This window comes from Hippoglossus stenolepis, chromosome 16 (genome assembly GCF_022539355.2).
Source record: "Hippoglossus stenolepis isolate QCI-W04-F060 chromosome 16, HSTE1.2, whole genome shotgun sequence".
Lineage (NCBI taxonomy): Eukaryota > Metazoa > Chordata > Actinopteri > Pleuronectiformes > Pleuronectidae > Hippoglossus > Hippoglossus stenolepis.
In genome coordinates this window covers 10,748,933-10,852,934 of record NC_061498.1, presented here as the reverse complement: position 1 = coordinate 10,852,934, position 104,002 = coordinate 10,748,933, and the positions used below count along the sequence as shown (strand labels likewise).

General features: G+C 43.6%; 6 protein-coding genes across 6 annotated transcripts; 4 read left to right on the top strand and 2 right to left on the bottom strand.

The window, feature by feature from the left end:
• Positions 1-23,917: 23,917 nt before the first annotated feature.
• metrnla (meteorin like, glial cell differentiation regulator a) lies at positions 23,918-31,353 on the top strand. Its single transcript, XM_035181155.2, has 4 exons — positions 23,918-24,299; positions 26,052-26,440; positions 30,116-30,175; positions 30,304-31,353. Exons 1-4 carry the CDS (start codon positions 24,184-24,186, stop codon positions 30,615-30,617), a joined length of 879 nt encoding a protein of 292 aa, XP_035037046.1. The 5' UTR covers positions 23,918-24,183; the 3' UTR covers positions 30,618-31,353.
• Positions 31,354-42,125: 10,772 nt separating this feature from the next.
• On the top strand, positions 42,126-47,097 carry LOC118123356 (medium-chain acyl-CoA ligase ACSF2, mitochondrial). Its single transcript, XM_047343930.1, has 16 exons — positions 42,126-42,217; positions 42,810-43,011; positions 43,166-43,294; positions 43,415-43,468; positions 43,577-43,695; positions 43,774-43,936; positions 44,745-44,840; positions 44,922-45,073; positions 45,159-45,250; positions 45,345-45,421; positions 45,505-45,612; positions 45,690-45,841; positions 45,955-46,096; positions 46,197-46,307; positions 46,386-46,454; positions 46,970-47,097. Exons 1-16 carry the CDS (start codon positions 42,126-42,128, stop codon positions 47,018-47,020), a joined length of 1,809 nt encoding a protein of 602 aa, XP_047199886.1. The 3' UTR covers positions 47,021-47,097.
• A 2,597-nt stretch (positions 47,098-49,694) lies between these two features.
• On the top strand, positions 49,695-55,289 carry LOC118123516 (medium-chain acyl-CoA ligase ACSF2, mitochondrial). The gene is made up of 16 exons (XM_035180956.2): positions 49,695-49,962; positions 50,752-50,953; positions 51,241-51,369; positions 51,538-51,591; positions 51,759-51,877; positions 52,333-52,495; positions 53,270-53,365; positions 53,450-53,601; positions 53,692-53,783; positions 53,879-53,955; positions 54,041-54,148; positions 54,222-54,373; positions 54,487-54,628; positions 54,729-54,839; positions 54,917-54,985; positions 55,093-55,289. The coding sequence occupies exons 1-16, from the start codon at positions 49,850-49,852 to the stop codon at positions 55,141-55,143; spliced, it is 1,830 nt and encodes a 609-aa protein (XP_035036847.2). The 5' UTR covers positions 49,695-49,849; the 3' UTR covers positions 55,144-55,289.
• A 142-nt stretch (positions 55,290-55,431) lies between these two features.
• ndel1b (nudE neurodevelopment protein 1-like 1b) lies at positions 55,432-65,199 on the bottom strand. The gene is made up of 9 exons (XM_035180958.2): positions 65,043-65,199; positions 61,461-61,557; positions 59,522-59,675; positions 58,190-58,338; positions 57,862-57,998; positions 57,579-57,746; positions 57,395-57,486; positions 57,124-57,269; positions 55,432-56,992 (listed from the first exon to the last, which is right to left on the bottom strand). Exons 2-9 carry the CDS (start codon positions 61,544-61,546, stop codon positions 56,902-56,904), a joined length of 1,023 nt encoding a protein of 340 aa, XP_035036849.1. The 5' UTR covers positions 61,547-61,557; positions 65,043-65,199; the 3' UTR covers positions 55,432-56,901.
• Positions 65,200-66,683: 1,484 nt separating this feature from the next.
• LOC118123871 (RING finger protein 222) lies at positions 66,684-69,963 on the top strand. Its single transcript, XM_035181517.2, has one exon. The coding sequence runs from the start codon at positions 66,891-66,893 to the stop codon at positions 67,515-67,517; it is 627 nt and encodes a 208-aa protein (XP_035037408.1). The 5' UTR covers positions 66,684-66,890; the 3' UTR covers positions 67,518-69,963.
• A 363-nt stretch (positions 69,964-70,326) lies between these two features.
• Positions 70,327-98,953, bottom strand: arhgap44a (Rho GTPase activating protein 44a). Its single transcript, XM_035181516.2, is given in 24 exon segments — positions 70,327-73,201; positions 74,955-75,356; positions 75,447-75,595; positions 77,597-77,870; positions 77,873-78,088; positions 78,091-78,101; positions 79,230-79,418; positions 79,534-79,551; positions 80,336-80,519; positions 81,314-81,405; positions 81,487-81,600; positions 82,064-82,144; positions 82,310-82,391; positions 83,051-83,162; positions 83,839-83,966; positions 84,286-84,367; positions 84,552-84,620; positions 84,805-84,919; positions 85,051-85,127; positions 85,303-85,414; positions 85,610-85,686; positions 85,833-85,952; positions 87,063-87,102; positions 98,610-98,953. Coding segments are annotated over 24 exon segments (2,952 nt in total). The 5' UTR covers positions 98,663-98,953; the 3' UTR covers positions 70,327-73,046.
• Positions 98,954-104,002: the final 5,049 nt, after the last annotated feature.

Sequence of the window (104,002 nt, the reverse complement as noted above, 5' to 3'; positions counted from 1 at the left end):
GCCGCTGACCTCCGCCGTCCAATTCTGGAGTCTGATGAGATTTTTATTTTCGGCACCTCCTCTCAGTCTAATAATCGTGTTTGTTTGTGTGTGTGTGTGTGTGTGTGTTTGTTTAAACATCTGAAATGTGGAAATGTGGTCGCGGGCACGGTGTAGTCGTGTGTGGTTAACCCCACCGACACAGATCCATGTCTTGAGTTCAAACGCTGCCTGTCTCTCTGATAGCCCGTCAGCCTCGGCGTTCGAAAACACCAGAGCGCCACTTCTTACCATTCTTCTTCTTTTTTTTTTTTTTCTTTTCTTTTTACAACCATTTCTGCTGTAATTGCAGCAATCACCTTGTCGTTTAGCAGCCGTCCAAATTACAGGGCCGACAGCTGCGAGCGTGGTTGTCGTGTACATACAACCTCCGCTTCCTTGGAAATCCTTCAGTTCATCATGCCTCATTTCCTAAAAGTTTCCAGTGAACGCCACACAACCGAAGCAGCTACACTCTGTGCCAGACGTGTGTGGGACTTATTAACGTGATAAATATAACACTAGTTACAGTGCAGTTTTGTGTAGAGCGCTCAAACACATGTTTCATATAAAACCAGCTCCATAAAATAAAAGTTCAGAAATATGGAACCAACCAAAACACGACTCTTTAAAACAGCCAGTGCCTCTTCTGTTGTTTGTCTACTCTTGATCTGGGTTAAGTGCGTGTGAGGGTACAAGCATATGTGCGCCCTTTGAGTTTACATTTGAATGTAAGGAATGTCTTTGAAATCAATAATACACAAAAAAAAACAACCACAGGCTGGCAATACAAGAGGCAACACAACTGTTTTGCACAAGAGAGAGAGAGATGGGGGGGGCTCTGAGTGAGTGATGCCATGGCCCTCTCCCCCACATGGCCGGCCCACTGCTGTGGTCACAGGTCGACATCAGCACTAATAGCACATCGCCGCTCTGCTCCAATCAGAGGAATTCAGACATCCGCCCTCCTCTCTTTTTCTCTATTTTAAGAGCCAGACCGAGGGGGGTGGAATTACACTCCAATATTCTTAATCATTTCCATCAGTGATGTGGGATGTGGTGCGGGGGGGGGACTGAACTCCTCTGCCGCTCTGGGGATTTTTCCATGAGGCACGTTCGCTATCCCCCATTAATGTTCTCAGAACGGTTTAGCGGAGAAACACCGCACCGCACAACTGCCGTTTGCCGAGAAGCCTTTGAAATTGCCTGTGATTTGCGTCATGTCATGCTTTGGCCCAGCGAGAGTCGGTGCTGAGGAAAGAAAGAAAGAGAGGAGCAGAGAGAGGCAGGCGAGCTGGGATGAGTAGACGGAGGAAGAGAGGACAGTGGATGCGGCTGCGGCGGTCTACCAGCAACTGTCATCAGAAAATGAGCGACTCAACGCAAGGAAGTGGCTTCTGACACACAGAGTAGAGTCAAGGAAGTGCGCACCCTCGACTCGACTGTTCATCGACTTCTATTCCTCACAGTGAAGTGCATGAGCCCGGGCTGTATTGTCACTGCTGCCGCCGATCAGTCTTTTTCTGTTTTGTTTTTTGACCTCATTAGTCGTGTTATCAAATCTTTCAGGGACCGCGACAAAAGATAAAATTACAGGATGTGGGATTCCCCCCCCCCCTCCCTCTGTGAAATGATCATCCTTCTTTCCTCCTGCCCTCTCATCTGTGTGGTTAAGGGGGAGCAGAGGAAGGAAAAAGCGAGCTTGCTCTCTGTTGGGAAGATCAGAAAGGCTTTGGCGGGAGGCCGTGCTGTGATGTGGCGGCCGGCCGACACACACACAACACACACACACACACACACACACACACACACACACGGCCTCTGTGCTCTGCCCCTGGGTGGCAACAGCGGAGTGCTGCTTGCCGGAAATCCCCGGCCTTCTGTTGCATGACACAGAAAGTACTTTACAGGCCTTGTGGTGGACGTGTCTCCTCTCAGAGCTGCCGCCGCCCTGCAGGGCCCTGACAGGAGCGTGGCAGGAGACGACAAACAACCGGAGGTGACGTTACACGGTGTCAGCCTCTTGGGGTGTTAACTTTTAGGAGGATACACCCAATGGTCTAAATCTTAATGCTATCATTGCTTGGCAACACTAGGAAATGCGCAACATAACTCTTGTAAATTACAGGTTGTCCCATACCTACAAATTAAAAGTCATCGTTGTCATACTGGTACGGTCACATGTCGTGGCACCGACCCAAGTGAATCATTCATCCATGCCTTGTTACTGGCAGTCGGCTTAGTCCACTCCCACCAATGCACACACTGACACACTGTGTTGGTTGCAAAGGTGAGTTTCTGCACGAGGATGCAACAATAGCAAGTGTTTGTCATGTGGGCAAGAAATCAATGAAGATCAACAATGCAGCAATGAAAACACATTGTTTCTTTCTCTTTATGTTTTGCTTAAAGTCTTTTGATCTCCTCTGTCGTCCTTTTCTTTCTGTTATTTATCACCTGTATCAGTATCTTGAAGAAACAGTCCACATATGCTATGTTGACATCCTGGCAGCAGTTTAAGTCAGTTTACTTTAGTTTAGGTTTGTTCCGTATAAAATAAAATGTATCCATCAAACACAAAACAGATATTCAGCAAGTAGGAGAAAAAACTCACAACAACATTGGCTTCACTGTGCTCATGAATGTTGGTGCTGCACGTGGCATCTAGACCAGAAAGTGTGGAAGCATTAAATGCTGCTGTCGTATCATCAGATGGAAAACAACACTAACTGATTCGTACAGTAAGTGTCAAAGCACAAGGCACAGTGATATTAACTGTTCCAAGAAGAAAAGGAGAGGAATTTTATATTTATAGCTATTCGGAGATCTACAGTGGGATCTGGGTCAGCAAATCGAGAGTGACCCCAGTCGTGACAAGGTTTTCTCTTCATGAATATCTACTTTTATCTTTGGGGTAATATGTGGCTTTAAGCAGCACATGTTTGTTGAAGTCACCTCCACCAACATTTGAGTTATAACCCCTTAATATAATGCAGTCTAATAATCACAGAGTCAAATCCTTGGCACGTCAACAACAATCAAATGTTGTAAGATATTGCAGGGGTGTTGGAGTGTATTGTATTAGTAATCTAAGTCATTCTCAAGTTCATAGAACACAAGAATAAGCTTTTATATATATAATAATGTTTTAATATTATGGGTTTTTAAGCGTCTGCACTGTTTTAACTTCTTGGAAAACAACCTTAAGGTTTTTTATTGAAAAACCAGGGTTGTAAAAAATGTTACAACCCTGAAACAGGTGATTGTTTTCAATATTCAGTATTTTGTTCTTTTTAATGGCATTGGGAGAGTAAACAACATTTTCCATTAAGTTGCTTGGCGTGTATCAGATATGGTCTCGCTCAGTAATTCGCAGGGGAACTGGCCCCCCAGGGTGCTGCTTCTGCAGTTACCAGAGGTGGCATGTGGAAAATAATTATACGTTCATATATTTGTGTTGGGAAGGAATGTAAACAATCAAATAAGATTACTTTTGGTGTGAGGCTGATCTGCAGTACCCAATAACAATCAGCCAACAACTGAAACAAGCTAAAGGTATCGGATAAATAGTTAAAGTGGTCAGTAAAAGTTGAACTGGAAAATGTCTGCACAAAAATAAACACTTAAAACTGCTGGAAGTAACATTTGAAACAGTTAAAAGCAATTTGAAAACGATCTTTAATCCACTGTCTGGTCTGAAGTATGGCTGCAAGGCTCGTCCAAACCGACATAATGAATAGGATGGAAAGGTTTTGTAACAATAGCCAGTTTTATATAAGTAATGGTGTTAGATAACAGTCACTTTAAAATAAATTGAAATGAACATTTGATAGTCATGTGGGAGCGCGTCAGACGCAAAAGACTAGTTTGGTCTTGATTGTGTGGTTTGGGAATATCAAATACAAATTTGAGCTTTTGAGCCGCTTCTTGCGAATCGCTGAACTTGACTGTTTGTGTTTGAAACACTGTATATTTGAGCACCACTTAATATAGTGAGCCATTTGTATTCGGCCAGTGCAATGGAACAATGGTGTTTAGATAGTCAGCAGCACTTCAGTCGAATGGGTGAGTCATTAACCAGGAGTTATGAGTGGAGTTGGGGGGGTTTTGTATCCCCTGAAGAGCAGTAGTCATATTATGACTGCTCAACTCTGCTGTTTACAGTCTGCGATGGCCTTTGACTCCCTCCCCCCCTCCTCCGCTGACTCCCTCCATCAAATCCTGTATTTATTAAACAGCCCCACCACCTGTCTGTGCAGGAGGAATGTGTGCTCCGTGAGGCCCCAACAACCACTACTGCACGCTGCCAGTTTCTGCCTCCATTTTGGGTCCAGGAGACAGGAGAGGGAGAGGCAGCGAAAGGTTAACCGCTGGACTGCTGCGGTCGTAGGCCTGCCTAACCGGACCGTGCAGCCGGCTGCTTCTCTCATTAGCCGCTTTTCCTCTTTTTCCTTCCAAGATCCCTCTTTTCCCCCCTCTTTCCGTTGCGATGTGCCAGTGGGTTTTTTGCCTGGAATACTGAAATAGCCTGTGTCTTGTTTTATTCGTCAGACATTATGTGAGAATTCCCCCTCCAACCCACAGCTGGCTCAGGAATGTCCTGCGACTCCCCTCTCAGGTCTCCACTCACTTCATCACCTCCTTGTCCCCCACTCGCTCTTTATTTTACCTCTTGTCCCTCACATTCTCTCCATCCTCCTCCTCTCCCGACATCACTTCACATTTTATCTCTGTGCCTTATCGTGTCCCTTTGTATCTGCCCGCTCGTCTTTTCAGGGGTGGCAGTTAGAAAGGGGCTAACAGGGGGGGATAAGAGTCGGTCAGCGCCAAAGCTCACAAACTGTTCGGTGCAAACACAAAGAGTTGCTGTGGAGATAGGATCACATATGGCTAAATTGGATTTGCTCACTTTGTCTCCCCCACTTGCTTTTATTATTTCCCTCTGTCCATGCCTCTTGTGCTTTTTAATGTTGCTCTTTCCACTCTGCCTTACTGAGAACCTCATTCTCCCCCGTTCTGCTTGTTAACCTCTCAGGTTAAGATGAGTTGTGAACACCTGCCATGTGTTACAATTTCAGCAACACGCAAACAGGCATATCCTTTAAAGGAACCACACTTTGCTGGTACAAGTTTTATCCACCACCTCATCTTCTGTTTCTACATGTTCTACACAAAAATCGACTTGGAGTTCCACAAGGCTCTGTGCTCGGACCAATTGCATTCACTTTTATATATGCTTCCTGTAGGCAATAACCTTGGAAATACTCCAACTTCTAGCCTAACTGGATTCCTCACAAGAATTGTTATGCAGATGATACTCTATAGTACGACTTGTATTGAAGCCAGATGAAATAAATCATTTGGGTAATCTTCAAGCATCAATCTTCAAACAGCTCAGAAACACCTTATCTAATTGTGTAGTTACTCTAGATGAGATAGTCCTGGACTCAAGTATCACTGTATCACCAGATATCTTAGATCAGGATACTTAATGTCCTTTAATTTCCACATAGAAGAAACGTCATTGACAACCTTGATTCACATTTGTAACATTTCACAAATCAGGACATTGTGTCTTAAAAAGGATCCTGGGAAAACAGCCCATGCTCCTCCAGTTAATCCAGAATGTTGCAGCATGAGTTCTGACAGGAACTCCTCAGCAACTAAGATATGATGGTTAGGCTTCATCATCGTCTTAAAAAGCTTGTATACCCCAACACCCTGTGAGAACACTGCGCTCTCAGAATGCAGGGACAGGATCCGAGACTCGTCAAAAGTAGAAGGGAGGGAGAACCATTTAGCCCTGGTCAGAAGACATAAGTGACAGGCTGCTGATGATAAGGTTACATTTCTAGATTTCTTCATGTTAAATGTCTTTTTCCTCAAGTGCTTGCTCATGGCAGAATATTGAATCTCTGTAAATAATTCATTAGAGTATGGTTTAGACCTGCTTTAGAGAAAAAGTTCCCTGAAATAGCTTCTATGTTTTGGTTATAAATAACAACATTGACTTTAATTGAGCAGAAACAAAAGTGACACTTGATTAATAGGCAACAAAGGAAGCATTTATGTGTGAAGGTGTAAAAAACTTCCCCCGAGCACAATTTGTCATCCATCACCTATTCACTGGAATGTACCAAGATATACAGCCCTGGGAATCCTCCTCTTCATCTTATTAGCTGTGTCTGGAAAAAAATGCATCCTGAAAAAAGTCAACACAAAATCCGACATAGAGAGTCAATCAAAAAAATTATTTAGGCAATAGGGAAGCATTGACAAGTACAGGTATCTCGGAGGAACATCTGGAGATAATAACTATTAAAGGGGAAAAAAGAGAAGTATTTGACTTTATTGCTTGACGGTGGCTCCAGAAAGAAAGAAACAATCTTTGTTTAAAGAGTGTAAACATTTACACCCTTAAAAAAATGTGCCCCGAGCACAATTTGGCACCAACCACTCATCCACTGGAATGTATCAGGAGATGTGTGGCAGCATTGTCTGCTGCAGATCCTCCACACAGATCTACTTTGTGTGGCCAAATGATAATAATAATAAACTTTATTTATATAGCACCTATTTATAAAGCAATGTGCTTTGCAGGTTACGGATGAAACATTGAAGGCAAACAATAGGAAACAGTTAAAAAGCAAACAATAAAAATCTATTTAAAAGCAATTTTCATGGTAAGATCTGAACTAATGTTTAAAATAGAATAAGGAGTCTATGAGATGGATATCCTCAGGGAGGTTGTCCTGACAGGAAAGGCCCGGCCACCTTTTGGTCCTCATGCAGGACTGTGGAATGGCGAGAAGGGCCTTTCCTGAAAATCCATTCCAAAAATATACATGGAAGCCAATGAAGAGGAGCTAAAATCTGAGTAATATGCTTTGAAATACCTTTGACGTGTCACAGGAGTGAGCACTTGCTCTCCGCCGAGCTACCTACGCTCAGCTCTGCAGGAAGCAGCAGAAGATGTCATGGGGTGGATATTTGATGAGCTTAGCTGTTATAAAGTACATCCAAAAACCTGTGACCCCTGTCTGTTTCAGATGATATGCAGCTCGCTCTCCTTCGTTCTCCACTCTTCACACTGGGAACAAAGAGAGCGTTGTTCAGGACACGCAGACCGTGGTATAGAAGCAGGGTTTATAGATGGGGTTAAGGTTAAGGTGGATGTGTTCTCTTCTATTGGACTTACACAGCACAGAGTGAGTTCCAGACCTGTTCTTGATGATCCAACACATCATGGCGTCTGGTAGAAGCTTGATTTTTTTTTTTCTTCCACTTTATAGTTTGCCAGCATAAACTAAAAAAAAAAAGGTTTTATCTCGCTATAGAATCTTCCAGAAACTCTACACCCACTGCTTCCAGTCCGCTCGCATCCAAAACATGAGTCACCCTTTTATGTCAAGAAATTTCTTGAGGATGATTAACATGAATTCCTCCACAGCAAATCACTTTATGGAATAATGAACGGTGCCCTCCAGTGAATAAAGGGCGACTGTGGACTCCAGGCATTCTAATCCTCCAGCACCATGCCATGAATCTATTGTTCAGGTCCGTCTCCTAAACAAAACGGCGGCGAGAACGATACGGCGTCTAAATGCCTCATGAAATATACATTGGGTGCCGCGCTTACAGAGCGACGTGCGAAGCTGTGATCCTCCGCGATACATATGCGCTCTGTGTGTTTGTGTGTCGGAGACAGAACATGAAGCAGCAGCAGTAAGCAGCACTGTGAAAGTGGAAGCACTTGTTGATGCTGAGGCTAAAGTGAACCAGATGTAAAGGCCGGGGCGCGCTGCGTTGCTCCGCGCTGAGGTCATGCCTGGGCTCTGTTTTGGCAGCGGCGTATAAATTCCACGCTCTTATTGGTGTAAACTTTGAAGACAAACAAGGAAGTGTTTTGCGCAGGTGTTAAAGAAAATTGCCCTTCCTGTCAGCGCGTTGAGTGATGTCAAAGCACGTGATCGCTCCACACGCTGAGAGACGAGTATGTGCAATAGAGCGCTGTGGAGGTTTTGTTATGGACGCCATGGATACTTTTGTGGCGTTTTGGCGGCACATTTGAGGCCGAGATCCAAAAAATAAAACAAAACAGGTTTGTGCTTCATATCCTGAGGTGTAATTCACGGTGAGTAAAAGACACACCGTGAATTAAACTGCCAAACCTGCCAATCAGCAGACATCTTTATGTGATGGGAATATAAATAGCTTATTTGTAAATTATATGTTTGAGAAGGTGAGGAATGAAATGTCACTGTGAGAGACTGAGACTGTGAATCCTTCAGGATTTATTTATGGTCTTAAAGCAATGTTTTGCTTCTTTCTTTCTTTCTTTCTTTCTTTCTTTTTTTCTTTCTTTCTTTCTTGTGTGTATGTGCATACCTGTATATGTTTTTTAAGCACACTTTCCATTATTAAACCTCTGAATTAGAGCATTTGTTTAAAAAATGCTCTATAAAAATATTATCTTTTTTCTTTCTTGCCTTCTTGCCTTCTTGCTTTCTTCATGACAAAATCTCCCTTTGTGGTAATAGGTCAGATCTCTCTACTTGTTGGATAGATGTGGTTTTCTATGCCCTTCTACCCAAATGGTCCCAGACACACACACACACACACACACACACACACACACACACACACACACACACACACACACACACACACACACACACACACACACACACACACACACACACACACACACACACACACACACACGACCTGGTTTGCCTGCAGGCTTTGTTCATTCAGACTCTACAGGAGAGAAGTGATTTACACACAGACCTTGAGTCTGGAACGAGACGTCCACCAGGGTCTGAGCCGCTCTCACTTCTAACATATCAACATCCAACACAGGCTGGAATGTCAAGATAATAAACATTATGTTTGGCTTGAGACACAAAGGAGCGCCTTCTCTGTATGCAAAAATGAGCTTTGCATATTTAATGTTTTCAAATGTGTGCGTAGAGCTTCGGGGACAGGCTACAGGTCAGACGTGGATCACAGTGGTGGTTTCCATACAGGAGTTTGTTGAACAAAAACCCACTGTCGTCGAAAAAAAAGAGAGAGCAAGCAAGCAAGTTTTCCAAAACCTGATCCACACTCTTTTGCTCTGGGGGTAGAAATACCTGCGAAAGGAAACGAGAGGAGAGAGGGAGAAACACACGGCGACTGAGCCAACCCCGACTATAATCTTTATCGAAAAGTACAAATCTAAACATACCCTAATCCTGTGGTTCCTCGGCAGATGAACCTGACTACTGTTATTATTTCTTCTGACCCATTGCCCGACTTGTCCCATAACTCACGATGTTGTATTCAAGTGGAACAACTCCTTTTACAATGAATAACAAAATGATGCTAAGCCATGAGAATGGTCTGTCCTCTTATTAGAACCTTCACACCAGTGTGTTACTTTTTATGAATAGAAAGATACATAAATAAACAGATAAACTTGGATCATTATACAGAATAGACAGCTTAATTTACTTTACTCTTTTTTAACTTTCTGGTATATTGGAGGATGAAGGATATAGTGATGACATTTAATCACTGATAATAATATGTATAAAGATGTATAAATCCTTTTAGCAGAGAAACTGGGCCGTGCACACTAAAACATTCATAGGTTGTTATTTGAGTCTATTTTCATGCACAAATCCAAGGGTGGGGGGATGTGTGTCTCTCTTTTCTAATCTCCCCTTGACCCCTAATAATGTGAGGACACAACGTGTTTTACCTTTAAAATAAATCTGGGTTTAAACCAGTAGAGCCATTCCAGCTGGAACGGCTCCAATCAGCACCAGTTGTCCAATGGTTGCATTGTGTTGGTGATACAGAATCAACAGGTGAGTGGAAGCAGAGCACACTGACACACACACACACACACACACACACACACACACACACACACACACACACACACACACACACACACACACACACACACACACACACACACACACACACACCACAAAATGTCTGGAACCACACTTACTGAGTGTCAAAGCAGAATATTGACGAGGCATCGAGACCAGCAGGTCTGTAGCTGGACCATGTTTGTGGTAAACAGGTCCACACGCTCCCCACACTGTGCTTTGTTCTATAAGTCTTCTCTTTTTTTATCTGGAGATGAGCTGAACCTCATGTTTTGGGATATTTTGAAAAAACTCTTCTCTCGTCCTGTCTTTCACATGTCCACTTTCCCGTGGACAACATGCAGGTCCATTCTTAGGTACACACAGAAGTTGCAAGAGGGGCCCCCGCTGTCCCACTCCATTGTCGGGGGGCCGCAGGCGTGCTTGGACACATCAGCCGAGGATCAGATTGCTATTGTTGGGCCCGTCCCAGGTCCACGCCGCTCCTCATGACTTCAAAGGGCCATGTCAGTGTCTGTTAGCGAAGATGAGAAGCGGTACGGGCGCAACTCAGCAGAGTGTGATCGGCAGGGGCCACGGTGCACCCTCAGGACGACACCGTGTTGTCTTAGCAGGCGGGGGAGTCACGCAGCTCTGCCCATCAGAACACAGGACGAGGGAGCAACAAGACCCACACGTGATGATTTGAAGGGGGAAGGGAATGATGGGAAGTGGAGCAGGACGACGTTGAGGCAGGGGAAGCCGTCTACATGCAGACTGATGGAGGAGATGCTGTACATGAGCTCAGAAAACAATAATGAGAACAGATTCAGGCTGATACGGTGTGTGAGACGGAGCCAGCGTTATCTCCTGCTCGGGCCAGTGCGCCGAATGTGTATGTTCAACATCGGGGCTATTTGATAAGAGCTACAATAGGACAGAGGTCAGGCAGGTTGGGGGAGGATGGTGGGGGTCAGGAGTCACCACACAGGAGGCAAAACATCCTCCCCAATACTCCCAAAAATCACATCCCCCGGTGTCATCTCAGCCAGACCTGAACATCCTCTCCCCGGTCCAAACACAGCAGCGCTCTTCCCCACACACCTAGTCGGCAACTAATAACATGGCACGGAAAAAACTCAGCTGTGAAAACACTTAGGCTGTGATGTCTGACAGCACTGTCTCTTATCTGTTAGCGTGTTTACACACTGTGCACATGAAAAACAGGAGGAAAAAGAGGAAAAAGGCGTTTGCATGATATATTTTTTTTATTTGTCGTTGTTGTGTCTGTTGTGTGGCTTTGCGCTTGTATGAGACTTCTCGGCCACCGTAGGAAAGAGACGTGGTGATTTTCATGTTGCAACTCAAATACTTTAAAATCTCATGGCAGCAAGGCTCAAAACAGAATCATTGTCACAATATTGCAGGTATGAGGTTTGTTTTCACAACTTGTGAACACATTTTTTTTCCAGTTATAAATCACCACAGTCTCGAGATGAGGGGGATCTGATATTTTTATGTGCAGACTACATCGCCACTCAGGTGGGGGGGGGGGCTGCGCCGAGTGTGTGTGTGTGTTTTGAGTCTGAGGTGACGACACCTCGTGCGCAGAAAAAGAGGTGTTTTATGGACAGGTGTGACTCCTGACCCTGCTTCTGTCTGCGTCTCTGTCAACGCGCCGGGGCCCGGTGCCTCGGCATGCCGTGCAACCACAGGCTTTGTCTGCTCACCTGCTCTCGAGGATACACTATCCACTCAATGGCAACAGTCTGCACGTGCAACCCGAGTGAAAAGCTATAGAAAATGGGATGACGGCATATAAAGCGTGTGTTCTCTGACAAATACAATGTGTTCTCTTCTCTGTGCAGTTGGATACGACACAGCCCCTCCATGAATACTGAGGAAAAAGACAGAGACTTGTTGATGCTCGGCAGGAATTTGTTCGCCGCGTGGAGATGATGTCAATGCACAGACATCTACTGGCAACTCACCAGCGAGTTTCCTTCATTTATTTTCTGGACGCCGGGGGTTAATCTCAACACAATGATAACATTCCTGGCAAACCTCCTGGAGGACACACAGACACACGCGTGGACACTTTCATTCAACCGGCAGATGATTCCAGATGTTTCCTAAACGGATGAAAGGCAGGGAAGCTCCTCGCAGGGCCTGCATCAGACTCAACTAAGAGTTGGAAGCTGACCAGCTGGAACCACCCAGGCCTCCATACGGCTCCCACTCCTCCGGCCCCTCCCAGCCACAGGCCCATAGTCAAGATTTATCTCCTGGGGATGTGTCCGGCGCGTGGGGAGAACGAGTAGGCTGACGCACCTATCATTAAAGTCAAAGCCCTATGATAAGAGAGGGTTGAGGAAAAGGAATAAATATAAAACCAAAAAGAAGAAAACCAAATCTTAGAGAAAATAGACGCACCGTTCTCTGTGCTACTGTTTTCAGCACGTTAATCCGCCTTTTTGGCAATTGAATCCAAGTGGGAAAAAAAAGGTTTATCGTTCAGGGTTTTATGATCAGCAGCAAGGAATTCTTCAACTTTTCCAGCAGACTCTTCTTTCAGCACAGATCACGGATCTACCTCGTGGAAATATCAGCATGTTATTAAATCTGTCACTCCGGCTCTACGCAGCTTGTGACCCAGACCTTGACTTATCCTGGAAACACACACAGGAGCGGGCCTCCAGCCGCAGCCTCCTCAGGTGCACGAGCCGCCCACGCTCTGCTCCATTATATCTGATTAATGCAACATCACTGAAAACCACAAACCTCTAAAAATGTCACTGCGAGTCAGAAGTGGGTGGGTTTCTTTTTTTCCCCCCACCTGAACGGGGAAGATTGTAACAATTATGGTGTTACCTCAGCACGTACAATGGGACCATTGATTCCACTGGCTGCTGGTGGATCTGAGGCTTGGCGAGGAGAGCGCAGGACAGGGTTGAGGTGCAGAGCGAACTCGACCGCTGAATCGCCGGCTTTGTTTGCAGACATATCCACGGATTTTGATCATACGGTTGAAGTGGCTGTGGCGCAAAGCTGCTGCTTTTGTCAGACACACATGTGAAGGCACGTCCAATCTTGCTACGAGTATTGTCGGTCTTGTCACTTTAGACAACCAGTCTTAGTATCAGGCACACACGCAGTTAAAATATGAAATGTTAATAAAGAATTCATATTGTATCATGAAATTAAATGTGTGTGTTTTTACCTTCACCAAAGTGGCTATGTTTTTGCATTTATCTGTTTTTTAACAGGATTAAACAAAAACCACCAGACGGATTTCGATGAAACCTGAAAGACGGCTGCGGTACGGGTCAGGGAAGAACTCATTCCATTTAGTTGCAGGTCCAGACTTTCCACCTTCTTTAACATTGTGGCATGATTTCTCAAATAGTAATAACCAGGCGTTTTTAGGGGAATGATATTTCTTTCTGTTTGCAATTTTGGTTCATCAAAACATCCAGAACCAGTGAATTTAAATGTGGTTTCATAAAGGGACTGTTTGGCCTTGGCGGAGGTATGCGCCCTCTCAATGCTACTCTAGTTTCATCTAGTGTATCTGTCTTTAGCACATTTCTTAAGAAAGTTACAAAGTCCTTTACGAGGAGGAAACAGTGAAAATAAAACAATGCAACATGAGACTTGGGCTGAACTCTGCCTCCAGCACCTTGCTCGTGCCAGGAGTGTGTGTTTGTGTGTCTGTTTGTGGGTGTGTGTGTCTTTGTGTGTTCAGGTTTGTGGCTGCATCACCTGCTGCCGCTCTTTCAGCCAGTTGTGATTCACCTGCATAGGCGCATGTCTCATCATGACAGAGTCTCCTGTGTTTCAACAGGTGTCTGCGAGCACAACAACATGAGCTACTTCAGATGAGGGCACATTCAGCATTGGGACAGTGCAGCAGTGTGTGTGTGTGTGTGAGTGTGTCTTTTAAAAGTCAGCCCCTCTTAATAGTGTGGGTATTCTCTATATGTTGTAAGATCATATACAACTACATATTTATTCAATTATCAGGAGAGCTGATGTTTTATCTGACACCATTTTGCCATTAGTCCGACCTCTATCACTCATTTGTTCTTACGAATGCATGACTTTCTGTCCTCCGCTCTGAGCATATCTGATATGCTTCCACATGCGACTCCACGTGACTTTTGACCTGCTGAAGCGTGTCCACGCACTGGGGGCACATGACCCTACGAGTGTGTGTGAAGCGTGCCTGCCTTGAGAATATGGGAGGGTTGCAGGATCAGCGCTCAAGACGTGCGTTCACATGTAGCGTGAGTGTGTGTCAGACAAACGAACCGGCCAGACAAATTGCTGAAAGACGTGTGTTTATGTGTGTCAGACACTGAGCTACTTAGCTGGGCTAAGCCGAGGCGGGCGAAGACCGGGGTTGAGTGCCGACTAACACAAAGCACAGTAATGAGATCACAGAGCACAGCCTGCGTGCTCAGCTCCCATGATCCCTCAGCTGATCGCGCAGCTGATCTTGCAGCGATGGCTTCCATGTTCCACTCAGTCAGCACATCAGCCGCTTTCAACTCCATCCAGAAAACAAAATACTGAGACGTTCCCTGCATCCAGCGGCACCTGCTTAAACCTTCAAATAATCTCTTGCTGTGGACGTGGCCTTTCAGCATAGTCTCAGTCTCAACCTAATTCAGGGTGAGTGTATTAATGCTGGTACCTTGGCAGGTGACTTTATCCGGTATGAACCTATCAACCCTCATTCCTCCAGAGGCTCATTTTCAGCCTTTGCTCAGTCAAGTCTGCGTAGTGGTGATTAATTAGTAATCCACTGGGAGGCCATCTCCATCCGAGCTCTACCTGCTCCACTTAAAATGGCTCTTCAGGCGGTCTGACATGACCTCGGGCTGAGAGAAGGAAGCCGCACACCAAACAGGTTATTTTTGTGGTGTTCTGTGCCCTTCATAAATGTCATCCTTCAGGTCTTGGCATGCCTGCATTGTTATTCACACATGAAACCTTAAGACAAAACAGATTGGAGAATTAAGCAATCACTTGGCGCTGAGGATTACTGAGCTCGATACTCTTTTCTTTAAAATCTCTCTTCCGTGCTCCTCATATTAAAGACGAACACCAAGAAAAAACATGATGATGAAATTTAGTCATCCCATACCCATACTTGAGATAAGTCTCAAAACGAAAAAAGAAGGAAAAAAAAAACCAAATGTCTCCCAGTAAGTGTGATGTGTGCCAAACGACTGTTAACTTTTCCCTCTGCTTATTTAAGTTTGTGGTATTTCCTTTAAAACAATCCTGTAAGTGTCAGTTTTGCAGTTGTGTTGAGGCAGTGATGACACATCTGCTTCACAATACAGGAAGTTCTAATCAAACAAGGCGCTAAAACCAAATTCAATACACTGCACATTCTGTTGACCTCCGAGGTGACGAATGATTGTTTCTAGGTTGCAGAGCTTCTTTATATACGAGCCCATGGCAGGCGGAAGAACTCAGGATACGAGAGCACACACATTCAAACTTGATGAGCCCCAGTTATTGGACAGAAACCATGAAAACCAGACAACAGGAAATGTACACGCACCAGTTGAGGCTCCCAGGGACATTTTAATAACCTCCCATGTAACGTTAAAAGTAAATAAAGAGTTTGTGGGCGCCTCAACTGGTGTGTGGACACGTCTTGTCTTCAGAAGGAAGATCTCTGATGTGTTTCAGGAGTCTGTCTAAGACTAATATCATCATGCACGCTTGAGATAAAGTAGATTACAAACCATGGAATACATTAACAAGTCTTATCTAGATGACGAAATTACACACAAACAGCTAAATATAAATAATATAATATATATTAGAAGTTAAAAAAACCATGATAGTTCTAAGAGTCACCATAACTGGGAGGACACCAGTGGGGGAGAAAAGTACCTTTTAAACCTTTTACTAAAGTAAAAGTAGAAACAAATAGACAGAGTTGTACTCAGGTGAAAGTAAAAGTACCACAATGACTTTTCTCTTTGAGTAAAAGTAAGTAAGTACTTGCTTTTAAATACACTTATTAAAGGTAATACTACTTGTTGAGTGTAGCCGTCTCCCTAATGGAACAGTCTGCAATATAATGGCTCAGTATTGATGGTGTTCGTTTTTTCTTCACCAGTGATTTTGTGGTTGCAGAGTAAAAGTGAGAAGAACCTGAAAATAAATCTACTTAAGTAAGTATACACATATATAGTCCTGCATATATATATAGTCCCGCATGTATATACTGTATATGTCTACATCAGAGTCTGACAACCTCAGGAGTCTTTTTGACCCCTTTTGTTTTCTTTACCGACCTTATATGTTTTTCCTGACCCCTCCTATTTTCCCCCACGAACCTGTCACTTCCTGTCACTTCCTGTCACTTCCTGTCACCTCCTGTCACCTGCGGCTACAGCTGTCACCAGCTTGTGAATCCGCAGATGAGGCGAGTGTCACCTTCAGCTCGGACCGCGCCAGTGTCGGAACTCTGGGTTTTCCGAGGTCCAGCTCTCGTTACGGGTGCAGAATGAGATCCATTGAGAGGGGTGCCAGAGGAGCTGTATAAAGGCTTCTCTGTATGAATGTTCCATGAACCAGGCCATTGGGTCAGAATTTCTATAAAGAGCCATCGTCCTCGGTTGATACTGAGATTTGACTGATTGTTTGGTTCTAAACAGTTTGTTGGTTGTTTCTGCAGGCGAACCATGTGCTGATACAAAAACTTTGCATGTGGTTGGATACAATAGGCCGACTGTTCTCCTCTCCTGCATTTCCTTTTCTCATTTTCTCTCCTTGTGTAAACACATGTGCTTGTTAATGTGAATCATACTGAGAGAGCTCGGCCTGTTGGCTCGCTGTGTCAGCTGTGCTGGAGCTGCAAGAAAGATTCAGTTCCTTAACGAAAGAATAAACTCAAATATACGTAAGTTCCTTAGTCCCTTAAGGTGTGGTATTGACAATTTGGGTTCAGCATATATACCAAAGCATCATTTTAAAGTTAATACAAAGGTGGAGCCTGATCAAATGTTCTATTTCGTTTCAAGCTCTTTTTTTTATAAAAGTAAATGATTAGCAGATAATATTTATTCAACTTGTTTCAACGTTTTATATAAATAAATATACAAGTACAAAGAGATATTTAAAGGAAATGTCACATTACTATTGAAAATACAGTTGACTTCTTTTGAAACAGGTTGAAACTGTATGTGAGTGTGTGAAATATGAATCTACAATGTGACTGAAGCTCTCTGAAAAGTGTCAAAACGAGTAAAGATTGTCAAGTACAGCAATTTAAATTTACTTAAAACATCAAAAGTGAAAGTACTTGTTTTAAAGACTGACCCCAGGGTGTCGTTAAAACATTCTGGGTTCAGCATTAATATCAAAGCATCATTTCAATATTAACGCAAGGTGGAGCTGAGTTTAACTACTTATCCATCATCCTAAGTAATCATTGATTTGTCCTAAAGTGCTTTTTATCTTAAAGTAAATGATTAGTAGAATATGTCAGCCTGTTTCTAATCGTTTTGAACTCGTTTCAACTTTTTATATATATAAATGTACAAGTACAAGTAGAATAAAGGGAAATGGTCACATTACTCCTGAAAATCAACTACACCAGTTATGTGTGTGTATGAAATACTAACCTACAGAGGTGTGAAAATACCTGAGTAAGAATTGTCAGTACTTGACTAAATGTACTTTGTTTCCAACACTGCAGCTCTGTCTTCTTTCACTGGGAAAACGAAGATCAGAGATAAAGAAACCAAAAACAATCAGGGCCTCATCTGCTCTGGCAGATCACTGCATCTCTGATGGAACACAGACGACAAACTCTGCACATGTGAATAGAAATCTGTTGTTGTATATTTTCCCCCGGAAACTCCAACCTCAACAAACAACACAGCCTTTACGAAATCAATATTATTTGGATAGTTAAATGTTTAAATGTTCCTTTGCGATGCTCAGTATAGGTTGAGGCAAAGTGTTGCACAGGAACGCTGCCAGAGTCTGTGGGTGAATAGAAGGAGCTGATCTCCCCGTTCGAATCAGGGAACTTGGGAAGTGACAAAGGAGGGCGCTCCTGCTTCTTCTCTCCCTCCCCCCACAGTCTCGGTGAATCTATCATGGCTGTCACCCAGTATCAGTGCGCCTAATGGATGACGCTTTTTGTGCACCGCATCCTGGCCCGATCGGGTGAGCTGAAGAATGAGTGTCCCCCTTCAAGGAAACCCTTGTGTCACCGGGCCATGAAGAAGACGAAGGGACGCGGAGCCAGAGGAAGCCATGAGAATCAGATCACCGGAGCTAATCTGGAGAGCGGAAGTCGTCCCTGAGAAAGGCTGCTTCAAACACACAGAACCGCTTTTCCACAGGGAGTCAGACTTTACCTTGAATACCGGTCTCTGCCTTCCTCTGCCCCGCGCTCAGTTATGCTAGGTCACAGATGGGCTAATCCTCAGCTTCAGAACCACTTGGATCTGCGGGCCTAATCCATATCTGATCCCTGTGAAATTTGAAGGCAGACCGGCGTTGAGTTCACTTTTTTATTGTGCTGCTTTCATAAGAGATGCCCACCTGCCAGAGCGAGCGCCCTGTCAGAGTGAGCTCCGACCCACATTTTTCTTATGAGGCCCTCGGTGCTGCAGTTCAGGTTTCTGTGGGCTGCTGAGAGAGGGATATGAAGGAGCTGATAGCGCCGTGTTGAGAACAGCTTGAAGGCATCAAGGGCTAATTCAGCATGGACTTGAGCATGTCGCTGGGTTGAGGCCTAGCCAACATCTAATCTCCTCTTCCACCCCTAGCACGGCGAAGGGGCCAACCATGACATTTTCGAGTTTTCTCCACTCCTTGTGTGTTTTCCTCTCTCCCACAGTTACAAACACATAGGCTACATACATCACCACCGGGGCTGAAACAAAAGACAAGCTTTGTCTTCGTGCCCTGCGAAAACTTCTGGGAATTCTGAGTGAGATGCACCAGTTGCTGCATACTTCAAATATGTCACTTTCTTCCCACATATTTTTACAGAGACTGGATGTATGGACTTTACTCGCAGAATCACAACCACTGACCAGGGCTGATGATTGAGACACGGGCTGGAATGTACACTATGTCCATTACCGTGTTGTTTGAGCAAGAGGGTAAGACTGTCAGAGTCGTGTGAGGTGTCGGTGGAGATACAAGCGCCAAGTCTGTCTTCTGATATGGCTGGCACTTGAAAATGACAGGGTTCTTGTTTACCGTGAGGAATGTGGACTCAGGTTGGAGCTCAGCTGCATTTCTGACGGTCTGGAGCGGGGCCAGAGAGGGATGATGACAGGCGGACGGCCTCTCCATGGTATCAGCACCTTGCAATCTGCTTACGCATTCCAAGAGATATCGGACATGCATGTGTGACTGCAGTTTACAGTTTATCTGGCAGAGATAGTTCGCTAAACAAAACAGGTCGGGACTGGCTCTGAAAAGAAGCAGCAGTTAAGGCATTCATCAAACTGGTTCTCGGATCAGCAGGGTTTAACGTTGAAGGGAAGGTTGTTGAAAATTAACTCCAGACGGGTTTTCATTCACCAGCACCGAAGATCAATAAACTGTACTTATAAACGCAGAGCAGAAAATGCCATCATGGTGAACAATAGGTTTGTTCACTGTCTGCGACGCTTCAAAACACAGTTCTCTTGTTCAATCGTAGATGAGCCTGGTTTCTTGTTTTACCACAGTGAAACAAACAGGGACAGAGCGAGAGTTGAAGACTGTGAGGACAAGCAACAGTTAAAATCGCATCCTGTCAGGAGCCCAATTTACTTTATGGCTGCTTTTTCACCTGGAGGCTAACTCTGGGCATAAAAACGAGTCGCAGTCAGTGAGAGTTTGGGACAACAGGCCTGACAAAAAAAAACAATCCGACCCTTCCCCCGAACGTCTTCAACCTCCTTGACTCCATAAACTGCACTTGTATCCTACCTCACTATCCCAGGCTACATAACACTTATTTACCCAGCGCACCTAATCCTCGTATTTAAACTTGCTCCTAGTGCTTCACTGTTGAATGTCAGGGCACCTCTGCCAAGTTTCAATCTAAGACCAACAACAGGAGCGCACCGTATGATTAACTGTCTGTTTTTTAGTCTCCTGCTGTCTGTCGGCAATTTCTTTTCTCCCTCCTCGAGCCCCACGCTCCGCTCCCACCAGCAGTGAAACCTCTGACAGGTGGAGAGTGAGAGCTAAATTTGCTTCCTTTCAGCTGCAATGAGAGAAAAATAACAAACCCTGGCAGCAAGTGATCAAGCAACTGGAATAACAAGATGAGGGCAACTGCACTCTTCTTTAAGAAGGGCAGAGACTTTGGAGTTGTAGCATATTATGTCAGTCTCACCAGGTTCTGAGGAGGAATGCATATTATTTATAGATAATCTGTTGAGTACAGTAGTGTATATTCACTACTAGTATAATATAGTATGGTGTAGTATAGTATAGTTTGTTAAAGTATAGCATACCATATCATGATATGGTATAGTCAAATATAGTATAGTATAGTATAGCATACTATTGTATCTTATCGTATCGTATGTATAGCATAGTATAGCAAAGAATAGTATAGTATAGTATAGCAAAGCAAAGCATAGTATAGTATAGTATAGTATAGTATTATATAGTAGTATATAGTATAGTATAGAGTAGTGTAGTCGCCATTGCTAAAGGCTATGTTTTTCAAATTGCTTGTTTTATTTGAACAACGGTATTACCCCGAAAAACTGCAGATCCTCACAGTTGTTAAGGTGGAACCTGCACATTTTATATAATAATTGACTTAAATGATTGATTGATTATCAAAATTCATAATTTTACAGTTGATGAACTAGTTGTTTGTGCTCTAGTTTTAAGTCTGCTGTTAAGTCACCGACATTAAGTACTTCAAAAAGCCTCTGTACATACTAAAAACTCAAATACACTTTGTGTCACATTATCTATTCACACATAGAAATACTGCTCTTAATACTCAAGGCTGGAAACAAAGTGAAATAGTTCTTGATAGCAATACCGTTGACAGGGGAACATTTTCACACTCAGTTTGATAAGTGTCCATCGTGGTCAAAACATGAACGTACAGTAATATCTCGCGCTTAGATAAGTGCTATACAAAGTATACTGGCTGTTAAAATAGTCATCAGTAATTAATAAACTGCACACTACTTCTTTACTGCACTGCTATAAAACTGCAGAAAAACAGAGACTTCTGACTTTTAATTTCACACATCTCCCTACTTGTCAAAAATAAATTTCTTTACATTTTCATTTGTTGTGTTCAGCTTCAACCAACGCCGACATCACTTGAGGCAACTTGAACAATCTTTAAGTATTGTGACAAATTGTTTTTACATAAACAGTAGCACTACCAAGACCTGTAAATGCACTTTGACGTACGACACGAGCTAGTGGAGTCACCTTCAGTTGTAAAACACAGCAAGGGGTGTGGTTCAAAGACATTATTAGGAAACTCATACAGGTGTAGCTTTTGTGTTACAGAGCAGGTGTAATAGTGATTGCTCCTCAGACATCGTGTCGTAACACGCCTTGAGGTTCTGTTGAGTCATTAAAAAGTACAACACCCAGACTGCCTGCATTACGGGAAGGACTACAACAGAAACCAGTGCACACACTCAACAGCCAGTTTTCTAATCCAGATTACGTAAACAACAATAAAAAGTTGCTCAATGTAGAAAATCTGGAAGATGGTTGAGAGTGTGTGCTTGTTTTTTTTGTTTTTTTACAGAAACTAAAAGCCTTTCTGCACATGCATCCGAGGTTTCTATCCAGTGGTGGCGTGCGGCCCAAGCCAGGACATGTACCCTGAATATCAAGTCAGTAATCCAGACACGTCGATCACCAAACAGCCATGACCAGTTCCATGTCCCAAGAAACTAAAGAGGAAAAGTAACAGTTACAAACTGTTCTAGTTTCCCTCGTCAGACGGGTTTCATTGCCATGCAAAACACCATCCACACGCAAAACATCTTTTTTTAAGGAAAACGCACTTGAGTGATGAGTAGTTTATGTTTACTGATGCACTCAGTTCTAACGGACCCCCGCCGCTCGACAAGACCCTGCAGCTCTTTTTAAAATCAGAAACACCGCTACGCGAAAACTGAGGCTCGGGACTGTCTTCAAACTTTGGTTGGAACTTCTGTGTCATAAAGTTGAAGATCAACTCTAAAAGTAACTTACATATCAAAGTTAATAATAATTCCACAATTTTTATTGGATATAATGAAATGACTCTTTGACCTGAGAGCTGTGTGGAAAACGTGGTTTGGTTTTCTGGGATGAGGTTTTCCAAATTCCCACTCCTCTTGTAAATGAACCACTGTGACATTGTTGAAATTCTGGGGGCACATAAAAGAAACATTCGAAGTTGTGTTTGCTTGACGAATACTTTCATTCATTTACTCATCGGTGGGGCCAATATTTGCAGATTATTGTGGGGGCCATGAACCGAAGATTGATGGTTTTCAATGTCAGTTGGTTCTTCTGTCTCTCGAAGAATTGACGTCAACATAAATAACAGCTCAAAGATGAGGATTCAGAAGCACAACATGTTGATCCTACATACACTGATGCAAATAACTGGGTAATTATACCAACACATTGTGGTTATTTGTGTGATTACCAGTTAGCTTTTAATAACACAAATACACTAATTATCAGCTCCTACATCTCAACACATTGCACAACTGCTGCAGACTGTTGCACAATGTAATTAAAACTGAGCAAAGTTATGTTTCTGTATCACAGTTAAACTTAAAATGTTAAATCCTGGCGGCTGCTCGTGCCGGTTTTACTCACTTCCTGCTGAATGTATCAGGTGGGTTGTTATAATGATGATGTTTAAATCATAACCACATAGCAATATTTTTAGGTAAGAAACTATTTTTTTCTGGTTTGACCAGAGGACAAAATGTGAGGCTGTTGTTGTTCGCAAAAATCTTGACTTTGATGCTGCCTTCAGGTGCTGTCAGAACTTTGACACTTGTTGTTGGACAGGTTTGACAACTCATATCAAGGCGTCTCAAAAAAACAATAATAAGGAATGGGGAAAGTTTCTGTGATCTTCAAACTACTGAGCTGTAACTTTAAATGTAAAAAGGACACGGTTAAGATACAGTATATCTTAATATCAAGTGTATTGAGGAGTAAGAGAGGACCAATGACAAAACAGAGTATATAACAATAGTAAGATAAGTTACAAAAATATAAAATAATAAACTAAAATAGCATGAGAAATGACAAATGAGAAGATAATGAATGTAATATTGCAAATATTCATATATATATCATCACATGTGAATGATGTAAGTGACATTTCACTTGAGTAACAGTGAAACAGTGATATTGGTCTTATTGATATACTGTACATGATAATAATGTAAGTGATATTGTATATGAAATAATAAATATAACAGCACATATTGAACATGATAATAAAAAGGGTGATATTGCATATGTTGAGCAGTAATATTGTACATGCTAAACAGGTAATATTGCAACATTCTGTGTATTCTGTGTATATATGTATTCATCTATAATACAATTGCTCTGGGGTAATGGTTAAAAAGAATTGTAAACCAATGTTCTATAGAGATGAACTGTGACGGATTACAAAAAGCACGATAAGAAAATGAAGCGTTAAGAAGAAAAAAACTTAAGTGTTAAATAGAGAATTGAACAATTGGAATAATAAGAAATACAAAAAAACAAACACAACAGTGATGAAGAAAAATAAACATTGGGAAAAATGTAAATAGCTAAATAAGATACCAAAAAAAATGAAGAGAATAAAAGTTATAAATAAACAAATACAATAATAAGAAATGCAAGGATGAAGAAACCAGTAAGTTCTTACTTATGGTCCAAAATTACTTTTACCAACTTTATAAGCACTGCAATGACACGTTAAGCTAAAACTGTGAATTCGGAGGCTGGGCCGAGCACCTGAACGCAGCAGAGTGGGCAGTGGTGGACGGGGTGTGACGTTGAGAGTCATTCACGGCTGCCCGGACTCGAACCTCTACACACGGTTCACGGATCGCTGTCAGTGTCGAGGCGCTTTGCCACCGAGTTTCACTAAAGCGCCTCAAACTCCTCCGACCCTTCCCGGGAATAGGACGAGGAGACTCCGGGTCGACGAAGCGGAGCGGACCGGGGGCACATGGAAACAACGACATGTAGTCGGAAACAACGGCGGCGGATTTTATCGTAGTTTCACCGGGGAAGAGGCGAAGTGAGCGGCGACGCAAACATGCTCACCCCGGCCCCGATGCTGGCCTCCCCGCTGCCTCTTCTCCTCCTTCTCCTCCTCCTCTGTCGGACGTGTTTGTGCCAGTACTCCAGCGACCAGTGCAGCTGGAAGGGCAGGTGAGCGTCGATCGATTGGATTCGATCGGTTAATCGATCTGAAATCAGCGCGATTTAAAGTGTTGGATTGAAAAGCTGCTGCGACCTGAAGTGACTCAGATCAAAACTAGACTCCACAGCGGAGTTGGAGGCAGAAATGAAAACAAAAACTACAAATATGGCCTGAGATTATTAACTTTATTGATTTAGGGAAAAGTAAAGTAAAGTAAAGTTGTTAAACAGAACCACGCAAGCTTTTGTCTGTGTTTGGGCTTTATTTATAAATGTATTATTGGCAAAAGTAGTTGATCATTGTAAAGCTCTTTATGACTCATAAAGTTTTTCCAATACTTTTGAGCTGAGTATTATTTTCCCTTTGGAGTATGAACATGAAATAAACATGAAATGAATCTTTTATTCACCCTTTCCAATGATTGGAAATTCAATCAGCTTCATTATTGAGATGTTTTGTTCATGTTTTTCTCTCTGGGTTATTTATAAGCCCCACAGACACATTTAAAACTATATAACATGTACATCCCATCAAACATCCGCTGAAATCCTCTTTTTTCTTGAGAGGCTGCTCTTCAGATGCTGTGGTTTTGTTTTTCATCCTCCAGTCAGGATGGGCAGAGACGATACTCAGCACTTTGAGCTCCTAACCAATGATCTGTTGTTCATTAGTGAGCCTCTTGACTAATCTCCTTTAATTGCATGCAGAAGTGATGAAGTTAGAAAGGACTTAATTAGAGGCGTGCAGAGCCGAGCCTGGTTATGGGTCTTCGGCTGCATATGCTCAGCATGTGCCGTGGGTTACTTTAGATCTGTGGCAAATTTGAATTTCAGCATCTCATTTTCGGGGAACTGGGCGTTTCTCCCCCTAGAGTCAAACCACTGGCTTGGCATGCACATGCTGGTAGACTGCTGATGGCTTCCTGCCTCTGGCTTTGCCACAGAATGACTGACAGGCCCGGAGTTTTCAAATCCTGACCAGGCATTAAGTTCTGGAGGGAGTCATTTGGTCACACTGGCGCCAGAGTCCGAAGTGCTGCCCGGACGAGTCTCTTCCAGTCTCTTTGGTGGCTTGAAAGCGAGGGGAGGTTCAGTGCGTGACCTGCATTTGCACTTGCATGCAGCAGGCCCGGCTACTGTTGCGGCTGTTGTCTGCCCAGAAGCCCCTGTGTCCCTCCATTCATTCGTTTCTGCTTCCAAACTCTTCCCAAAGGCAGCCTGCCAGGCACCGGCGCTTTTTGCCAAAGCCCCGGGAGGAACAATGTGGCATGGGGAGTGTGTGTTGGAGCTGAGGTCACTTCGGCTGCTCCGGCTCGTGACTGGTCATGCAGCCAGTCTTGCACACAGACGGTCATTAATGCTTTGGGAGGAATGTGGTCTAACGTCCTCGGAGGTTGCCCCAGGGTCTTCACCTTGGTTGGTTAATTCAGCCTATAAATGACCAGAAAATGTTTTTTAGATAACTGAATAATCTCTTAAGGTTGGAATGGCCCACAGTAGAGCGCAGCAGTAAGCCAGGGCCCAACAGGCCTTTAAATTCAATCAAGCTGCACCAAATTTCACACACAAAACATACTCTTTCCCTAAATGTGCTTTCTTTCACCAAGGTCCATCCATTCATTGAAATCTGTTAAGCTATTTTTATGTAATCTTGCGAAACACAAACCGACCAACAAACAAATAAAAAGGGGTGAGAACACAACCTCCTTGTAAGAAGATTCAGGGTGATTGACGCTTTTTCCTTTCTTGTTTGTCCTCTAGCGGTCTGACCCATGAAGGCCACACCAGGGACGTGGAGCAGGTGTACCTACGCTGCTCCCAAGGCTCTCTGGAGTGGCTCTACCCCACGGGGGCCATCATTGTGAACCTCCGACCCAACACGGTCTCCCCCGCCGCCTCTCGCCTCTCCGTCTGCATCAAACCCTCCGAGGAGTCCAGCGGCACCAACGTCTACCTGGACCGTAACGGGAAGCTGCGCTTGCTGCTGCGAGAACAGGACCAGGCTCAGGCCAAGGTGCAATGCTTCAGCATCAAGGAGGGGGCGCTCTTTATCGAGGCCGTCCCACACACGGACATCAGCCGTCGGATCACAGCGTTCCAGTATGAGCTGGTCAGCGACCGGCTGGGGGCAGAAGCACAATCGCTTAGTGGTGAGACATTTTTTATTATAATACTTCTACTCTACGATATTAGTGGTGAGCCTGTAGATAAATGTCTTGTACTTTATCTGAGTAGCCATTATAAAGGTCTACAGATTGATTCCCTGTAGAACTGGGTTCCTTTGTCCCCTGTGGTGTGTGCTGTGCACTAAATGCAGCCATCTACTGGTGGAAACTTTTATTCAGTTGGACTCTAATAATAGGAAACTCAACATTTGCTCCAAAACACTGAAGCCAAAGTCCATTTCTCTGCTAGAGTCGTCTGAACGTTTTGGTTTTGGGGTAAAATATACTTCTTGTCAAACTCCAACTTCCACTGCAAGTATCAAAACATCAAGGTCTGAAGCCCCTTTATGGTTTCATGAAGCTTTCATTCTTCAGGATCAAATATTAAAATGTCCACACTTGACTTAGAAAACTCACCATGGCTCTAAACCGAGGTAATTTTCTTTGGACGGCCTGTGTGCGGGGAGGGGCGCAGCCAAACACTGGGCCTCCGTTGAAAAACAGCCATGTATTTTCACGCTGCGTACCTGCCAAACCTGCACAGTTTCAAGCTGTGCAACTGTGCAAGCCACTGTGGTTTTTTCCACCTAAAGCGAAAATATGAGTGGTATCAGGCCCACATCTGTTTTTACGGCTCTCCGGGTTCACATGTTATATTGACATTCTGCGTCATTATCTGGAACTGCAGAGACAAGGGGAGAGAGATAGGGAGAGAGAGAGAGAGGAGTTAAATGCCGAGGAGTGTGTGCAAAGTTGTTTTCATCCACATTAGTGCACTCAGCTCGGCTCTGTAGCGTAATCTGTTGTCGATTTGCATATTTTGTAATAGCCCGCCATTGGCATTGAGCGCGATAAATAAAACGGAGCAGTGGTTTTCGTCTCTTAGACATTTTTACACCTATTAGGCAACGCACACTGGAGTCGAGTCTCTCAAAGTGCAACAATAACACACACACACACACACACACACACACACACACACACACACACACACACACACACACACACACACACACACACACACACACACGCCCGTCCCTGGGCCTAACGTTTTGTTTTACGACGCGTTCGTGTGACGTTATGTTCGACAGCAAATCAGCAGCATTATAAGATCTCGGCACAAACATGCTGCATTCTTATTGGCTCACTTGCGCTGATGACATTTACTAATTGGGTGTCCAAATTTGGTACCAAGGCATTTTTCGATGTCCCTGATAGCATCTAAGCAATTTGAAAAGCCATAAAAGTGTTGGGAGTTCTCAGTTTCCAGCCCTGATGGTCTGAGACGGCACAGCGATGATTCACAAAGACAGCGGTCTCGTGTCAAGTGAAGCCCGGACTGGTGGATTGATTGCTCCTTCTTCTCATCTTCCTATCTTTTTTTTTTCTGCTGTTTCTTCAATCCTTCCTCTCCCTTCGTCTTCTCCCTGACCCGCTGTGCTGGGATTGAGTTGCTCACCATCAAGCTGGAATGTTTCTCCAACCAGATGTTGGGAGGAACTTCTAGGAGCATACAGGCTCATTTCTCCCTCCCCGCTCCCTCTTTGCTCGATTGTCACTCCCTTTTAGCTCGCTTAAATTATTCTCCCCCTTTCCTCCCCCTCTCACCATTTCCTACCTCTTAATTTCTTTCTTGTCTATTTATCATTCTCGTATTTTTCTTTTCATTCCTCACCCCCCCCTTCATACATCTTCCCCTCTCCCCCCCTGGCTGTTTGAAGTGGTTTTCGTCTGTGCCGAGTGGTATTAGCAAGTTGTGCTCCATTACCGTGGAATGCATCAGGCCCCAGATGTCGCAGGGACATCATGTGCCCCTCCACTCCGCCTTTTACCACTCCTCCCATCCCTCATCCCTCTCCGCTCACTGTGAAGTGGTTCGGATCAGAGCGGCGCTGCATGTGCACGGGCCAGAGAGAGATGCTGACTCGGCTCCCAACCCATTCCTGCGGTTCTGTTTCATGTCTGACATGTGAGCCCCGCTCTGCTCCGCGTTGGATGAAAGAAAAAACACCCCTGGCTTCGGGCCTCGGCTCGCTGCTCGGCTCGCTGCTCGGCTTGATGCTGTGGCAGCGTGCAGGCTCACTTCTAAGTGCCTTTTGCACCCGGCTACGGGCTCTGGGCGAGGTCGGCCGCTCTGAAGTCTCCCGGCTCTCCAGCTGTTCTTAAGCCGTCCGAGCTTGTGGCTGATTGACCTCTGATCTCTCCGGTGCTGCGGCAGTGCCTCATGTTGCTAGCTGACCTAAGACATACTCACCCCTCACCCTATATGCTCAACTTCAGACAAACCAGCTAAGAATAAGCTCCTTAAGATGATAGAGGGCACTCATTTCTTCTTTAGTGTTTTTAGACTCAATTCAAAGTAGCGGTCGACTTATTTTTCTCTTGACGGCATGGCTTCTAAACTAGATTAATATTTACGCTTAGCTTTACGACCAGATGTGTAAATTAGGGTGGTTTCTGTTGCCCCACCCATCAGCCCACTGCTGCTGACTTGACATCCCTCCCGACCTGCCCACTCTGCTGCTATAAGGAAAACCACAGCGGGTCGGAGGCTAATGAAGGCGTTGGGGTGAAGCTTGCCGCAGGACCACCTGAGTCAACTAATAGACTTGACTGGTCTTGTTTAAGGCACTTTCTCCTGCCATAAACCACTGGTGGAGGAGTTGCTGCTCTATAGCCTCCAGTCATAGGTGAAGTCTAGCAGGTTTTTAAAGGGCCATTTCAGTCAATTCACTTTTTTTTACAACCAGTTATTTGCACTGTAGTTCTGAGACAATACCCTCTCAGGGTCGTTTTATTGCTCCAGACAAAATGTTATAGTAATGTCCTTTTTTGTGGATCTATTCTTATCTGCCTCTTTAGAGGCTATTTAAAAAACTCTCCTTGATGTTGTGGTTGAGATTGTGCCGAGTGTTTCGGTCACAGCAGGTCTGCTAAAGCGCTAACAGAGCTCAGGTCAGAGAGGTAGCTCCGCGCCTTGTCTCTCTGCTCTTCTTATCCTTTTCATCTGGTCCTTGTTTGTCATGGGGTGTCAAGGGTTTCCTGTTGTGGTGGGGGAGCTTATGGAACAGCACCCCTGAGCATTAAACACACATGAACGCACGCACGCAAACACACACACACACACACACTAAGATTCACGTACACACCTTAGCATTTTTGTTTGTGAGCAATTATTACCTTCATTTTATGTCCAGCGGCTCTGTTTGGTGCAAAACCTACTAAAATTGTAATCATTTGCAGGGAGGGAACATTTTATGACTTTCCTGTGTGTGTGTTCCTGTACTTATACCTTTGTGGGGACCATTTTAAGCATAGACCCTACAGACTGAGGACATTTTTGGAAAGTGAGGACATTTTGACATTTTGACATTTTCCCCCCCAATTTTTCAAAGGGCTGTTTGAGTGTTATGACTTTGTTTTAGTGTTAGAATAAGGTTTGGGTTAGGGTTAGGATTAGGCATTTAGTCTGGATGGTTGGGGTTCACCTCACTAAGATAGAAGTACAAACATGTGTTGGTTGGACCAGTTGTTGACCCATCCACAAGATTTTTGTCATGCTGCCAGTCCTGCAGTCCCAAATAAATCATTGTTTTCTCCTGTTTCTATTTGTAGTTCTCAACCAAACTCATCCAACCTCTTCCTTTTATTTCCTCTTAGCACCCTGTAAGCCCTGCAGTGACGCTGAGATGCTTCTAGCAGTTTGCACCAATGACTTTGGTAAGTAACACTGCTGTTTTGCAGAATTAGAGACTTCCTGCTGGTGAATATCATATGAAAACAGTCTGTGGAGTGTGGAGTGTGTTCCCTGTATCTAAATCTATGTCTTCCTGTTGTGGTGTTTCCAGTGGCACGGGGCAACATTAAGAAGGTGGAGCAAGAGGAGGATCACTCCTCTGTCACTGTGGCGATCAGTCGCCTCTACAGACAGAAGACCCAGGTCTTTGTATCTGGTGGTGTGAGGGTGCGGAGCTGGACCGGCCGCATCAAGATGCCCCTGCACTGTGGGGTGAGGTCCGGAGAGGGCGATTTCCTCTTCACTGGGACTGTGAGGTTTGGGGAGGCCTGGATGGGCTGTGCCCCGCGTTACAAAGACTTCCTGCGGTTGTATCACGAGGCGCAGCAGCAGGGGAACAACCCCTGTCAACTGGACACTGATTGACAGGGTTACCTGCCCACGCCTGGAAATATGACAAGTCTTCACCGGGTGGTGACGAGAACTGAACCAAGCGTTAGTGCTGAGGAGAGAAGAGGCGGACGGACTGGCCCAGTGGCAGCGCCTCTCTCCTCTCCTGCTGTCTTGTGACTCTTTGGAGACAATGGACCCTCATGCAATAACCATTCACATGAACAGATTTGTTCTTAAACGGAACATATGAGTGATTTTGGAGAACATGCCGCATTCACCAAATTTGCGTATTTTGAATTTTCTTTCAGGTACGAACACAATTTAGGATGAGAATACGAGAATGTTCTTGCATGAGGGAAAACAAACGGAGCTCCTGAATGTTCGCTGGACTCTCGATGTTCTCACTGTGGAACATGATGCAGCGTGGAATGTGTTCGGACTGCCTTCCCAGGTTTTAAATGTAGCAGACGCCGTTTGGTTCCTATGTGTATAAAATGTGAATGAACGTTGTATATTTTGAAGCTCTGTGTGCTTTGTAAAAAGCTTGATGTACAGTTCTGAAGTTATTTCTTATGACAGAAATGTATGAAGTGAAATCTTCTTATTTTTATTTTGTTTAAAAAATGATCCACAATTAAACGCCTGAATTCATTCATGTGCTTTTCAGGCTGCACAATTGTTTAAAAAAAAAAAAGATAACAAAGAAAAAAACAAACAAAATGCAAAATGTTTTTTTTTGCTCTTGAGAATAAAAGCTTATTCCAGTGAACGGTGTTCATGTCCGTGGTGTTTACATGTCATGAGATCTTCAGTGAGTAAATGGATTTTTGACTTTATTCCTTCGAGGGATCGGATGAATCTTAGTTGACGAACAGAAAGTTCATAAGAACATATTTTGAAAATGGACTGTTCCATTACACCTTTTTTAAGCCAGAAAAAAAAGATTGTGTATTTGCTACTTTTTCCAATGTGAGGATTTGCTGCTTTTTTTATGTTTTATTTCATTGTAATCTGATTCACTTTTGAGTTTTGGACTGTTGGTCAGACAAAACAGAACGTGAAGATTTCACCTTGAGCTCTGGAGACCTGTGATAGGACCTGAAGGATTAATATGTTACATTAGAAAAGAATTTAACTGATTATGCAAATTATCGTTATGTAGTTTCAGTTGCAGTAGTTATAATCGTAAGTTATTAGCTTTATTTTTATTTTATATAAATATTACTTACTTAATAAAGCTCTAACTTTATATTTTACATTTTGACGTAGAAGAATGTTGTGGATCATTTCAGATCTGATATAACACTCACAGTGGTGCTAATGGATTACTATTTTTCCATATTTCGTGGTTGGAATAAAAACACCATCATATAATGTGCACTTTCCTCCGTTCCGAGGATCAGTGTGTGCTGAGGTTACAGAGATTGATATCAGAGAGCTGGGGTGGATTCCTCTGCGCTGGTTCCTGTGGTGATGGGGGTGGCTGTGTGTCAAGGTCAGTGTGAAAAGCCTCTTTGTTTCGGTGCAGCAGCCTGGTATGAGGGAGAGGACTGAAGACGGATCTGAATACAGCCCTGTGACTGGGCACGCAGCACCGAGCAGCACTCTCCAACCACACTCCAAATTTTGATTGGCAGGCACAATTTTGCTCAACCTCCCCGTTTCAATGAAAGCCTTTTTCATCACCTCAAATAACACACAGGGAACCAATCAGGTTATTGGAACCCACAGCAGCAGATGCAGCCTGCGAGCCAGGCTTGGTAAGATCACGTCCAGCTCAAGGCCAAGGCTCTCTTTGTCTGCCTTTTCACTTAAAGGGAAGTGCACCTAGAATGTCTTTCGGTAAATTGCCCCCACGTAGACAATTGCTTTCTCAGACAGCGCTGTGCGTTAAATTAAATGTCTGAATTCCAGCTGAAAGCCAGCGGTCCCAGGATTGCTCACTGGGAAATGCAAACAGAGTTTCTATGGCAACGATGCCTCGCTGTGAACCTTCTCGCTCTGGCTTTAAGACCGGGAGCCTCAGATGAGGAGGAGGAGGAGGAGGTGGAGAAGAAGGGTCAATAGGCATTACTTGACTGTTGGGTTTTTCGTTGGTCCAGCTGTTCTGGTTGCCAGGCCTCCCTTCCTCTCTGGACAGTCGCTCTACTGGGATCATGTGGCCTTAAGCAGCTGCTGGTCGCAGGAGCACAAAGTGTTCAGGTGACTTTTCTGTGGAAATTATCAATATCTGTCCAAAGTTTTGAGGAAGTGCGCTGTGCCTCATCTAATCCAGATCTTCTGCAAGAAAGATTTACAATTTATCACAATATAAACCTACTACCTGTTGGTGACACTAAAGTTTTCAATCCTTCCGATAAATCTCCATCTGAAAGATACAATTAATCAATCAATGACGCAATATATTTAACATTTATTTAAAGTGTCTCTGTTCCTGTCACAAGCTACAGATGTGTAGTTATGTGCACTGGCTGATAAATAACTTTTACTCTGTGCTTTATAAGCAAATCAGATCCAAACTCGAGCACATAACCTCATCCCTTAAATTCAATCAAGCTGCAAGAAATTCCCCCACACTCAAAGATACCAGTCCTTTAAATGTAGCCTACCTGATTTTACATCAAGATCCAATAAATATTATCTGGGCAGACAGTTAAAATGTTGGAAAATCGCCCTGTCTCTCTGTTAAAGAAAGTGACAAAATATTCCTGGATACGCCCTCTGACCTAGATCCGCACTAACACTGAATGGGTTCTTTCCTTCCCCATAACCTTTTATTAAGTTTTGAGGCGTTTTTGTGTAATCTTGCTTATAAACCAAACACAGGGGGCAAAAACATCACCTCATTTGCAGATGTAATATGATGAGATAACTCCAGATAATGTTCATTAATCACATTTCAGCAGGGATTTGGTTTTCTTGTCCCTGGATACAGCTAATTCTATTAATCTGATTTGTATATATATATATGCACACACAGTCACTTGCAACGTCATGGGCTAGGTCAGATTTTGCTGTAATACCATTGGGGAGGACCAGTTTAAACCAGACATGAATATGTGGAGTCTTTGTACTGTGAGTGTGATTCACTGAGAAGTCACTGGATGGTCATCTCGTGGGTGGAATACAAAAAAAAACGACTGTAGAGAAATCGCAGTCATGGCAAAGTGCACAGTCACTTGGCAGAGAGGAGGGCAGCCGAGTTGAAGAGCGAGCGGGAGGACCCCAGCGGAGAGAGGAGGCCTGTGAGCTCAGTGTAGTGGCTAATATTTTATGCCTCTCTGGGAAGCGCTGGAATGTGGAGAATGTGTTGACTTCACACACGCGTGCACAGCTTCCCCCAGTGCTGCTGCCTTGATTAGCTGGAGTCAATAGAGCCTCTGTGGTTTTCTCTGTGTGTATGTGCATGTGTGTGCATGTGTGTGCATGTGTGTGTGTGTGTGTGTGTGTGGCCCTAACATCAGCACACCACCCTGGCAGCGAGATATCTGCCACCTTCACTGAGCTACACCCTGCAGCTTCAGACACAAACACCTCCACCCCAAGAGTCATGTGGCCCAATATTGATCATTCTCCTGTGATATTTATTTTATTTAATAACATCTCCCTTCAATTCCGGATTGCAGGATTCTCCCGTCCTCGTGTTCATTAATCAAATCCCACTGCGGCAGAAACAGGCCCAAAGTCGAGGAAATAATTTCTGTTTAATTTGATTTGCACTGGTTACATTATTATATTTTCACAGAGGGCTGAAAGACGTCCCAGTCTACAGCCTGCAGAGACGCCAGTGGGCTGCACTGAGGCAAAGTAAATGCATGCTAACATGCTAACATGCTCACAAGGACGATGCTACCATCCCGATGTTTTCCTAAATGTTTCCCCTGTAATAGTAGGAGCCTACCAATAATACCTAATCACAAATAGAAAAATAACACCAACCAAACACAGGAAGCATGTGATTTTGTTTCTCCAAGATAATGCAGGATGTGCAGCAGTGAATCCTGCTGGCTGTGTTCATGAGCTGCCATTTTCTGCAAAGGTCGTAGGTCACACAGGAATGAAATCTTTCTGTGATTGTTTTGAAAGTTAGGGTTGGTGATCCTGGTAAAGCTAGTCAGAGGTGGGGCTACATGTTGAAAAACCGAGCCTCTCGTCAAAGCCACGCCCCCAAAACACATGAACGCACACTGACTGACAACCGAAGCCGACTTTTACGTGACCTGCTCGCTAACTTCTGGTTATCGTCTCTGCTTCAGCAGTGTGTGTCTCCCCGACCTGTGAAGACTCTGGTCGTGCGCAGTGAGAGCACGGGCCAGGCAGGCAGGTCAATGAGTGACAGACAGGTACACCAGCCAATCACTTAATTCAGTCTGGATTAAATGATCATGTTTATCACAGACACGGCCTTTTTCCTGACTTTATTCATTGATGGTAATCAGGACGTGAAGAGGTTTTCAACAAATAAGATAAATGTTTTTCCAGAAGCAACTTACCAAACCTACCTTTAATTTGAGTGATAAAATTTGCTTTGCTTTTCCATTTTTTAGCACCTCATGGTTTCCGCTCTATGCACCTCACGATTTGTTTTTGTATTTTGGTGAGTACCAATGGGCCTGAAATGGTAATATTCATCAGAAATTTACTTTTACTTTAGTATTGTGACATGATAATATTTGCTAATCAGCAATAAACATAAAATACAACTGGGCTTGATGCTAATTCTAATAGCACCTTCTCTGCACCTTCAACATCGGTGCGATATTTTCCCGACAATCCATCCAATAGTTTGTAAGACATTTCAGTCTGGACTCAAGTGTTGAACCAAACTATTGTGGCAAAGAAATCCACTTTGTGCCTAAATATAAAAAAATAAAGAGTTATATAATTTGATTTAGTTTGACAACACTACATGTGGATTTACTGGTACAGTTCCCTAAGTGTGTTTTACATCCAAATTCAAGAAAAACACATGAGACAGAGCGTGTCAACACGCCAATGAGACGCCTCGCAGAATGCTCATTAATCCCCAGCGGGTCATGAGTTTCCATGTCGTGAAATGCCTCGCAGCCGTCTCCTCTGCCTCTCCCACCGAGGCGGTATGGCGGGATTAAGGGTTGGGGGTGTTGGGTGTCTTCTGGCAAAAAGCGATTGTAGGGTCACAGCATGGGCCTGCGTGTCTCAATATCAGGTATCAAAGGGGATCAGGGGAATTGTGTGCACTAACTGAGTAAACGGGGAGAGAGCATGAAGAAGATGGTTATGAGATCAGGGTTGCTTAGTTTTTTTGACAACGAATTCACTCAAACTCAGTCATTTAGGATCACATCCACTCAAAAAACTATATAGAAGTGACGGCCAGCATATTCCTCACAGAGCTCCTGCCTCTCTCTTGGCTGATGTCTGTATTATGTCCTATTATTTCTGCTTGTGAATGGTGATGTGCCGCTGCAGTCTGCTCCGACAAGGCCGTCTCCTTCTTCTATTTGTTGCACATCGTCCTTTTTACTCAATGAGTGAATGTGTGCGGCCTCTGTCGGCTCACATGGCCCCCAAAGGCTGTGTTGGGCAGGGGGGGAGGGTTGGCGGGGCCCCTATTCGTTCAGCCCCCCCCCACCCCCTACCACCACCACCACCACCACCACAATGCTCAGCAGCCCAATAACGGAGCGGAATTTGGCTCCGAGAGACGTCAAGCAAACACATTGCAAATGACACTTTTATTTACTTGCCTTCACGTCCCCTCCCCCGACGGCCTTCATTCACTGGGAGCCGCGGTGCCATGTCCAGGGGCCCCATGGCAACAGCAAGCCTTGTCAACACGGGGGACAACTTTCTCATGATGTCATCACAGCGCAGAGTTTGGCGGCTCTGTGGAAAACTGATGAAGCCTCTCTTTGAGTTATCAGAGTCCCGGCTGAACTGATATTTTCTCATAAACACGTATTTGTATATGTGAGAACCCCAAACTTTGGACTTAGGTGATCATGATGTGTGACAGTTAATTCCTTTTTTGTTTTTGGAAGGATCAGGTTTATCTCATTTTAAGGATACAAGTCATGTTTTAACTGATTTCAAGCACAAAAGCTCGTCTCGCCACTGCACCTCTTTCACTTTTTTCTTTACCCTATGTCATTAATCTGCAGTTGCTTCTTGTCTAATTGTGACAATCCAGTCTGCTTGTGCTCCTTTGCTCTCAGGCCTGTCACAGTCACAGTCACAGTCAGAGCGGCAGATCTGCAGTTTGCACAGACCAATGTGGGCCACTGGCTTTGACTTGTAGGCGGACCCTTCCCTAGCAACCAGGCCCACCCCCCTCTGACCTCTGACCTGGGCTGTGGCCCCTGGATGACAGGAGAAGAAAAAAAAAAAAAGGCGGTTTCAGTCTAAATTCAGCCGTCAGACCCTGGAGGAGACAGGGGCGTGGCCTCCCGCCTTTTAGAGGAAACTCACAACTTTGGGCATTGTGGGAGCGACAAAGATCATCAGCCAATGGCGGGACAAGTGCAGAGCGTGATGGATTGTTGCATCTGAACGTGTGACGTTTGAAGAGTGTCCAAATTAGGAGCATAATAGGTTGTGTGATGGATAGGTAGGAAGCGAACACTTAGTTTTTCACACAGGAGCGGATGTGAGCTGTTTGCGTTCGGGACAGAGAATGATTGATCGATTCTTGTGGGACGAGGACTCAGCTAAAACAAAAAAAAAGGGCACAGATGCAAATTACTTTATTTTTTACAAAGTTGTCAACTGGAGAGCTGCATGCATGAAAACAATTTAAGACCACGACTCAGTAAACTCCATGATCCCAATCATATATTTACAAATGACAAACATTGCATTGCCTCTTTCGTGACATATAAATTGGAAGCATACAACAGTGGTTGTAATCTTCCATTATGTGCAAAACTGAGTCCTAATCACACAAGACAGCACATGCACCAAAACCACATGTATCCAGATTATAACACAAATTCATGCTTTTGAACCAGTGCAGCAATGTGGTACACTTTTCCTGACCCGTGTTACAAAATGAGCAAGGATTTCTTTTTTTAAATCATCAAATAAACATAAATAAAATATATTAAAAAAAAACATCAATAAAAGCTGCAAAACCTTTTGAGCATTCTTCTTTAACAATGTGTGTCCATGTCAATATGCGTTTTAATCTAAACCAGCGACAGAGCTGCATCAGAGGGATTCAGGGCCTGTCACACACTTTTCTCATGCATAGCACAGCTCAACACACGTCAAACCGAATAAACAGCATTTTGAAATGAAACGTGTTTGAGTTCCTCTCAATGCAACCATCAAAGTAAGACACTCTGTTGAATTATAGATTGAGGGTAAGATCACAGACTGAAGCAGAGGGATTTTCATTAAAATCATTAGTGCTTGTTAAACCAGTGCGCTGAGTTCTGAGCTGTGGCAACAGTTATCAAGTGGACATGTGTTGGCAACAGCTGAACGGTCAGCTGGGAAATGGCTGAGTCCAGGGAAAGTGGAGCTGCGGGGGCTCACACACTCGTATGCGTGTGTGTGTGTGTGTAGCTGTTCCACATAGTGGCTTTGCACAGGTGACAGCCAGTGACCCTCAATCAGAGTTCACGACCCCGTTATGTTGTATGCCTGCTATTCTAAAGGTCAAAGGTCAACCGGATTGATTTATCCACAGCAGCGATGCTAAAAGAAAGTCAAGCAGCAACTGGATCTGACTTTTTGGCCTGTGAATATAAACCACTGGCAATAATAGAACAGAGGCTGAGGCACGGTGGCCCTGAAGTGCAAATCACAACGACAAATGGGAAAACAAAACAACAAATAAAAAATCATAACGGCAAATAAGAAAACGCAATGACTAACTTCTAACAGAAAATGAAAACACCTGCTGCCTATTTTTGATCTCTCTGCTCCCCTCGTGTTTTCTCATTTGTGTTTTTCAGGGCCACCATACAAAGGACATTTTTGATGTATTAGAACTGAAGGAATATCTGTTTGTGGTTTCAGTCCTTTGCTCCACTTGCAGTGTTTTCACTCTCCGTCTGAAGTACAACCCGAGAAGGCGACCATGGGGCTGTGTACGCTCATGTTGCACCACAGTCCCGTCGAGTTTACTCCATTGCAGAGTGAAGAGACAAGTGTTGGTTTTCATGACATAATGTGCAGAGTTTTGGGGGATTATCACTGCTCAGCTGTGGAATGCTTAATATGTCTGAGTGGGGAAATCATAGAGGGAGCGGCGATGAGGACACAGCAGCTTCAGACTGTGCTGACAGGGACATTTTTCATTTCTGTTTTTTTTTTTTTAAGTGAAGCTGCAGAAAGACAGAACCTTATCTCACTCACCTCCACCACTGCTGCTATGATTACAGCAGCCATTAGAGTTATTTTTCTGTTAAATACGCAAATTACCAGTGTGATGAATGTTCTTGAACTTGAGCTGATAGAGCAGTTTTTATTTCAAGAAATAAATATGAAAAAGAAGTCGCATTTGTATACAAAATTGTAGATTTAGTCTCACTCACTCAGTTTGACTTTTGAGTGGCATAAACATTTTATTTTCTTTAAGCATTTGGCATATGGACATATGGTTTAATTACCCAACAACAACTAGTAAGCTTCACCCTGAAAGGACACATTTAAATTCTGCTCATAACAAGGACTGTTCTTCATAACGTGTGTTGTTTCTTTAAATACTAAATATAAATTGAGCAAATAATGATTACTTTTACTCTGAAGAAATACTCGCAGGACTACATGAGCATTATTAGTGGTATTTTTTAACTTAAGTAAAGCATCTGAATACCTAATGCTTGCAAATTGCATGACTCTTAAAGTGTTGAAAAGTCAATGCATGGAAATGTAGACTTGATACAGCTTTTGCAAAAAAACCCCAGCAAGTTGTCTTCATGACAAACAAAAAAATTGATTTTTAAAATGACAAGGAGTGATTATTTAAGACAGATGCTGCCCCCTGTAGGACAAAAGTACGTTGACGTATCATGTCACTGTTTGTGTTTTGTACTGCATTAACCCACAAACCAAAAGCCATAATATCAGCAGTGAGAGCACAGAGAAAAGCCTTTATGTTTAACGTCTCGCTCCCATCTCAAAGAGGCCGCTTGTATTTCCAACTGTTGTGAAATGTACATTTATGCTGCAGGTATAACACAAGCCTGAACATGACTGACACGGCTCAGTAAAAGCGGTGGTGCTGTGATCATTGGTACTGCAGACATGCTGTCCATGCACTGATGGACCACCTCAACCTAATGTGTCTATCCATTAGAATGAAGGCAACAAGTCCTACCTGCAGACATGAGTCAATATGCAAAGATAAGATGCAGGAAACTGACGATATAGTATTTGTCCCAAAGACAACAGTGACCTCATGAGGGAGGGAAACCCTACTCTGCTTTCTGTTCAGAGTGACTTGGCCGAGCGTGCACTTAAAAACTCATCAGCGTGTCCACCAGGGTTAGACTTTCACTTACTGTTGGGGGAAGTTTCTTGCCAAATTTAGAAAGAAAACACAGTCGGTCAGATCAAGTTGAGTTCACGACGCCTGGTAAGAAATCCAGTAATAAAATAACAGCTGTTTGCCCGTGAGAGAGCCATGAGGTTGTTTTCAAAGGGCCTGTGAACGCTCACGACCTTTGACTCCTGCTAGTGATCACAAAAAGAAAGCAGGTTCACTTCCAGGAAAGACTTAAGTCTAATTAAGAAGACACCAAACAAATATGTCATGTTTAATTTTCCATGTTCATACAGCTCGTACAGAGGAACATGTCACATCTCGCCGGACTCCTTAAGTTATGTTTATGTTGTGTTATATTATTCATTCTGTGTTTCCTGTTTCATTTTGTTAAAATGGCCCCAGTGGTCCAGTCAATGTGCGTGTTGTGACGGTGGAGCCAGGCGGGCCCCAGGATCAGAAGTAACTGTGGACACTTCAGGATGTGGAACTGGATAGTCTGGAGTGACTCAGAGGTTCGAGGGTTGTGGGGCTGATCTAAAAGGGTTCGGCCCACCAGTACTCCCCCATCTACTAGTGAGACCTGCCTTTTATTTGACACCGGGAGACAAAATGGTTGACCTGGCCACAGAGATTCCCCTGTCGGCAGGGTTTGCGCTCCTCTGGTGTGAGGCTGGTGCGCCCCAACTGCAGAGGCTCAGGCCCCCCTGGCTGTGGCCCTGCGGTGGCAGCTGGACTGGTTGCTGCCGAGGTCCCTTGATGTCTAACCAGTAGAGGACGTCCGTCTCGTCGCCACGCCAGGATCCGGAGGTTCACCCTGATGGCAATATAGAAGATCATATTAGAATAGTCTTTGATATAGTCCGCCCATTAATGGAGGAAAGTGTCACACAACGCATCAGAATTCCACTCACTCTGACGTCTTGCGTGCAAAAGTCTGTCACTGTCTGGTCCCCCAGACTCATGAGGCCACAGGCTGCGTCAGGCTGAAGGCCCCTATGCCGAACACCTTTCATAGCTCTGCAGCAAAAGCCTGGAATGAAGACCAGTGTCAGCTTCTCCCACTCTTAGGTCCCCCACGAGCGAGCTCTAACCGTCAGGTGGTGAATGATGAACACGCGTCTGGCCTTCTGAGTGGGAAAGGTGTGGGGCTGCAGGGCGAACCGGATGGAGCAGTCTGTGAAGTAGAGATTGCATCCCTCAGGCTCTCCCGTGTAATGTTCCGGGGCTCAGGTGCAACTCTCTGCAAGGAGGCGCAGGCACAGTTGGCAGTGGAGTAACCGCAGAGGCTGGAGCTGCAGACCAGGTCAGGTTTATGCCAAGTTGCTTAACCTGAGCGGCAAATGCCCCAAGCGCCTGCTCGTGGGCAGCTGCTTATCGCCTTGTTTCTGAGGTGACAGTTGTAATCAGGGTCTCCTGGTGCTGGAGCACGCTCTCCATCATCTCAAAGGGGTTCTGCGGTGAGGGAATGTGTGTTGGGTCCATATTTGGCCAGATTGTAGTGTAACGCGTGTGTGAAGGAATCCTATGCAGCACACAGCACAGCAGAAACAGATGGTAATAGGCTGGGTGACGGGAAATGCACTGGATGAAATGAGCTGAGTCATGCAGAACTGTGTGTGTGTGTGTGTGTGTGTGTGTGTGTGTGTGTGTGTGTGTGTGTGTGTGTGTGTGTGTGTGTGTGTGTGTACCTACTACCTACTCATCATCGTAGGTTGGGAACTCCTCATCACCGTCAGCAGTACATCAGTTGTAGCTACGCTCTCAGCCTTTCTAGTGAATGTATTTGAAGTTGTGTCTCGTGATTAATTCTCGTTTTCTTGAACCCAGGATGTCCACACATTCCCCAGGCACCGTCAGCTACCTCCCCTGCCTCTCCCCTGCTCCCCCAACTCACAGACTTTTGAGTTGTGTCGGATATTAAATGTTAATCATTGAACAGTGAAGACGAGTGTGCATCAAAGATTAACAAGTGGCCAGATCCAGCTGGACCAGGTAGGCTGACATACTGTCTTCTACTCAGCTGTATTCAGGCTGAATATTGACTGTGCGATAGCCACTTCAAATCAATGTCAGCATTGATCTCTTCCTCGGTGCTGAGGTCCTGCGCTCAGCGAGCATTCAGCAGAACACAGGACTCATGCAACAGGAGTTTGCTCCAGTGGTAAGTTTATGCTAATGGTCAAATGGAGTCACAACTATGTTTATTACAGATGTTTGGGTTTGTGAGATGTTCTGTTAATACTGAATAACAATTGGATTTAGACTGGAGGTGCCTACCATCATCACAGGCATTTTAATTGATCATGGTTGATTTTAACTTACTTTTTTTATCGAGACAATCTCTGTCTTACTGTTTGATCGTGGAGAGACATTTTAACAAATGTGTATTACATTATCCACAAACGTGTATAATTTGTGCACAACCTGAATACATATTATTTAACATACATGTTTTTAATTCTCACTCCACGTGTAACCATTTTTACTTTCAAGTGCAGACACATATTCCTATAAAAGTATATTAAATAGATATTTGTGAGATTCTTTATTTTACAAATTCTTTAAGATGTGTGATTGTCTAATTGCATCACCTCCATTTCCATGTGAAGTTTTTTCATGATCTCCAGCTCCCACTAGAGTCTGTGAGCACTGCCATGTAGAGGGCAAGTTACCAGTGGGCATTCTCTTAAAAAACTTTGTAAAGCTCTAATCAATGCCCGTGCTCTGTTTTTAACGAATGTTGCTCTCAGTGCCAGGTCGCTCCACGTGGACAGTCCTCCTCGCACTCCCTCTCTGACCAGCAGCTACGTCCATGGCACCTCCTCCGTCTCTCTGCTCTCCCACACTGTGAGCCAGAGCCTGGACGCCACGGTTCAGCGCTGGCCTGACCGTGAAGCCGTGGTTTTCCTTCAGGACGGCATCCGGAAAACCTTTGCAGAGCTCCAGCAGGATGTGCGTCTCACATTTTTTGCCTTGAAACACAATAAAACTAACAATGACACCATACGTCTTCTATTCCAATGATCATCACTCTTTGACAAACGGTGAGAGTTCATCATTGCACTCAGTTTATGAGATGATACTAGTTTGACTTTTTGACCTACAGGTTGACAAGGCGGCTGCAGGCCTCCTCGCTCTGGGCCTGAAGCGAGGCGACCGACTGGGAGTTTGGGGACCCAACACATATGAATGGATCCTTTTCCAGTTCGCGTCAGCCAAGGCTGGAATCATACTGGTCAGATAGGGAGCCTTTATATGTACTTTTACAGCAGTGTATAGCTGTGTGGTTATAGTCATTGTCATTCACTCGGTGAGAGGACATCTGAGCCCCTGCCCTGTGTTGTTGTCCCTGCAGGTGTCAATGAACCCAGCCTATCAGGTGAAGGAAGTGGAGTTTACTCTAAAGAAGGTAAAGCTTGTGACACATCTGACATCTGACAACTGACAATTGACAAGTTTCATTCAAAGACGATAGAGGAAGGATATAAAAGTAACAGAATGAATGTGTTGCGTCCAGGTCCAGTGTAAGGCGGTGGTCTGCCCTACTCACTTTAAAAACCAGAAGTTCTGTGAGATGCTGAGGGAGATCTGCCCAGAGATTGGCCCGACATCAGCGGACATGATCAAAAGCTCCAGGTATGACACGTTTCTGCCTTAATGTATTATTGATGTTTTTCTGGATGTAATATAAAGATGCTGTCTTGGCTCTCCCAGGTTGCCAGACTTGCGAATGGTGATTTTGACCGACAGCCGACAGCCGGGGATGCTCCACGTAGACGATGTGATTCAAGCGGGAGAGAGTCGGCACCACAGAGAGCTGACGGAGCTACAGAGCAAGCTGTCCTTCGATGACCCCATCAACATCCAGTTCACATCAGTAACCTGCATTCATGCACCACATGCAATACATTACCTGGACTGACGTTATGATGCAACTTTCACCGACCCAGCACTTTGTTAGAAACATTCTGGGAAGCATCTCATCTTTAGCTCTTCGAGGCTTTGATTCCACATGACGCTAGAAAGATTCCTTTGAGATTCTGGTTTCATGTTGACAAGATCACATGAGACATTTTTCTGCAGCTTCACATTCATGCTGCACATCTCCCATTGCCACACATCCTAAAGGTGTTCGACTGGATTCAGTTCTGATGAATGTGGCCACTGAAGTTCACTGGACTTATTGTCATGTTCATGAAACCATTTTGACCCAACTTTTGCTTGGTAACATGATCAATTATCACACTGGGAGTAGCCATTAGTAAATTGTGGCCTAAAAGGGATGCACATGTCAACGAGCGCACTCATTTAAATGATTAGTATGAAAGCTTCAGTCAAAATAAAGGAGATTGAAAGAGAGAAAGTGACAATGCGAGTGGAGACGACTTTCAGGAGTATGACAACAGGATCCAGAAAAAACAACAACACAGCGACTGCCTGGGGATTATACAACATTTTCAACAACTTTGCAAATTCATTATCATAACACTAACCACAAGTAAAAGTTCATTTACGCAGTTTTTACAAACGAAAAGAGATGCATCCATTTTAAACGTCACTGTCCACTTATTTCAATGCTCCTTTTACATTGGCATTGTTGTTAATCAATAAAGCCACTAGAGGTCAGTGCATAGTTGAGAGTTTCTGATAACCACGATTGAAATTGAGTCATGTTTTTGTTTTAGGGCACTACCGGGAGTCCAAAGGCAGCTGTTCTTTCCCATCACAATATTGTAAACAATGCCTACTTCATGGGTCTGCGAATGGGCTACGCATCAAGAGTAAGTCCATATTTGTATCTCGTTTGAAAATGCGTGAAATCAGTGAAATGTGAGTCATCATGTTTTCCGTTCTTTAATCAGCCTCGGGTGCGAATTTGTGTGCCTGTGCCCTTATACCACTGCTTCGGCTCTGTGATCGGAGGGATGAATATGGCAGTGCACGGCGTCACGCTTGTCTTCCCCGGGTCGGCCTACAACGCCCAGGCCAATTTAGAGGCCATTCAGAGTGAAAGGTACGACATAAAGTTCATCACCACAGTTAAATTAAAATGTATAACATGCACATTCACTGCCTGCACCTGTTTATTGTTTCTCAAGGTGCAATTTCATCTATGGCACTCCCACAATGTTCATCGACTTGCTCAGCCAACCAGATTTGCACAAGTATGATTTGTCATCGCTTGAAGCTGGTGAGAAGTTTCAAGGTTAAAACTACGTCATGTTGAATTTGGTGCGATGCTCAGCCATCATTTGAGGCATCCTTGTCCGTCTGTTGTGCTCCAGGGTTCTTGGGAGGTTCTCCGTGCCCCCCGGAGATTGTGAGAAAACTGAAAAAAGACATGAACATGAAAAAAATGATTGTGAGCATCCGAATATCTTATCAAATAAAGCAAACTTCTACTTGTCCATCGTTAAAAAACATGCATCTGTCGTGTTTTGTCAGTTGGGCTACGGAACCACTGAGAACAGCCCCGTCACATTTCTGTGTTTTCCACAAGACAGCGACGAGCTGCAGGAAAGTACATCCGGCTGTATCATGCACCACACTGAGGTAAACCCCCTCTCTTTTTCTGCAACCTTTATCAACACATCTCCATGATGACTTACAATGGGACTGTAACTATACAGGCAAAAGTGGTGGACCCCACTACAGGGGAGACCGTCCCTCTGGGGGCATCAGGAGAGATAATGATCCGAGGCAGCTGTGTCATGCAGGGCTACTGGGACGACCCTGAAAAAACCAGAGAGGCTATCTCCCAAGATCGCTGGTACAGGACCGGGTGAGATGAATGTTGACTGACGACTTTACTTAACTCAACAGAAGAACATGCATCTATGTATAGATACATGAAAAGTTATTAGCACACTTGTATGTTATTTCTCCCCCCCGCAGTGACACAGCTAGCCTGACTAGTCTTGGGTACTGCCGAATTGAGGGACGTATTAAGGACATGATCATCCGTGGAGGGGAGAACATCTACCCTGCTGAGATAGAACAGCTACTCTATACACATCCACAAGTGCAGGAAGTGCAGGTGAGAGTCACGACCAGTGGAGGGCAGCAAAGTATCTGTAAACAGTTGACATTTAATCCACGGAGAAGTCACATTCATCGTCTGTTTCTGTGTTTCTGAGGTGGTTGGAGTGAAAGATGAGAGGCTGGGGGAGCAGGTGTGCGCCTGCATCAGGCTGAAGGAAGGTCAGACCTGCAGCACAGAGGAGATTAGAGCGTTCTGCAAAGGACAGGTGATACATAGAACTCAACATGTGTCTGAACACAGTTGAACACTATGTGGTCTGATGTGTGTTTTCTGTTCTTTCTAGATTTCTCACTTCAAAATCCCACATTATGTGATCTTTGTAGACAGCTACCCCCTGACTGTCTCTGGAAAGGTAACTTCTGCTCTACTATGTAACATGTTTAAACCGTGGACTGGATATAAAGATGGACGACATGACAGCTCCTCAAAAGTGAAGCCAAAGCGTCTTCAGTGCCCCATAGTGGCTGGCTGCGGTATAGACCATAAACCCCGACCATTCCATGTTAATGGAAAGGACATGGAACAAATCAAAACGTCAACAAACTATTTTGTCTCAAAGTTGTTTTTTGTCATTTTAAGTAGTTCTTATCGCACTTAGTTGAAGCTATAAAACTGGCATGTGATTGACAGCTGAGACTGATGAATGCGTGTATCAGTTGGTCCTTGCTACTCAACAGATTATGAAAGATATCCTCAGCACAAGATGGCAGCGATCATATCTGGGATATTTTGGTTTCATCACTATAGACAGTAGGAGGATTTGTAGGCTCGTCGTCCACCTTTATATACAGTCTGTAACCTAAACCATCAATACGATCGATTAATTAAAACTAAACTGAGATGGCTGCTACTTTGTGTTTTTTCCAGATCAAGAAGAACATATTAAAGCAGGATATGGAGAAGAAACTGGGCCTTTAATTTGTCGAGTGATGGACATTGAAGGAACCTGCTGAGAAAGAAAGAAGTCTGGCAATGGAGAGTCATTCATGTTTGACCGCTCAAAGTGTTTTACAGTACAGTTTTTTGCCATTTACTCATTCACACACATTCATACGGTGCGTCTATGGGCAGCACTTTTGCTATGAGGGGCAATTCGGGGTTCGGTATCTTGCCCAAGGACACTGCGGCATGCAGATGGGGAAGACTGGGATCGAACCGCCAACCTTCTTACACTTGTACTGTTTATATGTTTATGTAATTATTAAAGAAAATTTCGATTTTGACAGTGGTTCTTTATCTTTGATCATGATTCTACATTATTGACCATGGTTACAGTTTTCTGCCACTTACACCTAATATTTACTTGAATACACATTGATTCAATACGTTTAAGTTGCGTCTCCTTTCTTTGTGGTGGCTTGCGAGCCGGACACAACAATATGTACGTATCGAAAATCAGTTTTTAAAAAAAGATTTTATTCTGCTGTTTTTTCAAATATCTGACTTTAAAAACTAAGATTTGACAATAATTTAGGAAATATTTCACAATTCAGTGGTCAAATTTTTATGACATGCAATTTAACAAAAGCTATTTAATAATAACATCTTTTGCACAGTTTCAGCAGGATGTGCGTGGCACATTTTGAGCCTTCAGCTATTAAGAGCCATCATATCCATCAACATTTACACACAAATGACACCATAGCTCTTCTATTTCAATGTCTATCACTCTTTGACAAACAATGGGAGTTAATCCTTGTACTCAGTAAATTTTGTGAGATGATTACATACTAGTTTGACCTTTTGACTGTCAGGTTGACAAGCTGGCTGCAGGTCACCTTGCTCTGGAGCAACCAACTAGGAGTTTAGGGACCCAACACATATTTATATTATACTGAATTTTCCAGTTCGCTTCAGCCAAGGCTGGAATCATCAATTATACAATTGGCCCGACACCAGCCTACATGATCAAAAGCTCCATGTATGACTGATTTCTGCCATACCTTCTTCAAAATTGGAAAAACATTGTATAATTGAAAGATTGAATGGATGTGATATAAGATCCTGTCTTGTTTCTGCCAGACTCGCTCACGGTGATTGTGACTGACACCAGACAGTCGAGGATGTTCCACATAGACGAGAGAGAGCTGATGGATCTAGAGCAAGTTGTCCTTCAAGCAAAAATAATTTCTTTCCACTGGACAGAAAAATAAAGATGTGGGGCTTTTACTTAACGTAGTTAACTGTTGTTGGTCATTGGCCAGCGAGGATCAGTGGATGTTAAACATTACAAGGTAAACAGCAACAACCAGACAGGCCGGTAGAACCAGCTCATCTCTTTTCAAGACCCAGTGTTTTTTCCTCACATACAAGATCAAATACACAAAATGAATTGAAGTGAATGAAGTTATGATAAATAATAAACAAAATGAACGATGAAAAATTGGGCCATCGTGTGAAACTATTTCAAAGAAAATTGAGACTTACAAAATGAATTTCTCATTACCACTGTGTGAATAATTAGTCAAACTGTCCAATGAGGATAAAATTGAATTCAAGCAACAAAATAACTGACTGTCATTGAGAAACGAGCTGTTTCCACGGACTGATTTCACTTCACAATCACACTTCAGCACCTCAGAGTCTCACTCTGACAATATCAGGAAGTTCTGATGTAGAATTTCAAAGTAAAAGGGAATTATGCTATTTTCACTGTTTTGGTTATGGCAGCAGAGAAGGAGATTCTTTTGGTGTCTTGTTGCTGGGCCAGGGCGAGATAAGCAACAAAACACTTTGACGTTTAGTGTGTGATGTTTTGTCAAAGTTTTTTGTATTTGTCTGTGATGAATCTTAAATAGGTTGTCAGGGTGGCCCTCTGCCTCCCCCCATTGGTAGCATTTGGTTCTGACCTGCTTACACTTTATGGTACATATTGATTGCTGTGCAGTAAATTGTATTATGTGCAGTGCAATTATTTTCTGTGCTTGCAGTGTAGTGTTCGACCCGTTGGATGTGCAACATTTGAACCCGCTTACCTTGTTATGTGTTTTAGCGGGTTGGGGAAGGAGCCTGTACTTTTCAGAAGTTCAACCCTTGAGTTTCCTGATTTGTGGTGTTTGTAGTTTTAATGAATTTGTATTGCAAAACATTTGATTTGTATTTAATTCCCCCTCCTATTGATTCTTCTCTTTCCTCTGATACCGGACCAAGTTAAAAGGGTGGTGGCTGTATTATAAAACCTTAAATAAACAACAACCTTAACAAACAGAAAAGCTTCAGGGGTTGTAAGTGTGGCTGAGACACTAACAAAACGATCATATGTCATTATTGATACAGTCATAACCAAACATCCCACAGCACTGCATGGAAACTCATGGTCACAGAGTTTGAAGTAATCTGAGTTTGAATCCAGTGTAGATCTGAAGTTTTGCATGTCTAATAAATAATTGATTTTCAGATTTTTTGCATTTTTCTACCTGTTAAGACATGACGAAAAAGTTGAGTAAAACTTAAAAGTTTAGATTTTAGGTGTAGCCACATGTATGGAAAGTTTATGCAGCAAACGTGTGTGTTTCCACAACACAGGGGAAAAACAGCTGTGGGGCCTTTACTTAAAGTGTAGTAAAACGTCATCAGTCATTGACCAGGGAGGCTCAGGGAAGGTTAAAGTTTAAGTTGAACACGGAAAACCAGATAGGCAGGTAGAAGCAGCTCATTTTCGAGGCTTGGTGTCTTCTCCTCAGATGTCCTCATAGATCTGAGTGGATCTAGATCCCGCTGACACAGATTATCAGTGTCATAGAAGCGATGTCAGCATTGATCTCTTCCTCGGTGCTGAGGTCTGCTCACACACTCAGAACCGTGGATGCACTCAAACGCAGCCGGACACTGAAATCCTGCAGCACGACCTTGCTCCGATGGTAAGTTTCATTCTCTTCGGTGTTCAGATTGAGTCACCGACACATTTACCGAATATATTTGGTTTTGTGACACGTTTTATTGATGCTAAATATCAAGGTTGTTTGAGATCAGTTTGTTTGTGTTACATAATCTGCACATTTGCGCAACGAGTCGTGCGTAAAAGGGCGCGTTCACATCCACACACAAGTCATTTAAACACATTTAAACACATTTAAAACAACTTTATCGGCCAGTATGACTTTATGTACAATTGTTTAACTTCCACCTCACAGATAAAAGGTTTCTGGTGCAGCCATACAGCCAATATTCGCATGCTTTTGTATGTGTGTGCATATTGTTGAGTGTGTGCGCACGGATCAGATCCATATTTTTGATTCTTGAGACTTTTTTTCACGACGTCCAGCTGCACAAATATGTGGAAATGAATGCTGCATTTATGTGCAGTTGGAAAACGTGGGACATCAGGCTATTCAGTGATTTCAAGTGTGATATCAACATGGGAAAATGTTTTTTTCCAGACAGGACAGCTCATCGCTTCAAGATGGGAATATTTACTAACTTTGTGTTGTTCTATAAATGCAGATACTAAATATAGATTAAATGAGATGCACAAAAGTTTTGGACAGTGTTGTGTGTAAGGCTGTTCACCTGTATAACAGGTCTTCCTCTCATTAGAATCTAGAGGACAGATAATCAGTGGGTATTCTTTCCAAAAAGATGCAGTTAATTGTTAATTCCTAATCTCTGCCCATGCTTAGTATTTGACTCCTGTGTCCCCCCCCCTGCAGTGCCAGGTCGCTCCATGTGGACAGTCCTCCTCTCAAACCCTCTGTGACCAGCAGCTATGTCCATGGCGCCTCCTCCATCTCTCTGCTCTCCCAGACTGTGAGCCAGAGCCTGGACGCCACGGTGGAACGCTGGCCTGACCGTGAAGCTGTGGTTTTGCTGCAGGACGGCGTCCGGAAAACCTTTGCACAGTTTCAGCAGGATGTGCGTCTCGAGCCTTCAACTTTGGCTTTCAGGAGCCAACATACCCATCGACATTTAAACATAACTAGTAGTAGTCCTGAGATTCAGAATGTACCTCCTTCCTCAAAAATATTAATCTGGTTAATCAACATCTTTGAATCAAGCAAATTTAGTTTCATGATGCAAATGTTGGTTCTTTTTTGGAAGAAAAAAAAATCATCAGGCTTAGTAACATATTAATTACATTGCACGTCGTAGCTCAGATTCTGTTACTGATTCAGATTTCTTATTTACTTTCGTTGGTGCAGGTTGACAAGGCGGCTGCAGGCCTCCTCGCTCTGGGCCTGAAGCGAGGCGACCGACTGGGAGTTTGGGGACCCAACACATATGAATGGATCCTTTTCCAGTTCGCTTCGGCCAAGGCTGGAATCATACTGGTCAGTTTTGTCTTTTCATCTGCAGAGTGAGCAGGACACTGAAGTCACTAAATAGGTTTCCCAGTATGAACCTATAAACACAACAGGATGTAATATTGTATGTGTGTTATGTGAAGGCCTTTGAGAACTGTGTGCTGAGGAGCTGACTTTAAACTGTTGTCCTTGCAGGTGTCACTGAACCCAGCCTATCAGGTGAAGGAAGTGGAGTTTACTCTAAAGAAGGTAAAACTTGTCCGGTCACAGTGCATGAGCCTAATTACACAACCACATAGCCTACTTAATATATTACTCAACCACACTACAATGCAAACGTTGGTAAATGTTCTACTTTCATGTGAACAAATTCCTTTGAGAATATAAAAGTAACAGAATGAATATGTTGCGTCCAGGTCCAGTGTAAGGCGGTGGTCTGCCCTACTCACTTTAAAACCCAGATGTTCTGTGAGATGCTGAGGGAGATCTGCCCAGAGACTGACCTGACATCAGCCGGTACAATCAAAAGCTCCAGGTATGACAGATTTTTCAAGATCTTCTCAAGACGCACACTCTGCCTCTAATCTCATTTTTTGGAACTAGAATAGCACTCAGAGCGCATACCTTCACCAAGGCACAACTTATGGAACCACATTTATAATCACAAGATCACATTTTCTTTCCATCAAGCTGCGAGAATTATTCTCGAAAGTTCAACATTTTGATAAACACCCTATCTCCCAATGTTAAAGAAAGGGTTGAAAAACATCTGGTTTCTGCACCAAAATGTATAACACAACCTTCCACTAAGTTTCGTGATGATCCCTCCAGTAGTGTTTGTGTAATCCTGCTGACTAACAAACAAACGCATTCGAAAACATAAGCTCCTTGGCAGAGCTAAAAGGATTCAATAAATTCTTCACAATGGACTCGGTGTACAGTTGAAGTTTTTGTGGATGTAATATAAAGATCCTGTCTTGGCTCTCCCAGGTTGCCAGACTTGCGAATGGTGATTGTGACCGACAGCCGACAGCCGGGGATGCTCCACGTAGACGATGTGATTCAAGCGGGAGAGAGTCGGCACCACAGAGAGCTGACGGAGCTGCAGAGCAAGCTGTCCTTCGATGACCCCATCAACATCCAGTTCACTTCAGTAAGCATCTCCGCTTGAGCTCTTTGATGGGCTTTGATTCCACACGACGCTGGAAGCATTCCTGTGAGATTCCCGTTCGTGTTGACATGATCACATCGCATATTTTCTGCAGTGTCATTCGCTTCACATTTATTTTTATCACATTGTAAAAGTGTTCTGCTGGATTCAGATCTGATGACCGTGGCCGTTGATGATCTGTGAACTTCTGCTATGTGACAGGATAAACTGTCATGCTGGAATTAACCACTAAACGATGTTTTTAACTTTAACTGGTTATGAAATTGTCTTATTTTAATGTTGATGCCTCTCTTTGCTGCCTACAAAAGCAAATGAGACAATAAGGGAGAAAATATGCTTTTTCTATAAACTATATCTCAATGTCTCAGTGACCATGGGCGTTCAGATGAAACGATCTATACAGGGTAAGTGTATGAACGGTTCAAAAACAAAATTATAATGTTGTCATATTAAAGTTATCAATCAGCAACTAAAAGATACATAACCTTATCACTGAGCATCCTGCAAACAGCCACCTGTCTTTTTTTACACCCCTTCCAGAAAAAACCGAGGGGTTTTACGACAGGAGACAATGGAAACACTACTGGAAACTCAACTAAAATGAAAAGTTCCTTGTCGGGGTTTTTATTGTGTCCAGAAAACGTTCCACGGGCCGAGGAACAATACTCCGATCGGCTGTAGCATTCAGATGATAATTGATTGGTATTAAGGTGATTTAACGATGATTCAGACTGAGGCATGTTTTTTTTGTTTTAGGGCACCACTGGAAGTCCGAAAGGAGCTTCTCTCTCCCATCACAATATTGTAAACAATGCCTACTTCGCGGGTCTGCGATTGGGTTACGCGTCAAGAGTAAGTCCACATTTGCCTCTTGTTTTAAAGGGGACACACAAACAGTGAAATGTGAGTAATCTTTGTGTTGCGTGTTTGCATAAGCCTCAGGTGCGAGTGTGCTTACCTGTGCCCTTGTACCACTGCTTCGGCTCGGTGCTCGGAGGCATGAGTATGGCAGTGCACGGCGTCACGCTCGTCTTCCCTGCTTCTGCCTACAGCGCCCAGGCCAATCTGAAGGCCATTCAGAGCGAAAGGTACGACATAAATTTAATCATCCGGAAGAGTTTCAAATTCATAACCACAGTCCACGTTTCACTGACTGCGCCTGTTTATTGTTACTCAAGGTGCAATTTCGTCTACGGCACTCCCACAATGTTCATCGACTTGCTCGGCCAACCAAATTTGCACGAGTATGATTTGTCATCGGTTGAAGCTGGTGAGAAATGCGATGGTTAAAACTATAGCATAATGAATTGGGTTCCATGTTGAACCATCGTTTGAGGCATCCTTGTCCGTTTTTTCGTGCGTCAGGTTTAATGGCGGGTTCTCCGTGCCCCCCTGAGGTTGTGAGAAGACTGAAAGCAGACATGAACATGAACGAGATAACGGTGAGCGTCCACCTGTCCTGTCCATTTTTCGACTTACAGTTATCCCTCCGCCATGAAAGAACTTGTATCCATCATGTTTTGACAGATCGGTTATGGAACTACTGAGAACAGCCCCATCACGTTTCTGGGATATCCAGGAGACAGCGAAGAGCTCAAGCTGAATACTGTTGGATGTATCATGAACCACACTGAGGTATGCCCTCTCTGCTCCTCTCTGCAAGGTTCAGCCGTGATATAAGCTACTAACAGTAAAAGTGTAACCACAGGCAAAAGTGCTGGATCCCACTACGGGGGAGATCGTCCCTCTGGGGGCGCCGGGAGAGCTGCTGATCCGAGGCAGCTGTGTCATGCAGGGCTACTGGGACGACCCTGAGAAAAACAGAGAGGCTATCTCCCAAGATCGCTGGTACAGGACCGGGTGAGATAAATGTTGACAGATTACTTTATTCAACTCATCAGAAGAACATGCATTTATGTATAGATACATGAAAAGTTATTAGCACACTTGTATGTTATTTTCTCCCCCCGCAGTGACACAGCTAGCCTGACTAGTCTTGGGTACTGCCGAATTGAGGGACGTATTAAGGACCTAATCATCCGTGGAGGGGAGAACATCTACCCTGCTGAGATAGAGCAGCTACTCTATACACATCCACAAGTGCAGGAAGTGCAGGTGAGAGTCACGACCAGTGGAGGGCAGCAAAGTATCTGTAAACAGTTGACATTTAATCCACGGAGAAGTCACATTCATCGTTGTGTTCTCTGTTTCTGAGGTGGTTGGAGTGAAAGATGAGAGGCTGGGGGAGCAGGTGTGCGCCTGCATCAGGCTGAAGGAAGGTCAGACCTGCAGCACAGAGGAGATTAGAGCGTTCTGCAAAGGACAGGTGATACATAGAACTCAACATGTGTCTGAACACAGTTGTACACTATGTGGTCTGATGTGTGTTTTCTGTTTTTATAGATTTCTCACTTCAAAATCCCACATTATGTGATCTTTGTAGACAGCTACCCCCTGACTGTCTCTGGAAAGGTAACATCTGCTCCAATAGTAAAACGTCTAAACTATCAATATGAGTGAGATGATTTTTGATTTAACAAGATTAAACTAAGATGACTTCTTCCTTGTTGTTTTTTTAGATCAAGAAGAACATATTAAAGCAGGATATGGAGAAGAACCTGGGCCTTTAATTTGTGGACTGATGGACATTGCAGGAACCTGCTGAGTCATGCATTTTGTACCAAGAACTGAAATGGACATATAACACTGATTTGTTTCTTGGTTTTTACAATATTATTAAGTTTTATGTTTTAAAAAAATTAAAACTTGAAATCTCGATAGTTCATTATTAATGATCTGAGTCATACTTGATCGCGGCTCCAAATTTGGCCCTAAATTCTCCAGGAAATGTCCAGTAATTGGATCTTGTGCTTAGAATTTCATCATCTTTACTTCGAGAATATGACACAAGTCCACAGTTTATTTATCATCTCAGTCTTTATTTACTTAAACAATTTTGACAAACAATATGATATCATAACACAGTGACCTTAACCACTGTTCAATAGTAAAACTCGTTATATGAACACATGCCATACAGAATCTGAAATAAATAGGACCTTAATGCCAAATGTCCGTATGTACAATGTGGAGCTCGGCAAAATTACCATCCCTGCAAGCTCTGTACACTGATGGTAGAACACACTTTAGTAACAGGCTCATAGTGACACCTCAAAGCTGAAGCCTTCAAATATGAAACAAGATGTCAAAATGGTGACACAAAGGTCTGAGAGAAAGAAAAATGCGTCAACAAAGTAATGGGTTGGAAAATGAACGTCTAATATTTAACCCCAGCGGCTAAACGTTACCAACATAAACCAGCCAAAGTTACCGGACAGTCTCGAAGAGGATTCTCGATTTGTTTTAAAGAATTCGTGTTTGAGTTTTATAAAGTTAAATTCACCCACTCATGTTGCGAGTGCACCGTGCCATTACATCAGAACGTGGTTAATGAGCCTGTCACAACACTTCAAAAATCTATACATCAAACATAAAAAAAAGAAGAAAAAAAAAAAAAAGGCAAAACTGTTTCCTCAAATTGCCAACGCATGTCCACGGAGGAAACACTCGAACTGCGGCAAAAAGGAGCAGTTTGTTTAAGTGCGGCTTTAACCCAGAGGACAGAACCAGCGTGGAGACTACTTCCAAATCAATTACAGCAAGTAGCCGGTAACAGGAGGAAAGACGGCGCTGCAGCTGCATGGCTTTGAACGATCAACATTCACTTCAGTCGTTAATACAGGGCCCCGACCACGCCTCTCCAAACCCCACTTTAAATATGCACACATGCAGGAAAATTGCAAATGGAAAATGTTGCATTTTAAAGCATACTGTGAGATAAATTATATTAACACATCCCTTTTTAAATATAATACATTCTAAATTAAAACGAGTTCAACTGTGCAATTTAAGTGAAAAATACAGGAAAGAAAAAGAAAGAAGATTTCGAGGAAGCTGAAGTCTGTTGAAGACCCTTTGTCGGGGGAGAATTTTTCAAATGAACAGTGGAACCAGAGACATAACCACTTCAGAGTGGACATCTAGAGAGCGACACATTGCAATGACATTCATACAAGCACAGTACAGTGCAGCTTTAGGCACATGCAAGTGGTAGGAACGTGAGCACAAAACACTGTGCACCTACTCACAGATGCATTTACAGCTGCAAACCGGAGGCAGGTTCATTGTATAGTCAAGCCTCTCTTCCACACATCAGGTTCAAAAATGCACAATCCCAAAACAGGCAAAAAACGCACACATCGCTGTCACTCTCACATACACACGCACGTGCACACACAATGTAATGGTCTTTCAAGTGTCCTCTCTGTTCCCACACTGTGATGGGTGGATAAGAGTTTCAGTGGAGGTGTGTGTGGCGCGGGGACAGCTCACACACTCAGAGGCAGCAGGCCTGGTGGAGACACGGCCCTGGATGGCGCCATGGAGGTCAAGGAGCTTGGGTCCAATCCATTAACAGTCCTGCAGTTGCCAAGTACATGCATAACATTAGCAGACGGCAACAAATACACACGACACCAGGTGTAATACACCGGCTATTTTTGCTGCACATCCACTTTGTGTTGTGAGCTTTTGTGTAGCCAAGGACTCACGTTTTATCGTAGTAAGAGGTATGTAGAGAGTGAGAGAATTTGGTGGCGTTGCTGTTGATGAGTGTGCTGTTGTCCGAGGTGTAATTTTTCCTTGCGGCCTGATCTTTGGCAAAGTTCCTACAGGCCGCGAGCTTGGACTCCAAGGCCTAGAGACAGAATAGGAAACAGAGATCTCAATATAAATATATTTCTGTTTGTTCTGTGGCTGATGAGACAGCGTTTCTAAGCAACCAAAACAAGATAATGAAAAAAAAAAAGGATTAAGACCTACCCCGACTTTTCTCAGGAGATCACCAACGATGTTAAGAGCTGAAAGTCTTGCGGAAGGAGTGAGGGAGGAGCTGCCACAGCCATTAGTCAAAGCTAGAGGAAGTAACAACAAGCCGATATCAGTACACTCAGCAGTTCAATTTCCATCTCCTGCGTTGAAATATAAGCGTGAGATTAGTCCTCACCTTTCGGGCTGATGAATGGGTGCTCTATGCTCTTTCCTACAGGTGTGGCTGGGAGGGACAAAGAGGCCTGCACTGCAGAATCCATCTTGTCGATGTCTAAGGTGGGTGAGCTGGGTGCCGACATCCTATCTGTCGTCCGCTCCCGCACTGCCAGCTCCTGTCTCAGGTCTGCAGGAGACAAGAGTCACACTGGTGAAATGCTACTCCTGCTAATCCTTGCACAGGCGACATACTGCCTGCGAAAAAAGGGGGCAGGGTGGTTTCTTGTTTGCGTTGTCTTTACCTCGTGCTTCATCTTTCAGCCGCTGCACAGACTCTAGAAGCGACTCCTTCTCATCCAGCTCGCTCTCCAGGAAGGCGTTTCTCTCGATAGCCTGGTTTAAACGGCCCTCGAAGTCCTCAAGAGACACTATTGTGGCCCTGCACGTACAAATGAGAGGAACAACTGTTAATGGCGTTTATGTTTTATTACTGTGGCTCCAAATATATACAAATCAAACAAACCTAAATATCAACCCTAAGCTTTTGTCTTGTATTAAATTGGCAGAAGAAAAAATGTTCACTTGTACTACATCATATACATCGACATAAACATACAGTTCCCCTCTGACCTTTTGGCTCTCTCCAGGTCGTCGTTCGCCTGCTCGAGCTCACGGACGTATTTGTGGAGCTGCTCCTTGATGCTGCGCGTCTGGCCCAGATCATCCTCCAGCATAGATATCTGTTTGTAGCTCTGGGCGTAATGCTGCTCCAGCTTCTCCTGATAGAGATGGAAACAGTGGAGAAGAGGGAGTGAGTGTGTGTGTGAGAAACAAGAAAATCAAAAGAGACCTGTTGTTTACGGGGGAACCATTGTTTTAATTTCTTTCTTGCTGAGGTACGCAGCATGTAAGAACCATTTGCTATTTTAAGCATCGTACAATAATAATAACACTCTATTTATATATCACTTTTCAAAAACAAGTTTACAAAGTGCTTCACTAACATAGAAACAGAAAGATTACATACACAGATAACAAATCTAGTTAAAAGCCATATTATAAAAATGAGCCTTAACGAGATTTAAAAGAGGCAACAAGGTGGCTTGTCTGATTCCCTGTGGAAGGTTATTCTGTAGTTGTGGAGTCTCAGTTTCACGCTTTACCCTGGGAACCAAAAGCAACAGCTGATCTGCAGATCTGAGATCAGGAACAGGTATGTACGGGATTAGAAGGTCTGTGATATAACGGGGCAATGCCGCTAAAAGATAAAAAAAACTAGCAATACAATTTTACAAGCGAGAATGGGGGTGATGTGTTCATACGTTCGGGTTTTTGTAAGAACTGCAGTATTTTGACCAAGTTGGAGACGGTTGATAGTACAACAGTCATTAAAGGGGAAACCTGGTGAATTAGAAGGTCATGAGACGGCTAGTAAAGATATTCTTCCACATTATTTGACTGTCAAAGGGTGTCTTTGTTCCCTGGACAGGCCCAGTGGCTCATTGGCTCCTTTGCTCTGGGGTACTTCACAGTGCTGTCAGTGGCAGGGCTGCATGCCTGGAAACCATGATTCACTGTCTCTCTGGCTCATTTACACTGTTCGTCTTTTGCATTAGCTTCTGTGAGCTAATCACAATAGCTACAGTAACGACAACAATGAATTGAGGAGCATTGTGAAAATTCTGGCAGGTGGTGAAGTCTGCTCTGAGAAAACTTGTCCTTGGGAGTTTTCTATTTTCTTCCTCCTTATCCTGACATCCAATTAAGAAGTGCGGGAGGATTATGTAACATTAGCATTCCCTATTAACAGCTACTACACGAATCAGACGTTGGGACCTTTGGCTCCAGCAGAGCAGATGTCCTCCGAAGTAACTAATTCCTTTATCAGCGTCCTGACCCACAGACCGTACAAGCAAACCAATCCAAAGCAAAGCCTCGCAGCAGGTCCCCTGGCACAGTTACCTTGAGGTTGGCCACCTCGTTCTTCAGTCTCTCATTCTCAGTCTGCAGGTCTCGAAGGCGGTGTTCGGCCTGGCTGAGCTGCGCCTCCAACTCAGCCTCCAGTTCTCGGCTCCCCTCCTGGAACTCCTGCAGCTCTTCCTGTGCATCATGGCAGCTGGATGGTACACACACACACAAACAAACAATTACTGTCAGTTACCAGCTACCCTGTTCATCGTCCGCCATTCAATTGTGTAGAGCTGACTGGCTGAATGGGCTCTAGAAGAGAGAGGCTGCCTTTTGTCCTGTAAGATGAGCCAGGCATGTTCTGGTAGCTTTACCTCCACTGGCCAGAAATAAACCTGCACGAAAAAGCCAGGGAGATATTTGTAGGTTTTTAACCTGCAATTCTGCATCTGCCAAACAGGAAATAGTGCGGCGTCGGCTCAGCATTGTCGAGTTAGGCGTTCTAAATATACAGCTCTGACGAGACAGCTGAACTGTGACAGAAGGTGGTCGGGAAGTAACACAGATAAACAGGCCTGCTGTCATGTGTCTGGGGAAGGGGGGGTTAAAGGTCAGGGGTAAAGAGAGAATGAGGGGGGCAAGGAAACAGGATGTGTGTCTGCGCTGACAATTCAGAAACCTTTTGGGAATAATACACAATTTATTACCTGGTTTCTATCTTTTTAAGTAAATATGTCCATGCAGAGACGGAGGGGAAATGAAGAGGAGTTATTGTCTTATATATTATGTATAGTGATATTATCTCAGTATTTAAATAATCTAAACCGACCCTGATTTGTCCGCCTGTGGTGTGAAAACGTGGTTCTCACTGCTCCCAGATCAGCTGACCTCCGCTGGTATAATGGCCTCTCAGTGGCTCTACACCGCAGTGGAATCCATGAATCAGTTGTTGTGCCGGCCCACACATACCATTGCCACAGAGGCTGCTTCATCAGCACGCTGGGCTCTATAACTTCCCAGTTTAACCACACATAGAGTTGTCCGCCCTCGCACTGGTTTACCAGCAGATCAGAACAACATGTGTGACACAGAGCAGCGTAAATCATGAAATTACTTCAAGGAGCGAACTTCTTAGAAGGTAACTAATGAATTCAGCATGCTGGCAATGTGATGGTTTGCTGTAAAAGTGATTTTTCCATTGCGCTGATGTTTCATCCCTATACCCTGTACCCACAGCAGGAGTTTCCAGGATTTAAACCCTCTCTGCGTAGTTTTATGCTTCCTCCAAGGAACGATGGGCCCCCAAATTCCACATATAGAAAATACAGACGGACCGAGTTCGACAAAGATCTTACACAGCACTCGTAAGCGCCCCTGCTGCCTATTCCCCAGCATATGCTGTGGTCTCTGTTTAAGAAATCAAAGATGTAGTCATTTCCTCCTGCGTAAGCCACAGCTGTTTGTGGGCGCAGACCTTTAAAAAAAAAAAAGTCTGCTCATTTCCCTTATATGGCTAAATACAGTCTTTTTGTGTTCAAACTTTTAAATTGAATATTTCAAAACATTTGGTCAGTAAAATTTGAAAATGATTGTGTAATAACATCTTTCATTACCACACGCAAAACTACATATTCAGCAAATTAGCATCAGCCTATGTATTATGTAAGAGTGGGTGGCAACAACTTTTCAAACAAGTCTCTTGATGGTCAGGAGTTAAAATGTGTTTCTACCGTCTAAAAATTTGATTTAATGTTTCTTGCAACACAGACCATAAAATAAACTACGACACATCGTTACAAGACCCAAGTTTCAGGAATGAGCTGAGTAAACAACATTTTCCTCATGTAGAAAAGGCTGAGAACAGAAAATGTCGTCTATATTCATGAATTACTGCGTACAGTGCATGTTGAATGATTCATGTCAACTCACACAGGCAAAGAAATTCAATAAAGATATTTTTCACGTCGCAGGAGAATTAATTTGAGTCGCTTACCTTTTCTTATATTTCAGGGCTTGTGACTTCCAGTAATCCACTTCCTCATCTTTTGACGAAAATTTGGGAATCATCTCTGTGTCCATGTCAGGGCAACCTGAGGATTGAATTCACATATTAATTAGGCTCTCAGTGATTTGTATTTGTTAAGAGTTTCTATGAAAACAATACAAAGTCAATGCTAATGAGGTTAAAAGAAGGCCAAGTAATCCAAACAAGGAAACACCATCAGGAGACGCACACATGGCACAACACTATTTACATCCTTTGGCATGCAGAGTCCGGTGCAGTGCATTCCTTTCTAATCTCAGGGCCGAACATCCAGATAAATCAAGATTCCTAACAGGAGAACATAACATGACAACACTTGAATGATACTCAGTTGAGTGCATAGCTCCACCAAGTCCCAACAGTGTCCTCGTGAAACCATGTTCAAATTTGCTAGATCCAAATTTTTATCTGGATCTGCTGATTCTGCACCAAATTGAACAGACTTAAAAATATCGTTACCCTGAACAGGCCTGATTTTCTTTAATCAACATCCATGAATAATTCTCTGAGAAATAATTCTCTGCCCTTTCTCGTAATGTTCCAGAATGAGGAGTTTCTCCCTGGGTCTTGCCCCAACCCTCCACAAAATGTCATGAAAATCAGTTGAGTAGTTTTTGCATTATCCTGCTAAAAAAAAGAATGAAAAGAAAACCCAGATGAAAACATAACCTTCTTTGTGAAGGTAAAGAAAATAAAGCTGAGGCAGGAGTTCTCCGTAGTTCCCTCATGAATCAGTGACTCTGGCCACAGTCTCCAATGAAAATACTTACTTACTGAAATAAACTGACTGATTGGCCAACATGACAAACCTTTCTATGAACTGTTACCAGCCTCTGTGACTGGTCCCAGTAAAAGAAGTCCTGACTGAATCATTACATTTCATCAAACCTCACAACAGCTCAACCCTGTCTGTGAAGTCAACAGCACTTATTGGAGCTGCTCAGAGCTGTCTGTTGTGGCCTGGTTCATCTTTCCTTTCTTCTCTTTACTAGAGGAACGTTCCTGTTTTCTGGTGAGCCACTAAACTCGGCCTCGCTGTGTTCTATGTGGCAGAATTCAAAATATTTAACACATCTGAGAAAGAGGCATTTGTGTGTGTGTGTTACTGCTGCCCACAGTCATGTCACTGGTGGAGCTCCAGGAGTATTTATAATCCCACCTGAGCTCACTAGGATTTCCTGCAGACAGGTTATTTATAAATCTTGGGGAACGTGGTTTGATTGTTGTTGCAACTGTCTGCACAAAAACTCGTTGAATAAATACGAAAAATAAGTGACATATGTTAATGAAGACATTATTATTATCATTATTACGTATTGGCCACACTAGTTTGGGTCTGGCTTAGACAAGGACATGGGTATGTTGTTTTTTCTCTTTCCAAGAAGCGGACTGAGACGCAGACTCAGAGGCAGACCCTCGCCCCCTTCACACATTCCTCTGAGTTGGCGTCATCAACAATTTCCCTCGCTGCAGACCCCTCACGTGTCAGTACAACGCTGTGGAAATCTCAAAGGAAACTGGAGACCGGAACAACATCAGGGAGGAGACGGCGAAATGTTCCCAAAGTTGACGTAACATGTTACTTAAGCGGAGTCGTGAACTCTCTCCAGGGGAATAACCCGAAACCTATTTTCTTCTGATGATAAGCAGAAATTCCAGCCAGTCTAGCAAACGTAACAGATATGTAGTTATTATGAAGAGGAACGTGATCCGGTGTTTTGTGGGTTCCCCGGGTAGGTCTCTGAGCGACAGGAGACTGTTTCCATGGTGATTCAGATCTAAAGCCTAAACACCCCCTGAGAAAAATATGGCTGCTTACTAGCTCACTGACGGGATCATTAAATCATGTGACAGAGGTGCACCCCTGCCAGAGCTATTTCACAAACGCAGTACATATGACGACTGACCGCCACTGTGCCGGTAACCTAACACATCATTTTAAATGAGACGAAAAGCTTGAGCTATATCACGTAACGACGCTGGGACTCTGACAGAGGACATGACGGCTCCTGCTCTCTCTCTCTCTCCCTCTCTCTCTCTCTGTCTCTCTCATTTCAGCATCCTTTTGGAGTGGTGTGAGTTCGACCCTCCGATCTATTTGTCCGCTGCAAGGTCCAGGGCCCAAAGCCAGCAGACATGGTGCAGGGGACATTTCACCATCTGTGTGTGGAGACCTCTGGGAACTACAGACAAGGGAAGGTAGTAGTGAAAAGAGACATGTTTCCTTTCCCCACATCCTTGTCGCTACATCCTCTTTTTCTCTGCTGCGGATGACTCACGTGGTGTTTACTAAGAAATTAATGCACTGATGGAGTCACTTCTCTTTAATAGAGGCCTAAGAGAGCAGTGAGCTGGACTGTGACTCATTTATTTTTCCAGTTGTAACTATGGACACATTTTGTTCGGATGTTAGTTTTCAGGACATATTGTGACTAAACTGTCCAAATATATTGATAATTTGTCTATGACTACATTTTTGAAAACACTTCCTTTTTCTGTCAAGTCATTCTGCTTCTCCTTTATGAATTGGGTTTCACTGTATATTTACAGTATTACTTGGTATGTAGCTTATGTGATGAAAATGATCCATCAATGATCGGCTCTTAGGATAACACAAATTAGGGCCATACGAGAACAATTTTCACACTAGTCAATATTGGTAACTCTCGATAAATTTCACATTATTTCTTTTGAGTTTAAAGACTCATGTTTGATGGTTGTGGTTTTAAACTCTTCTTCATAAAACAGCAGAACATTTTACAAATCAGAGGTAGATGAGTTAAGTATTTGAGCCCTTTACTGTACTTGCCCAATGAATAAGCATTACATCGATGTATATTGAACTATATTGCTGTTGCTGAAAATTATATCGTGACAATTATTGCTATTGTTTTATTGCCCAGCCTTCACACAAATGCTTATTTACATTGTCTTCTTGGTTTGATCTGATGTGAACAATAATAAGAGCTACAGTTTGTCATTCTAATTCTAATAGTTTCTATATCCGTTATTCCCCAGACCTGGTCCCATATGTGTGTGTTATATATTAGTAGCAGGAGAACGTGCCTTTTTTTTGCAAGGAAGTTCAATAAAATCAAAGAAATTCAATATAAATATTAAACTGTGGGAGGCTCTTCTGTAAATATCATTCGCCATAAATAACAGTATTTTTAATGTAGAGCCATAATAAACATATCGAGTCAAGAAAATGAAGCTGAAAACAAATAACAGTAATACTCTTCAGGTCAGATTCAGATAAACTAGCAGGTTGTCATTAAGGTTCATCAAACCGCTGCTGTCATCGCGTCGACCCCTAAAACCTAGTATGTGGTTGTCAGGCCTGAAGAGAATAAACCTGACGTTACACAGCGTTGAAATAAGACAAATAAACGTATAAAATGTGAGAATATGACGCAAGAACCGAGTCCGGAGCCCGAGCGTCGCGATAAACACACACAGGAGCCGCAGAGGAGCGTGAACACGACACCATGACACCGACGCGTCGTCCGCAGTAAGAACAGATGGAATTACCTGCTCATGTCAACGCGGAGTGTGTCTGTCCTCAGATTCAGCGTCTTTACATCCAACACACACACACACACACACTTCCGCCCTGTCCCCGGCCTCCGCTCGCACTGACTGAGCTGCTCCGTGTTTAGGAAACTGCCAACGCGTCTCCCGGAAGAGACGTAATGTCCCGACCAGACGTACGCGCTGACGTGACTCACGTTGACGTCAGAAATGGGTAGGGCCGGTATAGAAGTAGATGTGAGAGATAGGACACAGGGCCGGTATAGATGTAGATACTAGATAGGACACAGGGCTGGTATAAAGTATATTTAAAAGAAAGGACACAGAGCTGGTATAGACGTAGCTACTATATAGTACACAGCCGGTATAGAAGTATATATAAGAGGGGCTGATATAAAAGTAGGATTATGAGATAGGACACAGGGTCGGTATAGACGTAGATACTAGATAGGACACAGGCCTGGTATAGAAGTAGATCTAAGAGATAGGACACAGGGCCGGTATAGTCGTAGATACTAGATAGGACACAGGGCTGGTATAGACATATATACTCGATAGGACACAGGGCTGGTATAGAAGTAGGGCTACTGGATGACAAAAAGGACTGGTGTACAATTATATACCAGATAGGACACAGTGCTGATACAGAAGTAGATCTATAACATAGGGCAGGTGTACAAGTAAATACTAGATAGGACACAGGGCTGGTATAGAAATAGATCTACTATATAAAACATAGGGTTAGTACAGAAAGAGAGATCTGCCAGATACTCAACAATATTATTTCAGACCACATACCCGATTCTGAATGAAACAATAAATATATTCAAGTTCAATCTTTCCAAGAGGAATCAGTTAATTGAAGATATTGGTTGCTATGGAAGTTCATTTCTGTAAACCCCTATAAATCTGACATAAGAGGAATATTTTTGGTGAGATTTTAGTTTTCAACTTTAAACTTCCCGTTGAAATGATATATTAAAAAATACTCAAACATTAATTTTTATTATGTATACCTTGATTATAATAGTATAATAACTATCCAAGTTGCCAGTTTTTTTTCTGTTTTCTAACATATATCATTTAAAACAAAACCTCTGTAACTAGGCTAAGTGTTTGTAAACACCAGTTCAGTCTTCCTTCATTTTATCTTGGGCTATTTATGTCACGTCATTCTCTATCTCTATTATAAATGACTGTTTCCTTCAAGGACATAACTGTGATCCACAACAGCAAATTGCATGGAATGTGATGACATCGATTTTGTTTTTCTAAATATTATGGTCCTCAGCCGCACCTTGTTTTGGATTTGCTGTGGCTAACTTTCACTACAGTGGACACAAGGGGGCGTATGATGTCAGGTAATGAACCTCACACATGGGGAACAATCTTTCAAGTGTAGCATTTTAACCTACAGAAGTCTATTAATCTAATGATGTACGAATAGAATAGAAAAGAATACAAATATGGCCTCAACTGTTCCAAGTAGATAAATGCATAATTCATAAATAAGAAAACGAATATATCCCCCAATTAATAAACGTGTCTCAGAGAAGACAGAGAAGAAATTCAGGATAAGTTTCCTTATCTGAAGAACATGCGATATGAACCAGCTTGGCCACTTGAAGTGCCAGTCATGTTTTGTGGGGACCCGATCAGTGAAGTCAGTGCAGCCTCAGGTGGCAGGCCCTGTTTTACAAGGTGCCGCTCTCGCCTCCCCCCACAGCCCAAAGTGAAGAACACCGTGCGCTGAGGAATACGCAACTTGGAGCTGAACTTCACAGGACATTTACCAAAGGCTCCGATTTTAAACTGGATAACATTCAGTGTTTCCACCCCCTCCCCTCTATGGCATTTTACAGGGAGGACAGCCAGGAGGACGCACAGGAGTGTCCAGTGTGCTATGAGTGTCTGTCGGGCACCGAGAGGACCCTGAGCTGCGGACATGTGTTCTGCCACGACTGCCTGGTCAAAACGCTGGTCAGCATCAACGGCGATGGGAAGATCAGGGACACGATCATTTGCCCCGTCTGTCGACACCTGACGTTCATCAGGAAGCAGAAGGAAGCGCTGGTGTCCCTCGCGGCGGACAAGACTCCGCATGAGGCGCAGACCCTGGAGGTGCCCCTGCCGCGGCCGCCGGGGCAGCTCCCGAGCGCACGGCGCACCCCCGGGGCCCCTTTGCCGAGGGGGGCGAACTGGATCGCTCGCTGCTTCAGGGGGATCTCGGAGCGAGCCCGTCGACAGAGGCTGATCAGCCCCGGCTACAACGCATCTCAGATCTTCATCATCAGCGCCGAGGGGCGACCCATGGTGGAGGATGATGCACGCAGGGTTGTGATGACTGCGGTTCGGCCGCAGCACAGGCGAAGGCGCAGGGTTTGCACGACCGCACGATGCCTGGTCGTTCTGCTGTCGGCGTTTACTCTCCTCGCACTGGTGGCTGCAACTTTACCCTGGATTTTATTGGCATAACGCAGCGACTATTGACTGGTTAACGAAGTGCCAATAAGGAGTGATGAACTGTTATTTAAAAAAAACCCCTCTCGGTTGAATCCACAAATTCAACATCATCCATATGCAATGAAGTGTGTGACATGAGTTTATTTGTATTACTGGTCAAATGAATCCAAATTGATACATGTACAATTCAGATGATCTTTCTGGGTTTTAAGATATCACCAGGCATTGTCATCTCCCCACTTGCAACTTAAGGAAAATTTAGGAAGTTTACTGGCGTGCCACCTGTTTTATGTGAATCACCAGGCAACAGTCTAAAGTAAAACCAAGGTTAGGAAAGCCTAGACAACTCAAGCCTTTTGTTTTGCATTCCTGTCTGTGACAAGTGCTGCCTGTTTCATAAGGAGCCAACATGCAGGGATGTGTAACAACTTCAGAGAACATCCCAGGACATTCTTGAGGTCTGACTTAAACAACCAGAAATGGAATAAGACGATTTAACATTATTGATGGTCATTGGATGCTGGATTCCAAGCAGCAGGCCATGGATTTGTGGGAAGAAAAAAATGCACTATACCACCACACAACACTTTCAACAGCTTTGTGTGTTGGCACATTTCACCAAAAGAAAAGCGATTAGACATGAGCTGGATCTGACAAGGGAGCAAAGTGTGGTAAAGACCATGTTAAAACATTCAGGCTATCCTCTCTCCCTCTTACATCACAACGTACAGGTTGTCCGAAATTTAATGGAACATCATCTCATCATTTCCATTTCATGCGGTAATCTTACACATGCAAATCAAATGGAACGGTGTCTAATAACTGGATGGAGTTAATGGTTGTATCAGGATCTTCATCCCTTACACCATGTGACAGGCTTCCCATGTGGTGTGTTCAAAGACGCTGTTAACAGAGTCGCCTTTAGAGTCGAAATAATTGATGTCCCCAGTCTGAAGGAGGCTGGTAAAGATGAGCTGAGCCTGGTTGATTGCTGTAAGGAGACACGCTGCTGGACTGTAGCATTAGATTACCCCTAAAAACATATATAAACAGTAGAGAGTTTAATTTAGTCATGAATGATGAGATGATGTGTGTTTTCATAGAAATCAATCTGTCAGTTGGTCTTAATCTAAGAGTTAATTCGTGGTTCAACATATTTCAACATACGTAACAGACTAACCGTGTCTCACTGAGCCTGTATGGGGGGGGGGGAGGATCCAAACAAAAGAGGGACTCATTCTCAGAGTGTCACCACCACCCTGTCAAACCTGGACACTCCTAGTTTCCTCCTCACTCAACCATCCTGCCGGGCCAGTCCCACAGGTTACACTTTCGAAAAGGCCTCTGCTGTTTCAGCCCTGCCAGGTTTCTGCTTAATCAATTTGTTGAGTCAGACTTTTTCATCACAGCCCTGTTTTGGACTTTCAGGACCCAGATTAACCCCCCCAAGGCCAGAGGAGGCGATGGGTGAAAAGAGAATAAAGGCAGGAATTAAATCAGGTCGAATTATGCAATATGCTGCTGCGATTAAACCTATACCTAAACTTTTGGCAGTATTCTTCAGTAAAAGTACCAGTAACACAGTGTACAAATACTCCATCACATGTAATGTGATGAAGTCTTTCATGTCCGGATGTGAATGAATGTTGATGGGTGTGGGAAAGCCCAAAATGCTGTTAATGTTGATTTGTTTATTTATTTAGTGTGGCTCTCCTAAATTGAGCCAACATCGCTCACAACCCAAAACTGAAGGCGAGCGGTTTCTGTGTTCATCTGCATTTCCTTGTTCAATCTTCATTGTACGAGTTGGATAAAGGAACAAGTTGACCTGAGTTGTCCTGAATTGCATCGTATGTCTTCATTCGATGCCAGAACAAGATCACACCCATCAATCAGGAAATCAGGAAATAACCCCCTTAAAATGAAAATGTTTCAATGTACAACATGAACAACTGGAATTATACTTCATGCATGGAGTGAAAATGTAACAATGTCTAAATCATAAACTGTGTATAAAGATGGGAGACATGACTTCTTCCCAAATGTGAAGCCAAAGCATCTCCATTGCCTCCTGGTGTCTGGCAGCAGTATAGGTCATTGACCCCACCTCGTTCATGTCAGTGGCTGGGACATGGACCAAATAAAAAAGCCAAAGTACACATCAAAAATATGTTTATAGTTTTTGATAGTTATCACACAGACCTATATTCGAGTGCTAAATTTTCAAATAGGTATTGTTTGAATTTGATATTTGATGCTATCGAAATGAGGTCATGTGTATCAACGGGACCTCGCTTCAGTGGCTCAATCCCCCGATAGTTACTGCGCTGACTCTGGCTCCAAATGCGCAAAATATCTGTGTTAACATCTGGGATATTGTGGCTTCACTTGCATACAGTGGGAGGAAGTCTATGGTCTGAATGTGGAACTGCAAACAATAACAACTCTTTACAACAAATTGATTTCAGCAACATTTTGATCTCAAAGAAATCACATAAATGAAACCCACACGAACCAGGTGAGATAATTAAAAATGTAGAGTTTAATATATATATTTATTTCTGACATTCTGATAAGGATTGCAGGTAGGCTTCACAGTACACACTGTGTTCCACTTGATATGCTAAGCAGAGGGGGTATAGGGGTTGGCGTGGTGGGCTTGACAAGCGGCAGGTTCTGTTTGTACACTAGTCGTGAAAGCAGAAGGAGGCAGTACATCCACAGGCAACGTCCACTCCTCTACCGTATTGCTCAAAAACCCCCACACTCAGGACCATTCATCGTGATCCACATTCTCCGGAGTCCATCAACCACATTTTTGTTCATTACCCCTCGTACAATCCCTAAAAAGACAGTGATTGACACAAAACATGGATTATCAAAAGACTATCTAAGCGCATGCATGACACTTTTTTTCGGATTTTCCTTTTCTTCTCTTTTTTTTTTTACTTCTTTAAAATCCCCTCCCCCCCCACAAAATGTAAACAAATTGAGCTTTATTTTAGACCAACACACTTGGTGGTGAGGTGACATAGGAAATATAGGCCTATACAGCATTTCAAATGCTCAATAAAACTACGGAACAGTGCACTACTTTGGTGCAAAATGTGGCTCCTATGAATAACGCTCTCAAACATGACAGTAAAATCAGTTTACTGGCTGAAACAAGATAAGATGTGATTATGACTTGTGTTTCGGGGGAGGATATACAGACGTTTTTTTTTTCTCTCTTCAGCAGCGTAATAATCACACCTATAATGAATATGAATGCATGCTTTTAGGTGGCTGTAAGTTCCAGGTATGATGCACAAAAGCATTACAGTAATACAGCCCTGCACTGATAACAATACATGCCAACAGGCCCCTAATTAACTTTCATCCCAAAAGCTAGCTCTCGTTCGTCCTGTTAGCGGTTACAAAAGCAGGTACCCTACCGTTTGAGATCTGAGTGGGTCACATTCAGAGGTACCCCAGCCTCCTCGTATAAATCTATGGATCCAGCACAGACGATAAAAACCTCTATCGTGCACATTGATTATGCCTATAGTTCCAAAATAACAACCAGTGTGAGGGCACTTGCAATTGTTTGTCACATAATCACCACAGCTATCAACAGAATCATCAACGTCACCAATATCTTCATAAACATATACACACTGAGGCATACCAATGGATCACTTTAGGAGAGAGGTTAATCTAGAATTCATTTCGTAAAGCAGAAAACTCACACGGAAAAAAACAAAGTGAAGAAAAACAACCTCTTTGTAATAAAATTAATGGCTTTTTTTTCTGAAGGTTTGGGGGTTAGGGTGACTTTGACCACTTTTTTTGGACTGAGGTGGATCAGTAAACACTGTAATTGCACTTAAATCGACAAAATTATTGTCCTAGGACATTCTGTGTGAAATTAAAAAAGTGACACTGCAGCATCTGTTTTCTGACGTCTCTAATTACTTGTCTGCGGCGAAACATTTTCAAAATTTAGACGGCGATACAGCCGATGAGCCAAATTTGATTTCTAATCAGTTCTAGTCAGTCCTACAATACAGGCTTAGAAATTTGTTGCCTCATTACGGATGAATTACAAGGTCCAAGCGGGCTCAAAGTGATCTTATTATTTACAAAGGAATCTATCGTGGCTGATTAAAAAAGAGGAAAAGATAGCGCATTGGTGTGTAACTGATTAGCACTCCAGCAGGTCTGAAGTCAAAGCGCAGGAGGCAGAATTAGAAAGATTTGATTCCCTAGCAGAAATAACTTTCTGCGTTTCTGCTGCAGCATCGTAGTTACCTGGTGTCAAAGTGAAAGATCATGAATCTACAATAGACCTGTTCATCGTGTGCAGGGTCAAAAATAACATCACATATTTTTAATCATTACATTTTCTACACCAGATAAATATCAGCACATATATTATCATTATATATATATTCAAGATATGCATTTTACATATACTTTTCCTCTCAGATTTATGTACATCAATTTATGTACAGTCTTTGTATTTACACAAGGGGTCAAAGGTCACTGAACCTGAAGCACTTGAAACAAGGTTAAGAGAGAGAATCATGTGAACCTAAAGGCAGTGTAGTCCATCCATCCATAACCATCAAACTGATACAGCACATGATTGATCTAAAGTAACATCTCCAAGGACGACAACAGCAAAAACACTCGCGCAAAAATAAAAACACTGCCGTTCCGAGGCTCTTGATACCGAAACTGTTTGATCGTATTATCGGCTTTTCATGCAAAACACATATTGGTGCTTTTTCTTTTTTTTTTCTTAACTGAATAAAAGATGAAACTTGAATTTACAATCACATTCTTCTCATACTGTGCTGGTTTAAAGTGAATGAAAGTGATAGAGGAGGGGGTTGGATCAAAACCTGGTGCGACAATAAGAATCAAATGTTTCATCTTTCATGCGAAACCTGCCGGGCTCAGCATGTTCCTCAATGTGCACAAAGCTTGAATACCCTGTCAGCAATAAAAGCAGATTACTCTCTCTCTCTCTCTCTCCGTCTCTCTGTTTCACCCTGAGGATGGGCATTGCTCCTAACCACGTCAGGCTCTGAGTTTCCCTAACCGAAAAAGTTGCACAACTTGTGAATATCATATTGCAATTTGATTGCATGTTCTAAGGCAAAAAAAAAGAAAGAAATTGAACAAGTGCACAGAATATGCAGACCACTGCATCAAACAAGCAACCGACAAAGCAAGGCAGAAAAAAAAAATAGAAACTGAAAACATCTTTTCAGTGTAATACTCATTTATATTCCAGTCTTTCCTCCTAAAGGCAACTGTTCCTCCACTATGGCATTTTGGTGTTTTTTCCTTGTTGTCACATTTATGTTCTAGCGAGCAGTTGTGAAAGATGAGTTTCTTTGCAGCCTGTAGCAGATGTGAGGGAGGGTCTGAGTTCTGGTTTCAGGTGGGCATTGGTGAGGCCAAGTGGTGTTTCCATCAGGCCTCGGCGGCGTCAGCTAAGAGTATGTACAGCCACAGGGGTGCTGGTAAGCTGCGATGCCTTGGGGTCATAGGTCATAGAGTGGTGCTCTGGGGCTCCTCCTCAGGCACAGCGTCTCCCTCTGGAGAGTCTGTCACTGCCAGGGACCTCCTGCAGGGGGCACCGCTGAACTCATCGATGAGGCTGTCCAGATTGACATTGATGGAGGGGATTTCATAATTGAAGATATCTAATGGTGAGCAGGGTGGGAGAAGTGAGTATGATGAGCAGAGTGGTGGGAATGGGGATGAGGAGCAAAGAGGAGGAGGAGGAGGAGGAGAAGAGGGCGTATGATGATGATAATGAGGTGTCAAAAAACGGAAGAGAGCAGAAATAATATTAATCGTTTGGATTCAGGACTCATGGTTAAGTGGCAATATGAGGTCAGCCCTGATTGAAAAGAAAGAGTCAGTAGATTACATGTGCTTCACATTCTACACAGGGATGAATTCAGTGTCTTACTACTAGTCACACCTGAACCAACTTGGTGGCGACTAGTGTGGCATGTCACAGCTTTTTGTGTCTTTTGAGACAACAACAACAAATACTTTGTCAGATAGAATACAGGAACAGGTCAAAATGACTGCACGATGACACATTACTGTACACGTTTACAACAACGGCCAGATAAAACCAACACAGAGGCAACAAGATGTGTGTGGAACTCTGTGGAACAAATGGCACCAAGACACCATAACGATGGGAATCTCATGAGGACTTGATATTTGCTCTAAATATAGATCTTTTCCAAAGCGCTGCTGCGTTTACTGGGAGCAGCAGTTCCAAGCAGAGGCTGAACACTACTCCTGTGTAGGAATGAGATGGAGCGTGGCAGTGTAATAAGAAGGAGCAGAGGTTATAAGAAGCGATGAACCTGCCAGAGGAGGATTGGGGGTTACCTGTGGCCCCCCCCATACCGGTGGCAGGGGCGTTAGAGGGGGATGTCTGCTGGCGTAAGGCTGGGAATGGGGAACAAAAGGAGGGAGGGGCGGGGGCTTTCAGATGGACCTCTATAAGCGACGGCGTCTGCAATGTGAGCGCAGTGTGGTGCACTCTGGGAAGTCCTTAGGCCATGCATTATTGGCTGTACCACAATACCATGCAAAGAGTTAATAATGCCGACGTTCTGACTGCGAGCTACTGGTACTTGAGCATGTTTGAGGCAGGCTGCAGGAGACCCCAGAGGCAGCCACAGCACGAGGCCAGGCAGTGAGATGGATTGCATGGGGCGGGGGGGCGGTCTGGCTTACCCTAAAAGTCCCCCTCACACTTAGCCCACACTGAATCCCTGGCCTCACACAGCTGCAAGGTACACAATAGTAGCAGGGGGAACAAGAGAATGATAAATATAACAAAGCGACAGAACGATTGGTATATATTGACAGAACACCTCATCATCAGAACATCATACTGTAGATATAATGTGGGGTTTGTCTGCCTAGGTTTCCACGCCTGCTACGCAGTGGGTAAGAGAGACTAGACTAGACTAGTGTGAACTGTGTAAGCCTCTGACCTACCTCTGCCGAGTGAGGGTCTGGGTAACACAGATAAACAGAGAGCACATGATGAATCTAATGGCAACTTCCAAACAAGCAGGACGAGCTATGCTTCTCTGATGTTTCCACACATTACCAAGAAACATCATCACATAACACAAGCAATGAATACATCGGTCAGGAGCTCTGCTCAAAAAATGCTATTTACATTGCATCATTGTCAGGCATCTGTGTCTAAAAGGCAACTTTTAATCATTCAGACATTCGTGTGGGGACAGTCAGTAAAAGGGGACGGGCGCTGATTTATATCTACTGTGACGAGTCCTACAGAGTCCTACACTCGTCCAGCGTCTCCGTTGGACAGAGCCACAGCGAGTCTGAGAGAGGGCCGCTGCAGCCCCACCTGTGGGGGTGGCGGGGGTGTGGTTACCAAGGGCTGATGATTACCTGTAGACATGCTCTCCCCAGGAGACAGTCCATCCAGGAGGCCCTGCTCCAGGGGCTGGGGAACTGGGGCCATGGCCAGGCCAGTGAGCCCAGGAGGGACTGTGGGCGGCTGAGGAGGGGGCAGGCTAGGTCTCTGCCTGGGCTTAGGGGTGGGCCGAGACTTGGTGAGCGTTCCGGTCAGGGAGGGAGGGGAGGAGAGGGAGTGGGGCGCCCCCAATGGGGTCTGCCCAGGTGAGGATGGGGGCACTAGCCCAGGGGGGCAGGCCAGTCCATAAGGGGAAGGGGTGCTAGGTGGTGTGGGAGACAGGCTGACCGGTGACGGCTGACCTGTGGACTGGTCGGACATCCCGCCTGACTGGCCATAAGGGACCTTTGGAGGGACAGGGGCCAGCTTCTTGGAACCTGGAAACACACAACACAGTCGTGTCACACAACATGTATTCCTGTTCAAAATGTAAATACTAAATACCTCAATACCCGTGAGGTGCTGACCTTTGTGCAGGGTGTGGGGACTGTGCTCCGTGGAGTGGGGGGACTGGCTGCTGCTCTGCGGGCTGCTGCTGCTCGGAGGGACTGTCGGACCTGCCACCTGGATGGCTTTGTGTCCAGTTACAGGGGAGAGCTCTTTACTCTTCAATGAACTGAAAAAGACAGAAAGACATCAGTGTTTCGATATCAGACACTTTCATTTGAATCATTCTAAAGCACATTTACATCCTGAACTGTCCTCATGCACATTGCCTCAGTGCTGCCACCACCACCACCACCACCACCACCATCATCATCAGTATCATCATTAAGGATTGTATCACAATGTTTAAGAACCCGTCAACACGACGTCAGGGGAGCAAGCCGGTGTTTACAGACCGAACCGCAGCACATCTTTATTAAACACCTTTTATTTAACCGTTGTGAAAACAAATGAATCAGGCATCAAGCAGATGAATCCCTGAAGTTGCAAATCTCTCGGCTTGTTCAAACCACAGTAAATCAAATATCACTGAGCAAATATTCCTGAGTCAATATATCAACTTTTTTTACTGGAATAATGAGAATAGATCGCATCGTCGCACAGACAGATGCTGCCTCACATTAAACTTTTCACCACCATTATTATTACTCATTATTATCACACATTTCTGTAACAGTTGAATAAGAAAAGAGCAAAAAAAATCGTCAGTTACAAAGAAAAACTTTAAGCCCTTTCCTCTCAGCAGACACAGAAGCTTAGTGATGTGAACCAAAGCAATTTTATTTTGAGTGACTGAACCGGCGCTCAGCTGGGATCTGAACTGAACTTACAAGATGTCAATCTGTGCAAAAGAAATCCCCCGAGCTCGAGGAATTCATTCCAGCATTAGAGAATAGAGAGTGCACATTATTGTAGCAGACGTAGCATTAATCAATGCTCATAAATTAACTTTCCTATGCATTAGGTTTGTTTCCACACAGATACAAAGAGAAGTGAGGTTGTGCAGAAAAAAGAGCAGAGATACAGCATATGACGACAAAAAAGAAAACGCCTTTACTCTAACTCTCACAATGGTTTTTGATAATTCAGCGTACCTTTGTAAATAAACTGTATGGACCATAAATAAACATTACTACTAAGATTATCATTATGGTTATTGATTGTGACCTCAAAATCAATCTATATTTTCCAAGCTTGGCATTAACTTTCTTTGTGTCTAAGAAACCTTCAGTGATGCTAAATGTATGTTTTAAGACAGTAACGGTAATAACATTTAATATATTGTAATTCTTTCCTCTGCTCTTGAATTTTAATTGCTGTGTTCTTTTCTCACTAATATAATTACATCTGTAATTAATGTCTGCAGCAAGGATATGCTTGCAGTAACAAGATCTACTGCAGAGCTGCTACAAATACAAGACTAAGCCCACGAAGTCTCACCCACTAAGAGCATCCATACTGCAGCGAGTCGTCACATTTAGGATTATGTGACGTCTAATTAACTGGGATCTCCTGCAGCCCCTTTGAGCTGTGTGCCTCCAACAAATACATCATCTGAATGGGAAATCATGGCCTTAGCGGATCACCAGAAGGAGCAATATCAGGCGAGCTTATTCTGACTGCTGACAAAGATTTGCAGTAATGATTCACGCTGTATTGTGTGATTGTAACACTGAAGACCTATGAGTAAGGAAACTGTCTCAATCACTTAATACAAACTCAGCTCCTTTGGTTTAGCTGTGCGATGCAGATTTTGTATGAAGATATTCTTCTATAACGGAACACACATTATATTACTAACCTTGTAAACCTTTATTTCCTTACAAAGCTGTTTCTTCTGTTGGTTAGTAAAACAAATGGTGCAAACTGTAGAATAAATACATTCATATGCTATTTGATAGCCATATGCAGCGTTGTACATGTATTTATCATCTACTCCATACCAGCATCATATCCAGCGCTATATAAGCCAGTAACATCCTTAGTTGCTAGGCAACCCCATGGGAGGCAACCCCCGACAACCTGAATGTTACAGAATCTGAGATATGTAATTTGAAGGGGGAGGAAAAAAAAGCAAAAAGAAAACATGAGCCAGCGAGCTGGAGGAGAGGAGAGATACAGCTGCCACTCTGTGTTGCATCCATAGTGGCCATGGGTGTGTTGTATTTACCTAGTCAGCCTGGGGGGTCCTCTCTCTCGGACACATGGACAGGCAGCCCACGGCGGGGGCGGGGGTGCGGACGAAGGGAGGCTAGGGGGGTTGCCAAAGGACTGGTCGTGGCGAGTTAGTACCAAGGGGGTTTTGATGTAGAGTGGTGAGGCATTAGCATCTGGCGGGGGCGCATGCGACATGTCGCCAGGCGGACTGTGCTTGGGGAAGTGCAGGCAGCTGGGTTTGGGGTTCGAATTGATGTCAAGTGACGAGGAGGAGGAGGAAGAGGAGGAGGAGGGGGCGGGGGGGGAGTGAAGCCAGACCAGCGCACCGGGGGCGGGGGTGAGGCGGGGGGCTGGGACTCTGGACCCGGTGCCACGGGGCGAGCGCAGGGCGGGGGCTTGGGATAGAAGTGGGGGAGAGAGTGGCACGAGGAGATGGGGTAAGGGGGGGGCGGCCGGTCCTCCCCTGGGGGTGGATGGGCATGAGAGGTGTCCGGCCGATTGGCGACACGTTGTCTGAGCTGTAGATATTAAGAGAATAGACAGCACAAAAAAACAGCTCTAGTGATTGAACAGGGAGACGCATTGGAGTGATATAGGATAAGCTGCTTTGATGATTAGGGTGTTAGGTGTTAGTTGGTCCGTAGCCAAAAAACAGAAGAGAAAAAAAAAGTTGCATTTAGGGTGGGTGGTGGGCACTGAGCTTAGCACACAGTCAGCTTGGTGCAAATACAAAGACAAGCACAAAGAAAGAGCAAAGGAAAAATATATATTGCCAAAGGAAAAGAATACAGTGTGTACGCCTCCCTCTGTGATCACCTTGTGTCTGCACACTGCATGGAGCTGTGAGGATCTGTCTCTGAAGCCAAAGTGCTGGTCTGCAGCCCCCAATATTATATAAAGCTGGCCCGGTGACTGAATGTCCTCTCAACTGCTGCATGTGGAAAACCCTGTCGGCCTTAATCCTATACGACTTGTTTGCATTGCAGGTCCTGCAGTCGGCCCAGGGCAGTGTGGAACAGACACAAAACCCTTTCATTGGCTGAAAGAGCCACAGGAGAGGAGGGGAAAGCCAGCCAAACTAGAAGCTATATTATCTCTCGTCTGCCACACAAGGCAGAGCCGGCAACCATGAGGTGATTATTCATGTGTTCAACTATGATAATCATTACAAAAACAAAAGAGGAAATCAGTCTGAGTGTCAACAGAAAAGGAAAAAGATTCAGGACCAAAGCTGAGAAAGCAAAGCCACGACAATGGGATACTGGAAACTGCATGCTTGCAAGGACTTGCAGATTAAAGCTTAGTGCCGAGTACAGAAACTTCTACACAATGTTTTGACTAAAAGCCTTCAGAGCTAGAGTCAGGAAATGTCATTATCTTATTGAAAATGTAACCCACAGTGAAATCTCCCCGACAAACAGGAGAAACTGAGGAAATGCAGAGAGTGAGAAATCATAAGAACAGCAACAGAACTCGACGTGAAGGTGTTGATGACAGAAATGCCATAAAAAGTGAACGTTTGATTAGCACAGCCAAGGATCTGGATCACACAGAGTGTGGAAGCCGATGATGGTGATGATGATAAACATTAAAAGGAGCCAACGGATGAGGAAGAGAGGGGGGACGGCATCTCCGCGGTGACTTACCAGAACCTTTCTGCAGGGGGCGGTGTCGCGGACGGGGAGGTGGTGAGCTCGCCGGGCTGCTCGGGGATGAGTGTGTCTGCGGGGGAGCCGGGCCCTTGCATGCCTGGAGGCGTGGAGGAGGTCTTGCGCGTCAGTGTGGATGAACCCTTACGCGACACCCAGGAAGTATCCATGACCCGGACGCCCATACTGGTAACACACACACACACAAAGGGTCATTCATGAATATGGTAAACAGAACAGCACTACAAGGGGGAGTGGGGGAAAGGAGGGAAAGAAGTGGTATAACGGCATGATACGATACCTTTGTATCTTCCTAATGCTGCGTTAGTAGGGGAGAAGAGAGGCAAAAAGGATATGAGGTCAGAGGTAATGCAGAGATGGTTCACAACACAGTGAAAAGCTTCTTTTTTCCTAATCAAACCTATTTGTTCAGAGTAGACGCTCCTGAGCTGCTCATTACTCTAAACAGATACAAAGCTGGTTTCTATCACCTCATGTTGACAGGTGCTGTGCTGCAGATTTAAATTGATGCCCACAGTATAACACTACATCCTTTTTCCTGATTTGATGGGGGCATTTTGAAGGTATTGGTTCTACTTCTGCTTGTGATTTTCCACCGGCTGGATGAATGACTCAGGCCAGGTGACGTGCTAGCCAGACTGCAAAGGAGGAGCTGGGTGTAGGAGGATGGTAAGATAACGCTGGAGAAATATTTCCCGAGAAAAAAAAGCCAGAGGTAACCAGCAGCTCTTCCTCTCGTTGCCATGGAAACAACGCCACTCAAGGCAATTCACCCCCGTGTATTCGAGTAGCTTTCATCCTGATAAATCTTTATAACAGGGAATGTAGTTGTATCTGCTGGAATTATTGACCGGTGACACCCCACAGCTCTCTGCGGCCTCCAGAGGCTTCTGATTCACTGGAGCGAAAACTTTAGATTACAGGATGTGTAAATACTTCGCCGAGGTAACGGATACTTAATGTGCAGGCTTTGCTCTCGTCAAATATAAGAATTCAGTATCAGATGCGTGAGAGGAGGCGTGGGCGGCGAGAGAGGGAGAGAGTGAGAGGTGGGCAGCAGGAGGATGCGCCTGGCATCATACCCATCCTTCTTGTAAAATTCCAGCATCATGTTGTCAGTGGCGACGCTCAGTGGGCGTCGGCTCTGGTCGTGCTGCTGCTTGCGCTCAGACTGCTCCATGTCCGGTGAGGGCATGGAGCTGTAGTTGGAGTTGTGGTTGGTGTGGATGGGGCTGCCGTAGCAGCCGGTCAGGTTGAATTCAATCTCTGAGGGAGAAGCAGACGAAGATGTAGTTTCAGCAGTGTTTATGAGTGTGTGTGCAACTCTGGATTAATCTAATTTACCAAGTTTAAGAATATTGTATGTTTCCTAAAATATATAAAATCTATTATTAGGGCCATAATGAAGAAAAACAATTCTTGAGATTACTAGATTTCCTGTAGGCTAATTTTACTAATATAAAGTCGTAATTCAATGATATCAAAATCGTAAAATTCCAATAATACAAAAAAGACACTGTCTGGATCCAAAATTGAATTAGCTCCCAATCTCATTTTTCTGGAGAAACTATGCAACCCCTTTGAATATCACTCACATGTAACCAACAACAGCCTCGAAGTCAACCACTACCCACGGCCACTGGATCAGTCTTCAGTATAGACACAGTTTCTAACACAATCATTGTGTTGTTGAGGTGCCAACAGATTAAGTACTTGGTTATTTTAGTTAAGATTCTAATTTATCAACTACTGTGTATTACTGTTTCATCATGTATGTTTTTGTTGTTGTGTGTTTTAGTGTAGGTCATCATGTAGAGGCCACAATAATAATAAGACTTAAATATAAATATTTTAAATGATTTTCAGTGGGAATTCTCTTGTCAATAAATAATGTTGAAGAAGTCTTAAATGTTTGATATGTTAATTTGAGATAAAGTAGGTAATTATCTCAAAAATATATATTTTTTAATTCTATAATTAAATTTCGGTGATTGTACAATGCTAATTTATATGTGGCCCAGCCCGGCTACAATATTACATACATATTATGTAATCCCCACCTCCAGGGAAGAACCAGTCAGCATGCTGGATAATGGGCTCAATGATGCCAACAATCTGCAGGGACACGGTGGTCATCATCTCCGTGATGTTTCTGGTGGAGAAGAGAAAGGACTCAGCTACAGTACGAACATCATCCACAAAGTTCAGGTAAAAATAAAAAAAGAATACATACGGTTCGGTGTGTGTCCACAGCAGGTTAGGACCGAGGACGATCGCCATGTTACCGGGAGTCATCTTGTTCGAGTCTTGATACTCACTCAGCTTGGCTAAGAATTTCACTAGATATCTGTAGGATTCAAATGAATTGTTGCATCTCAAAATCCTGCTAACTCATTTTCCTCTGCTCCCTGCAGAGCCGACAAGTGTCGTGATAAATGTGTTTTTTTTTTTTAAATCAACTGCTTAATTAGATCATCATTTTGCGACACCTCCCAACCTGAGCCACCAACTGTTTGGGAAAGTAATGTGCAGCAGCTGTTTAAACCTGCAAGTATCTTGATGGCAGATTTAATACATGCAGACAACGAATAACACAGGTCATTATTTACATATCATTGATATTGCAAGAAACCAATTCTACTGCCTTCTGCTGGTGACAGGTGAATATCTGCATGTCTGACCTGCGGCTGCTGTTACTTCTCTTACCTGCAGGTGGAACAGTTTGGACTGAAACTACATTGTTTGTCTGTCTTTTTTATTACTGCAGTGGGATCATTTGCAAATACAGGAAATAAGGGAAAGCATCTGACCTGAAATTGTTTGAGTTGTCTGTGGGGAGTTTCTCGCATGCCGCCATTAATGCTTGGAGCCTCTTGTCCATATCTTGAATGCTGGAGAAATAAAGAAAATAAATCATTATAGTTTCTAGAGTTGCTCCACTTCCTAATAAATGTCCCCATTTTTCATTTTGTCAGTTTAGACCCTCTGTATGAAGACTGTTTTTTCATTGTGGCCAGTGGTATAACTTTTAATAAAGAAAACAAACTGCAACTCACTTGGACGCCTGAATCCATTCATCATAAAGTTCAGTGGTCATCAGCGGCTCGGGGAGCTCACGGAGGTACGACTTCAGAGCCCCTGTGGGTGCAGATAAAAGAAACAACAACTGGTCAGCTTTGTGCGAATAGAGAGAGAAGAAATGTTTTCTCTCTTCAAAGCACGGGTGAGGCCAGGCCCCATCGAAATTGCCACTCCCCTGGCGGCCCAACACAGATTTCATGTTAATGTGTGAAATGGAAAGCAACGGGAAAATAACACTGAGGGGCAGAGCTGGTGAAGACTGGTTGTGTTTTCACCCCTGTGCATTTGTACATTGGTTTGTTTGAAAAATAGATAACGTAAAAGGTAGCAGACGGATTACCACAAAACTTGGTGGAAAGATGTGTCATGGGTCAGGGAAGAACCCAGTTAATTTTGAGTAGCCAGATGAGGAGGCAGATCCAGGAATGTTTTCTTTAACATTGTGAGATTGGACTTTTTTCCATTATTTTTATAATTCATGGATCTTGATAAAAAAAACAAAAAACAGGCACATTTAGGGATGTGTTAAATTTAGAATTTAGGTTTTTGAATGGTACAAACTTTCTACATCTTTGCCAACAATGTTGAGTAAAACACACTTCCTCTTACATAGATACTTTTGTAGTTTTTTCCTGACTTAACGTAACAGAGTATCAGGGTTGTTGTTGTTATGGAAATGTTTTTTTGTTCAAAGCGTCTGTGTGGGTGTAGTTCACCTGCGATGGCGTGCGGGTCAGAGGAGTACTCCAGCACATCCAGAACTCCACAGTCCAGCGAGGCTTTCAGCTTCTTCAGCTTGGAGGCTGACGGAGCCACTCTGAAGAGGCCCTGCCGCCCACACAAGGAAACACATCATCATGAGTAATTATCACATCTAACGTGACCTGCGCTTAAATGATGTACCGAAGTAACAGCCTCTATCGTTGTGCACTTGACAGATGAGGAATAACACAGGTTGGTGCAGGAGAAACATGAAGGCTATACTTACACTTTATCACTGTCATCCATTATTCAAAGCCTATCAGGGGATTTTAATTGGTCTAATTACCACAAACAAATAGGACCTTTGTCAAGGTGATAAATTACCACAATCCCACAGCCGTTGTACTGGTAATGCTAAAATATCTAACAATTTTAATCCCACAGACAGCAGGACTGTTCTTATAAGGTCCCGTATTTGCCCTATAAAACAAATATATCATCTTAGAAATATAGAAACTTCAGGTAAAACACAGGGAAAACTTAAATTCTGGGACCTTTAATATCTAAGGCTTTATTTCAATGTCAATCCTTCTAATGATATAACATTTATATGGTAAAATTATGCTGGTACACTTATGCATGCCTGAGTGTGGTTGGTTGTAGTAAGAAACCGGGTTGGTATTTGGCAATGCACAACAAAATGCAACAATGCAATGCAACATATGTATATTTGCCTACATTTGAAGTCAAAGTTATGTGTATCTCTACATGTATGTGTGAGTGTGTGTGCATTGCACTCTACCTCCTCTTGCATGCCACACTCCAGCAACATGGTGACACAGGCTTCGATGGGGAAGGCAATTTCTCTACCACTAATGTTCAGGTGATCCTCCAGAGACTTGCCGTAAGACGGCTTCTCCACCCACGCCTCTGCAACACAAAACACACACACACACAGACACACACAAACAAGCCCTCAGTTTAGTTTAGTGCTTGTAAGGCAGCCATATCTGAAATATGAAGGTGGGTAATTAAAGGTTAATGGGGTTGTTATGTGACACTTCAGGGCTATTAATTCCATTACTTCTCATTTTGATATTGCTTCAAGAGCAGAAATGGAACAGATCTCTCGACAATCACACACACACACACCCACACACCCACACACCCACACACACACACACACACACACACACACACACACACACACACACACACACACCCACACACACACACACACATGACTCACCTTGGTGAGCTTTAATCTGGGGCAGGATGCTGTGAAGAATTTCTAATGACTTCCTGTGATATTCTGCCTGTGTTTCTATCAGCTGCAGAAGGAGACAGCAGGAAACAATAACAAACAATCCATGGTCAGTGTGTATCAAACAATATTATGCAAGTTATGCTTTTAGATCACAGAAAACCAATATGTGATGTATTTCTCCACTGGGATCATAACTTGATTCCATAATAATTATGATCCAATCACATAATAAGATAGACTATACTTACTGTCTGGAAATAATTTGCATAGTCTATTTCTTTGGCCACAAAATTGTACATATCTGCTGACAGCTGATCCTGAAACAGAGAGAAGATGAGAAACCATCCTATAAGAAATGAGTTCAAGTCCCATACAGCACTGAAATATCCTCCTGGCTATGCGGTCTATTTGTGTCTATACATGCAGTGGGGTTCAAAATCAAATGGAGAGCAAAGGGACTGGAGGAAGGAATAATATAAGTGACTCTGATTGGTGACTCACCCTGCAAATCTCCATCCGATTGGCTGCCTCTTCCATCTCCTCTCTGAGGGACTCGGCCTTGGCGCCTGGCTGCAGCGTGCTCGGGTGACTGGATGACTTGGACGACTGCTGAAATCTATGGGAATTCAAAAGAGACAAAGGCCACTGCATTGAATAGGTCACACTTCCCGCAAACACACGTTTTAAAAAGCTTGTTACTATAAGCCATCATCTTAAAATTTAATGAACAAGAGCAGAGGCCCTCACCTTGTCCGTGAGGAGTCCATGTCCAAGACGAGTTTCGCTAAGTGCTTCCTCTGTTTCTGGATGTTGGGGATGTCCACCTACAAAAGGAAATGAAGCGTAGGATTACAGTCAGCTCAGATCAAAGTAACAGCCCTTTTATGTAAATCACGACCACACTCGGCGTGCAAAAAGTGCGCCTCGGTAATTCAGTTGAATCGGGAGGCTGCTGTAGCTAAATTGGTGCATTAAGCAGCAGCAGTTCCCCCCCCTCACCTCGGCGAGCACGTAGAGAGGCTCCACCACGTCTCTCTCTATCTGGAACTCAAACTGAATGAGCTCCTGGGCCAACTTCTCCTCTGTCTCCCCACACATCTTGAGCATCTTCCTGTTTGGTGACAGGCAAACACAAAGTCAGGGGCAATCAGATACAATTGAAATGCAGACAAGGGTAATGAGGACACCAAAGAATTCAATAGCCAAATCAATAATTAAAGATGACCGTGCGTGTGTGTGTGTGTGTATGTGTGTGTAAGGGGGGGTGAAATGTGTGAGTGTTGGCTTGTTAACTCCACTGACTTACCCCAGGAGAGAGTCATCTCCCAACACTGCAGCCCCTTCTACCAAACACTGTGCCAGGATCGTCAGTGGTAGTTTCTTCTGTTAGCAGAGAAATATAATTACTATTATTAGAGCTTCTGTTAAAACTATTAAACATTATCCATAACCGTATGTCACATGACCACACATCACATCATTTGCATTAGTTGTCAGTGTCTGAGGGAACGGTGGATGCAGGTACTCACAGACGGTGACTTGACGGACCTCTTCTCCACGTCAGTGCCCTGCTGACCCTGCAGGCAGGCAGTGAGCTTCTTGTGAGTGCTGTGTGTCACCTGCTTGACCAGATCCAGACGCTTCTCCACCTGCAAGAACACACACACACACACACACGCATAAGTATAAACACTACAGTTACAATTCTACAATATAGATTTTTTTATCAGCAAAAACTAGTCTGAATAGGAAACGTATAAAGAATTAAGATCAAAACTAGAAGATGAGTGATTTAAGAGAAACTGAATAATATATTAAAATGCAATAAGCGTACATTGAAAATAAATAAGAATAAATTGATATATTGACACAGTCATGGTGCAAACTCAGACTAAACTAAAAGCAAAGTAAAAAAAAAGAAGTGTAGTTCTTTAAGTGTTATTTCAAATGATCAGAGATGGAAGTTGGCCGGATTTAATGTGGGCCAGAAAACTATTCCAGAGTGTGGGTGGGTAGCAACAGAGAGCTTAGTCGACTTTGCTTTTAATGCATTAGAGGGCGAATAAAAAGGAAACAATTTTGTGAAGATGACCTATAAGAATATGGAATTAAAAGGTCAGTAATGCATTGTGGATGCTAATCATTGAGGGCTTATATAAAAAGCTGGGCCAGAACAGGAGGGATGTATAGTCACTTGAAATGAGCAACTTCAAACCATTGGTTGGGGTTTCAGTAACTAATCGTGGAAATGTATCATTTAGTGCAACGATTGATAAACTTGATAAAAAATATGAAATTAAAATATCTTTTTGGGTGGCATCCCAAACTGACTGAGTATCGGCAACAGACAGTGTGAGATGATGGATGGATTATAGGGCAGAAGACAAGCTGTTTACTTTTACAGAATATTTGCTTTTCCTTGTGAAATACTGGAGAATACATCTCTCTGCCACTAAACACTGTTCAAATGAAACAACCTGAGAGGGAAGAATCACTCTGTTATCGTTAAAATGCATAATGACAAATGTTCTGTGCAGATTTCACTCTAAGGAGTCTCAGCACAAGACAAATTGCAACCATGGATTTCTATTGTGGTCAAACACGGCAATCATCATCATCATCATTATTACAACGTGAATCCCACCAGTTAGGAAACACAGCATGAAGACAGCGCAGCATCTGGTCTGCAGGTGTTGTCCCCATCTTAATAAACACATGCACACATTCACACACACATTAAAAAAAAAAAAAAATCTTACCTGCAGAAGGTCCTCGCTCAACACCTCTGTTTTTTCTGCCCTGTAAAGACAACGGTGTGCAACAGTTAGAAGATCCAGATGAGGGGACAACACAGAATTTAGCTGATGCCTAAATTTCCATACTGTAAATAAGCAGCACTGCAGATCCCTGATAAATATCTGGTGTAATGGGTTCGTCAAATATTCACCTTCAGGCAGCTCTGAGTATTGATAAGGTCAGGAAAGCCCGACCGATTTATCAGCTGACCGGTCAAAATTGGCTGATATGAGCTGTTCATATTAAAAGTAGCATTTATGTTTGCAGATATGAAAAGTTGTATCTTATTACAGAATAAACAATGCAAAAAATGTTTTATATGAAAGTGTTATGTTTTCAATTTCTATATATTTGGTTGCATTTGAGTTTTCTCTTTGTTCATATGTTTGTAAAATAAAGTTTATGGTTAAACGGCAAGCCTCAATTTCTTTGTCATGAGGGTTTGATAACAACATCATAACAACTTCTAATATTTGAGTCCATGTCAGTCAGGCTTTAATATGCAAATAAAAGAAACATCTTAAGATTTATTTTTTTGAATCACCCAGAGAAATAACATCTCACATAATAAAACACTCTATCGGTTTACATTGACGTGTTAATTGTTGTTTGTCACTGTGATTTGAGGCACACAAATCTCTTATCCAAAAATATTTCATAATATTGTGTCTCTCTCATTGTGAAACAAGGTCCAAGGTGTTTTGCACAGGTCTCATTCACTGTGATGTTGAACAGTGCTCCAGAGTGGCTGCACTATCCATCCCGTCCCTTTAGAGCATGAGAGGGGGTGAGTGCGCCTGTTTGAATGGTCGTGTTGCTAATTATCTAAGACAATACATAGTAAGAGCATATTAATTATCTGGCAAACAGTTCATGCTGTAAACCCGCTGAAGTGTTCCAACCCATGAGCATGAGTGAAACAGGCAGGAGCGGCGGCGAAGGCCACTGACTCAAATCTGTCGGTTCCCACCGAGGAGCCTCGCGTCCCACTGTGAATCCATCAGACTGGGGACTTTGCCAAAGTCTGAAAAAAAGGGCAGAGCTGCACTGCCGATGCAGCAGATTAAACTACTCATGCAGGGTAGTGATAGCTATAAGCTATCTATATATATATATAAAATAAGGTGTCAGCTCAGTTCAGAAAGCTTACATTCAAAGATTTTAGTTCTTTGTTTGAACTTCTATAATCCTTACAGCCTTCTATAATCCCATGAAATAAATCAAAAAGGGCACGTTTTCCCTTTGGACTGGCTCTAATACCAGTGAATTCCTGTTGGATTTGTTTTCCAGGAACATATTTGGACACACAACAGTAGATATATCTAAAGCAACAATCCAGGACCTATCAGGAGCATCTAATCAGAGCGGAGGAGAACATGTACTTCCTGCCTGGAAAAAAAAGGGCCTGTAGTCTGACAGGGGAGGGGCTGCTTTGTCAGACAGTCTGACCTCTGAAAGGGAGTCCAATCCAGACCTGCAGACCCCCAACAACCACCCAGTGGTGCACATACTCTCCCATCACTTCCTCTTCCTGTCTGCACAACCTCTTCCTGCTATTGTGCCCTAGCCATGCCAATGCCAATCGCAAATAGCTTTTTTTTTGGGTATCATTTATTCAAAAACAGCTTCTGAATGTATCTCTCCATTGACCAAGACAAAGGGGGGAATAGACCTTGGTTTGAGCTCCATTATTCATCAGTCAGACAAAAAAACATCAGCAGCACAGAACTAAAATGCTCTTTCCATGTTTTTGTTCATGTAAAATGCTCTTTTCAGGTCTGTCAAATGAAAACTGTCGAACCCAGCATAGCAGCTCTGTGTTGTCCAGTGGCACACCATGTTGGAGAAATCGAGAGAGGAAATACGCTGCTTTTGTTTAATGTCGACATGCATTCATGTACACATATTCCATACATTGTTGCCAACAACAGAGAGTTGAGCTTTGATTATGTCAGTTATTAGCATCCCTGGTTGTCTTTGCCAAGATGTGCGCGTCGAGCCATGGGAACTGGGTCAAACCATGTACGAACCGATGGAGCTAATCACAGCCAGCCTCCTGGAAAACTGCTCTGCCCACTGGGCTAGGAGGAAAATACAGGAAATGTGTGTGTGTGTGTGTGTGTGTGTGCGTGTGTAGTGCATGCATAAGAAAGAGAAAGAGAAAGAACGACAGAGGAGCAAGAGATTTCTGGCGTGATTTTCAGGATAAGTGTGGTAACAGATTGCCGATTACATGACAAAGTGGGACAAAAATAACCCGAGCCAGCACTAAAGTTTGGCACAATTTTGCTGCAACACCCCGACAGCCTCTAAAAAATCTCTCAAACTTCACTTCTATAAAAAGACCTTGCAGACAAGACTGTCACACGTGTGAGCTGTGCAGCCTGGAGCCCTGCAATGCAGCTGTGAGGCTCGTCGCTGCCTATCTGGCCTCAGACCCTGGCAGCTGAGGGACCCTGACAGGGGCCCAGCAACGGCACAGGACAAATGGGACAGGGGCTCCAGCAGTAACGAGGACGTGGAGGAGCTACTCTGCGAGTGATGTTTGGCTGAGGTAGATGGACAACCTGTGAGGCTCTGTGCTCTGGCTGTCTGTGTCAGGGAGCTCCGCTGAAAAGCAAAGCCCTCACACCTTCTCCCCATATGTATGTGTGAGTGTGGGGGTGTTTTGTTCTGCAAGCTTGTGACTGAGGGAACACACACTCCCGACAGTTGGTTAAATAGAAAAAACAACTCGTGTTTAAAATGAGGGAATGTGAATTTAACACACCGACATCTAGTGCCCTCGCTGACGACAGCTGATCATGACCCGGACATCAAACAGACCGGAGACTATCTTCAAACGCAGCAAACTGTCTTGCTCTCTGAGCTTGTTTGTTTTCAGACAGTGGTATTTCCTCTTAGGAAAGCAACACTGCACATCATCAGCCTGTGAGGACACAGCGATAGGACACATGGAACACAGGGGTTATTGGAGTAGCTTCACCCTGATATGAAGGTTGAGGTTTGTTTAGTACAGAAAAAAATTACATAGAAAACGACAAAGACAGTGCAGGCGGAGGCAGAAACCCCAGTGGGCTTATTTTGAAGCCTCTACCTAAATATAGGTAACACTATTATCAATTAAAAACTGAAAAGATGTGTGTATTTGATGTGGACAAGTGTGCAGATGCATTCAAGTGAGTGTGTGTTGGGGGGTATGATTGTATACATTGCAGCGGGCATCTTTTTAAACATTTTATAGAAGAACAGTTCTTTGCCACCTGTGATTTAGCTCCTCTAAATCTTATTGAAAATTGTCCTCTGCTACTGAGGATTCTAGGAGGATGAAGATCTGAAGATTGTCAAGTTAAATGAAAATGGATGTGAGAATTTGTTTTGGAGTAAATATTGCTCAGGAATTTTACCTTTAGTTGCATCTTAAAAATAAAAGCAGCTGAAATATATCGATATCATAAAGAGTAAGAATCTGAAATTTCCGAAATAGAAGAGCAGATGGGGTGTGTGACTCTGATCGGGTAGCTATCCTAACAAAACGCTTCTGGAGGATCAACGTTTTGTGCAAGGCAGCAGGGAAGTATACTCGCCCAAACTAAATTACAAAGAAGCAGGAGATCTTGGAGATGAGAAGAGAGAATCTTATCAGCAAACATTGTGCGGGGCTGAAAGTAAACGCTGGCAGCCACGTGGGCGGCGTGCTCATGGAGGAGGAAGAAGACTCTGCCAGGTTTATGCCAACCATCTGCCACCTCGCAGGCATCCCTTTACCTGGAGCTGCTGATGACTCAATACTGGCACACACACACACACACAAGCACACACACACACACACACACGTCTATAAATATGCAGGTTAATTAGCTCAAGTCAAAACGCTGAAATTGATCATATTAAAGGTGACAAAATTATTTCTAAATCTTGCATGATTCAGGGATTCGTCAGTGACGAGGATGCAAATCTGTGCAAATATGGACGACGGCAGACACCTGAGGAAGATGAATTCGTTGTTGAGACAATGTTTAACCCGGGGGATGAAAATCCAAACTTTGAATAGCTCCCTCTGCACCTCTGATGGTAACATGAATAAAGTGATGATGAGAACAAAAGCCCAGAATCTGCTGAGCACATCTGAGCGTTTGTATTTACAGCTGGTCAAAGAGGGAGATGTCGTTTTTTCTGTGCATGTTTTCCTCAGGGATCTGTCATTGCAATTCCATAGCATAGATGCACCAAATACCCAGTTGACCAGTTCAGCTGCACATTTCATAGAAATATGTCTCATGTAATATATATTTCTATCTGGAGATATGTTAATGTTGGACAGCCGCATGTTTCACCCCCAGCACTGTGCATGGTTTATGAAAGCATGAATAATCAATGGAAAACGAAATCAGAGTGCGAAGAAAATAAAATTGCAAGTCTTGAACATGCTGCCTTGGTCGCTCGCCAACTGTCAAATGCAAAGTGTTCAGGTCTTATTCACCAAAAAGGAAAAAGTGGTCATGCTCTGGTTTGCTCACGCTGCTCGCCTGGCTAACAGGAGCACTGACTCCGAGGCCTGGAAGAGCTGTGTGTGCTAGATGCTATAGGTCCTGTCTGTGCTGCTAGGGGAGGGTACTGGAGCAGAATGGTGGCCCTGGGCCTCAGCAGGGCACCACACGGCCTGGAGCGCTGGCATGAGATCCGGAGTCAACCACACACACACACACACACACACACACACACACACACACACACACACACACACACACACACACACACACACACACACACACACACACACACACACACACACACACACACACACACACACACACACACACACACACAGAGACACACTGCAGTCTTCATGCTAGATATTCTCTCTGAATATTTCTCCAATGAATGATTTTTTAAATGTCTTTATTCAGCCCTTTGCATCTAGAGGGGGGCACTCAGTTTCCTCCCGAATGACAAGACAGGGGGCTGATGGGACACAGGGTTGGTAAAAACAGAAAAACACACTTACTGTAGTTGTCCAGTAAACTAGGTCACAGTTCTGTTAAGTATGCAAGAATAACTGTGAGTGGAGTGCACACACACACACACACACACACACACACACACACACACACACACACACACACACACACAACATACACAGAGTACACACGTGTCCAGAGATGGAGTGAATGAGAGAGAGAGAGAGAGAGAGAGAGAGAGAGAGAGAGAGAGAGAGACTGTGGCATTCAGCAGCGTTTCACTGGAAACACAAGCAGTGAGTTATCTCTAATAACTTTATTTGTGGTGAATAATCTCCATCTTGGCTCTTTGACTTAACTGTTCTTTTACACTATGCATCTGTGCAGGCACACACACACACACACACAAAGGAAATGTCCAGTAAAGAGCAAATGTACCATCATGAACCACTATCTTTCGGTCGCTCTATAATCTCTTTCAGCCATTTTTGAATATGTAACATGTGGCCCGGCCGAGCCACACGGATGTGATAAAACAGCTAATACCAAATGAGCGTTTCCAGGGCAACCAAGGCAAATGAAAGATTGTACATCCGCTGTATAGACAAGGCTGGTGGAGGATCATCTGTTATAATTTAAGAGCAAACACTATTTAGAAAATTGGAAAATGAGAAACCAAAAGAAAATGAGGGGTAAACAAACCAGGAAAATTGTTATTAGTGGATTAGTGCTTCCTGTTTTGAGCCTATTGGCATTCCTGAATGGAAGGAAGTGGGCATGTTGATAAGGAGTAACCTGTCTCCAGGACAATGTGGTTATTTCTAACAACAGTGGCACTCTACTCAGCTGCCCTCATTTATAGCTGTTTATTACTCAGATTTATGCAGCAGATAATTGTATGTGCAGTAGCAAGGCCTTGGGCTGTCCGCCACAAAATACTCACGGTACTTACGAGCTGTAAGTGAGAAAGAAAATTAGCTTTCGAAATCTTTTCATAGCACTAAGATTACACAACAGTTCAATTTATGCAAATGTTCATTCTTAGGAAGAACACTGATATGACTCGCACAGCAGAGTGAATTTCCATTATCAGTTCAAACTGTTGATTGCATGAAACAATTCACAAATTTAACCCGAGATAAATATTTGAACTGGAGGAGCATAATATTACGAATATTTGTCTTTTAATATAAAATCTTCTTTAGACCCTTATCTTGCTCTTGAATGTCTTGCGGCGTGAATTGCATCTGATTCATGTGCTGCATTTCAGTCAGGCCCTGGGGGTCACTTCCTGTTGGAGATGAGATTCCGAGCAGCGGACCAGGTCGACCCTGACCACCCGTGACACATTGAACCCACTTTAATGTGTTGAGATCAAGCAGCTGTCCCAAACACTGTTGTCGTTCCGTGTTGTTTTTTTAACTGTGTGTGCTTTTATAATACACTGGGGCTGAGTTCTTAGTGGACCCCTGGCACACGGGCTCTTTAAGAGGTTAGTCTGGGGAGGGAATCAGCGACATGGAAAAGAGAGAAGCAGCGCTTTCTGTCCGATATTACATCATCTATCTTTTGATGGCCAAAAAAGGTCCCTTGACAAAGGCTCTTTATCACTAACTCTACCCTGTATGCTGTCTCCGAGAGGCACTGATGGGAGGGTTATCGACACTGATCTCTGATACTAGCACAATTACTCCAAGGGCTCCGGCTTTAAATAAAGATGCCCAATCAAGAATGACTCATGGTGTCTGATCACTGATGACTAATAAAACCCTTAAATAATATGCTGCCAGTGAGTGTACTTCTCAGACGAGAGTTAACAACACCGCCAGAAACTACAGAAAAGCAATGAATAAAATGTCCTGTGAAGGCCAGTCGTTCTGAGATCTTCACAGCGTTGGTCTCATCTGCCAAGCCAGCGAATCAGAGGTGGTGGAGGAGGAGGAGGAGGAGGAGGAGGAGGAGGAGGAGGAGGAGGAGGAGGAGGAGATGCTGCATTGGCATGCAACAGGGTCGCCTCCTACATCTCATGTTACCTGTCAGCTACCATATGCTCTTGTGGAGTCCCACACATATTGTTAGCAAGAGGTGCACATGTGCAGGATGTAAAACAGGCAAGGGCGTTTAAAAAAAAAAAAAATTATGCCGGCAAGTAATTGTTTACAAGACAAACATGTTCAGGGATTCATGCATAGATGCATTTCCTTGTGTCCTTATGTCCCGCTTATTTAAATTCTCTTTTCTCTGAGGCCAGAACTGAGGCTCTAATGCATGCTCCTCCTGCATCATCGCACTGTCAGTAGGAAGAGAAGGAGAAACAGAGTAAGAGTGAGACAATGTGGGAAAGCGAAAGCATCCACAACGAATCTACCAGCTCACAAATGGCTGCCATTTTAAGATAATTGCATTGTGGAGTGGTGAGCAAAAGCCTACCCTGAAGGCACGAGGAGAAATAATGCTCTGACCATACACTCCTTGTATCGTCTGTCATCACGCAGGTCGGTGAGGCAGAGTGTGAAGGTGGGTGGGAGGCGAGAGGCTATCGGAGGTTAGGGGTAGAGACAGTGTTTCCTTTACATGTATAAAATGGAAAAATGTATTTCCCCCCCTGTCTTTCCTGTTCAAGTTCACTCCCTGCAGCATAACATATTCTTACAGACTTGTATCATGGAATTTTTTTTTAACCAGACCGCCCCAGACCTAGATAGGGTAGTGAGCTGGGAATAGAGAAATAGGTCAAGAGAAATGGAGGGTGGGAGCTGGCTGAACCAAAGTAGTCTCTTCCTGACTTGTTCCGTGTGCATGAGGGCATCAGAACGATTACAAGGGTGTTTTGGAGACGAATGCAAATAATCAAGTGAAGTTCATTAACCTTGCTAATTAATTTGATCATCATTAAAAAACGGTTTGAAAACCGCTGAGGCCTCAATCGTGGCAGAACTACAACAGGTTAAGAAGAACATAAGAAAATAGAAGCACAAAACACAAATTCAGACATAATTTCTTCCACCTCACCGAAATGTGACACTCTTGTCTCTCCCACTGTACCACAACATATTATATTCAAGCCATATAGATTATGCATGGCTGCACATCCTCCAGTATGAGGTCTTGCTCCACGGAGGCTATTGGTCGAGCTGATGATCACGTGACATGGATCTCTCCCAGGCAGCGGCAGCAGCAGCAGCTGCAGACTTGGAGAGCCAAAGGGGTGCTGACACAGCACACCTGATCGCCAACCCCCCACTGAAAGAAGACCTTCAATCTCCCTCACACATAAGACACATAAAGGACCAGCAGTAATACAGTCAGTGCAGTCAGACATGGAACACACACCAGAAACAGATGAGTAGATTAAAAGGCTGCACTTACAGCACCCCACTCATTATCTCTAAATAAAGAAACACTCCTGCTAATACACACATCCACCTACATCAAATGTTCTTGTTTCCTGCATGGCCTCTTGCTTCTTCTGGATTTGTTGAGTTGGTGAGACGTGACTAAGGATTGGTCAGCACTATCAGCATCTCCGCAGAGACTCCTGAGGTTCAGGAAGGTCAAACGCTCAAACCAACAGGAGTAACCTCCATCCACTCTGTTGATGGCGGAGGCTCGAGTCAGCACAATGGTAAAGCCCAAGTGAGTACAAGATGGAGCATATGCTAATAGATATGCTAATGTTTCACTATCTTTGGTTGGTAACACGTGTAGTGCTACGAGGAGCCTTTTAATTCAGCTCCTGTGGTAAATCAGTGGAAAGACGATGACATTTCGAGTTTGAACCCAAAGCATGTCCATTTTAGTCGACATAGCACAGTCACACATCTCTGTGTTCAGCTACACGTCGCAGTGGGATACCATTCTACACACATTTCTCTGCTGTGGGTGGTGCTATCATCATCATTCCCCTTCATTGCATAAATAAGGAAGAGCTGTTTACTGTACATGAACCATGGCTCAGCACAACACCTCTTTGACTCCTTCCAACTCTCAGTGGGGGAGAAGGTGGCAAAGCCATTCAATACAAGCAAGACAGTCTTCAGTCTTCGAGACGGTACTTCCACCAAGGCCGAACAGTCCTGCATAACACTGTTTAGTTTGTATAATGCAAATATAGAAGAAATTAGGAAGTGGTCGGATGCCCTAAATTATTGAATTGTCATAAAACTTAGTCCTAAACACTGTGAAATCAAGATCAAGACAATGTAGGAAAATTGCCCTATGTTGAAACGTTACAAAGAAGTTGAAAAAAAGGACTAGATCCATCCCCTTAATCTGCATCCACACCAAACTGTAATGAGTTCCTCCCGGGCCCAGGCCTTATCCCTCATGCTAACATAAAAAATAACAAACTAGAATGACACTCAGAAGAGTGCATGCATACCTCTGCTAAGTCCCAACAGTCCCCTGGTGAAACCACATTTAAATTCATGAGATCAAGATTTTTATTTAAATCTGCAACCGCCAGTTTCGCCAGATGTACAGTATTTATCATATTTGTACGGTAATGTTGCCCTCTGAACGATGTACGATCAATAATGCATCATGTACGATAATTTGATTATTTTGTGACGTTTAGTATTATCGGTTTTAATCTTGATGGCAAAATATGTATCACATGTGTTTATGTATCTCTTCTCATGTGAAGTCTTTCCAGCAAATCATGCTTTGATGATGAACTGGACTCGCGCCTCGTGAGCTTAACACAAGTCCTTCCTTTCTCATGTTTCAAAATAAGAGCCTTGTGCCTCGAAAAGGATCACGTCTGTAATCTCGACACAGCTTCGAAACGTCAGCGTTGAGCGTCCCATCCCTACTCTGGTCACGTCCGATAATTTTCCTCAAAGTAAGATAATTTTACCCTTCTGGTACAAAGTGTTGTATAGTCTTGCCTCACCATTTTACTTGCGTATATGGCTATGGTTGCATAAGATGGCCCAGCTTTGTCCATTCCTTTCTTTACCTTTTATCCTTCAATTACAGAGCCGATGTTTGACACTGTTCAAGGTCACGACAGGGTCAAACCTGTTAGTTCTCGCTCTGATCCAAAACTTAAATCATGTGTCTTTGGCGGAAGCTGCCATTTCCCCGAAGTATTCTGCGCAGTACATAGCTGGAGATTTCTGCTTATGCTTTGATTTGAGGGTTTGAGATTGGCAGTGCTGGCTGTGAACAGTGGGCACCATTAGTAAGGGGACAGCACTGATCAGGGAGAATAGTGTTGCTCATTACAGCTCTGTGGTGCAGGCAGACCACCTCAGCAGGTTACCACTGCTTCTCTTTAGACAGACAACTGCACAAAACTGCAGAATGTGAGAAGCACTGGCATGCACTACATGAGGGGAGTGCATCTAAACACACACACACACACACACACACACTTAAGAACTGTCCGTTCTGCTCAGAAGAAGGCCCACAACCTGCCCACACACCAAATGAGAACAGGATCACACCCACACACACTCCACTGAGTCACGAGGAAATGATTATAAAAAGACTGGAGATGGAACAAATCAGCCCGAATCGAGGTTTAAACACCCCATGCCACTCACTCACACTGCACTTGTAACGATGTAGACCCACACCTCCTGGATCCAATCCCAGAGAACACCTTCTCTGCTTGACAATATCCTGCTCGGCCTCCCTGTGAGGTGAATGAACAGGGTGGGTGGGGGAAGAGCGATAACCCCAGAGGACCTGAGTAAAAGGTCACCACACACCTATTTCTGAGGGTGGGAATTGGGAGTTTGCAGGAGCCACCCAGTTCCTGAGGAGATGAGGAATGGAAAAAAATATGTGCACATGGGCCTTCTTTTTAATTCAGTTGAATGGATTTAAGGTGAAGAAAAGAGGCATTTTTATTTAAATGAAAACAAGTCTGATGACATTACAAAAAACAAAAAAAGTCTATAAGATAAACGCAGGATGAGGAATACGACCTTCAGGGGCACTGACTTGATGACCGACGCCTATAAGAGGTGTTTCCCTCCTCACAGCTGACACAACTGCGTAATGAAAACATTGCGCCTTTTTTTTTTTTTCTCTCCCCATTTTCATCTTCTATCTGCATCACATTCCACCTCCCGACAGGTTCGATGACAGGAGGTGCATTTAACCACAGCACAACTTCACTGAGGCATTTCTTTAAAGCTTCATTAGTGGCGTCTACAGAGGGGGGGGGTCTGTGTGTGTGCGTGTGTGTGTGTGTGTGTGTGTGTGTGTGTGTGTGTGCGATGGTGGGAGATACTGCGATTGTCTCTTGATAATGTGTATCCGTGGGCAGGTTGTAATGGGGCAATGCGCCTACACGCTGCCTATGCGGTAGCTTCTTCCATGGTCATTACGCATAGGAGCACTAAAGGTGTCTCAAACACGGGATAGCCCTTTCTTTTGTCCCTCATCACCCACCATTGTCTATTCACTGTATTCTGCCTAATTTCATATCACAAAAATCATAATTACATGCACATGATCCCCATCCAAATTGGGGCCAATGAGGGGGGTATCTCCTCCTTCCCCCAGAATTGCGCACGGACAGTGGTCTCTACTCACCTCCCCACCGTTTGGTTGGCGAGCTGTCGCATCCGATTGAACTGCTTCTTCATCTTGTATTTTCTGCGTTAACACCTACATGGGGGAAATATTCCGCATTATTTCTCTCAGTGTGACGGTCCGTGCTCCACAGCGGCGCAAAACAGAATCCACGCTGTCACATCGTCCTTCCCTCATCGCAAAGTGCCGACGCAGAAAAACTTATCCCGCGATTACTAGGAAGTTTTTCTCTTTTTTTTCAGATGATATTTTCTCTACATTCGCTCCATCGCCTGCGCAGTGATGCTGGAGCCATTCGCCGCGGACACGCACAGGCAGGGAGCGACAGCAGCGACGAGCAGCCCCGCGGCTGCGCACTACTGCAAACTGGGAAATGTAGTAAATCAACGCAGAGCCTCGACGAAGAGGAAGCCAATCTGGGCTGTTTCAACCAAGACGTGTGTTTCCCAATTGTCTTTTATCATCACGCAGGTTGAGATAAGGTGGACATTATTCTTCTATTCACAGAAGGTTGTAGGAAGTGATCAAACAGTCATTGTCTATATTCTTATATATGTTAATTCGTTTTTAAAAACCTTTTAATTAGTCTGGTTTTCAACACTTTGCTATTACAGTAGATTAACAGGATAATGTTGCTAATATCTTGAACCACTTATTACAAGCATTTATATGAAAACTGATTGATTTCTAAATTTGGAGAGTTGCAATGTTATAAAAATGTTTATACATACATACGTACATAGATATATACATACACACACACACACATATATATATACATACACACATACATACACGCATACATACACCCCTAATTTAAAAACACACATATCTTCTCCAATTGTTATTTATAAAACATGTGGAAAAATAAACAAGAATCAGGAAAGCAGGAGAAGATATACACACAAATAAAGGAAAAATCCAAAAGAAATCCCCAAAACTATTGTTGGTATAAAGGAAAATATTTCAAACAAATATATTGTTCTTATATTTTCCTACATTTCATATATTTTCTTATAGAGAGGCATTTTTGTATCCATACTATTCCAGTAACTACACAAATTTGCTCTCTCATATTAAAAGGTTGAAGCCTTTTAATGTATACAAAGCTACCACGTACATTAGTCAGCCTGGCCAATACCACCATCTAGTGTCTGGCATGTGCCAATGCAACTAAAGATAAATGACTCCAACAAATTTTTGAATTAAAAACAATAGATGAGGTTTAGAAATCCAGATTACAGCAATTTATAATGGTGCATTTATATTTGTGAGAATATGCTGGATAAATCATCTGTTACTTTTTTGTGACAGTACTGAGAGTTGTGACTGTGCTCCGTCATGTACTTTAGACTCTGTGCTGCTTTTAGAGTCCCTGTCCAGGAGGGGGCAGTGTTATCGTGTAAACAACTTCAGTCTGCAGCAGCACAGTGTGGAGCCTCGTCTGCAGCATCATGACTGGGCAGTGTGTTCAGGAAGTCTGTCTCCATGTTCAAACACAGATGACAAGACACTTAACGCGCTATGACTTGCTGTGCTTGTCTTGGATCATTATCATCATTATCATATTATTCATCAAATGTTTTCATCAAAGGCGTGATCATTACTCATGTAGCAAACAATGTTAGAGTGGATTATTAATTTTTTTATTAGCACAACAAAAGAATTGTTGGCCAACAAATTGGTGAAAGTGTAATACAGTTTTGCAGCCGTAGAAATATTGTCTGTCCGTATGCAGGTCTATTTTCAGCACTGGCATTTCACATAAATTCAGAGATGGACGCCCAAATGTCTTGAACTGAAATAAGATGAATTTTGGCCTTGTATGAGTTGACTAGCCAATCCCAACGCTTCCCACTAACCATCCAATCAGATGAAACCACAATCACCACGTAACCCAATAACCATCCAATGTTAGAATCATATTGATATTCCATTATAACAGTTTTTTCTTTTCACAGTAAATGTTTATTTCACAGCTTTAATTCATATGCATCACCCCCCAAGCATAAGTAATATTGCTCTGTTTTCTTTACTGAGAGAAAAGTCACACATTAAATATAGAGGGCGTACGGCGAACACTCGTAAAATGGCGATTGCAACTATCTTGTGTCTTGTGGAGTGAAGAGTAACTTTTTTTAGGAATCTGCTGGCGGCTTTAGGCGGATCCATGAATGCAACATGCTGCTATGAACAGGAAAGAGCCATCACAGCCCTCAGACAGGAGTGATGTCCTCTGTCTGTGCTGTCATAAGGCCGCGATAGGCCAACAGGTGGGCTGTGCACCACCGCCACAGGGTTCAGAGGCCTCAGGGGGTAAATGATACAGAGAAAAGGCTGTTCTCTGCCCTCATTAATCTCCCATGTTGGAAATTGAGAGGGGCGGGGGGATCCTTCAGCCTTGATCTCAACCTTTTGACCCCGTCAGATCATTTGTTTTCGTTAGTCCCCTCTCAGACGGGCTGGCCATCCCCGGTCCAGACACCCATCCTGTCCCTCACAATAAAGCATGGAGCACTTTTTTGAAAGCATCTCCAGGGGGTCCTCTCGACTCTAAACCCAACCCCCTTCCAAAAAAACGCACCGCTCCAGCGTGTGTCTCTAGGCACTTCTAAATCAGTGTATATGATTCTTCACATCCGCTGACCTGCTCCAGCAACTATCTCACCGGTAATCCCTGCACGAGGAACCATATGCCCCTGTGTAGAGATGCAGGAAGGGGCGAGCGTAAAGTCAAACTGCTGAGGGACGGAGAGGTGCGTTTAAACCCTCAAACACAATCGTGTTCTGCTCGCAGCATTCGACTCGTGGCAGCAGAACAAGAGAAACATTTGAACGACAATTTGTCATGCGGTCTCCTGCTGCTCCAGCCGGTGCGTGCGATGACTGAGTGTTCTTCCTCTCACTCTAATGCTCCTCTGCTGGGCAGCTGGGGACTAATTGGCTCCCAGTTCGCCTAATGAAGCCCCACGCTCGGGTCATGACCTCGCCACCTGATGACCCGTTGCTGCGACTGATATGTGGGCTGCACTTTGACAGTGACCTGGTCAGACCTGGACGCCCTGTGGCTCCTCCACAGAACGGAGGTATTACACTTCGCTCCGGTACAGAGCTGCACTTACGAGTCCTGTGCATGCAGTCATTAAGATGGGTTAGGTCTTGGAGACAAAACGCTGGTGTGTGTGTGTTTGCTTTGCTCAAAAACAAACAAGGGTAGGGCGTCAGGAAGGATCTAATGGCATGTTTTGAACTCAGGTTAAAAGCTGCCCAGTCAACAAAGGGGGAAAAGAATGGTGAGATTGCCATGTACATCGCGCTTGTGTTTAATCTTCAGACACATAGCATCGTATTACCCAGATCAATCAGTCTGGGTCTGAGGGGTGGGCTGCCGCAAGCCTTTGGTCTGTCATTAAAAGAAAAGTGTGACATATTCATCAGGGGAGTGTGTGCAAGGCGGCAGGCAGGCACACTTTTTAATTCAGAGACATTTTTACATCCAATATGAGCACATCGCCAATGTTGGCTCATGTTAGGATTTGAGTTGAGCCACTTGCAAAAAGCAGAGAGGAATGCTTCTCTTTGTAGTTGACCTGGTCCTTGCCTGTTGAAGACTGGGTGTGGAGCAGCAAAGCTCGCCATAGGCATTAAAGTCCTTTCAGGTAAGCCCGAGCACCGAGGCCAGACTTTTGTGTTGTGTCTTTAAAGGGTTATCTCGGGCCATAATGAGCCCCAGCCAGCCGAGCACCAGGCCCTAATGAAAACGCTGCGACATCTGAGGGGGGAAGATATTACAGGTCTATACTGCGGGGGACGTTTTAACACGCAGGCAATGGCAGAAAATGATGGTTATCACAAACACCTTTCAGACGCTAAATGCAGGTCTGCTGCTGAGTGGGCCCTGAAGTTTAGAGAGACAAGCCGAGCACTAAACACGGACGGGTTTGTCGGACATGCAGGATAAAATAACAAGAAACTACAACTAGAAAATGCCCGTTTGAAGAAACTGAATTTAGATTGCTTGCTTCTGGAAACAAGCTGAAGCTAAACTGAACGCTGGCTTGTATAAAAAAGCAGTTGAAGTCATACGAAGAGTAAAAATGGGAGTGTAAACACTTCTGTAAACAGCGCCTGGTGTCAAATAAGGGTCATTGACATTTTAAACTTGGGAATTCACAATTTCACAGCCTGCGGTTACATATCGCATTTTTTTTGTGCATGTATTTGTGAATCCGAACGTGTGAATTTGTAAAACAAATACATTGAGAATGTATAATGTTTTGCAGCTGTAGAAATATATTGTGCATGAGATCTTTTACGACCTGTTGTTTTACTGAACAGAACGGAAACATCCTCTATTGTTTTGTTTGGGAGGAGGGTTTACTTGGCAAACGTGAGATACAGAATGATTTGAATTTTTTTTTTTTTTGCTGTTGCTGCAAGTTTGAAAACGTGGTATTAGTTTATGGAATCTATTCAGCTGCACCAACTCCAAACTCCTCGTCAACTGTCACCAGTAGATTTTAATGCTGTAGCAAAGGAAAAGCAGATTGACAGACCAGAATGTTCATGTTCTTTTGTAATGTACTCGTATTCAGCTGACGTTAGCTCACCAATACTAGAACCAAAGAGGTATTTATACAATTTAGAACAAACCAGTGCCATTATCTAGTTAGTCTTTATTGGCTAGTTTTGGCAAGTGGTGCCTGGGGGAAAGTAGCTTTTGTGTCAAAGTTGAGCTTAATCGTCTTTTTTTCACCGGATTGAATTTGAGTTGTAATTTTTGGCCACAAGCACAAACTGTATACGGATGTTATTAAAACAAATTTATAAATAATTAAAAGTAATCTCATTAAAATTGTATGTTCCACAAGGAAAGTGTGGTTTGGACAGTTTATATTCAATTATGAAATTATAAGAAACTACGATGAAGACTTTTTAAACTTTGGAGAAACATAGAGTCGAACTGTGCTTGTGTAGCAATAAAACAGAGAGCTACTTTTTAATCAGAACTGTGGCTTTAGCTCTTTAACAGGACACCTCATATGTTCTATTTATACAGTGAGGTGTGGACATAAAACTGAGAGGATGAATTCATATCAGCTGTGGAGGTGTTAACTTTCACAGCACACCTTTCATCACTTAGACCCTCGAAGACGCAAGCACTCTGTAATAGACGATAATTGTTGCTGAGACCTCGCGTTGAATAAAGCACTTTATAATACATTTAATACAAATATTCATTAAATCTTTGGCATAAATCTATTGCAGTTTACTTTGGTTTAAAGGCGCGAACGTGCTGCCACTTGTGCCGCTCTGAAGCTAACCACCAAACCACTGTGTTGCTCCATAAAACACAGTCGGCTTCACTTTCACTGATTGGAAAAACATTGCAA

Coding starts and splice junctions, on each gene's coding strand:
- ndel1b (XM_035180958.2), bottom strand. CDS start 61,546: ATGGACACAGAGATGATTCCCAAATTTTCGTCAAAAGATGAGGAAGTG. Junction 57,999..58,189: donor GACCTGGAGAGAGCCAAAAG/GTCAGAGGGGAA, acceptor TTGTACGTGCAG/GGCCACAATAGTGTCTCTTG. Junction 57,270..57,394: donor ATCTCCTGAGAAAAGTCGGG/GTAGGTCTTAAT, acceptor TTCTGTCTCTAG/GCCTTGGAGTCCAAGCTCGC.
- LOC118123516 (XM_035180956.2), top strand. CDS start 49,850: ATGTCAGCATTGATCTCTTCCTCGGTGCTGAGGTCTGCTCACACACTC. Junction 51,592..51,758: donor TGGAGTTTACTCTAAAGAAG/GTAAAACTTGTC, acceptor TGTTGCGTCCAG/GTCCAGTGTAAGGCGGTGGT. Junction 53,956..54,040: donor TGAACATGAACGAGATAACG/GTGAGCGTCCAC, acceptor ATGTTTTGACAG/ATCGGTTATGGAACTACTGA.
- LOC118123871 (XM_035181517.2), top strand. CDS start 66,891: ATGGCATTTTACAGGGAGGACAGCCAGGAGGACGCACAGGAGTGTCCA.
- LOC118123356 (XM_047343930.1), top strand. CDS start 42,126: ATGTCAGCATTGATCTCTTCCTCGGTGCTGAGGTCCTGCGCTCAGCGA. Junction 43,012..43,165: donor TTGCAGAGCTCCAGCAGGAT/GTGCGTCTCACA, acceptor TTTGACCTACAG/GTTGACAAGGCGGCTGCAGG. Junction 46,097..46,196: donor CACAAGTGCAGGAAGTGCAG/GTGAGAGTCACG, acceptor TGTGTTTCTGAG/GTGGTTGGAGTGAAAGATGA.
- metrnla (XM_035181155.2), top strand. CDS start 24,184: ATGCTCACCCCGGCCCCGATGCTGGCCTCCCCGCTGCCTCTTCTCCTC. Junction 24,300..26,051: donor CAGTGCAGCTGGAAGGGCAG/GTGAGCGTCGAT, acceptor TTTGTCCTCTAG/CGGTCTGACCCATGAAGGCC. Junction 30,176..30,303: donor AGTTTGCACCAATGACTTTG/GTAAGTAACACT, acceptor TGGTGTTTCCAG/TGGCACGGGGCAACATTAAG.